Source organism: Aquila chrysaetos (genome assembly GCF_900496995.4).
Source record: "Aquila chrysaetos chrysaetos chromosome W unlocalized genomic scaffold, bAquChr1.4 W_unloc_2, whole genome shotgun sequence".
NCBI classification, from domain to species: domain Eukaryota; kingdom Metazoa; phylum Chordata; class Aves; order Accipitriformes; family Accipitridae; genus Aquila; species Aquila chrysaetos.
The window spans coordinates 2,476,476-2,620,654 of record NW_024470322.1 but is presented as its reverse complement, the minus strand read 5'-3'; the positions used below and the strand labels follow the sequence as shown (position 1 = coordinate 2,620,654).

Below are 144,179 nucleotides of genomic sequence, written 5' to 3'. Positions count from 1 at the left end.
GCCCTGGCTATGACACCAGCCACAAAGCCAGGTATTGAGCTGCATGATGTGTCAACTTCTGCTTGCACCCCTATCTCTGGCAAGATAGAGAATCAAGAAATTCCTCTGCTGCCAATTACTGTGTATATGCAAAATTATTTAGGAAACTGATAGCATAGCTTTCAGTTTCCTTAGCACTATTGTGTTGATCCCAGACTGAAAGTGGATTCTATCTGACAGTCATAGAAAAACCTCATGGTGCTGTTCTGTTGCCTCTGATTTCAGAGCATGATCCAGACAAAGTGAAAAGTGTGGCTAATAGAGGGGAAATGCAGGGCAGTCAGGAAACCTTTCTTGTTTGGTGGCAGCATTATTCATTGTTTGGCCTTGGAGTGGTTCTTGACTGTCAGATAAAGGTAGACTATTGTATTTCAGAGCACAACATGGTTACTTTAATCTTTACAGAAGTGGAATTTCCAACTTCTGGTTCCAGCTGTGAGCTCTCCAGTTGTGTCCAGGTCTGTTTTTGTTGTGTCATTTCTATGTTTGTTCTTGAAATCTTTCTTATAGATTGCATCTGTTTCAAAATTCATAACACAACTTTTTCTAGGTGAGAAAATGTGCTGCCCCCAGGTCAGAAGCAACACTGGTTACCTGTTATCCAACCATTGTGCATACTCAGCACATCATGCTAATTTATTGTCACTGTGAAGAGCTGTTAACTATTGTAGCATGGCACAAAATTAAACTATTGCAACAGCAGATATTTCCACAGGTAGGGAGTAATGTATGAGATAGATAGGCAAACTAGAAATGGCTTTCCTGTTACAAAAAGAAAGAGCTTTTCTGGCAGTGGTTATTCTGCAAGTAGAAATTGAATCCTTAATAATGAAGTCAACTTTTTAAAGAGAAAATTAACATGAAGACTGATTGTTAGTATGATCATTAAATGAGCAGAATTTTCATTATCAATGCCAGTCAAAATATTGCAACAGTAATGAACATGTCATAGTGTGGTGGGTTGACCCTGGCTGGATGCCAGGTGCCCACCAAAGCTGCTCTATCACTCCCTCTCCTCAGCTGGACAGGGGGGAGAAAATATAACAAAAGGCTCATGGGTCAAGATAAGGACAGTTTAATAAAGCAAAAGCAAAGGTCGCGTGTGAAAGCAAAGGAAAACAAAAGATTTTATTCTCTACTTCCCATCAGCAAGCGATGTCTGGCCACTTCCTGGGAAGCAGGGCTTCAGTACGTGTAGTGGTTGCTCCGGAAGACAAATGTAAAATAACAAATGCCCCCCCTCTCCTACTCCCTTTACTTAGCTTTTATATCTGAGCTGACATCATATGGTATGGAATATCTGTTTGGTCAGTTTGGGTGAGCTGTCCTGGCTATGTCCCCTCCCAAGATCTTGCCCAACCCCAGCCTGCCGTTGAGGGGGGGGAAAAATGTTGGAGACAGTGTTGATGCTGTGCAAGCACTGCTCAGCAGTAGCCAAAACACTGGTGTGTTGTCAACACCTTTCTAGCTACCAATGCAGAGCACAGCACTATGAGGGCTGCTATGGGGAGAATTAACTCCATCTCAGCGAGACCCAATACACACAGGAAAGCCAATTTTTTTTTTTTTTTTTATTTATAATATGTGGTCTCAGATTGAAAGAGCTATAAAAATGCAAGGTGGTGTTAATACAGCTATAAAGGATATTATGTTGTGAGGTTCTTTTTAAAAATCAAATAAAATACCATGGTAGATGGAGGGGAGGGGGGACTTAACAGTAGAAGCTAGGAAGTAATGAAGTTAGGAAATCTGCAAACAAATAAATCTGGAGACAGTTAATTCAGAGCAGTGACTTGGTAGAAATACTTGGGAAATTAATGCATATAGTGCTGGACTTAAAAGTAAAAAACATTGCATTGCTCTGATTGTTTTAGTGATTGTGTGGCAGTGGCACTTAGGGACAGCAAATGAGTGGCTACACAAATCCTGGTCCATCTAAGTACCAAAACTACATTGAATTGAGGGAGGTTAAAAAAACAAGCAAACAGGAAGTTCAGTGTTCTTTGCATTTGATTTGGTTTGAAAGACTACTATAAGCATGTTTTATAGTGCCTCCAGAGCTGGTGAGGGTGGTGAAAAGGAGAAGTTGCCATCTTTTCTGCAGCTGAGACAGCCTGGAGATATCTATATCACTTCTGTGCATTCAATAACCACAAGAGCAGAGAGAAGTTGAGATTTTTAAAGGAATGATAGCCACATGTGATGAAGTAGAGCTAATGAAGTTTGACACTGAATATTAAAGGGGGATTCCTTGCTAAGGAATAATCCCCCCAGGCTAGCAACGATAGCAACATTACTTCAGTTATTTACAGTCAGAGTATTCTGTGCTGTACAAGGGAAGCAAATAAGAGAAAATCCCTCTTTTTTATAGACAGAGTCTCTGCTGAAGAATTGTCATATTCTGATGAAACCACAGAAGTAATGACAGGTTATCCCAGCTGTGGCTCTACCCTCACATCTTGCATTTCTCTTCTCTAAAATGTTGCTGCTGTAACAGGTTCCTTTTCAAGTTAATGATTGATTTCAGGTGTTTCCTGAAAGGAAAAAAAAATGAAACAAAACACTCCGTTCTCATTTCTAAATCAAAGAAAATTTCTTGTCAGAAAAGAACTAATACCTTCTTGGATGAATCAGGGTATTTTGTAATATCCTTCAAAGAGAATATACTGTCCAGTGTTTACAAGATATTAACTTATTTTTTCTCAGAAGAGCTAATATCTGAAAGACAAAATTGTAATATCAGTTCTGTTAATGTGCAACAGGACTAATGAGATGCTACCACACAGCAGAACTGAACTGGGTCATATCCAAGTGAGACTAGAGGACAGGCTGTGATTATTTATATCTAGTAGAATAGATGCATTCTTCTATATAATCATAGAATCATAGAATATCTCGAGTTGGAAGGGACCCATAGAGTCATCGAGTCCAACTCCCTGCTCCTCCCAGGACTACCTAACGCTAAACCATATGACTAAAAGCATCGTCCAGATGCTCCTTGAACTCTGACAGGCTTGGTGCCATGACCACTTCCCTGGGGAGCCTGTTCCAGTGACCGACCACCCTCTCAGTGAAGAACCTTTTCCTAATGTCCAATCTGAACTTCCCATGATGCAGCTTCAAACCATTTCCACGTGTCCTATTGCTGGTCACCAGAGAGAGGAGATCAGCACCTTCCCCTCCACTGCCCCTCTTGAGGAAGTTGTAGACTGCAATGAGGTCACCCCTCAGCCTTCTCTTCTCCAAGCTGAACAAACCAAGTGGCCTCAGTCACTCCTCATAAGTCTTGCCCTTGAGACCTTTCACCATCTTGGTTGCCCTCCTCTGGACACACTCCAACAGTTTGTTGTCCTTCTAATATTGAGGCATGCAAACCTGCACACAGTACTTGAGGTGAGGCTGCACCAGTGCAGTGTAGTGTGGGACAATCACCTCCCTCGACCAGCTAGCTATGCTGTGTTATAGTTTGAACATTTAATTTTTAATGGACTTTACAATAATATTTGTCCTGAATGCTGTAACTTTATGCTTACTTAGCAGTGTTTATGTGCATAACAACACACTTCAAACAGACATTACGCAAAATATACTCTCGAGTCCTGCTTTGAATGTGTTCATTTTATGCATTCTTTATTTTTATTTCATTTGATCTGTTACGCCTGGGCTTCCTGTGTCCTTTCTGACTATTGTTAGCCTTCTAGGTTGGAGGACAAAGAGGAAAAGGGAGAGATACACAAGCTTAGAATAGTTTCCTGATCAGTGCAATAGTTAGAGGGGGGACTGTCACGACCCAGGCTGGAGAGACCAGGGAGGGGTCGTGGTGAATTTGGAATTCCCTCGGGCTAAATTAAGGTGAAACGACAACAAAAGATCAGTTAAACATTTTATTCATGGCAGAAGCAACCTGAACTTGGAGGGCGTTAACAGTAGGTGGCGTGGTTTCTCATAACAGGAATTGGCATGGAACTACCTCAGTAAACCGTGTAACCCGTGATAACCATATACATCAGTTCAGGGAATAAGGAGAGCCCTCCCGTTGAGCCACAAGGTTCAGAGTGGACCCCCTTGCTTTCTAGACTCCCTCGCAGAGAAGGGCCCAGGGGCGGCTGGATCCACTCCTAGTCCCAGATTTGGTCAGCAGTTTTATGTCTTAAAGGGATGAGGTGTAGGGATTATGAAAAAGGAAAGAGAAAGGGAGAGCGAGCGAGGCAGAGAGAGAAAAAGGAAAAGAAGGGAAAGATTTCACTGGTCCTGGGTCCAGTGTTGGTCCAGTCAGCCGAGGGGTCCAGTTCTGGAGGGGGCACATGCATGGAGCTTCAGTTTGTGTCATTTTATCATCTCCTTGCCCCTCCTTCAGGTGGGCACTCGAGCTAATTAGGTGTCATGCGCGGTTTGTGCTTTCAAAACCTTTGGGAAATGGGTCGGCGGTCTTGGGGGTCGTTTGGGGAGTAATTTCTCCTTTCCCACAGACATGACCATTGTTTGATCTTTGTCCATGCATAGTGAGCTGCCCTGCTCAGCATATCAGAACACAGAGCTGAGCACCCTCTGGAATGCCCTCCCCATCCTGTTGCTGATATCCTGTGCTGATGGGCTTCTTTTCACCTGTAGTTCCTTGCTATGTGGAGTTCGTTGTTAGGCAGAACTTGCCCCACCACAATGTTTGAGACATTAACTCTTTCAGTCTCTCACACCACCCCGTGGCTCAAATATTGTCTATATAATATTCTCCATAGTCTTTTCCCAGGTTGGTGATTTAGATGCAAAGAAAGGGGAGAGAGAAAAGGAGAGAGAGAGAGAAGTAAAAAGAGAGGGAAGAGGTAATCATACCATGAACAATTGCAAAGCCAAGCATTAAGAACAAAAATCCACATAACAACATGAGTCCAATGCTAACAAGCCATTTTCCCCACCCCATGAGGCCCAAGGACGTTAGGAGGGTGTATTGGCTTTGTGTGGCAAGGTTTTGGTAGCGGGGGGGGTGTTACAGGGGTGGCTTCTGTAAGAAGCTGCTGGAAGTTTCCCCTGTGTTCGAGAGAGAGCCAATACCAGCCGGCTCTAAGACGGACCCGCCGCCGGCCAAGGCTGAGCCAATCAGCGATAGTGGTAACGCCTCTGTGATAACATTTTTAAGAAGGGAAAAAAAAGTTGGGACAGATGAAAACGGCAGCCGGAGAGAGGAGTGAGAACATGTAAGAGAAACAACCCTGCGGACACCAAGGTCAGTGAAGAAGGAGGGGGAGGAGATGCTCCAGGCGCCGGAGCAGAGATTCCCCTGCAGCCCGTGGTGAAGACCATGGTGAGGCAGGCTGTCCCCCTGCAGTCCATGGAGGTCCACGGTGGAGCAGATATCCACCTGTAGCCCGTGGAGGACCCCACGCTGGAGCAGGTGGGTTCCTGAAGGAGGCTGTGACCCCGTGGGAAGCCCGCGCTGGAGCAGGCTCCTGGCAGGACCTGCGGATCTGTGGAGAGAGGAGCCCATGGAGCAGGTTTTCTGGCAGGACTTGTGACCCCGTGGGGTACCCACGCTGGAGCAGTGTGCTCCTGAAGGACTGCATGCCATGGAAGGGACCCATGCTGGAGCAGTTCGTGAAGAACTGCAGCCCGTGGGAAGGGCCCACGTTGGAGAAGTTCGTGGAGGACTGTCTCCCGTGGGAGGGACCCCACGTTGGAGCAGGGAAGAGTGTGATGAGTCCTCCCCCTGAGGAGGATGAAGCGGCAGAAAACAACGTGTGATGAACTGACCGTAAACCCCATCCCCGTTCCCCCTGTGCCGCTGGGGGGGGTTGGTAGAGAAGCCGGGAGTGAAGTTGTGCCCGGGAAGAAGGGAGGGGTGGAGGGAAGGTGTTCTGAGATTTGTTTTTATTTCTCATTACCCTACTCTGATTGATTTGTAATAAATTGAGTTAATTTTCCCCAAGTTGAGTCTGTTTTGCCTGTGACGGTAAGTGGTGAGTGATCTCTCCTGTCCTTATCTCGACCCACAAGCCCTTTGTTGTATTTTCTCTCCCCTGTCCAGCTGAGGAGGGGGAGTGATAGAACGGCTTTGGTGGGCACCTGGCAACCAGCCAGGGTCAACCCATCATAGAGGGAGGTCAGCGATGATCTTCCGTTAAGCCGGTCTCTTGGTTGCATCACTTGGAAAAGTTCTCCAGTCTTGTCTGTAACTTCTCTCATCTTTCACGCTTCTTCTGAGGAGGTAGTTGCGTTGTGTATGGTGAGACAGCATTCTCTGTCAGTGAGATTTAACATCCCATATACCCCATGTTCTTTTAACAACAACATCACAAGATTCAAGGTTTCCTCCTCAGTGAAGAAGATAAATCTTTGAATCGTCAGAGGGAGGTGGGGTTTTTTTAGAGCCATGAAAGGTCCCCCGGAAGCATTGTTCCAGGAGCCATTTGGTTTACCAGGGTTTTTTTTCACAAGATTGGTGATGTTTAGATTAATGAGGTCGAATTGAATTCCTTTGTACGAACACCTTGATTGGTGTCATTCCAGAGGTGCATAAAACCTTGAATCAAACTCCAAGCTAAATCTGGAGAATCTTTTCCCTGTCCTCCAGTGAAAAGGATCAGGATGAGGGAAAAGGCTCCCCAAAGTATTTTTCCCTATAATAACAGACAAAAATTACAAGTAAGTAACAATAAACTGTTAACACAAATAACAATTAATATAGTCAGGACTAACACGCGTCCCTTGCCGTCTTTCTCTGTTTCTCTTTGTTTCTACAAAGTGCAAATATAAAACATACATAGATTAAAACAAGGGTATTATCCATTGTGTGTGGATTCAGTGGTCTTTTCCATGTGCATCAGTTGCTATCCACGCATACAAGTTCAAAGGGGTTTTCAATGTCAGATACTTCCCCTACAGTAGGTAAATCTACCAGAACAGGTTGTCCAGGATAGTAGAGCAGGTGTATTGTATCTTTCTCATCTCCCCTTCCTGGAAGTAGGGAGGGGGATTTGGGGCAAAATGCAGTCAGTCTAGGACATCTGTTCACCCCCCCCAGCAGCTATTCACTTTCACGACCGTTTCTGCCACTTGTTGCGGCCATCCCAGTTTGTAGGCTTTTAGGGTTTGTTTTAGAAGTCCATTAGTACGCTCCACTATCCCATTTGCTTGAGGGTAGTATGGGGTGTGGAAAACCCACTGTATTTCTTCATTGTGTGCCCACTCTTGGACCAACCTGGCAGTAAAGTAGCTCCAGTTATCTGATTGGATTGATTGGTGTCCTATGATTCCTTCAGCTTCCTGCAAAGCTAGGCTAACTACAAAGAGGCCTTTTTCCCAAACTGAATTCTATTTTCCTGCATCTTTGAAACTGCACAAATAGAATTCGATAGGCTGAGTCACGCCTTCTGGTCTGCATTGCCACATATGTATGGACAGTCGTGAATTGCAAAACCCCACTCGATGTGGAGTGGATCTGTCGGGTGTATTGGCCCTAAGGCCTGATATATCCTAGCCTCAAAGATTAACAGCTTCAGAGCTTCCTCATGAATAGGGGTCCAGTTCCAAGCATCTCTTTTGCGTGTTAAGTCATAGAGGGGCTGGGCTATGATAGAGAAATCGGGAATATGTTGTCTCCAGAATACTAGTGAACCTAGGGCATGTTGTAGTTCCCTCTTATTTCCAGGCATTTTAACCTTTTCAAGGGTAGTTAAGGTTTCGGGGGGAATACACACTGTTCCTCCCCTCCACCAGATACCCAGGAACTTCACTTCAGAAGATGGGAGTTGTATCTTTTCATCTGGAATTTGGAGTCCAAATTTTTCTAGGTGAGCAATTATCTCTGCTTGGGTCTGTCCCACTTCTTTGATATCAGGGCCACCAATCAATACATCATCAATATACTGGTATACCTTAACCCCTTCTGCAGGACTGATTTTGGTGAGCTCTTGAGCCAATGCATAATAAGCCATTGTCAGTGAGTGCCGATATCCCTGGGGGAGATGTGTAAAAGTTTTATGTCTTAAAGGGATGAGGTGTAGGGATTATGAAAAAGGAAAGAGAGAGAGAGCAAGACAGAGAGAGAAAAAGGAAAAGAAAAGAGAAAGATTTCACTGGTCCTGGGTCCAGCCAGCCTAGAGGTCCAGTCAGCCTAGGGGTCCAGTTCCCAGTAGGCACACGCGCGTGGGGCTTCAGTTTGTGTCCTTTTATCATCTCCTTGCCCCTCCTTCAGTTGGGCACTCAAAATCATTAGGCTAATTAGGTGTCATCCGCAGTTTGTGCTTTCAAAACCTTTGGGAAATGGGTCGGCGGTCTTGGGGGTCATTTGGGGAGTAGCTTCTCCTTTCCCACAGACATGACCATTGTTTGACCTTTGGCTATGCATGCTGAGCTGCTCTGCTCAGCATATCAGAACAGCATATCAGAACACAGAGCTGAGCACCCTCTGGCATGCCCTCCCCATCCTGTTGCTGATATCCTGTGCTGATGGGCTTCTTTTTACCTGTAGTTCCTTGCTATGCAGGGTTCCTTGCTATGTAGAGTTCGTTGTTAGGCAGAACTTGCCCTACCACAATGTTTGAGACGTTAACTCTTTCAGTCTCTCACAGGGACAATAACCATTATTCACAGAATATGATTTCAGTCCAATGAAACCATTTTATTCTTTGAAGCACAGTGAGACAAGACAAAATTTGGATTAGCAGATAATTCTGTGCTGTGTAGAGAGATTTGTGTTTGTGGGGGGAGTTGAAAGCACCATAGCTCTGGTAGTAAAGTATTTCACCTGGCCAATTTCATGTGCTGAGAAAGAGGGCATCATAGCCAGGATGGAGTAGTATGCTAACATCTTCTGTGCTGTTCTGTACCTAGACTGGGTTAAGTATTGCTATATAGCACCATGATATGATGTGCAGACTATTCAGTGGCTCCTATCCTGCATATTTTATTAGGAATACCTTTAACTTGCTGTGGTGGGTTGACCCTGGCTGGACGCCAGGTGCCCATCAAAGCCGTTCTATCACTCCCCCTCCTCAGCTGGACAGGGGAGAGAAAATACAACAAAGGGCTTGTGGGTCGAGATAAGGACAGGAGAGATCACTCACCACTTACCGTCACAGGCAAAACAGACTCAACTTGGGGAAAATTAACTCAATTTATTACAAATCAATCAGAGTAGGGTAATGAGAAATAAAAACAAATCTCAAAACACCTTCCCTCCACCCCTCCCTTCTTCCCGGGCACAACTTCACTCCTGGATTCTCTACCTACCCCCTCCAGCGGTGCAGGGGGATGGGGAATGAGGTTTACGGTCAGTTCATCACACATTATTTTCTGCCAGTTCATCACACATTATTTTCTGCCACTTCATCCTCCTCAGGGGCAGGACTCATCACACTCTTCCCCTGCTCCAGCGTGGGGTCCCTCCCACGGGAGACAGTCCTCCACGAACTTCTCCAATGTGGGTCCTTCCCACGGGCTGCAGTTCTTCACAAACTGCTCCAGCATGGGTCCCTTCCATGGCATGCAGTCCTTCAGGAGCACACTGCTCCAGCGTGGGTCCCCCACCGGGTCACAAGTTGACGTGGTTTAACCCCAGCCAGCAACTAAGCACCACGCAGCCGCTCACTCACTCCCCCCCCACCCAGTAGGATGGGGGAGAAAATCAGGAAAAAGAAGCAAAACCCGCGGGTTGAGATAAGAACGGTTTAATAGAACAGAAAAGAAGAAACTAATAATGATAATGATAACACTAATAAAATGACAACAGCAATAATAGAAGGATTGGAATGTACAAATGATGCGCAGTGCAATTGCTCACCACCCGCTGACCGGCACCCAGCTCATCCCCAAGCGGCGATTCCCCGTCCCCCACTTCCCAGTTCCTATACTAGATGGGACGTCCCATGGTATGGAATACCCTGTTGGCCACTTTGGGTCAGCTGCCCTGGCTGTGTCCTGTGCCAACTTCTTGTGCCCCTCCAGCTTTCTCGCTGGCTGGGCATGAGAAGCTGAAAAATCCTTGACATTAGTCTAAACACTACTTAGCAACAACTGAAAACATCAGTGTTATCAACATTCTTCACATACTGAACTCAAAACATAGCACTGTACCAGCTACTAGGAAGACAGTTAACTCTATCCCAGCTGAAACTAGGACACAGTATTATGCAGAGTCTCCTTGCTAGTTTGTAATTTGGATTATCTTTTACCTGTACTATTTTTCTCTCTTTCCCCCCTTATTTTAGCTATTTAATTTCCAATTGCAGTAACATGGTTGTTTCTTTGTATTATGAAGATTTGCTATAAGATTTTGCTGTATTTAAGCAGTATAACTCAATGTTTTGTGCTGCCTGTATTAATTAAAAAAACCCAAACTATTTATTTAATATTCTTAAATATCTGCACATTTGTACTACTGTATATTCATTTTGTACATGGGAACCTGTTTAACTAATTTGATATCCTTCTTTGATAGGGTTACCCACCTACTGAATGAAGGGAAGGCTGTGGATGTAGTTTTTCCTGGATTTAAAGTAAGGCATTTGGTACTGTCCCTCACAGCATCCTTCTGGACAAGTTGTCCAACTGTGAGATGAGCAGATTCACAGTGCGCTGGGTGAAGAACTGGCTGAAGGGCACAGCTCAAAGGGTTGTAGGGAATGCGGCTACATCTGGCTGCTGACTGGTCACCAGCGGTGTTCCTCAGGGCTCAATTCCAGGGCCAGTTCTGTTCAATATATTATCAACGATGGATGCAGGAGTTGAATGCACCATTAGCAAGTTGCTGATGATACCGAACTGGGAGGTGCTGTTGACTCTCTTGAGGGGCAAGGCCTTGCAGAAGGATCTAGATAGATTGGAGCATTGGACAATCATCAGTGGCATGAAATTTAACAAGAACAAATGCTGGGTTCTGCACCTGTGACAGAGTCACGCTGGGCACAAATATAGATTGGGAGAGGAGTGGCTGGAGAGCAGCCCTGCAGAAAGGGATCTGGGGGTGCTGGTTGACAGCAGGCTCAATATGAGTCAGCAGTGTGCCCTGGCAGCCAGGAGGGCAAACCGCATCCGGGGTGCATCAAACACAGCATAACCAACCAGTCAGAAGAGGTGATTATCCCACTGTATCTAGCGTTGGTGAGGCCTTACCTTGAGTGTTGTGTGCAGTTCTGGGCCCCACAATTTAAGAAGGATGTAAGGTCCTTGAATGTGTCCAGAGGAGGGCAACAAAGCTGTGAAAGGGCTGGAAGGCATGTCCTATGAGGAGCAGCTAAGAACTTTGGGCTTGTCTAGTTTGGAGAAAGGGCCTGAGGGGTGACCCCATTGCTCTCTACAGCTTCCTGAGGAGGGGAAGTGGGGAGGCAGGTGCTGATCTCTTCTCCCTGGTATCCAGTGATAGGACATGTGGGAATGGTTCAAAGCTGCATCAGGGGAGGTTTAGACTGGACATTAGGAAGCATTTCTTTACTGAGAGGGTAGTCAAACACTGGAACAGGCTTCCTAGGGAGATGGTTGATGCCCCATGCCCGTCTGTTTAAGAGGCATTTGGACAATGCCCTTAATAACATGCTTTAACTTTTGGTCAAGCAGTTGGACTAGATGATCGTTTGTAGGTCCCTTCCAACTGAAAATTTTCTATTCTATTCTATTCTAACCAGTATTGATGTGTCCACTAGTCTCTGCAGTCACTTCCAATCACAAAACACAGCATGAGCCTAGTCCCTGGCCCATCAAATGAGGCTCTAGGCAACCTAATGCTGAGATATCTGCTTTTGTTTAGTCCTCAGGGACCTTAATACCTGTGTAGGTAGTGATATGCAGAGTGATTTGGAGGTACAGCTTGTCCTTACTTCCTTTTGCACGGGAAGGTCTCTGCCATACTATGAGGGGAAGTACAGGTAAGGACTGAGTTCCAGGCAGACTGTAGGAGAAGAGAAGGCTCAGGGTAAGTTACCAGACCATTCTCTCCCCCTACCCCTGCCTTGGTAGAAAGAGAAGTATACAGTCTGGGCCTGTATTCTCTCTTCTGATTTTGGGACATTTGAGAGTTCCATGGCTGCCAGATGCTGTCTGGCTGACAGCAGTCTGGGATGGCTCCTCACTCTTTAGGAGACAGAGGCATGTCCTTCCTGATCCCCCAGCATCTAGGGGCAGTGGAGTGTGACTTGGCCTCCAAGGAGTAATTGAGTTCTGGACAGTAACATGTCACTTATTCACTCAGCAGAGATAGGGGGTGTTCTGATCAGCCTGAATCCTGAGGCGAGTGGGTCTCTCAAACTGTATGCCAAGCCTAGGATTTGGTTCAAGTCCTAGACCTCTTGTTAAGTATCAGAGCAAGCCGTTTAAAAATGTGTTCTCTTCCTTCTTGGGAGTTTGGTGTGTGATGCATTTCCTGTTTGCAAACACTGCTGCCATTAGGACTTCACCCCTTCCCCAAGCCACATTAGATGTGGGAATCCTGATGCTGATAGTTCTGTGTTGGGTGGCGGGGGTTGGCTGTGCTTTGTTTGTAGCCATCTTGATGGATGTTCCAAGACATAGTAGAGCTGTACCTCATTTTTCCAAGTGGTCTCTGGCATTAGTGACCAACTAGCAGTTGTTTTTGAACCTGAAGGCATTTATGTGGAAGTGAGTTTAGCTTGACAAAAGCTGTTTGAGTCCACTTAATGCAGCAGAGAAACATCGGGTGGCACTAGTAACTTCCAGCAACTGTGCTGGCTATTTTAATTAGATTAGATTAGCATTTCTGTCATTAAGTGACTGCAAATTTCAGTCACAACTCAGCACTGATCTCCACCATGTCTATGATATGCTAAATTCATTTGTGCTGCATAGAAAACTGTTTTACTTTCTTAATAACAACTTGTTTGATAGTGCTGAATTAGGTTTTGCCCAGTTACCAAAATACCTATTTATGAAATTGCCAGTGATATATTTTCTGTAGGAGACTGGATTCCTACAGTGTCAAAAAATTAATTTCCCATTTCAGTTCACCTATGACTTCTGTAACTACCAGGTTGTCGTGGTAGTGGTAGCAATATACATGTTTGTATATAGACAAAAAATACTTGGTAATGGTCATTAGAATTAAAACATTTAATATTTTTCCCAAATAAACTAATGCTTCCAAGGCAACAGAAAAGTGTACAGTTGTTAAAACAAGTTGTAAATAAAGGCTTCTATAAAAATTTTAATGCTTGTTTTCTCTCTGTTTCTTACTCTGTTATAAGGAGCAGTTAAAGCACAGTTCATGTTAAAAACATAGTTTCGAATGTGAAGTGCTCTTTGCTGTATAAGATGTTAGCTGGTGGTGCCTTCTGCATCCAGTAGGTGATTATTCAGGATCACACAGATAATGCAAAGCAGATGTAAACTATATAACAAGAAATTTAGTCAATCATCTGCAATGGGAAAGAACAATCATTGATGCTGTTGCCTACAGTGCATGGAGATCTGTAGGTTACCACTGACTTGAGCCATAAGGCCAGGTGAAAGTGACTGTGCTGGTTCCAGACTTGAAAAGACTTAGCTCAGGGGTCTCTGCACTCACATCTGGGCATATTAATCATGCCATGAGCTTATTCTGCTGTGCTTTTAAGTTTAGAATTGATGTTGCATGCAGTTCAATTAAATCTTAAAAGCAAGTATGTTTGCTTGCTGCATTTCAGATGGACCAAGGGAGGAAGCAGGAGGACAAGGTTAAAACAGATCTTCCCTCCCCAGAAAGGGAGGGAGAGGAGAAAGGGAGGAGGGGGAGAGAGGAAGGGAAGGGAAAGAGGGGGGCACATGGGCACAAGAGCACAGGACAGAGAGACGAAGAGACACAGCTATAAAGACAGTTAGGTAATGTGTGAGACAGAGAGAGCTGAGACGGCAGAGACAGCGAGAGAGGCAGAGGGGCAGAGAAACTGAGATAGAGAAATACAGAGGGGGGGAGAGAGAATTAGAGAGACGGAGAGGGAGACTGAGAGGGAGAGAGGCAGATCAAGAGGGGACGGGGCAGAGAAAGGATTGGAGAGAAAGTGAGATGGGGAGAGAGACAGAGAATGAGTGAGGAGACAGGGAAACAGAGAGGTAGAGACACCAAGGGGGAGAGAGGGGTGGACAGACCACGGGGGGGGGGGGGGGGCATGGGAGAGACACCAAGAGAGCATGAGTGAGAGAAGTGGGGAGAGGTGGTGAGAGAGAATGACAAGCAGAGAGATAGTGGACAGACAGAGAGATGAGGGGAGAGAGAATGAGACCCTAAAACAGTGAGAGGGAAAAGAGGCAGCAAAGGAGAGAGGGGAAGGGGGGGGAGCACACGGGGGGGGGGATAGATATGTGCAGAGAGAGCCGGACACACAAAGAGAGCCAGGGAGACAGAGGGAGAGTGCGTGAGTGACACTGGCAGGAGAGAGAAAAAGAGTGTGTGACAGACAAGGGATGGGGGAGGCATACAGAGAAATAGAGAATGAGAAACAGAGGTAAATGGAAAGAGAAACAACATAAGAGAAAAGGAGTGAGAAAAAAAGCGAGAGAAAGTCAGGGAGATAGCTATTGAGGGGGGGTGTCAGAGAGACATGGAGAGGCAGACAGAATAAGAGGAAGAGAGACAGAGGGAGAGGGGAATGGACAGAGAGGGAAAGGCACAGAGAACAAATCAGAGAGACGGGGAGGCAAAGAGAGTGAATGAGAGAGAGCTGAAGAGACAGAGGGGGAGAATGTCAGCCAGAAAAGAGTGAGAAAGACAAAGAGACAGAGCTAGAAACCAAGAAAAAAGACAAAGGGGACAGGGAGAGAGAGACAGGGAGAAACAGGGAGGGGGAGCATGAGAGAAATAAAAAGAGGCACAGCTAGAACGAGACACAGAGAGAGAGAGACCGTAAGAGACTCCTCAATGTACAATGGTCTTCTGGTCAGGATTACTACAGAGACCAAGAGAGAGCATGGCACAGGGAGGAGGGGAGATAGACTGAAAGAGAGTGAGCCCAAAGTAGGGAGAGGGGCACACTGAGACTGAGTGTGGAACCAAGAAAGACTTACAGGGAGAGAAAGGCAGGGCAGGGGGCCTGAGGGGGGGGTGAAATACTAAGAGAAAAAGAGGGGCACACACTGAGAGATTCAGAGATTGGGGGGGAGGCACACTGAGAGTGAGAGAGGGGCCATGTGACTGAGAAGGAGAGGCTGAGGCCAAGAGAGAGATCTAGAGGGTGAGGGGGGGGGTGAGGCCAAAAGGGTCAGAGAGAGACAGAGCTCAAGATAGTGAGACTGAGACCAAAAGAGAGACCGAGGCTGAGGGAGATTGGGAGAGGCTGAAACCAAGACAGATTGGGGAGAGTGGGGGGACGGGGGGGGGGGGGGGGGGGGGGGGGGGGGGAGGTGAGAGAGTTTGGTACATGCAAAGAGAGATAGGGTGATAAGAGAGTGAAAGACGTAGGCCAAGACAGGCAGAGGGACAGGGAGAAGGACAGAGAGGGGTGGGGATCAAGCAAGATAGACTTGCCAAGGCCAAGTGGAAGAGAGAGAGGATGTGGCTGGAGGGGGGGCAGGAAGGGGGGGGGTGTCCTAGTTTCAGCTGGGATAGAGTTAACTGTCTTCCTAGTAGCTGGTACGGTGCTATGTTTTGAGTTCAGTATGTGAAGAATGTTGATAACACTGATGTTTTCAGTTGTTGCTAAGTAGTGTTTAGACTAATGTCAAGGATTTTTCAGCTTCTCATGTCCAGCCAGCAAGAAGGCTGGAGGGGCACAAGAAGTTGGGAGGGGACACAGCCAGGGCAGCTGACCCAAAGTGGCCAATGGGGTATTCCATACCATGTGACATCACGTCTAGTATAGGAACTGGGAAGTGGGGGGCGGGGAATCGCCGCTTGGGGATGAGCTGGGTGTCAGTCGGCGGGTGGTGAGCAATTGCACTGCGCATCATTTGTACATTCCAATCCTTCTATTATTGCTGTTGTCATTTTATTAGTGTTATCATTATTAGTTTCTTCTTTTCTGTTCTATTAAACCGTTCTTATCTCAACCTGTGGGTTTTGCTTCTTTTTCCCGATTGTCGTGGTTTAACCCCAGCCAGCAACTAAGCACCACGCAGCCGCTCACTCACTCCCCCACCCAGTGGGATGGCGGGAGAAAATCGGGAAAAAGAAGCAAAACCCACAGGTTGAGATAAGAACAGTTTAATAGAACAGAAAAGAAGAAAACTAATAATGATAATGATAACACTAATAAAATGACAACAGCAATAATGAAAGGATTGGAATGTACAAATGATGCGCAGTGCAATTGCTCACCACCCGCCGACTGACACCCAGCTAGTCCCCCAGCGGCGATTCCCCACCCCCACTTCCCAGTTCCTATACTAGATGGGACGTCATATGGTATGGAATACCCTGTTGGCCACTTTGGGTCAGGTGCCCTGGCTGTGTCCTGTGCCAACTTCTTGTGCCCCTCCAGCTTTCTCGCTGGCTGGGCATGAGAAGCTGAAAAATCCTTGACATTAGTCTAAACACTACTAGCAGCAACTGAAAACATCAGTGTTATCAACATTCTTCTCATACTGAGCTCAAAACATAGCACCGTACCAGCTACTAGGAAGACAGTTAACTCTATCCCAGCTGAAACTAGGACACCGATTTTCTCCCCCATCCTACTGGGTGGGGGGGGAGTGAGTGAGCGGCTGCGTGGTGCTTAGTTGCTGGCTGGGGTTAAACCACGACAGTCCATTTTGGCACCCAACGTGGGGCCCGAAGGGTTGAGATAACGACAAACCTGACCAGAGCTCATTAAAACAAATTTGTTATAAGCATTCATTATATTGGTCTAATAGTCGCTGGTCATTATGTTGATTTATGTGTTCTTAGAGTTGTTGCTCTGGTTTTTAAAGTTCTGTTATGTATCACCTCGCTTGCTGTATGTAGTCCCTTCGCTGCGGTTTATAATCCGTGGGAGGTGGATTAAGGTTTTCGCTTTGATGTGTTGTATAACACTGGTTTACGGTATGATAAAGTCATCGGTTGTGGGATTAATCCGGTATTTGCACTCAGCATTGTCACCTTTATACTGCGGGAGCCATCTGTGGGAAACTATTAATAATTACACCATTTAACTTTCCTCCTTGGAAAACCAGTCTATGAGTGGGATACCTTTCTTCCCCTCTCCTTTCTCCTTCAGTCCAGTTACAATGGTGTTTGAGAATTCTGAAAAATTTGAATACTCTTGGGATGTTGAGACCAGCACGGTCCTAGCCCTACCGCTAGGAATTAGCATGCTCCTGAATGTGGTTCAGCTCTTGTTTAAGGTTAAACAACTATTTAAGAAGATCACCCAGAGGTCTGCCCCGAGGCTGGATAATTATGAGTGGCAGGGTGTGTGGGGTAGTATGGGCAAGTACCTAGAACAGTGGGCACCTCGAGTGTTTTGGAAATTCACCCCTGAACAAGTGCAGAATCCAGAAGAACTAGTAAAATATTTGGAAAAGGTATGCTGTCACCCTGGCAACTCCAGAGAGATACAAATCACTGCAACGTGCTGGGGCCCGGCCCATGCCTATCGAGCCCTGTTCGACACAACTCAGCACCCTCAAGGGGAAGAGAAGGTCTCTGGACCTAACAAAACGATGAGCACTGCGGTCACCCAAACCCCAGCAATGGGCGGTGCGGCCCCTCCAGCCCCGGCGACAAGCATTGAGGCCACCCAGACCTTGGTGACAGGCACCGTGACCTCTCCAGCCCCGGCAACGAGAACTGTGGCTACCCAAACCTCAGCAACAGGCACTGCAGCCCCTCCAGCCGCGGCAAATAGGACGGCAGCTACCCAATCCTTGGCAACGGGCACTGCAGTCCCTCCAGCCCCAGCGACGAGCACTGCTGCAACCCAAACCTTGGCAACAGACGCTGCGGTTATCCAAAACCCGGCGAGCGATACTGCAACTGAACCAGCGGATCAACCTGCACCAGTATCAGTTGCCCCCGTACAGAAAAAGAAATATAAAAAAAAATCAGTTCAATTAGCAAAGGATGAAGGTGAACCAGGGTCATCACGGGAACAGGAGGAAGAGGCAGAACCAGAGGTAATAACCTGGTCCCTATCCTTGAGTGAGCTGCGGGATATGCAAAAAGATTTTGGCCGCCGTATAGGTGAGCATATTATCACCTGGCTCCTCTGATGCTGGGACAATGGGGCTAATAGCTTGGAATTAGAAGGTAGGGAAGCCAAGCTGCTGGGATCGCTTGCCAGGGAATCTGGCATTGACAAGGCAATTGGAAGAGGAACACAAGCCATCAGCCTCTGGAGGCGACTCCTGTCAAGTGTGAAGGAAAGGTACCCCTTTAAGGAAGATGTTATATGTCAATCAAGCAAGTGGACCACCATGGAAAAAGGTATCCAATATCTGAGGGAATTAGCTGTGCTAGAGACGATTCATCATGACCCGGACAACCCACAATTACCCAAAGATCCAGACGAAGTCCAATGCACATGACCCATGTGGCGGAAGTTTGTACGGAGCGCACCATCGTCCTATGCCAACTCACTGGCAATAATGACCTGGAAAGACAAAGAGGCACCGACAGTGGATGAAGTGGCTCGCCAACTCCGTCAATACAAAGAAAATCTCTCCTCCTCCCTACAAGCCTGCATTTCAGCTGTGGAGAAGCTGTCCGAGGATTTCCAGCAATTCAAAGAGGATATGTCCTATTGTCCACCTGTAAGGACCAATGTCTCAGCTATTAGGAGTGAGCGTTCCTCTGCCCAAGAGAGACAATATAGAAGGTACACACCGCGAGGTGCCCTGTGGTTTTACCTATGTGATCATGGAGAGGACATGAGGAAATGGGATGGAAAACCAACCTCGGTCCTAAATGCACGGGTACGTGAGCTGCGAGGAAAAACCACCACAAAAGGGGATTCTACTAGGAAAAATGCCGCTCCAGTTTCCAAACAGAGTAGAAGGGCTGATCTTATTTCTGATCCTCTTGAAGGGACTTCTGAGCCAATTTTACGAGAAGTGAATACTGGATACTCTGGCCAGAATTAGAGGGGCCCTGCCTCCAGCCAGGTGGAGGAAAGGGATAACCGGGTCTATTGGACTGTGTGGATTTGATGGCCTGGCACGTTAGACCCACAGGAGTACAAGGCTCTAGTAGACACCGGCGCACAGTGCACTCTAATGCCATCAAGTTATAAAGGGGCAGAACCCATCTGTATTTCTGGTGTGACAGGGGGATCCCAAGAGTTAACTGTATTGGAAGCTGAAGTAAGCCTAACTGGGAATGAATGGCAGAAACACCCCATTGTGACAGGTCCGGAGGCTCCGTGTATCCTTGGCATAGACTATCTCAGGAGAGGGTATTTTAAGGACCCAAAGGGGTATCGATGAGCTTTTGGTATAGCTGCATTGGAGACAGAGGGCACTGAACAGCTGTCTACCCTGCCTGGTCTCTCTCAAGACCCTTCGATTGTGGGGTTGCTGAGGGTGGAAGAACAACAAGTGACAATTGCTACCACGATGGTGCACCGGCGGCAATATCGCACCAACCGAGACTCTCTGATTCCCATCCACAAGTTGATTCGCCAACTGGAGAGCCAAGGAGTGATCAGCAAAACTCGCTCACCCTTTAATAGTCCCATATGGCCAGTGCGAAAGTCTAATGGGGAGTGGAGGCTAACAGTAGACTATCGTGGCCTGAATGAAGTTACGCCACCGCTGAGTGCTGCCCTGTCAGATATGCTAGAACTTCAATACGAACTAGAGTCAAAGGCAGCCAAGTGGTATGCTACAATTGACATTGCTAATGCGTTTTTCTCAATCCCTCTGGCAGCAGAGTGTCGTCCACAATTTGCCTTTACTTGGAGGGGTGTCCAGTACACTTGGAACTGACTGCCCCAGGGGTGGAAACACAGCCCCACCATTTGCCATGGACTAATCCAGACTGCACTGGAAAAAGGTGAAGCTCCAGAACACCTGCAATACATTGATGACATCATTGTATGGGGCAACACGGCAGAAGAAGTCTTTGTGAAAGGGAAGAAAATAATCCAAATCCTTCTGAAGGCTGGTTTTGCCATAAAAGAAAGTAAGGTCAAGGGACCTGCACAGGAGATCCAGTTTTTAGGAGTAAAATGGCAAGATGGACGTCATCAGATCCCCATGGATGTGATCAACAAAATAGCAGCTATGTCCCCACCGACTAATAAAAAGGAAACACAGGCTTTCTTAGGTGTTGTGGGTTTTTGGAGACTGCATATTCCAAATTACAGTCAAATTGTAAGCCCTCTCTATCAAGTGACCCGGAAGAAGAATGTTTTTAAATGGGGCCCTGAGCAACAACAAGCCTTTGAACAAATTAAGCGGGAGATTGTTCATGCAGTAGCCCTTGGAACAGTCCGGGCAGGACAAGATGTTAAAAATGTGCTCTATACTGCAGCCGGGGAGAATGGCCCTACCTGGAGCCTCTGGCAGAAAGCACCTGGGGAGACCCGAGGTCGACCCCTGGGGTTTTGGAGTTGGGGATACAGAGTATCCGAGGCTCGCTATACTCCAACTGAAAAAGAGATATTGGCAGCATATGAAGGAGTTCGAGCCACCTCAGAAGTGGTTGGTACTGAAACACAGCTCCTCTTAGCACCCCGACTGCCAGTGCTGGGCTGGATGTTCAAAGGGAGGGTCTCCTCTACACATCACGCGACTGATGCCACATGGAGTAAGTGGGCCGCACTGATCACACAATGGGCTTGCATAGGAAACCCCAGTTGCCCAGGAATTTTGGAAGTGATCATGGACTGGCCAGAAGGCAAAGATTTTGGAATGTCGCCAGAAGAGGAGGTGACACGTGCTGAAGAAGCCCCGCTGTATAATAAACTGCCAGAAAATGAGAGGCAATATGCCCTGTTCACTGACGGGTCCTGTTGCATTGTGGGAAAGCATCGGAGGTGGAAGGCTGCTGTATGGAGTCCTGCATGACAAGTTGCAGAAACTACTGAAGGAGAAGGTGAATCGAGTCAGTTTGCAGAGGTGAAAGCCATCCAGCTAGCGTTAGACATTGCTGAAAGAGAAAAGTGGCCAGTGCTCTATCTCTATACTGACTCATGGATGGTGGCAAATGCCCTGTGGGGGTGGTTACAGCAATGGAAGCAGAGCAACTGGCAGCGCAGAGGTAAACCCATTTGGGCTGCCGCACTGTGGCAAGATATTGCGTCCTGGCTAGAGAATCTGGTTGTAAAAGTACGTCATGTAGATGCTCACGTACCCAAGAGTCGGGCCACTGAAGAACATCAAAATAACCAGCAGGTGGATCAGGCTGCCAAGATTGAAGTGGCTCAGGTGGACCTGGACTGGCAACATAAGGGTGAGCTATTCATGGCTCAGTGGGCCCATGATACCTCAGGCCATCAGGGAAGAGATGCAACATATAGATGGGCTCGTGACCGAGGGGTGGACTTGACCATGGACACTATTGCACAGGTTATCCATGAATGTGAAACATGCTGCAATTAAGCAAGCCAAACGGTTAAAGCCCCTGTGGTATGGAGGACGATGGCTGAAATATAAATATGGGGAAGCCTGGCAGATTGACTATATCACACTCCCACAAACTCGCCAAGGCAAGCGCTATGTGCTCACAATGGTGGAAACAACCACCGGATGGCTGGAAACATATTCTGTGCCCCATGCCACCGCCCGGAACACTATCCTGGGCCTTGAAAAGCAGGTCTTGTGGCGACATGGCACCCCAGAGAGAATTGAGTCAGACAACGGGACTCATTTCCGAAACAACCTCATAGACACCTGGGCCAAAGAGCATGGCATTGAGTGGGTGTATCACATCCCCTATCATGCACCAGCCTCTGGGAAAATTGAGCGATACAATGGACTGTTAAAGACTACATTGAGAGCAATGGGGGGTGGAACCTTCAAACATTGGGATACACATTTTGCAAAAGCCACCTGGTTAGTCAACACCAGAGGATCTGCCAATCGGGGTGGCCCTGCCCAGTCAGAATTTTTACGTACTGTAGAAGGGGATAAAGTCCCTGTAGTGCACATAAAAAACATGTTAGGGAAGACAGTCTGGGTTACTCCTGCCTCAGGCAAAGGTAAACCCATTTGTGGGATTGCTTTTGCTCAAGGGCCTGGGTGCACTTGGTGGGTGATGCGAAAAGATGGGGAAGTCCGATGTGTGCCTCGAGGGGATTTAATTTTAGGTGAGAATAGCCAGAATTAAACTGTATGGTATTAGTTGCTATATAACCCTGCTACTGTATGTTATCATTACTATAATTGTTATATGCTATATCCATAGTACTACAGTAAGAATCACTTAGATCAAGCAAGAAAAAACTGTGATAAAACTGAGCGAAGCGCAGTAGTGATGGAACCAGAACTGACTCCAGCATGCAACAATCCAACGGCGCACACCATCCTCCTGCTGTGTCCAATGTCAACTGCTCGTCACACTGCGCTGAAGCCCAATTCTGCTCTACTGACTGAGAGGACTTTGCACCATCCCTCCTGCCCAGGAAGACTGGTATGACAGATGGAGCCCAGAGTCAGGAACTAAATGAACTCAATGAACATTTAATGAACATAACCCATAAACTAAAGGAATGATATCTCTGTGTATGTATACATATATCTATATATATATATATATATCATTGTTCATATGTCTCAAAGGGATGGAAAAGCTGATGATGATTGACCAGGATGTAACTAAAGGTATGGGAACTGAGCATGACATCAATGTTATAGAATAAGGGGTGGATACTGTCCTAGTTTCAGCTGGGATAGAGTTAACTGTCTTCCTAGTAGCTGGTACGGTGCTATGTTTTGAGTTCAGTATGTGAAGAATGTTGATAACACTGATGTTTTCAGTTGCTGCTAGTAGTGTTTAGGCTAATGTCAAGGATTTTTCAGCTTCTCATGCCCAGCCAGCGAGAAAGCTGGAGGGGCACAAGAAGTTGGCACAGGACACAGCCAGGGCACCTGACCCAAAGTGGCCAACAGGGTATTCCATACCATATGACGTCCCATCTAGTATAGGAACTGGGAAGTGGGGGTGGGGAATCGCCGCTGGGGGACTAGCTGGGTGTCAGTCGGCGGGTGGTGAGCAATTGCACTGCGCATCATTTGTACATTCCAATCCTTTCATTATTGCTGTTGTCATTTTATTAGTGTTATCATTATCATTATTAGTTTCTTCTTTTCTGTTCTATTAAACTGTTCTTATCTCAACCTGTGGGTTTTGCTTCTTTTTCCCGATTTTCTCCGCCATCCCACTGGGTGGGGGAGTGAGTGAGCGGCTGCGTGGTGCTTAGTTGCTGGCTGGGGTTTGTCCTGGGTTCAGCTGGGATAGAGTTAATTTTTACAGGAACCTGGGAGGTGGGGGGGCATAGCCGGGGCAGCTGACCTGAACTAGCCAAGGAGCTATTCCATACCATGTGACATCATGCCCAGTATATATATGGGGAGTGGGCCGGGGGGAGGGCTCTCCTGCTCTCTCTCGACTTTCGGTGGGGGAAGTGGCGGAGCGTCGGGTCCCGGGTGGTGAGCAGTTGCACTGTGCATCACTCTTTTCTGTATACTCTTTCATTAGTACCGTCGTTGTTGTTGTAACTTTTTTTGCGTTGTCCCAGTAAACTGCCCTTATCCCAACCCTCGAGGTTCCAGTTTTTTTTTTTTTCTTTTCTCTCCTCCGTCTCCCCCCTATCCCACCGGAGGGGGGCGGGAGGAGTGAGCGAGCGGCTGCGTGGTCCTTTGTTACCGGCTGGGCTGAAACCACGACAGGGTTAAACCACGACAGGGGGGGAGAGACACACACACAGAGACACACACACACACAGACAGTCTCTCTCTCTCTGAGACCTTCGGGGGGAGAGACAGAGAGACAAGTGGCGGGGGGTGAGATCCAAATACAGAGAGGGGGTCGAGACTGAGAAAGACAGACCAAGACAGTGAGACCGAGTCTGAGAGACAGAGAGGTGCTGAGACCAAGAGAGGGTGGGACTGAGGAAAAGAGAGAAAGGCATCCAGAGACCGGGGCGTGGAGAGACAGATACGGGGCGGGGGGAGAGGAAGAGTTCCAAAGGCTGTAAGAAAGAATGTGCAGCCAAGATGGGCGTGAGAGGCAAGGGCAAGAGAGAAAGCGATAGACCAGGGGGTAGAGAGGGGGGAGAGGGAGAGAAGCTGAGACAAAAAGAGATTCAAAGGCCGAGGGGGGCAAAACCAAGAGAGGGACAGAGAGAGGCAGATATGGGTGGGAGCTATGCTATGACTGAGAGAGAGATTGAGACATGTTGAGAAAGAGAGTGTGATCAACAGAGTTTGAGACAAGAAAAAGAGAGACCTAGAGAGAAAGAGGGATCTAGACTGAGAGTGGCCGAGATGGGGGCAAGACCAAAAGAAAGAGGCCAAGGCTGGGGGGTGGGGGTGAGAGAGAGATATTGAGGTCAGAGGAAGGGGAGAGAATGAGACAGGGAGAGGGAGAGAGATTGCTGGGGGGGGGTCGAGATACAGCGGGCAACACGGGGGGGGGGCAGGGGCAGAGAGAGGTGGAGCATGCATGAGCGAGAGAAGTCAGCGCCCATGGCTGAGAGAGAGAGAGACACGCGGGCGGGGGGGAGACCGAGAGCAGGGGAAGAGGTCGAGGACGAGAGAGCGGGTGAGCACAAAAACAAGAGAGTGCAAGACTGATCCATGCCAAAATAGACTTAACGAGAGAGGGGCTGAAAGAGAGAACTGGAATATACAAAACAAGTGATGCACAATGCAATTGCTCACCTGTCCTGGTTTTGGCTGGGACAGAGTTAATTGTCTTCCTAGTAGCTGGTATAGTGTTATGTCTTGGATTCAGTATGAGAAGAATGTTGATAACACTGAAGTTTTCAGTTGTTGTTAAGTAATGTTTAGTCTAAAGTCAAGGATTTTTCAGCTTCTCATGCCCAGCCAGCAAGAAGGCTGGAGGGGCACAAGAAGTTGGGAGGGGACACAGCCAGGGCAGCTGACCCAAAGTGGCCAAAGGGGTATTCCATACCATGTGATGTCACATCTAGTATATAAACTGGGGGGAGTGGGGCTGGGGAGATCGCTGCTCAGGGACTAACTGGGCATTGGTCAGTGGATGGTGAGCAATTGCATTGTGCATCACTTGTACATTCCAATCCTTTTATTATTGCTGTTGTCATTTTATTAGTGTTATCATTATCATTATTAGTTTCTTCTTTTCTGTTCTATTAAACTGTTCTTATCTCAACCCACGAGTTTTACTTCTTTTTCCTGATTCTCTCCCCCATCCCACTGGGTCGGGGGGGGGAGTGAGTGAGCAGCTGCGTGGTGCTTAGTTGCTGGCTGGGGTTAAACCACGACACCCCCCCAGGCCAACTCCCCCCAGTTTATATACTAGGCATGATGTCACATGGTATGGAATACCCCTTTGGCCAGTTTGGCTCAGCTGTCCTGGCTGTGCCCCCTCTGAACTTCTTGTGCCTCTCCAGCCTTCTTGTTGGTTGGGCATCAGAAACTGCAAAATCCTTGACTTAGTCTAAACACTACTTGGCAACAACTGAAAACATCAGTGTGTTATCAACATTCTTCTCATAACTAGCTTAAAAACATAACACTATACCAGCTACTAGGAAGACAATTAACTCTGTCCCAGCCAAAACCAGGACAGGGCTGCAGTAACTGGGAAGTCCCTTCCAGGGGGGGTCATCTTCTACCCTGGTGGGAGACATGTTCAGTGGCCCACCAAGTTCAGAAAAGCAGTTTGCATATAAGGGCCCTTGTGGTCCCCATAACCCCTTGCAAACAAGACGCTTGCAGCGACACAGAATTCATTTAGCTTTTGTAATTAGCAGTTTTGGTGTGAGGGTTTTTTTTTTTTTTTTTCTGTTTTGCTTGAAACAGGAAAACAGTCCCACCAGCCCTTTTAACAGCCCTATCAGCTCTTTTATCACCACTATCCTACCTGCTAGTCCTTTGTGCCTGGAAATAAATATGGTCTTTCAGCTCTGCAGCACCCCCATTGCTCTTACTGATCCACTTGCTCTTTCTGCAGTAGCTGTGATCTCTGAGAGCATAGGGATGCAGTCTCTGTCCCAAAGCCTTGGTCTTGCTGCTTTCACAGTAATCACTAACAGGACAGTCTTGGTTGCATACTCAGTCTTCTGCTGCTGCTTTGCAGCAGTGCCCTAAGGATAAGGAAACACATATAGGACCAGCCTGCACACCATAATGATCTTACAGGTAGATAGCCGTAAGATTGCCCACAACCGTGGGCAAAGGGATCTCCCCACACACACGCTCTATGAGACACCTCAAAATCCAGTTTGGGATTCATAGTCCCATTGACCAGATCTTCTGATTTGCATGTTCTTTTTGGGAACCCTTTAGGGTCTTTTCCTTATTATCCCCATGCACATGTTCACCAAATCACAGAATACTTGAGGTTAGAAGGGACACCTGGAGGTCACCTGGTCCAAACCCCCTGCTCAAGCAGGGCCACCTAGAGCCAGTTGCCCAAGACCATCTCCAGACATCTTTTGAATATCTCCAAGGAGGGAAACTCCACAATCTCTCTGGGCAACCTGTTCCAGTGCTCAGTCACCCTTACAGTGAAAAAGTGTTTCCTGATTCTCAGACGGAACCTCCTGTGTTTTGATTTGTGCTCATTGCCTCTTGTCTTGTCACTGGGCACCACTGAAAAGAGCCTGGCTCTATCCTCCTTGCACCCTCCCTTCAGGTATTTATATACATTTATGAACTCCCCCCCCGAGCCTTCTCTTCTCCAGGCTAAACAGTCCCAGCTCTCTCAGCCTTTCCTCATAGGAGAGATGCTCCAAACGCTTAATCATCTTTGTGGCTCTTTGCTGGACTCTCTCCAGCATGTCCATACCTCTCTTGTACTGAAGAGCCTAGACTAGAACTGGACACAATACTCCAGGTGCAGCCTCACCAGTGATAAAGGACGGATCATCATCCTCAACCTGCTGGCAACAGTTCTCCTAATGCAGCCCAGGATACCAATTGCTGGCTCATGTTCAACTTGGTGTCAGTATTGGCTTTACATGGCAAGATTATGGTAGTGGGAGGGGCTGCTGGGGTGATTTCTGTGAGAAGACACCAGGAACTGCCCCCATTTCAGACAGAGCCAGTTCCAGCCAGCTACAAGATGGACCAACTGCTGGCCAAAGCTGAGCCAATCAGTGATTGTGGTAGCACCTCTGTGATAACATATTCAAGAAAGGGTAAAAAAAGCTGCACAGCAGCAGCTGAGAGGAGTGAGAGAAACAACCCTGCAGACACCAAGGTCAGTGAAAAAGGAAGGGGAGGAGACACTCCAGGCAGCAGAGCAGAGATTCCCCTGCAGCCTGTGGAGAAGACCATGGTGATGCAGGTTGTCCCCCTGCAGCCCATGGAGGACCACATCAGACCACATATCCACACTACAGCCTGTGGAGGACCCCACACCAGAGCAGGTGGATGTGCCCTGAAGGAAGCTGCAGCCCATGGAGAGGAGCTCACTCAGGAGCAGTTTTGCTGGCAGGACTTGTGACCCTGTGGAAAGGACCCATGCAGGAGCAGTCTGTTCCTGAAGGACTGTACCCCATGGGAAGGACCCATGTTGGAGCAGTTCATGAAGGACTGTATCCCGTGGGAGGGACCCCACGCTGGAGCAGGGGAAGAGTGTGAGAAGGAAAGAGCAGGAGAGATGAAGAGTTATGAACTGACCGCAACCTCCATTCTCCATCCCCCTGTGCCGCTCAGGGAAGGAAAAGGCGGTAGAAGAGTTGGGGAATGAAGTTGAGCCTGGGAAGAAGGGAGGGGTAGGGGGAAGGTGTTTTTAGATTTGTTCTTATTTCTCATTGTCCTACTCTGTTAGTTGGCAATAAATTAAACTAATTTACCCAAGTCGAGTCTGTTTTGCCCATGACTGTAATTGCTGAGTGATCTCCCTGACCTTATCTCAACCCACGAGCTTTTCATCGTACTTTCTCCCTGTCACGACCCAGGCTGGAGAGACCAGGGAGGGGTCGTGGTGAATTTGGAATTCCCTCGGGCTAAATTAAGGTGAAACGACAACAAAAGATCAGTTAAACATTTTATTCATGGCAGAAGCAACCTGAACTTGGAGGGCGTTAACAGTAGGTGGCGTGGTTTCTCATAACAGGAATTGGCATGGAACTACCTCAGTAAACCGTGTAACCCATGGTAACCATATACATCAATTCAGGTAAGAAAATTAGGAGAGCCCTCCCATTGAGAAATGAGGTTCAGAGTGGACCCCCTTGCTTTCTAGACTCCTTCTCAGAGAAGGGCCCAGGGGCGGCTAGATCCACTCCTAGTCCCAGACTTGGTCAACAGTTTTATGCCTTAAAGGGATGAGGTGTAGGGATTATGAAAAAGGAGAGAGAAAGAGAGAGCAAGACAGAGAGAGAAAAAGGAAAAGAAGAGAAAGATTTCACCGGTCCTGGGGTCCAGTGTTGGTCCAGTCAGCCTAGGGGTCCAGTCCCAGTGGGCACACGCACCCTCTGGCATGCCCTCCCCATCCTGTTGCTGATGGGCTTCTTTTCACCTGTGGTTCCTTGCTATGCAGGGTTCATTGTTATGCAGAGTTCGTCGTTAGGCAGAACTTGCCCCACCACAATGTTTGAGACGTTAACTTTTTCAGTCTCTCACACTCCCCTCTATCCTGTTGAGGAGGAAGAGTGATAGAGCAGCTTGGTGGGCACCTGGCAACCAGTCAAGGTCAACTCACCACCCTGTCCACCAGAACCCCCAGGTCTTCTCTGCCAAGCTGCTTTCCAGCTTGATGTACCCCAGCACATATTGGTGCATGGATTTCTTCTTCCCTACGTGCAGGACTTGGCACTTCCCCTTGATGAACTTCATGAGACTTAGAGAGAGGGTGAGACTGAGATAAAGAGGGACTGTAACTGGGGGGGGGTGTCGGCCAAGTGGGACATATTCAGGCATCCCAAGGGACACTTAGAGAGAGGGGGATAGGAGAGAGAGAGAGAGGCGAAGGGTGAGGGGTGTGAGGCACGGAGAGAGAGGGAGAGAGGCAGATGCTGAGACCTTGGGCAGGGAGAGGGGGGGGCAGAGAGAAGAGCCTACTCACTGGTGGGGTGGGGTGAGAAGCGGAAAAGGCTTTGATGCTGTGTAAGCACTGCTCAGCAATAATGAAAACACCCCTCTATTATCATCACTGTTTTCAGCACAAATCGAAAACATAGCTCCATACTAGCTACTATGAAAAAATTTAACTCTATCCCAGCCAAAACCAGCACAGAGTGAATAAGATTAACTAATCACAACAAGCTATTCCCTTTTGTTTTGGTAAACAAAGCACAGCCAGCAGTAAAGCTGAGGTTGCCAGAGAGGAGGAAAGGAAATGATGCAACTAGAAGAGAGGTAGCAAACACCAAACACATTCACTGTTTAGCATTGTCTGACAGAACTGAGGCTTCTCTGTGTAATAGCAAAGAATCACCTTTATTCCCTCCCAAAAGCACAGCCAACAGAGGCAGCAGCTTGTACAGCAGTCTTTTGGTTCTGCTTTGCAGCTTCTGGAGACAAGATCCAGAATCATCGAGGAACACCTGGGAACCCTCTGAGAAATGTGAGGGTGCCTGCTGCTGCCGGGTAAGGATGAGGTAGGGAGAGCCACAAGGATGTGGGTCTGAGGAAGCTCTAGCAGCTTCTAATAAGCATGATCAGCTGCCCTTGACCCAAGGGTATCTGGAGCCTTTGTTACAACTGCCCCCTAATTAGGGAGGGTCAAGCACCCTTTTAGCTGTTCAGCCTCTTCATTAATGATCTGGATGATGGGCCACAGTGTACCCTCAGCAAGTTTGCAGATAGCACAAAACTGGGAGTGACTAATACACCAGAGGGTCATGCTGCCATCCAGAGGGACCTGGACAAGCTGGAGAAATGGGCTGACATGAACCTCATGAAGTTCAACAAGGGGAAGGGCAAAGCCCTGCGCCTGGGGAGGAACAACCCCAAGCACCAGTACATGCTGGGGGCCACCCAGCTAGAAAGCAGCTTTGCAGAAAAGGACCTGGGGGTCCTAGTGGACACTAGGTTGAACATGAGCCAGCAACATGCCCTTGCCACAAAGAGGGCAAACAGTATCCTGGGCTTCATTAGGAGGAGTGTTGCCAGCAGGTTGAGGGAGATAAACCTTCCCCTCTACTCAGCACTGGTGAGGCCACACCTGGAGTTCTGTGTCTAGTTCTGGGCTCCTCAGTACAAGAGAGACATGAACATGCTGGAGAGTCCAACAAAGGGCCATGAAAATGATTAAGGGACTGGAGCATCTCTCCTATGAGGAAAGGCTGAGAGAGCTGGGACTGTTTAGCCTGGAGAAGGCTCAGGGGGATCTCATCAATGTGTACAAATACCTGAAGGGAGGGTCCACAGAACAGGGAGCCAGGCTCTTTTCAGTGGTGTCCAGTGAAAGGACAAGAGACAATGGGCACAAACGGAAACACAGGAGGTTCCATCTGAGAATCAGGAAACACTTTTTCACTGTAAGGGTGACTGAGCACTGGAACAGGTTGCCCAGAGAGATTGTGGAGTTTCCCTCCTTGGAGATGTTCAAAAGCCATCTGGATATGATCCTGGGTAACCAGCTCTAGGTGGCCCTGCTTGAACAGGGGGGTTGGACCAGGTGACCTCCAGGCATCCCTTCCAACCTCAACTATTCCATGATTCTATGAACAGACAGGGGCCCAAAGCCAGAAATACATTGTATTGGGTTTATTTGGCAAGGTTTGGGTAGCTAGGGGGCTACAGGGGTGGCTTCTGTGAGAAGCTGCTAGAAGCTTCCCTTATGTCCAATAGAGCCAATGCCAGCCAGCTGTAAGATGGACCTGCCGCTGGCCAAAGCCAAGCCAATCAAAGACAGTGGTAGCACCTCTGTGATAACACATTTAAGAAGGGGGAAAAAAAACCCACTAGAGAACAGCAGCCAGAGGAGAGGAGTGAGAATATGTAAGAGAAACAATCCTGCAGACACCAAGGTCAGTGAGGAAGGAAGGGGAGGAGATGCTCCAGGTGCCAGAGCAGAGGTTCCCTCGCAGCCTGTAGTGAAGACCATGGTGAGGCAGGCTGTCCCCCTGCAGCCCATGGAGGACCCCACGCCAGAGCAGGTGGATGCACCTGAAGGAGGCTGTGCCCCTGTGGGAAGCCTGCACTGGGGCAGGCCTCTGGCAGGACCTGTGGACCCATGGAGAGAGGAGCCCATGCTGGAGCAGGTTTTCTGGCAGGACTTGTGACCCCACAGGGGACCCACACTGGAGCAGTCTGTTCCTAAAGGACTGCATGCTGTGAAAGGGACCCATGCTGGAATAGTTTGTGAAGAACTGCAGCCCATGGGAAGGACCCACGTTGGAGAAGTTCGTGGAGGACTGTCTCCCGTGGGAGGGACCCCACGCTGGAGCAGGGGAAGAGTGCGATGAGTCCTCCCCGTGAGGAGGAAGGAGTGGCAGAGACAATGTGTGATGAACTGACCACAACCCCCATTCCCTGTCCCCTTGCACTGCTCGGGGTTAGGTAGAGAATTCAGGAGTGAAGCTATGCCTGGGAAGACCTGGGAAGAAGGGAGGGGTGGGGGAAATGTGTTTTAAGATTTGGTTTTATTTCTCATTACCCTACTCTGATTGGATTGATAATAAATTCAGTTAAGTTTCCCCAAGTCAAGTCTGTTTTGCCCATGACGGTTTGCCCTGTCCTTATCTTGACCCACAAGCCTTTCATTATATTTTCTCTCCCCTGTCTAGCTGAGAGGGGGAGTGATAGAGCAGCTTTGGTGGGCACCTGGCATCCAGCTAGGGTCAACCCACCACATGCATGCACATGTAGACACTTGGCTTTTGAAGCAAGCTACAGTGTCCTTAAGTAATCTGTAGGAGTCCACACCGTTAAATAACACACCTAAGATAGGTTAAAAAAAGACTCATTTCTTTCAAAGACAGAGGGAGATATACAAGTTAGAACTACTGCCAAAGCTCATGGTTCCACTTCCAGCCTCACTGCATGTCAGATGAGCAATCACGCTGGTACCTTCTATGTAGAATCACTATGAATATATTATCTTTGTGTGCTGAGCCCAGACTGCTGAGCACATCCCATACTTAGTTTGCAACCCATCATATTTCCATCCAAGACCCAAATCTCATACAGACCAAATGTCATGTTTCTCCCCCCACTCATTTCCCAAAGTATTTGCTAAGGGCCAGACTGTCCTTTCCCTGCTACAGCAATAACAACTTTGTCTCTCTCCATAAACAGGAACAATGACCCAATCAAAGCCAATACTCTTTACTCCCACAAAACAGAAAAGCTTCCAGTAGGTGAAGCTGACAAAGGCTAACAACATTATTTAAGTGAAAGGACCAAGAAACTCCTATGGGAAGAACAAAGCCTCATTTCCAAAAAAACCTACCCAGTGGAAGTAGTTACAGCCATAAAGGCTTTCTACTGAGAGGTTTAGTAGGCCTGACAGTCTCCAGAACCAGTTATAATACTAGTAAAGATGTAGTTAACCACTTCATCTCCTGGCCATCTCATTTGACTGATTACCTCCAAATCCCCAGAGATGTTTAAATTAAAATGCAACTTCATTCTGTTCCATGTTCCACCCACCTCATGCAAATGTCTGGTTCTAGCACAGTACCAAACAGATGAAAAACCTGGTTAAACCAGATTAGAAGAGTTGCAAATAGTCTGAATTGCACCATACATATGAAACATAAGTACCCACAGGCACCTAAAGGAGGACTTGTTCCCCAACTGCTTCAAAAAACTTCACATCTCTTCCCATTTCTATATATGAATATGCCCTTATCTCCCCTGAAGGGATCATTTTTGCAGCACTTGTAAGCTCAGTATCAGCATCATACTAAGGATAGCTATAGTGCTTTCAGTCAGCACAGAATGCAGGTAAGACCAAGCTGACCTAACAGTCCACTGGTCTCCAGAGCTAACACACACACACAGGTCAACATCCTCACACAGGTAGAGTCTCATTTGCCATCTTGCAAGACTCAGTCTAAGTGCACATGGGCACCCTACCCTCCCCTGCAAAATTCAACACAACTTCCATACTCCATAAGGCAACATAGATTCTTGGCTGATTAAACAGAGGAAGCAGAAGCAAGCCATGTCTGAGCTCTGAGGTGCAAATTCATAGGAGAGCACACCAAATTCCAGATGTGCTCTCTATTCATAGATGTAGCCTCTCTGCAAAGATTGTCACAGGCTGCGTCACATTTTTGGGAAAACAAACTTCTCTCACACAAATGCACAGTATTCAACAGACTTCTTGTGAATGTCAGGCATGCCGAATGCTAGGGCCCTGTTTTCTAAAGCGGTGGTCTTAAGGTAGGGAATTATGTGATATCCCCTCCAGGCTCCCCTTGAAAAGTTCTCAAAGGCTATTTTCATTATAGCCCACAGCATTATGAAAATAAACATCAGTATTTTGAAAGTAACAAAAATATAATTCTGGGGAACATTCTTTCAATGAAGAACACTTCCCTGCAAATACTCATCAGCAGAGTGCTAGAACAACACTCTACCAGTCGCTGTTTGGCATTATTTCTAAGCTAACAAAATCTAACACACCTGTGATTCTTAGAGGAATTAAAGCAGTAACTAAATTTAATTTTAAATGTAAGCTAGCTGATACTGATTCTAATAATAAACATGGACAGTAAGAGTTCGCAGGCTTTCCAAGTGCTTTATGTAAAAGCAGAATGGAGTTTGCAAACCCTGTGACGTAAACATCCTCAATAGACCAGCTATATATACATTTTTAAATAAAAAATTAATATTCATTAAGATACTGTTTTTAAACAAGTCTCTTCTAGAAATTCAATGCATGTACCTATGAAGCTATAAGATTACATGCTTAATCACTGCTACATGCACTGCACAGAATATGCACTTTTAAAAAAGTGTTTATGTAAATCACCCAGGGTTAATGGGTGTGTACAAGTAAATGGCTTTGTGTACAGTTGTGAAGGACAGTTTAATTCCAGAATTTCTTCTACAGCTATCTGGATAATACATCATCACCAAAGAATCAACTGAACAGCAGCCCTTAAAATACTTTATTGAACTGAGTCTTTTTGTAATGTGCAGAATATGTGTTCGAAAAGACTGCAGTTTGATTTTTTTTTTTAAACATTCTCAACAATCAATTAAAAATGAATCTTTATTGAGGGTAACTTCTGAGATAACCAGAAGACTAGTGTAAAAAGTTCCCTTAAAACATTTTCTGTTGCAGAGACTAAAAGAAAAACAATGCTAATACAGTACTAAATGAAAACAATCAGAATTTGAGAATTGAGAAAATGAGAATGGAACTCAAATGTCAACCTATGGGGTAGCTTCTTTTGTTACTGTTAGATTAACATACATACCACAGTTCTCTTGGGAACATCATCAGGTTTTTAAGTCTAATTTTCAGAAGTTGGGTGCATTTTTATCTTTATAAGCTAACTTTACATTCCAAATAACTAAAGCCTTGCTGTCCCTTGCTTTGGGGCCATTATAATAATCCATACAAAAAAACCTTATAGGATTAAGAGTATAGGCAAATATGTAGCATGACTCAGTTAAAAAGGCTTTATTTTTTGTCAGAAATATAACCCAAAACCCCAATAAATAAAGGTTGATAGGAAGTTAGCATTAAGAATTCAATTGTAACATATGGAGATATCTGGGAAGTCAAATCCTCAAGCTCTCCTGATACTAAGGAGTCTCTGCAAACTATGAAGCAAATACATAAATAACTCAAAATTATAAGGATTGTGAAGGCTTAGAACTAAGACAACATAATCAAGGTCACACCCCCCCCCCCCCGACAGTGAATATATGAATCATTTCCACCTAAATAAAGTATATTTAACACAAAAAGGAAAACTTTAAAGAAAGGTGAACAAAATTTGGTTTTGGGGCACACAGAAGCCCTTTGTAGTAGATTCCAGTAGTGGCCCTTGGTTTTTGTCTCCTACAGATGAATACAAAGTTCAATTCCACATGGATATGATGTCTAATAGGGCAACATAGTGGTCACAATATAGCAAAATGTCACACTCTGGAAGCAAAAATATAGCCCACTGCAGAGTTTGCATTAATACACAGGGAGAGCACATAAAAAGGTCATTGGTCATGTGTTACTCAAAGGCTACTTCATGGCCACAAACTGCTAGTGAGCATTAATCTTTTTTTTTTTTTTGTCACATTACCTTTGAATAATGGAAAAGCTTTAGGGTTTTATAGTTTTACTCCTTGTACTTACATTTTTTAAATGACAAGGTCACTAGAACTCATGCACGCTGCAAAAAAAAAAAAAAAATCATGCAGTAGTTAAGGTAAACCATCCAAGCAATTTTTATTCATTAATATTCATAAATACACACAGCAGCTTCATTAGAGATTTTTCTTTTTTTCCTCTTCAGTTTGAATGTGGAGTATTAGGAGAGCTTTTTGCACGTCGAGCTACAGGATGCAGAGCTTTTTTCTCCGCGCTGCAACCTATATTTACCTGCTAAAAGTAAAAATTGGTTAAGTGGAAATGATTATCGTATATATCTTTTCTCTCTTCCTTTGAATGTACACAATGTAACAAGAGTGACAGACCTGAAATTACAATCACCAAAACAAACCCAAGATAGTTGTTGTCCACTTTCATTGGCAAATACAGCACAGAGGACATTGTCTGCAAAGTGGGATGCCATCAAAGAGGAGGCTCATTTCCTTTATTATTCTCTTTTAAATTTAGGTTTTCTAAAGCAACATCTAGAGGCATAATATCTACACAGCCCATAGCACCAAAATCAGCAATTTCTCCCCGTTCATCCTCATCTGAGGAGGAACTTTCTTCCTGCATCAAAGTGGACAGTAGAAGCTCTTGAACAAACAAGCTGCGGTCTGCCCGTTCACTTTCCTTTGACTGACGCTCTGCTTCTGACATCTTAGGATCATTCAACCTGCATACCATCACAGAAAGAGAGAAGATAGGCTTAGTAGTATCATCAACAAAATGGGCTTTCCCTAATTGCCTAAACAGCTGGACTGACGCATGCTGAATAACATCTGAAAGCCATTCCTTTGAGAAACAACCTAGGTACTGCTGCACTTCTTTTGACATGTACAGGTCTGACAATACCTGGCACTCCTGATGCAAGAATACAGACATTTAACAAACTTATTCCTAGATGCTTCAAAAAAAACTTCATAGAAGTAGATTCTAAGACTGAAGAAAAAAAATAGCTATTTCTGAAGTTTCTTTCCCTTCAGAGCGGTTTTCATTTAAGGGGTGTTAAAACTCTCTAGTCATCCCTTAAGTGCTCATTTTGTCCCCAGGACAACTTCTAAATGCAAGCATGACACAAAATACATTACTACACACATAATGCCCAGAGATTCCCAAAGCACAGTACATCATTCACTTCACTTATCAGTGCATGCACCATCACCTAATAGAAGCAAGGAAATTGCTTGCTCCAGTTGTATCCTAGCTCACGAGATCAGTGACTGACATTTGCAGATACTTTCATTAAAGTTATTATTTTCAAAAAGTTTTGGATTGAGATATTATGACAAGTTTTGATAAAAATCAGCATGACAGCAATAACTTGTCCCGACCTAGGTTTCTAGACACAGAAACTGTTTAAATGCCTGTGCTCTTTCTCAACATGTAATTGAAAAACACACACACACACACACCCTTGAATCCAGAAAATCAATATTCTAAACCTCCGAAAAGAGCTGGAACGAGAGTGGGCAACTATTCTATAGCAGAATGGACTAGATGATCATTGTAGGTCCCTTCCAACTGAACTATTCTATTCTATAGAACTCTAGGATCTAAGTATACCTTCTGAAACAGATATATATTCTGCTTATTAATAGCACATTCCTTATTTGCTTTTTTCATCCAAGATACTTTATATACAAACCTCTATTCAACCTTCAGCCTCCATTAAAGATTCATTTCCTATTAAATAAAACTGCCTTTTAACTTCTGTCCCCTCGCATTATCAGCATAAAAGTTTGAAACATATTATTGTAAAGGCTCTTGTTTTATCAGAAGTAGTAGGGTAAAGAAGCACAGTTTACCAAAGTAATATCCCTTATGTTTCTCTTCAAATTGAGAAACAGCGAGTAATATTTATTCATTGCCTAAGAACAAATACACAGCAGGGTTGAAAAGGAGATGTTACAAATGCAAACAAAAGCATAGTATCTCAACTACAAACTTCATTAGGGATCTGGCAGAAGAAGTTTCACTGGACTCTATGTCCATAACAAGACCAAGGAAAACAGAAATGGCAGAAGAGTTAAAACCACAGAACAAGTTACCTTGTAAGAAGAAACTGGGAATTCTGTATAGTCTGCTGATTGTTTTCTATGTTAGATGTATTGGTTGATGCTATAGATTGTGCAAGAGTGGTTGGGATGTTGCTTGTGTTAGTGCGTCTAGTTGCATTGCGTGCAGTCTCCAGTTGTTGTCTTGCTGCCTGTGCATGCTGTCGCTCCAACTGCAGTTGCATCTGCAGCTGCTGTAACTGAGAAGCAGAAGGGCCAGAAGAATTGAGCTGCCCTGCAGAACGTCTCACGCCTGATAACTGAGATAAAAGCTCTGCCAGAAAAGAGAAAAGTTTCTACAGTGAAATCTGCTTAAATATATATCACACAACAGCATAAATATTTCCTGAACACCAGTATATCAATTCCTTTGCTTTCTAAAACCTTTCATCAAAGAAATTAATGAACAAATCATATTGATTTGAAAAGCTTCATGGGCTATCCGTTACAAGAATCCCATATCTCAAAGTCCATAGGGTAAGGAAGATTAAGAATCATCTAGAGTAAAGAACTGTGCGTAAATAAGAGGGTTAAAGCTTAAAGCTTTTTAAACCAATAAGAGTTAACCTATGGGGAATACCATATAAGCAATATCCTGTGCAACAATTCTCTAAAATTTTATCTTCAAGTCAAAATAGTTATTGACTAAGAAATCACTTCAATTCTGACTTCAGTTGGTGGTACCTTCAATGCATATTCCAGAGGGAAGCTGTGCTGCAGAAAAGACAAATATTACAGCATCATTTCAGACATTTTTAGAAAATATTCAGTTCAGAAAGGTTTTTCAAATGTTGTATTATATGAAAAATATTTGACCACAGCAGGGCTTTTTTGTGAGACTTTCAACCTCTGCTGGAAAGAGATAAATTCTAACAATAAAAAAATTAAATAAATAAGTCAAGCCTGGATTCCTTTCCTCCAGAGTTCAAGGCTGTGACAAATTCTGTCCATGCTAAGCATTTCCCAAAATAAATGTTAATAATAAGTTATTGCTCAGTGATTTACTACAGATTATATTCCACACAAAGTTGTGAGTACTACTTTGTTGTGTTTGATGCAAGGAGGGCAGTAGTAGTAGATTATTTTTTTCCCCTATCCATCCAACCCTCATTAAAGCTGCAAGTTGTTATTACAGGTCATAAAAATTTTCCTTCCATCTTACTTTCAAGATATAATCCTTTGAAACTAGGCTTTTCTTAGGGGAATAAAGCACAATACAGTAGCTCTTTGCATCAGGAACGCTTGGAATGCCAACAGTTAATGCTTAAGTCACTTTTAATCAGCACAGCTAATCATATCAAGATTAACTGCCAATAATATTTTATTTCACTAATTACTGATAACCACCACAAGGAGAAAAATAAATAAATAATGTTTACAGGTCTGTTATAAGCACAAATTCTAACTTCTGGTAGTATGTACTAATTATTACTCCAATACAAAGGAAGACTTATAAATAACACTGCCAGGTAAGACATGTATTTTTCCTCACTGTTTGTAAGATCACTTTGAGTACAGCTTAACAGAACCTTGGTAGCAGATGTGAATTTGAGACACAGGCTTGGCATGACACAGACACTCAGCCAGGCTGCACTACATTCTCTGGACACAAAAAATATATTACTTTCACCAAAAAAAAAAAAAAAAAAAAAAAAAAAGATGACAGACAAGACTCAAAGGAATATTATTTTATTACACATGCTCCTAAATGGGAAGGCCTTGTGAGGCTGAAACAAACCAAGGCAGCCACTTCACATTTAACTCAGCTGAACTAACACCCGCCATAACAGCAAGAGGAAGTCTTGCACTCCAGGACACAGGACACACAATCATCCTCCCTTCTTGCACCAACTTTAGTGCTTTGCAGATCCAAAACCTAACTTAACTCATTAAGATGACAGAAAATTTTTCATCCTCTTTTGCTGGCATATTTTTAGTAGTAGGAGTGCAGCCAGCAGGTCCCGGGAAGTGATTCTTCCCCTCTATTTGGCACTGGTGAAGCCACATCCAGAGTGCTGCGTCCAGTTTTAGGCTCCCCAAGACAAGACACACAAGGAAATAATGGAGCAAGTCCAGTGGAGGGCCACCAAGATGATCAAGATGCTGGAACATAGTGCATGAGGAAAGAGTGGGAGAACTGGGTTTGTTCAGCCTGGAAAAGAATACTTTGGAAGATACCTTATTGCTGTCTGAATCTACCCGATTAGAAGATACAGAGAAGACTAAGCTAGACTCTTCCCAGAGGCATACAGCAATAGGACAAGAGTCAGCGAAGGGAACATGGGAAATTCCAATTACATCCAAAGGGTTTTATTTTTTCATCCCCCCCACTCCCCCCTTTTAAAACATGAAGGTTTTTAAATACTAGAACAGGTTGCCCAGAGAGGTTGTAGGATCTCTGTCCTTGGAGGCATTCAAAACTCAACTGAATGAGGCCTTGAGCAACCTGATCAACCTGATCTAAATAGACCTCCTTTGAGAAAGGGTTTGGAAATAGACAACCTGCAGAGGTCAATTCCAAATGAAATTTTTCTATTATTTTTCTGCCATTTCAATAAGTTAAATCAGCTCACAGAGGGCCTGAAGAGCAGCCAGCACAACAGAGGCAAAGGAACTATGCCTATGGAAAGGGGGGGTGGGATGGGGTGTGGAGCTGCAGCATCCTCTTTCAAAAGCAATGCACTCTTAAAGTTGGTTCACTGCCTCTCAAGGAATCATAGCCTAACAATAAGAAGCTCCACTTTAAACATTCACGCCCATCCAGGAACTGAAGCAAAGGCAGATAATATCAGGAACTTATCTAAGTGCAGGAAGTTCTGAAGTTTCCCTGACACTTACCATCTTCCACTATACGAGTGTAAGATTGATGTCTTAAGATTTTACATTAGGACAAATTATAGCTCTCTTAAAAATCAACTTCTTGGCCAATTTTTATTTTTACATCTTTACAGAGAACTTATTCTTGAAAATCACAAAGTTGAAAAAATACTTACAGATTATATCTGTAAATCCTAAAAACATCCCTGTGTGATTGTTGGAAGTTAAAAATGAGACACCTTCCCCTTGAAAATTCTCCTAAACCTGACCAAAATATGACACAGAAATCAAAGAATGGTTTGGGTTGGAAGGGACCTTTAAAGATCATCTAGTCCAACCCCCCCTGCCATGGGCAGGGACATCTTTCACTAGATCAGGTTGCTCAAAGCCCCGTCCGACCTGACCTTGAACACTTCCAGGGATGGGGCATCCACAACTTCCCTGGGAAACCCATCCCAGTGTCTCACCACCCTCATCGTAAAAAAATTTCTTCCTTATGTCCAATCTAACCCTACACTCTTTTGGTTTAAAACCATTGCCCCTTGCCCTATCACAACAGGCCCTGATAAAAAAAAAAAAACCAACAACTTTGTCTTTCTTATAAGCCCCCCTTTATATATTGAAAGGCCAGAATAAGGTCTCCCTGGAGCCTTCTCTTCTCCAGGCTGAACAACCCCAACTCACTCAGCCTTTCTTCATAGGAGGGGTGTTCCAGCCCTCTGACCACTTTTGTGGTCCTCCTCTGGACCTGCTCTAACAGGTCCATGTCTTTATTGTACTGGGGACCCCAGAGCTGGATGCAGGAACGTGCACTTGGCCTTGTTGAACTTCATGAGGTTCCCATGGGCCCACTCCTCAAGCCTGCCAAGGTCCTTCTGGATGGCATCCCTTCCCTCTAGGGAATCAACTACACCACTCAGCTTGGTGTCATCCACAAACTTGCTGAGGATGCACTCAATCCCACTGTCTATGTCATTGATAAAGATATTAAATAGTACTGGTCCCAGTACAGACCCTTGAGGGACACCACTTGTTACTGGTTTCCACTTGGACATTGAGCCATTGACTGAAACTCTTTGGATGCAGCCATCCAGCCAATTCCTCATCCATCTAACAGTACTTCTGTCAAACCCATCTCTCTCCAATTTAGAGGCAAGAATGTTGTGAGGGGACTGTATCAAAGGCCTTACAGAAGTCCACGTAGATGACACCTGTAGCTCTTCCCTTGTCCACTGATGCAGTCACTCCATCGTAGAACACCACTAGATTAGTCGGACATGATTTGCCCTTGCTGAAGCCATGCTGGCTGTCTCTAATCACCTCCCTGCCTTCCGTATGCCTTGACATGTCTTCCAGGAGGATCTGTTCCATGATCTTACTGGGCACAGAGGTGAGGCTGACTGGTCGGTAGTTCCCAGGGTCCTCCTTTTTAAAAATGGGCGTGATGTTTCCCTTTTTCCAGTCACTGAGGGCTTCACCTGAGCGTCATGTCTTTTCAAATATGATGGAGAGTGGCTTGGCAACTATATCAGCCAATTCCCACAGGGCCCTGGGATGCATCTTCTCAGGTCCCATAGACTTATGTATGTTCAGGTTCCTCAGGTGGTCTCAAACCTGATCTTCTCTTACAGTGGGAGGGACTTTGCTCCCCCAGTCCCCACCCTGAGGTTCAGGGGCCTGAGATATGTGGGAAGAGAGATTACCACTGAAAACTGAGGCAAAAAATTGTTGAGCACCTCAGCCTTCTTCACATCCCCCAGCAGGATCAGAGCCTGCGAGCGTGATGCTTCCTGCAGTTGAAGTAAGAACACTTCATCAACAGGCTCCCCTTGATCACGTGGCCTGTAATAAACACCAGCCACAAGGTTTCCTTTGTTGGCTTGGCCCCTAATTTTTACCCATAAGCTCTTAACCTGCCCATCACTGGTTTTCAAAGACAGCTCTGTACAGTCAATCCTTTTTTTTTCCCCACATAGAGGGCAACCCCCCCCCACCCCTCCTTCCTTGCCTGTCCCTTCTGAGTAGCCTATAGCCATCATATGCAGAGCTCCAGTCATGCGATTTATCTCACCATGTTTCAGTGATAGCAATTAGATTATAGTTTTCCAGCTGCACAGTGGCTTCCAGCTCCTCCCGTTTGTTACTCATGCTGCTTGCATTGGTATAGAGGCACTTCAGCTGGGCTATCAGCCTTGTCACCTTTTTAGAGGAACGTGCCCAAATTCCTTTGAGGCTTTTCACAGGTGTTTCCCTGTTGGTTCCTAATACATCAGCAACCCCTGACTCTTGTCTGCTGCTCAAAACTCCATCCCCCACTAAATCTAGTTTAAAGCTCTCCTTACAAGTCTGGCCAGCTTGTTGGTGAAGACCCTCTTGCCCCACTTGGTCAGGTGAATCCCATCAGCTCCCAACAGACCCAGCTTCTCAAAGGTAGATCCATGATCATAGAAGCCAAAACCTTGAGTATAGCACCAGCCATGCAGCCAGGCATTCACCTGTTCAATTAATTTCCTCCTTCCTGAACCCCTTCCTCTGACTGGGAGGATAGAGAACACCACCTGTGCTCCAGATCCTTTTAACATTGCTCCAAGGGACATATAGTCTCTTTTAATGGTTCTAAGTTGCCTCGTTGCAGTGTTGTTGGACAAAGTCTATTTAAGGACTCTGAGCTAAAATCAGTGGTTACAGCTCTTACCAGCTATAGGATCCATGGTTTCTCTATTGCTTGGAGAATATGAACTCTGAGAAGATGAAAGCCCACCAGTGGAACTGCTAGTAAAGTGCATGTTTGATCTACGTGCACGGGGGCCTCCCAAACCCCGGCCTGGGTGAAACATTCTACGTACATGACGAACGCCACTAGATTCATCGTAACCAAGCAGTTAAGAAAAATCTTTTGCTATTAAGTATTAAACAGCAAGAACATTTACTAGGTGGAATAATCAGGCAGCACACTATTCCTCATTCATAAAACAATGATTCAACTTTATAAGCATAATACAATGATAGCTATGGTGCCAGTCAGGCCTATAGATCTGAACCCAAGGCACCCAGGGCTGCTTGCACCAAATTCATCTTTCCCAGGCTTTTTACCATGTCTAAAAAAATGTCAGGATGGATTTCCTGCCTTCTGGATCAAAGTTTTCTACTAGGTAATTTAAACTGATGATACATATTCAGCAGAACACATTACTCAATAGACGTAAGGATTTTAACATCAAAATTGGGAAAGAAGGGTATTTAAATACTGAAAATAATCTACAAAGTTTTATTGCCATTCTTACCAAGAGCACACAATAATTATTGCATTTTATACTTTTATCCAAGGAATTTCACCCACTCCAGTCTTCGAGAAATTGCAGGTCAACAGAGGATTCAGCACTTCTCTCATACCCCTTTGCTTCATCTTCCCTCTCTTTCTCCACACAAATTCCATTTGCTCCAATTATGAAAATGAGCCCTTTCACTTTATTTATTTCCCACATTTCTTAGATGTCTATAAAAGCTATGACTTGAAATATAAGCTTTTTCATACATACTAAGAGACTATCAGCAAAAAAAGATGATCTTTCCCAGAACAGTGTTAACATATGAGTTCTCCCAAGACAGTCTAGCTAAAGCTTCCTTTTATCTTAAGAGGCACTAGTGCAATTAACTACTAAGCTAGGAAATAATGTACTTGGACATATCTTATTTTTCCAATTTCTAAATTAGTAGCTTTAGCTCACCTTATCTCCAATTTTCTTATTTTTAAAAATAGCATGTTTATCACTTGTATAAAATCTATTCTTTTTATCAGACTGGTGCCCAATGTACTTATCCCACAATGTACGATTATGGTGTAGAATTCATTTCCTCATGATATCACCAAGTTCAGAAATTTAAGACTGAAAAATTATTAGACTTCTTTTGGCAAGTAAGAATATCCAGTTACTATAATAAATACTTTCAAGAAGAATTGACTCTTTCAAATCTATTATGCTATAGAGCATAAACCACTTCACTTGCAGGGTTTAGTGGGGGGGGAAAAGTCTCCCTTGGGACAGAATATAGTTGTCTAGCACAGATTGGTTTGTTCCTCCTTTGAATCTGTTGATACTGGTAGTGACAGAACATTGTCACTAATATTTTACTGATTGACTACTGCTCTCATGCAGTTTGGGAAGCTTTCCATAGCTACATCTGACAGAAAAATGCCCCCATTCTGGGATATTTTTTTTAAGTAAACTTGGAAATAATTAGAACGTCCTTAATATAAATCCTTTGAAAAATTCCAGCCTTGGTCTCATTTAGAAAAGGATTTTAGTAGCTTGCTAACTGCACTTTTCAAAGTGTTTTTAAGATAAAGAACATTATTGAAATACTAGTTAAGAGTATATTGATGTCTCACCCAACTATGCTGGGGTTAAAAAAGCATTTGGAACTCTTAACTCATTGCAAACATATACTGAAAACAACCAAGCTAGAACCATTTACACGGTGAAGACTAAAGTCACGTTTTAAACAGTAAAATAGTTGAAAATTGTTTAAGAAAGAAACTGGAATTTAAAGAGCTGTCCAGAGTCTCCAGGGATAAAGGTGATATCTTGCAGTGGCTGCATGGGATTCTTCACAAGAAATATGTCCAGCCATTTAAAACAGCTTAAAAACCCCTTCTAACTGCTACACAGAAGACAATATCCTTTCCTAAACTGCTAGCAACTGGGCAGGGGGAAATCTCTCCCCTTTTTTCTTCCTTTTAGTTTTAGCTGTCAGAAGACATGAAATAGCACCCAACATGGAACAGCTAGTCCAGAAAAATTTTCTCTGTCAAGTTTTGTGGACTTGGCAACACTGATCGCTAAAGCAACGCTGTACAGAAACTTCCACATGCATTTTCTATAGTTATTTATAACATAGTCCAATTTATAAAGCTCCCCCCCAACAGTTTTGTGATGACTGACACTGTGGCCTTACTCAGTAACTGAAAAGATTATTCTTATTTCTCCAGCTCTTACGTAGCTAGTAATAAACATACATTTCCCAATTAAAAGTTATCTGACATCACTGATGTGGGAGGGGGAGGAAAAGCTCCAGAAGTGTAAATTCTAATCCAACACCTCATCCACTTCAACAGGAAGTTAATTTCACTGTGTAATTGGGACTGATAATTTAAATGCTAACAAATTTAAATGTAAATACAGATCACAACCAAAGTGAAACCATTTCCTCCAATGTTGCTAGCAGTAGATATAATGAACTTGAGTTGTTAGACCTTTTTTTTTCTTTTAAGAAGCCCTGAACAAAAAAGGCACTAACAAATTACACTAGGAGTGTATTTTTTTAAATGAGATACAGAAAGATAAATAATTTATAGAGATCACTTAACGAGTTTTTCATGATGGCCTGTACTTCCATGAAGAGTAACTTCTGAAATTATGTTTTAGGTATTTGTGTAGCAAAAAACAAGCCACATCACTATTCTTAAGACCAAGTAATGCAAAAGAAAATTGTACTTAAAGTGCAAAGAAACTGACAGTTTGAGCTCTTCAGTCATTAAGAGTAGTTATATCACTACAATCTGCAGATAACTGAAAGACAGCCCTAATCCCTAGGAAGTCTCCTGATAGCTCTTCTAGTTATATCTTAAAAAAAGTCAATAAATAACAGGCTGAAACTACCCTATTGAAATACGGTGATAAAACTAATCAAACACTTAAAATCACTCAATTTCAAAGTTCAAAGCATTCTCTAACACATTTGCTTTTGGTGAAATTTACTGCTTTCAGTCTTGTAATTATCCGTAATACACTATTGCATCTGGATTGCTGCTTTCCCATACACAAAATGGCATCGGAACTAATGACCAAGAAGGGTAAAAACTGCAGTGCAGAAAGAAGCAGCTGGGTGTCAAAAACATCTTTAAAAGGTTTTGCTATCAGGAATAAAACAAAACCACACACCCACATTGTCAAGCTATACCTAAAGCCCATTCACAGTCTGATAGATATAAATATATATACATATAAAAAATTCATACATACAGATCCCCTATAACTAAACACCAATTCTAAAAAATAAGCAAAACTGATGTAGCCACTTGACTACAGAAGTCAAAACAAGTAGTTACAGCTATCATAAGGAACAGTCTATCCCTTTTCCCTCAACTTAAGAAAGGATATTAAATCTCTAGGAGCTCTGTGTTCCAGTGTAAGATGAGCTGCAAAGTCATCTGTGACATGATTAGGATCCCCTCCAGGTAATGCTGCACATATTGGACAGATCTGAAACAACAAAGTGAGAAAAAAAACAAACACAACTAACTTTACACAAATCACAAAACACATAATTCAGAGCTGATCACTTGACATGGATTCTTATACTTTAAATATCACATTCTAATCCTATATCTAAACAGCCACAGGTTTAAAACAGTAAATGTGTTCAAATGCAGCTGTTAATGTTAGTATCTTTTTAAGACCCACTTTTCCTTGTAATTATGCTTTTAATAATACCATGGAAACCAAAAAGTAAAATTTTCAAATCCTAGCTGCAATGTTTTGGCTTTCAAACTTGTCTTTATATGTCAATTCCAGCACAGACAGTAGGTCTGGTTACACAGGATTACTGCTTGTGTGTACCTGCATATGACATTATCAAGTTCATTTACTGCTCTTCATTCATCTCACCAGAGAAGTGTGGGAAGGAGAATGAAACCAGATGTGAATATTCATTAAAGTATCACCGCTGAGACCACCCACTGAGGTAACATGCAAATAGAGGTTTAGCAGAGAAGAGAAACTCCTACCAAGTATTTTGGGAGATGGCATTATAGTTTTGTTTTTTTCCTTAAGCCTAAACACACATTTTAAAAAAGTCTAGGGACACTTACTGCCATAGCAACCTTCATTTATTATTTTTATTTTTCCTCCCAATGACTTTGCATCCACCTGAGAGAAGTGTGCCTTAAAAGTCCTTTGCAACAGTTTTGCAGGCCAGATCACAGGTTAATAAGCCAGAAAGGAGAAACTTCCACACAGTATGTTAGGTCTTAACTACTCTTCCAGGGAGACCAACCTGGACTTTGCAACTAATAAGACTGTAAACTAGGGGGGAGACCCCTGACACCAGACTGGGAGGAATAAGGGAATCAATAGAACCATACAAACCGATAGAGACATACAAGGGGAAGGGAGAGCAGGGAGGAACAAAGAGGAGGGTAGACAGAAAGGGGTATAAAGTGGGCCGGTCACATATAAAACAGAGCTGGTCAGTATGTTTGTCTGGCTGAGCCCTGAGCCTGATCACCGCAGTCTGTCCTGTCTTCTTATATCTTCTTATTAAATCTTAACAATCTCTCTACATAATCTCACACTCTATCCCATGTGTGTGTATGCTGCAAGGACTAAGTGCCAGCTACTGGTGAGACCTGTGTATGTGTGAATGAAATTTGGTGCCAGCTACTGGAGTCAGACTGGGGCTGTAGGTGCCCCTGTGGCATCAGCTACTAAAACAAGTGAGGATCCCAGCAACAGTAGTTGGAGGGGCCATAGCTCTCTAGACCTAGGGCAGGTACTACAAACTTTGTGCCTGAGGTGCTAGCTACTGGGGGGGGGCTGTCATGAGAGGATTTGGTGCCAACTACTCCAGTCAGACCAGGGGTGCAGGCACCCCTGGCCTGTAGTGTCAGCTACTGGACTGAGCGAGGTCTTAACATCAGCTACTGGAACGAGTCGTGGTCTCTGCCTCCAGTCACTAGGGTGGGAATTGCATGTGTCCCAAAAACCAGCTAATGGGGGACTAGCATAAGTGAGGGGCCCAGCACTGGTGGCTGGAGCAAGACCACCAGTCACAGCCCATGTGGTGCCTGGTGCCAGCTGCTGGGGGAAAGGGGGGGGTGGATGGGTGTCTGCATCTTCCCCAAACCTGGTGTGCACGTGTACTGGCTACCAAACTTCAAGCTGGACCAGCTAATGAGTAGGGAGGAGCCTCAAGTCTAGGCAGGAGTATGAAGCAGGCAAGGGTCTGTGCTGGTATGCCCAGGGGGACTTGCGAATGTGAAGTGCCTGTGTGTATGTGTTTGCTAGTGAGCATCAAGCTCGACTAGCTGGCAAGTAGGAGACCTGTGAAGCAGGTAAGAGTGACTGGGATCCAGGCAGGGATACTGGACAGACAAAGGGGGCCATGCCAGTACTCGAGGGATCACAGTGAATGTGTGTGTGCTTGTGAATCTGGAGAGTATCATGTGTGTACCTTCACTAGCGACCTTCTATCTCTACCAGCTGAAGAGGAAGAAGGGGACTTGGCTACCTATACTTATGTTTTATGCAAGTCCTACATGTAGGTGCTGTTGAAAGCAGCACCGTGTCTGTGGTTATCTGTGTGATGGGCCATGTCAGTGTCTTCTGCGTGCATATGAGTCTCTGGAATACATACTCAGCTTCACTACTGGTTGAACCTGCAAATGAGAAAGTGGCAGCTGCATCCCTCAGCCTAGGCAGAGGCCCCAGGTCCCCGGGCTGGGCTTCAGCAGCTGAGCAGAAGGGAGTCCTGAGCTGGAGAAGGTGGCCACACTCTTAACATCCATTGAAATTAACAGATCACCATATTACTTTGAATGAAATCCAGGAGACAATTAAAAAGCCTTAAGCCAGTTAGGCTCCAAACATCACAACTGACTCAACAGTTTCTAGATCTGTTCTCTTATTACCACCACCACCTCCCCTATTTATACAAGTATACTGGTTTTGGCTGGGACAGAGTTAAATTTCTTCATAGTAGCCCATATAGTGCTATGCTTTGGCTTTGTGACCAAAAGAGCGTTGATAACACACCAGTGTTTTAGCTATTGCTGAACAGCTCTCACACAGCATCAAGACCTTTTCTGTCTCTCACGCTGCCCCAACAGCAGGTAGACTGGGGGTGTACAAGAAGTTGGGAGGAGGCACAGCTGATCCCAACTTACCGAAGGGATATTCCATACCATATGCTATCATGCTCATCAATAAAAACCACAGGGAAGAAAGAAGGGGGGGATGTTCAGAGTTATGGTGTTTTTCTTCTTAAGTAAACATTATGCATGATGGAGCCCTGCTTTCCCAGAGATGGCTAAACATCTGCCTGCCAATGGGAAGGGGTGAATGAATTGCTTATTTTACTTTGCTTGCATAGGCAGCTTTTACTTTCCCTATTAAACTGTCTTTATCTCAACCCACAAGTTTTTGCACTTTTACCCTTCTTATTCTCCCCCCATCCCACTAGGGGAAGGGGGGAAGTGAGCAAGCAGCTGTGTGGTGCTTAGTTGCCAGCCAGGGTTAAACCACGACCAGCATTTTTGGCACCCAACGTGGGGCTCAAAGGGTTTAAGATGACAGATTTGACCAGAGCATATTAGAGAGAACATATAATTCTTATAGCTGTTTAACTGTTGCTGACCACGATATTAAACTAATATCGAGAACAGATAAGTTATCTGATCTGTGCCATGCTCCCTTTTTTGCTGTACATGTTAAAGACTTTTTTGGCTTGAGAAAATACCAGAAGCTGCCCCCATGGCCGACAGTGCCAGTTCCAATCAGCTCCAAGAAAGACCCGCCCCTGGCCAAAGCTGAGCCAATCAGTGATTGTGGTAGCACCTCTGTGATAACATATTCAAGAAAGGGTAAAAAAAGCTGCACAGCAGCAGCTGTGAGAGAGGAGTGAGGAAATGCAAGAGAAACAACCCTGCAGACACCAAGGTCAGTGAAAAAGGAAGGGGAGGAGACACTCCAGGCAGCAGAGCAGAGATTCCCCTGCAGCCTGTGGAGAAGACCATGGTGATGCAGGTTGTCCCCCTGCAGCCCATGGAGGACCACATCAGACCACATATCCACACTACAGCCTGTGGAGGACCCCACACCAGAGCAGGTGGATGTGCCCTGAAGGAAGCTGCAGCCCATGGAGAGGAGCTCACTCAGGAGCAGTTTTGCTGGCAGGACTTGTGACCCTGTGGAAAGGACCCATGCAGGAGCAGTCTGTTCCTGAAGGACTGTACCCCATGGGAAGGACCCATGTTGGAGCAGTTCATGAAGGACTGTATCCCGTGGGAGGGACCCCACGCTGGAGCAGGGGAAGAGTGTGAGAAGGAAAGAGCAGGAGAGATGAAGAGTTATGAACTGACCGCAACCTCCATTCTCCATCCCCCTGTGCCGCTCAGGGAAGGAAAAGGCGGTAGAAGAGTTGGGAATGAAGTTGAGCCTGGGAAGAAGGGAGGGGTAGGGGGAAGGTGTTTTTAGATTTGTTCTTATTTCTCATTGTCCTACTCTGTTAGTTGGCAATAAATTAAACTAATTTACCCAAGTCGAGTCTGTTTTGCCCATGACTGTAATTGCTGAGTGATCTCCCTGACCTTATCTCAACCCACGAGCTTTTCACCATGTTTTCTACCCATCCTGTTGCTGAGGAGGGAGGTGAGATAGAGCAGCTTGGTGGGCACCTGGCAGCCAGCCAAGGTCAACCCACCCCACCTGGTCCTTTCACTTCAGTCTAGTTGCTGCCTCACTAAATACAGAATGAATCCGCTAAGTATGACTGAGTAGCAGAAAATTGATGTCTTCATTCTGAAACTTGATTCAAAGTTTATATCTGATGGCATTTCTTAAAATTTTCAGAGCTGCAACCCTAAAAAACTTCTACCTGTGTTTTATTTGTTAATTACTCCACTCTATTGAAACCCAATAGCAACAGTAACAATCATAATGCCAGCCACGTCCATCTGCACTTGCCCTGTATTGCTGACCATTATCCTTGATCATTTATTGGAGAAGTAATTACTGAGGTTTTAGTTCTAAAAACAAAGAAATATATGCCAACAGTTCATATGTTCTTAGGAAAGACCAGGACAACTTTGAGTCTCAGAACAGGTTGACCAATTTTACCTCCTCTACTATTCCTTCACATAAGGCCCTTACAGGCTCTAAGGAGAGATTCTCCTTCTCCCACGTAATTTCTCAAAAAGTGAAGAGAGCTTAGAGGTCAGAACAAACAAGTTCAAAATCACAAGTCATTTCTCCACAACTTACTAAGATTTTAATAATTTTCCTCAAGCATGCTGTCGTGGTTTAACCCCAGCCAGCAACTAAGCACCACGCAGCCACTCACTCACTCCCCCCCCCACCCAGTGGGATGGGGGAGAAAATCGGGAAAAGAAGTAAAACCCGTGGGTTGAGATAAGAACGGTTTAACAGAAAAGAAGAAACTAATAATGATAATGATAACACTAATAAAATGACAACAGCAATAATAAAAGGATTGGAATATACAAATGATACACAATGCAATTGCTCACCACCTGCCGACCGACGCCCAGTTAGTTCCCAAGCGGCGATCCCCCCACCCCCACTCCCCCCAGTTCCTATACTAGATGGGACGTCACATGGTATGGAATACCCTGTTGGCCACTTTGGGTCAGGTGCCCTGGCTGTGTCCTGTGCCAACTTCTTGTGCCCCTCCAGCTTTCTCACTGGCTGGGGATGAGAAGCTGAAAAATCCTTGACTTTAGCCTAAACACTACTTAGCAACAACTGAAAACATCAGTGTTATCAACATTCTTCTCATACTGAACTCAAAAACATAGCACTATACCAGCTACTAGGAAGACAATTAACTCTATCCCAGCTGAAACCAGGACACATGCACATTTTTATAGGAATCTACAGCAAAAATAAATAGACAGCAGTTCCCTGAATGTCCTTCTATAATCATACTTTCCTCAGGCATAAACAGTATTCACACACAAACGTGAATATATCCCCCACTGCTGGAAGATACCCAAACTTTTTGGTCAAGAATTTAACCTAGGTTTGCTAACACACATAACTGCTGAATGAGTGAAGTGGGCTTTAAAAATAAATACTAAACATACCCCTGCACCATAAAGGGAAATCTAAAAACAGGGCTACAGACTTTTCTAAAAAGGAAGTAGCCTGAACACTAAGCAGTGCAAGCATGTAGTTTCTCAACATTGTAATGAAGTTTGAGAACAAACCATTTCTAATAGTATCAAAATCCAAGTTATTTATTATTTTATTGTTTACATAGCAAAGTCATCACCTCACATTTTGGAAAAATTTCAGACCTTCTGGCACAAGCAACAGTAACATCTAGATATAAAAACTTGAGGAGATCAGAACACTTACTGACAAAACCAGAAGCAAAACAATTGTTCCAGTAGTCGATTATATGGTGTATAATTGCTCTGCGCCAATTACTACTGTTGAAATCTTCAGGAAAATCAAGTGGTACGGTAAAGGGAAACAGCAAGGGCCACTTTATAAAAAGTCAATATATTTAAAAGCTAGTTATTTTTACAAGGGTTTAACCCTCTCTGTAACACCAGGATTTAGTGGCCTGCATACCAACGATCCAAGGACTCAGCTACATAACCTTGACTCAGATTGCTGAGAACATGCTGTGAGAAAGTCTGTAGAGAGGTAAAGGTGATGTTGTAGGCAGATGTAGGATCGTTGATTTGGGGACTGTTAGTAGCTCAAGGAGTCAAGAGGGAAAATACCAGCATGGTGTGTATGTATGTATGGTACATACCTTCCTAGTCAGCATTTAAATGAACACATACTTCAAGAAAAAAAACAAACAAACAAAAAAAAAAACCAAAACAACCAACCCCTCATTTTCTGGAAATTTCCATATACTTTCATTGTAATTGAAAAACAACGCTGAAGCGGCTTACCACCTCTGTTGATGTTTCTGCATGTTCAGAAGCAACATGTTCTTGAAGAGACATTTCTGTATAACCCATCTTTCCACAATAAGGACAAGTAAAGGACTGTGGCTGCTCTACAGAGAAAGCTTCTCCACCATAATATAAATCTGGAAAAAGATGATGTTTTAGGAGGGGTTATTTTCAAGCAGCATAGCTCATTTTATTTATATAACCTCTTTATATATACACTTATGTGCATATAATCACTGTCATATTCACTCATTATTTAATCAAAATAAACATTTTAATTCTGCACAAAGTGCATATGCCAATATTATAAAGTTGTTCAATGACTCAACTTCCAAAAGAATAGACAGACTACACAATTTTCACTAGCAAACAACATAACTTTCTAATATTCAGGAAGAGCAAAGTCTGATGGTGCTGCCGAACTGTCACTTTCCCCCCCATCCTTGTTTTTACCATAGATGAGCTTGTACTACAGATAAGATCACTGTAGGTGCACTGTGCTCTCACAGCCTTACTTGCAGCAAATCTATGTTAAATATCATAATTTAAAATGCCTCACTGACACCAGCAATCCATATGTTGATATTGGCGCCATAGCTGAACCAGTGTTTAACAATAAGGGGAAATTTTAGTAAAGCAAAAGGAGCGAGATGTTATGTACCAGTTTCAATACTTCAGCACTTCTTGACTACCGAAGTAGCAGCCTCCCTTAAACTGCTAATTTAGCAATTAACATGAGCCAAACCAATCATGAAAATTTAACAAACTATGCTAAATTCATACTAAATTGCATCACTCCAAGAAAAGTTTCCTTCACTGCTTATAGAGGAAGAGCACTAAGATGATGCTTAGGCTCAGAATGCTCTCTAAAGGGGACTTGATGGCATACTAAATTAGATTTCAAGCCTAAGGGTATTTGGAAGGTATAGTGTTTCCTAAAGGAAACGGCTTTAGGACATCTGACAATCTCAATGGGGAAGAAAAAGAACAATTTTGCTTCATCAACCACAGAGCTAGCACATTCTTCTCTCTGGTTGCAAACCTCCTGGCACTCATTCAGAAATACACTAGCATTCCTCAGACAAAACCAGTATTTCAAGGAGCCGATTCAGAACTAAATGTAACAATTTGTCCTTGTAGACCGAGGAGACATATTACTTTAAGAAGGTGCACAGAAAACAGAGGCATTTTAATAGCACTTATTTTCATACAAGTGCAACTTCATTTCAGTTTAATATATGTAAACTAAAAATATTGACATCATACAAGTAATATGCTGATTTCACACTAATATTTGAACTAAAAAGGTGAAGAAACTGAATGCTGACAAGCTTTTTGCCCCTCCTTTTTTTTTTTTTTTGATGTGGTACTTTAACACTGATCAATAAGCTTCATTAATCAGAACAGTATTACCCTTAAAGCTACTGCATCTTCCATTTTGCTTCACATTTTCTAGCTAAAAAACTTCCCAAGACCTCTGGCTAGGTACCATGCCAAAAACAAAGAAACAATGCATACCTCTTTATATCTCCCCCCCCCCCCCCCCCCCCCCCTGTAAATACTCAGATAGACATATAATAATATAGCTACATCATTCATACCCCAACAATTAGAATTTCTATTCACCTTATTTAGAACTCTCTGACAGAACCCTCCCTTTTCAATAAAAATGCAGCACAAGAGCCACATTTGCTAGAGTAAAACGTAAGTTTGGCAGAGTCTGGAAAAAGTTGCCAATTGCTTCCATATAGCGCATCAATATTTCAACCTTTTTGAAATATCTCAGAGCATAGCCATGTCCAGTAGCAAGAAACAGCATGTTCTCTGTTTTTCTTTATACAAATTCATCAGTTTCTCAGTGTTCAGCTACAGAACTAAGTAGTGCTTGCTGGGCTAACTACTTGATAATCAGAAACACTCTGCTGGGTCTGACAGAGACCCCATGGCAGGGATTCAGTTAATTCATCAAGCAGTAGCTGGACATTCTGTTGTTGATACCACATACCAAAGCCATGAACACACACAGGTGATGATACAGATTACAAAGGATTTGATTTGATGCCCAGTTGTCAACACCTAACACTGCCAACACAGCTGTCACTACTTGACTTAGCAAGACATGCAAGAATAAATGGATCACCTTCTAATATAGTTTAAGACTGGCAAAGCCTCAAGCTGAATTCTAGTCAATCTATCCAGACCTCAGACTTAGCATTTTAAAGCTTAGCATCATGTAAGCAGCTCACGTTTTTGCAAAGGTAGCTGGAGGGTTTTGATCTTGTACCCTATAAGCACCTGAGCTGAACTTACACTGGGGACTTAAACAGAAGTAACACAACATAAATTCTTAATACAATTTTCCAGGAAAACCATATTACTTTCTTTGCCTAGTCTAACCCCTTGAAAATGGCAGGGATAGTGAGGAAACAACATGCTTCCACATAATACAAATCATAAAGCATCCTAACAGCTCAGAATGTAGAGTTTAAGGCTCACTGCTAGCAATTCTTTTTCAGGAATGCCAAAACGGGGAAGTCTGCTCTGAACTTCTATGCTGTTCTAGCAAAAAGTATAATTTCTACAGAGACTACTAGATATGCACATCTCTATTCTTTAAATAGACAGACCTACTGCAATGCTTACTGTCCTTTGCTATGACAGCATACCAATGTTTGTGCCCATTCAGCATTTTAAAGTTTATGTCTAACAAGCATCTTTTCCCAGCATCACTCTAGGAACTGAAGAACAATACAACTGTCACTGTTCAGAATTCCACCTTCCTCATTCAGAAGAAATACTAGATTGTGCATTGACTTACAGAAGTGAGCCAACTAGGCTCATAAACACAAACACGGGTGAAACTAGAAGTCACAGTAGTGCTTCTTATTAATTTCTAACAGTCTCACATGAGTTCCTACACTGGTCCAAGTCTCTGGAAATTCAAGGCCATGACTAAAGCTCCTCCAGGAACCTCTCATTAGTATGTATTTCACAGCATTTTAAGGCTCCTAAGTACTATAATAATTGACCAGGTGTGGCAGGTTGGCCTTGGCTGGCCACCAAGTGCCCACCAAGCTGCTCTCACTCTCCCCCTCCTCAACAGGACATGGGAAAGAAATAAGATGGAAAAGCTCATGGGTTGAGATAAAGACAGGGAGATCGCTTACCAGTTATTGTCATGGGCAAAACAGACTCTTACACAGGGAAAATTAACTTACTTTATTACCAATTAAAAATAGAGTAGGACGGTAACGAACAAAGACAAAACTAAAAACACATTCCCCCCACTCTCCTCTTCTTCCCAGGCTCAAGTTCACTCATGATTCTTGTACCTCCTTCCCCCCGAGCAGCACAGGGGGATGGGGAATGAGGGGTTGCAGTCAGTTCATAACACTTCCTCTCTGCCGCTAATTCCTCCTCACACTCTTCCCCTGCTCCAGTGTGGGGTCCCACCCACAGAATTCAGTCCTTCACAAACTGCTCCAACATGGGTCCTTTTCCACAGGGTACAGTCCTTCAGGAACAGACTGCTCCAGCATGGGTCCCCCATGGGCCACAGATCCTGCCAGAAAAACCTGCTCCTACATAGGCTCTTCTCCACAGGCCACAGTTCCTGCCAGGAGCCTGCTCTGATGTGTGGTCCTCCACAGGCTGGAGTGTGGATATGTGGTCTGATGTGGTCCTCCATGGGCTGCAGGGGAACCTCTGCTCTGGAGCCTGGAGTGCCTCCTCCCCCTCCTTCTTCACCAACCTTGGTGTCTGCAGGGTTGTTTCTCTCACAGCTCCTGCACAGTGTTTTTTACCCTTTCTTAAATATGTTATCACAGAGGCACCACCAGCACTGCTGATTGGCTCAGCTTTGGCCAGTGGTGGGTCTGTCCTGGAGCCAGCTACAAATGACTCTATCCTACACAGGGGCAGCTTCTGGTGTCTTGTCACAGAAGCCACCCATGCAGCCCCCCGTCCCCCACCCCACTACCAAATCCTGGTGTATTGTGTTTACATGGCAAGTATTCTTACAGAGTTATACAACTGCACACTAATTTCTTTAGATGTCCAAGCTATCCCTGACACTTAGGAGAATCTACTGGGTTCATTGCCCCATCACAACCCAGAAGCTTGAATAAAGTTTCAAGCACAGATTACCAGTACAGTCTCCACAGGTTTCTATATAGAGACAATGCTGCCTACTGGGTAGTATGATGAATGGAACTAGAGATACTTAGGTCCTTCCCTTAGGTCCATCTTTGTCATCAACTACAGATGGGTATTGAACAAACCATTCCTATGACACATCTTCCCTCCCCATCTTTAAAAGGGATGGGGGATATTGACCTCTTCTGAACTTTCAGTTTTGCAATTAAAAAAAAAAAAAAATATACATAGTCTCCTGCCTCCCTCTTTACCACAAAATAAAGTGTTCACCATCTTGCCTACTGTCCACTCCCCAACTCCATCAACTAGTAACAACCACAATGAGTTTATTCCCATTAAAACAGTCTTCACACATGCACAACCTTGCATCTTTTATTCAAATCTGACTGCAAGCAATAATTCTAAATTTTGTCAATGGAAAGGTATTGTAGCAGTCACATATCTACCTCCATTAACAGCCTTCCATTCTATGTTTTTACTTCAGATGTATTCCTCCCAGTGTTCTTTATTCTTATGTTTCCCACTCATACTTCCGTAGACAGCAAATGACATCTCCGTCCAGTTCCATCTTTTTTCCATTTAGTTTTATACTGTTGATGTTTCCCTTCAGGATGTTTTCTTTTAACCTTTGTGGACATCTTTGCTTCATGATTTTTAGTTTCACTAGAACAGCTAACCTGACAACTCTGAAACAAGTTTAGACAAACTCCAGCATTAATTTTTTTTTCCCTTATCTACTAAATTACTCTATGTTCCTTCCTCTAAGCTATATGATCTCCTTATTTATAAAATGCCCTTTAAAAAGTTACTACACTTTCTCTAGGCATCTGATTTTTAACCACACTGTATATATTCTTTCTTACCTTACATTCCATACAGGATTGTAATACAAGGCATAAATATTTTCAGAATGCACTCATAAACCTTCCTAAAGCCTAAGCAGAAAGACATTTATAAACATTCTTTATTTTACTCTGCTGCATAAATCAACAAGGTGACTTGTACTGTGGTGTTCTCTGCCATTAGCCCTTGTTGCAGTTCAGAATACATTGACATGCTTTCCTCTCATGCTGTTCCAGGATTAATAAAACAAAAAGTTTTGTTGAAGGGCCGAGCTTCAGCATTTTCTTCTCCTCTTACTAACACTGGTTCTAAGGGAACAGTGTTCAAGTATTAAGCCACATGAAAATGCTAGAAGAATATATTTTTAATTCTTCTTAAAGAAGCTATAGAAACAGAAATGTCTCCTATACTCCGAAGAACCCAAACAATTTGGAAGTAGCCCTAAAAATCTTTTGGATCAGCCCCCCTCCCTACTTCACTGCAAAGTTTCTTCCACCCTTCTGGTTTGATTCTTAATGCAGATTTAAAATAAAATAGCCTATCTCAGTTGGAAGGGACCTACAACAATCAACTAGTCCAACTGCTTGACCAAAAGTTAAAGCATGTTATTAAGGGCATTGTCCAAATGCCTCTTAAACAGACGGGCATGGGGCATCAACCATCTCCCTAGGAAGCCTGTTCCAGTGTTTGACTACCCTCTCAGTAAAGAAATGCTTCCTAATGTCCAGTCTAAACCTCCCCTGATGCAGCTTTGAACCATTCCCACATGTCCTATCACTGGATACCAGGGAGAAGAGATCAGCACCTGCCTCCCCACTTCCCCTCCTCAGGAAGCTGTAGAGAGCAATGGGGTCACCCCTCAGGCTCCTTTTCTCCAAACTAGACAAGCCCAAAGTTCTTAGCTGCTCCTCATAGGACATGCCTTCCAGCCCTTTCACCAGCTTTGTTGCCCTCCTCTGGACACATTCAAGGACCTTCACATCCTTCTTAAATTGTGGGGCCCAGAACTGCACACAACACTCAAGGTAAGGCCTCACCAACGCTAGATACAGTGGGATAATCACCTCTTCTGACTGGTTGGTTATGCTGTGTTTGATGCACCCCGGGATGCGGTTTGCCCTCCTGGCTGCCAGGGCACACTGCTGACTCATATTGAGCCTGCTGTCAACCAGCACCCCCAGATCCCTTTCTGCAGGGCTGCTCTCCAGCCACTCCTCTCCCAATCTATATTTGTGCCCAGCGTGACTCTGTCACAGGTGCAGAACCCAGCATTTGTTCTTGTTAAATTTCATGCCACTGATGATTGTCCAATGCTCCAATCTATCTAGATCCTTCTGCAAGGCCTCTTGCCCCTCAAGAGAGTCAACAGCACCTCCCAGTTCGGTATCATCAGCAAACTTGCTAATGGTGCATTCAACTCCTGCATCCAGATCGTTGATAAATATATTGAACAGAACTGGCCCTGGAATTGAGCCCTGAGGAACACCGCTGGTGACCAGTCAGCAGCCAGATGTAGCCGCATTCCCTACAACCCTTTGAGCTGTGCCCTTCAGCCAGTTCTTCACCCAGCGCACTGTGAATCTGCTCATCTCACAGTTGGACAACTTGTCCAGAAGGATGCTGTGAGGGACAGTACCAAATGCCTTACTTTAAATCCAGGAAAAACTACATCCACAGCCTTCCCTTCATCCACTAGGCAGGTGACCTTATCATAGAAGGAGATCAAATTAGTTAGACAGGACTTTCCCTTTGTGAACCCATGTTGACTGTGCCTGAGGATTGCATTATTCTTTAAATGCCTTTCAATAGCACCCAGTATGATCTTCTCCATAATTTTTCCAGGAACTGAGGTTCGACTAACAGGTCTGTAGTTTCCTGGGTCTTCCCTCACGCCCTTCTTGTGGATTGGAATAACGTTGGCTAGCTTCCAGTCAGCAGGGACCTCCCCAGACTCCCAAGACCTTTGGTAGATGATCAAGAGGGGTCCTGCCGTAACATCCTCTAGCTCCTTCAGTACTCTGGGATGAATCCCATCAGGCCCCATTGACTTGTGAACATTCAGCTGATACAGCTGGTCCCTTACATTTTCAGTGTCCACAAATGGAAAGTCACTGCTCCTGCACTTGTGGTCCTCTGACTCAGAGGACCAGGCAGCCCAAGGTCTATCAGTATTATTAAAGACTGAGGCAAAAAAAAAAAAAAAAAAAAAACCAAAACCAAAAAAACCCAAAACATTAAATACCTCTGCTTTTTTTTCATCCCTATTAGTCAGGTGACGATCTTCAACAAGTATCAGTCCAATGTTTTCCTTAGACTTCCTCTTGCTATTAACGTACTTAAAAAAGCCTTTCATGTTGTCTGACACAACACTGGCCAGTTTCAGCTCTAATTGAGATTTGGCCTTTTGTGTCTTCTCCCTGCATAAATGAACCACAGCTCTGTAATCTTCCTGCAAAGCCTGACCTTGCTTCCAGAGATCATACAATTTCTTTTTCCTCCTGAGCTCCATGAGGAGTTCCCTGTTCAGCCGAGCTGGTCTTCTGCCCCCCTTGCTTGACTTCCAACACAAAGGGATTACCTGCTCCTGTGCTTCTAAAAGGTGCTTCTTAAAAACTGACCAGCACTCGTGGACTCCTAAACCCTCAAAGGCAGATTCTCAGGGGACTCTCCTAAGTAACTCCCTGAGTAGCTTAAAGTTTGCTCTCTTGAAATCCAGGGTAGCAGTCCTGCTGACCTTTTTTCTCACTACACCAAAAATTTTTAACTCAACTATTTTGCGATCATTGTGGCCAAGACAGCCACCTACCATCACATCCCCCACGAGTCCTTCTCTATTCACAAACAAGAAGTCTAGGAGGGCATCTTTCTTAGTTGGTCACTGAGTACAAGTTATCTCCTACAAACTTTAAGAATTTCCAAGACCTGCTCATCACAGTAGTATGATATTCCCAGGTGATGCCTGGGAAGTTGAAGTCTCCTATAAGGACATGGGCTACCAATCCAGAAATTTCTCCTAATTGCCTATAGAATAACTCATCAGTGCTTACAACCTGGCTGGGCGATCAGTAGTAGACACCCACTACATCATCTGCTTTGTTTTCCATCCCCCTAATCCTCACCCAGAGGCTCTCCACCACATCATCACTAACTGTAAGGGCTGTACAATCAAACCTCTCCCTTACATGTAGTGCGACACCTCCACCTTCCCTGCTCTGCCTATCCCTCCTGAACAGCCTGTAGCCCTCCATCCAAGCACTCCAATCATGGGACTCATTCCACCAAGTCTCACTAATGCCAATGACATCATAGCTCTGGGAACTGACCAATGCCTTCCAGTTCATCCTGTTTGTTTCTCATATTGCATGTGTTGGTGTACAAGCATTTTGGATATGCTCCTGAGCCCTCCATGCTCCCAGGAGCAGTGTAAACATTCCCACTAGCATTGCCACCCTCGGGCAATACCATGCCAACCCTTGGCTTACCATCAGGAGAGCTGAAGGTATCCCCTTCCCCCATCGATTCTAGTTTAAAGCTCTCTCGATCAGCCCCACCAGCTTACGCCCAAAGACCCATTTTCCCCATCGAGACAGGTGGATCCCGTCAGGCCCCAGCATACCTTGTCTCTCTTGAAGGCTCTTCCATGGTTTAAAAACCCAAAGTTTTGGCGCAGGCACCAGTCCTGGAGCCAGGTATTGATATCCTGGGCTCGCCTGTTTCTTCCAGAGTCTCCCCCCATTACTGGGAGGATTGAGGAAAACACTACTTGTGCTCCTGATTTTTTTAGCATTCTTCCCAGGACTCTGAAGTCTCTTTTGATTGACCTTAGACTTTTGTTGTGACATCATTTGTACCCACACAAAAGAGCAGGAGTGGATAGTAGTCTGAAGGTTGAACTAGGCTCTTCAGTCTTGTGGTGACATCCCTAATTCAGGCCCCAGGGAGGCAGCAAGCTTCCCTGAAAAGAGGGTCCAGTCTGCACACGGGTGTTTCCGTTCCACATAGGAGGGAATCACCATTGACCATAACTCGCCATTGTTTTTTCTTGGTGCTGGTCTTAACGCAGGTTTTGTTGTGAGGGGTTGGTGTCTCTGATCTTGGCAAGACTGCTTGTGCAGGTTCCTCCTCTTTCTCATTATGTGCTTCACCTACCAAAGCCAGGGCCTCATACCTATTCTGTAAAGGTAGCTGAGAGGGTAACTTAGAGGGTAAGGAGGGGTTTCTCTTACTGCTCTGTGCTGTAACCTTCTTCCACTCCTCCTTATCCCTTGTGACACTGCCTTCCTCCTGGCAGAAAACAGATCCAGGACCTGCCTCCATGGTGGCCACACTGAGTTGGCTTCTACGTATCATAGATGGCAGAATATGGCTTCACTGATCAATCTCCCTCCCAGACTCTCAAATACTCCTCGGTCTGCTCACCTCCTCCTGCAGCTCAGCCACCAAGCAGAGCAGTTCATCAATCTGGTCACACCTCCCACAGGCTTGCTTGCAATCACTTTCCACCTCTAGGAATGTCCCTTCACACATCCCACAGCCAGAAACCTGAGTGGTTGCATGCTTGAACAGGAGCTCTGCCTATGTGGCTGCATTCGTTCTACCAGGTGCTAGAAGCTCAGGAGAAGCAGAGGACACTGCTTTTTGCCGGGTGGTCACCATGCTGCCACACGTCTGCCCGTTGGGAATATATAAGCTCATCCCTTGCGATCCGCTAGACTGATCATTTTTCACCTGCTTAAATCTCCTGCACTGCCAGATGCAGGCTCCGCCCCTTGCTGTCTCTTCCAATCAGCGGGTCTGGGGTCAGTTGCTTGGGGAACGCCCCCTATTCAGACAAGCCTCTACTTGTGCATGTGTATCCCACATGGGGTTTTTAAAATTATACGAGTAACACACCCTAATCCAAAGGTGTGTTTACTTAGAGGCTTTAAAAGAAAAATATTGAGGTTTTCAAGAAACAAAATGTTTTCTAGATGCACAGAACATTCACAAGATTGGTTGGAAAGACTTTTAAAAAGTTAAATGACTTGCAATAAATTTTCCCATTGTATTACATTCAAACTTTTAGCACTGAATTGTAAACTTATGGCTCCATAGCAAGCATACATCAGTCCTCTTTTCCCTATGAATCATGTACACAATGTTTATGATGATGCTACCATTTAACCCTATACACAATATACAAGAATAACTGTCATTGGGGGACAAATAAGTCTGAACCATATCTCTCAAACAGTGACCACAACATTGAATTAATATATACTGTTACACAAATATTTTTACCACATGAATAAGCAAAAAAGTGAAGCCCAAGAAGAAATATCTAGAAACTTAAATGATATGATTTTCAAAAATGTATTTGTATATTTAGAATTGTCTTTTCAAACTCTGGATTCTCAGAGCACAGATTTCAAAGTCATTACAAGGCAGGCTTAGGGCAAGCAGCTACTTGAGAATTACATGTGAACGAGATACTTCTCTGCTCAAAGAGAGCTCTGAGAAAGAAGCTGTATATTGGTATATTCAGCTGTTCTGAGCTTTAAATGCATGTAGGAAGTAGCATAATGTGTGTATTCAATACTTTTTTTAAATCAAAAAGGTAAAAAAAGACTAAAAGAGCTAAAGAACTTCAAAACCAATATAGTTTGAATCACTACAAACAGTTTTTACCAAAACATTAGCCTTGTGGGCTTAAAACAGGTATAAAAAGAAATAAGCATCCAATGTCAACATCATCTTAATGCAAAGATTTGCTATGGAAGTATCTCCTGAATTACAACACTGGTGTTATAAATATGATGCGATAGAAATGACTCGGGGAAAACAGCAACTAAGAGGACTACTTCCTAGCCCTTACCACTAGCCTTCCACATTCAGTACAGCCTACCACCCCTACTGCATTAGCAACCCCTGATGTAACTAGAAAACAACATTTTCCCCAAACTCTCACCACTATTTCTCTTCTTCACCATGGTACTTTCTGGTACAATGTATTGGGGGAAGGAGGGGATGGGTGCATGCAGTTTTGTTGTACCTTTTGAATTGGAAGTTAATTTAGGAGTAATCCTTTTTATCAGATATATATCTAATAGTCTGATAATTTGCTGTGTGCCAAAACACTTAACCCAAAAGAGTAAAGCAAATTTCATATGCTAGAACCAAAGAGAAAACAAGCTTTTTATCAGATAGGAACTTACTATAATTTTCAGCATGCTATTTGGAGAAAAAAGTTCCTAAGTAGTGAAACAAAAATACAAGTTTTTAACTACTGCAAATAGCTCTAATATGAATTAAAATATTACTTACCAAAATCTACTCTTGTTAGTATGCACTGCATTGGATGGTCAGTTGTATGCCTTGTTGTTGTTGCACCACTTTCATAACAAGTTGCACACAAATCGTAATCGTAGCAAATTAAACACTTGTATCTGCGACCTCGAAAATTTCCTTTTAAACATGCATCACAGCTGACACCTGTGAACAAAGAAAACTGCTTGAAAACAACAATAATTTCACATTGTTTTAATGATACAGATTTGTTGCTATCGCCCCCCAACAACAAAAGGAATTCGGCCAAGAAGTGTTTATGCAGCTGATACACAATAAGACTCAATTTTAAGCATATTTATATCTTTAAAAAGGCAATAATCATCCAAAGTGAAAGTCCAACTCAAAGTAAAATAAAAACCAGTCAAGCATTCAAAATGACAATTAGTTTGGCTATAAATTCTTTTTAATCGCTTTTTTCCCCTGTTCAGAAGCTTGGTTCAAAACACTCGAGGTCAAATAGTACAGTGGTTGATCTGGAAGTTTTGTGAAAACAAGCAAAGAAAAAGCCCACAGCAGACCATCCCACAAGCCACACAAAAACACACACCACCACTACATAACACCATCCCTCCATGGCTTCTGTGTTCATTTTTATATTTTCTAATAGTTCAATTCTGAAGAATGCCAAAACCATTTTTCACAATATATACATATCTGGGAGCAGAAATTTGGGTCTTCTATTTTGAAGTACAGAAGAACTTCGAATACATCTAAATTTTATGTTGCATCAGCTCTTCAGCTTCTTCCTTTTGGAAGTTCAATCTTTGCACTGTAAATCACTCACACTGCCTGTGTCAGGAAAAGGCTTCACTATCTTCTAAAGGTTTTCGCAATTTTCTCTGTGTCATTTCAGATCTCTGCTGTTAATTTAGATAAGGGTAAAGGAAGCATCATCATCTTTTCATCTGTCAAGGCCCATGAAAACTTCTTTCACTTGCAGCAGTAAATTAAGAGCCTTCATGAAAATAACTAGTGTGTACAACACATGCAATATTTTGATCAAAGTCCTCTTTCAGGATCAATTTAAACAAGCTTTTCATACTTCAGTGCAAATGCAGAAAACATTATAGAAACAAGGTTATTGGAAGAAAGCACTGACATTGACTCCAAGAGGATTAGTAAAGGAAGATCAACAAGGTCTCAAAACTGCAAATATCCCAATGATCATTTCCAAACTATAAATTCTATGATCAGATAAAAATCTAGTATTAACACAAGTCACCACTACTACTTGCAATATCAGGTCCAGAGGACAAAATTAAATTACATAGAGAAAATTCTCTCAACATCTCTCCAAGCTAGTATTTCTTCATATCACTCTAAATTACCGTGTTTTCATTTTGATAAACTGACAGCAGGTGGCATAACACACTACTTTCATATCCTTTAATGTAACAGGAGAGAAAAATGTCAAGAAAAAAAAAAGCCTCATAAGTTCAGCTCTGTTCTTTTTAACCCATACAGTGTTAATTAAAATTTTAGAAGTTTGCCTCTCTGCCCCTTAAAAAAAAAAACAAAACAAAAAACACCAACCCCACACTGAAAGATAACAGAATGCCAAAATGAACTGGAAGCATTCATATTAATCTCAGGTTTTGAGAAAAAACACACACTCAGGAAGGGTTCTGTTATTATCAGGGAACAAACACAATGAACGAATAAACAAGTTGTGAAAAGAATTCAGATTCTTCACGAAGTTCTGATTTACATGACATGTTAGTAACATCTTAAAAGCTTTTAAAATTAATTCCTATTCAATGAAAACTGTTCTACATCTCCCCCAGAATGACCTTATGGAAATGATCACAAAAGAGAAATAATACGGTTTATTTAAAAAAAAAGTTTTTGATACATTTTACCTTAGAGAATAGCAAGGAAACTTTTTCAGTTTTTCTACTGTCAATTATCAATACACAAATGCACCTGTAGAATGATAAACAGGCCCAAATAATGACATTTATACCAACGTACCCTCTCCTCACAATCAGAATAACTGGGGCTAACAAGTCTAGTTAAGAAACTTGTTGTTCATAGATAAAAAAGTGCTTGCTTTTTAATGCAAGAGTAGTCCACTAAAGGGTAGCATTGAGCTAAAAGCCTAAAGATTTTTGACTCATTATACCTTTTAATGATCAAACCTCACTCCTAAAGGCATCTTCAAAGGTATTCCCATCTTGGTAACATCAAACAATTTCTAGAAGTAAGCATTTTGAATTTATGGATGAATCAAGAGATACATAACAGTCCCATTTAAAAAAAAAAAAAGAAAAAAGGTTGTTTAACACATTCAACTCACTATTCTGGTATGTCAAATTAACCAAATTTTTCATCTCTATCATGACTGAAAATTTCAGAGAAGTTATCACACAAGCATTTTATATGCAACATACTTAATACGAACATATTAAAAAAAATATAGTTCCACATTTATTCTCATCTTCCCAATCAAATATAATTTATTGTCGTGGTTTAACCCCAGCCAGCAACTAAACACCACGCAGCCGCTCACTCACTCCCCCTGCCACCCAGTGGGATGGGGGAGAAAATCGGGAAAAGAAGTAAAACTCGTGGGTTGAGATAAGAACGGTTTAACAGAACAGAAAAGAAGAAAGTAATAATGATAATGGTAACACTAATGAAATGACAACAGCAATAATAAAAGGATTGGAATGTACAAACGATGCGCAGTGCAATTGCTCACCACCCGCTGACTGACACCCAGCTAGTCCCCCAGCGGCGATTCCCTGCCCGCACTCCCCCCAGTTTATACACTAGATGTGGCATCACATGGTACGGAATACCCTGTTGGCCACTTTGGGTCAGCTGCCCTGGCTGTGTCCTGTGCCAACTTCTTGTGCCCCTCCAGCTTTCTCGCTGGCTGGGCATGAGAAGCTGAAAAATCCTTGACTTTAGTCTAAACACTACTTAGCAACAACTGAAAACATCAGTGTTAGCAACATTCTTCACATACTGAACTCAAAACATAGCACTGTACCAGCTACTAGGAAGACAGTTAACTCTATCCCAGCTGAAACTAGGACAGTATCCACCCCTTATTCTATACCATTGACGTCATGCTCAGTTCCCATACCTTTAGTTACATCCTGGTCAATCATCATCAGCTTTTCCATCCCTTTGAGACATATGAACAATGATATATATATATATATATGTATACACACACAGAGATATCATTCCTTTAGTTTATGGGTTATGTTCATTAAATGTTCATTGAGTTCATTTAGTTCCTGACTCTGGGCTCCATCTGTCATACCAGTCTTCCTGGGCAGGAGGGATGGTGCAAAGTCCTCTCAGTCAGTAGAGCAGAATTGGGCTTCAGCGCAGTGTGACGAGCAGTTGACATTGGACACAGCAGGAGGATGGTGTGCGCCGTTGGATTGTTGCATGCTGGAGTCAGTTCTGGTTCCATCACTACTGCGCTTCGCTCAGTTTTATCACAGTTTTTTCTTGCTTGATCTAAGTGATTCTTACTGTAGTACTATGGATATAGCATATAACAATTATAGTAATGATAACATACAGTAGCAGGGTTATATAGCAACTAATACCATACAGTTTAATTCTGGCTATTCTCACCTAAAATTAAATCCCCTTGAGGCACACATCGGACTTCCCCATCTTTTCGCATCACCCACCAAGTGCACCCAGGCCCTTAAGCAAAAGCAATCCCACGAATGGGTTTACCTTTGCCTGAGGCAGGAGTAACCCAGACTGTCTTCCCTAACATGTTTTTTATGTGCACTACAGGGACTTTATCCCCTTCTACAGTACGTAAAAATTCTGACTGGGCAGGGCCACCCCGATTGGCAGATCCTCTGGTGTTGACTAACCAGGTGGCTTTTGCAAAATGTGTATCCCAATGTTTGAAGGTCCCACCCCCCATTGCTCTCAATGTAGTCTTTAACAGTCCATTGTATCGTTCGATTTTCCCAGAGGCTGGTGCATGATAGGGGATGTGATACACCCACTCAATGCCATGCTCTTTGGCCCAGGTGTCTATGAGGTTGTTTCGGAAATGAGTCCTGTTGTCTGACTCAATTCTCTCTGGGGTGCCATGTCGCCACAAGACCTGCTTTTCAAGGCCCAGGATAGTGTTCCGGGCAGTGGCATAGGCCACAGGATATGTTTCCAGCCACCGGGTGGTTGCTTGCACCATTGTAAGCACACAGCACTTTCCTTGGTGGTTTTGTGGGACTGTGATACAGTCAATCTGCCAGGCTTCCCCATATTTCTATTTCAGCCATCGTCCTCCATACCACAGGGGCTTTAACTGCTTGGCTTGCATAATTGCAGCACATATTTCATATTCATGGATAACCTGTGTGATAGTGTCAAGTCCACCCCTCGATCGCGAGCCCATCTATATGTTGCATCTCTTCCCTGATGGCCTGAAGCATCATGGGCCCACTGAGCTATAAATAGCTCACCCTTATGTTGCCAGTCCAGGTCCACCTGAGCCACTTCAATCTTGGCAGCCTGATCCACCTGCTGGTTATTTTGATGTTCTTCAGTGGCCTGACTCTTGGGTACATGAGCATCTACATGACGTACTTTTACAACCAGATTCTCTAGCCAGGACGCAATATCTTGCCACAGTGCGGCAGCCCAAATGGGTTTACCTCTGCGCTGCCAGTTGCTCTGCTTCCATTGCTGTAACCACCCCCACAGGGCATTTGCCACCATCCATGAGTCAGTATAGAGATAGAGCACTGGCCACTTTTCTCTTTCAGCAATGTCTAACGCTAGCTGGATGGCTTTCACCTCTGCAAACTGACTCGATTCACCTTCTCCTTCAGCAGTTTCTGCAACTTGTCGTGTAGGACTCCATACAGCAGCCTTCCACCTCCGACGCTTTCCCACAATGCGACAGGACCCATCAGTGAACAGAGCATATTGCCTCTCATTTTCTGGCGGTTTATTATACAGTGGGGCTTCTTCAGCACATGTCACCTCCTCCTCTGGCGACACTCCAAAATCTTTGCCTTCTGGCCAGTCCATGATCACTTCCAAAATTCCTGGGTGACTGGGGTTTCCTATGCAAGCCCATTGTGTGATCAGTGCGACCCACTTACTCCACGTGGCATCAGTTGCATGATGTGTAGAGGAGACCCTCCCTTTGAACATCCAGCCCAGCACTGGCAGTCGGGGTGCTAAGAGGAGCTGTGTTTCAGTACCAACCACTTCTGAGGCAGCTCGAACTCCTTCATATGCTGCCAATATCTCTTTTTCAGTTGGAGTACAACGAGCCTCGGTACTCTGTATCCCCAACTCCAAAACCCCAGGGGTCGGCCTAGGGTCTCCCCAGGTGCTTTCTGCCAGAGACTCCAGGCAGGGTCATTATCTCTGGCTGTGGTATAGGGCACATTTTTAACATCTTGTCCTGCCTGGACTGGCCCAAGGGCTACTGCATGAACAATCTCCTGCTTAATTTGTTCAAAGGCTTGCTGTTGCTCAGGGCCCCATTTAAAAACATTCTTCTTCCGGGTCACTTGATAGAGAGGGCTTACAATCAACTGTAATTTGGAATATGCAGTCTCCAAACACCCACAACACCTAAGAAAGCCTGTGTTTCCTTTTTATTAGTCGGTGGGGACATAGCTGCTATTTTGTTGATCACATCCATGGGGATCTGATGACGCCCGTCTTGCCATTTTACTCCTAAAAACTGGATCTCCTGTGCAGGTCCCTTGACCTTACTTTCTTTTTTGGCAAAACCAGCCTTCAAGAGGATTTGGATTATTTTCTTCCCTTTCACAAAGACTTCTTCTGCTGTGTTGCCCCATACAATGATGTCATCAATGTATTGCAGGTGTTCCGGAGCTTTACCCTTCTCCAGTGCAGACTGGATTAGTCCATGGCAAATGGTGGGGCTGTGTTTCCACCCCTGGGGCAATCGATTCCAAGTGTACTGGACACCCCTCCAAGTAAAGGCAAATTGTGGCCTGCACTCCGCTGCCAGAGGGATTGAGAAAAACGCATTAGCAATGTCAATTGTAGCATACCACTTGGCTGCCTTTGACTCTAGTTCGTATTGAAGTTCTAGCATATCTGGAATGGCAGCACTCAGCGGTGGCGTAACTTCATTCAGGCCACGATAGTCTACTGTTAGCCTCCACTCCCCATTAGACTTTCGCACTGGCCATATGGGACTATTAAAGGGTGAGCGAGTTTTGCTGATCACTCCTTGGCTCTCCAGTTGGTGAATCAACTTGTGGATGGGAATCAGAGAGTCTCGGTTGGTGCGATATTGCCGCCGGTGCACCGTCGTGGTAGCAATTGTCACTTGTTGTTCTTCCACCCTCAGCAACCCCACAATCGAAGGGTCTTGAGAGAGACCAGGCAGGGTAGACAGCTGTTCAGTGCCCTCCATCTCCAAGGCAGATATACCAAAAGCTCATCGATACCCCTTTAGGTCCTTAAAATACCCTCTCCTGAGATAGTCTATGCCAAGGATGCATGGAGCCTCTGGACCAGTCACAATGGGGCGTTTCTGCCATTCATTCCCAGTTAGGCTTACTTCAGCTTCCAATACAGTTAACTCTTGGGATCCCCCTGTCACACCAGAAATACAGATGGGTTCTGCCCCTTTATAACTTGATGGCATTAGAGTGCACTGTGCGCCGGTGTCTACTAGAGCCTTATACTCCTGTGGGTCTAACGTGCCAGGCCACCGAATCCACACAGTCCAATAGACCCGGTTATCCCTTTCCTCCACCTGGCTGGAGGCAGGGCCCCTCTAATTCTGGCCAGAGTATCCAGTACTCACTTCTCGTAAAATTGGCTCAGAAGTCCCTTCAAGAGGATCAGAAATAAGATCAGCCCTTCTACTCTGTTTGGAAACTGGAGCGGCATTTTTCCTAGTAGAATCCCCTTTTGTGGTGGTTTTTCCTCGCAGCTCACGTACCCGTGCATTTAGGACCGAGGTAGGTTTTCCATCCCATTTCCTCATGTCCTCTCCATGATCACATAGGTAAAACCACAGGGCACCTCGCAGTGTGTACCTTCTATATTGTCTCTCTTGGGCAGAGGAACGCTCACTCCTAATAGCTGAGACATTGGTCCTTACAGGTGGACAATAGGACATATCCTCTTTGAATTGCTGGAAATCCTCGGACAGCTTTTCCACAGCCGAAATGCAGGCTTGTAGGGAGGAGAGATTTTCTTCGTATTGACGGAGTTGGCGAGCCACTTCATCCACTGTCGGTGCCTCTTTGTCTTTCCAGGTCATTATTGCCAGTGAGTTGGCATAGGACAATGGTGCGCTCCGTACAAACTTCCGCCACATGGGTCGTGTGCATTGGACTTCGTCTGGATCTTTAAGTAATTGTGGGTTGTCCGGGTCATGATGAATCGTCTCTAGCACAGCTAATTCCCTCAGATATTGGATACCGTTTTCCATGGTGGTCCACCTGCTTGATTGACATATAACATCTTCTGTAGGGAACACCGTTCGGAAGATCTCGCGATGTCACGGAAAGGTAGAAGGCTAGTCGTCGCCTCCCTATGACATATCAGTAATCCCACCTACCGTTGTTAGTATAAAAGGAATTAACTGCGCAATAAAGGACGGAGTTGGCACTCACACCATGTGTGTTATCTGTCTCTTCCCTGGTCCGGGCCGACCAGTGATCTAATCGCGGCACCTTGATATGTAGCAACGCTACATAGTGGTGACCCCGACGTGATCGGCCGCACAGGCGACGATGGAGCTTGCGCAAGCGATTAAGGTATTAAAGGTGTTAGCTTATGAGGTGGGTGCCCGCGGTTCGATTTGGAGGGGCCCCATGGGCGAATGCATCCAATGGATGCTGCGCCGGGGGGACATTGAGTTTCCTAGATAAGTTTTGAGCCCCCCAAATTGGGGAGAGATTCGGGAGTCCTTGCTCCGATCCGAGCGCGGAGCTGCTGAACGATCGCAGAGTTGGGGGAAGGTGGAGCAGGTGGTCGCGGCGGGACGGGAGGCTGAGGCGTGCTGGCTGGCGGCGCGAGCTGCTGCGTCTGCGGGTGCAGCGCCGCCTCGGGAGCAGCGGGGACGGCGCCCTCGGGGACAGCGGGGACGGCGCCCTCGGGGACAGCGGGTCGGACTCAGACGGAGCGGGCGGCCGTGGAGCGGGGCTCGCAGAGTGGTCCGTCTTTGATCGCGGACATGGGCACGGAGGGTGCGGCGGAGACGGAGGTTTTTTCTGCAGAGGCGGCACCAGCGGGACCTGATGCGCCCCCCCCCCCCCCCCCCCCCAGTATCCATGAGAGGAGTTGCGGCGGGTGGTTCGGCAGCTCATGGGGGAGGGACGGTTTGCAACGCCTCAGGCACAGGCACAGGGCATGTGCGGGCGTGACTTTACGGCACTTGCAACAACTGCCTTGGCCGCACTTGGGCGTGTCGCGGCCATGGATAGAGCGGACCCCCCTTGGGTGAAAGTTCGGCAGGGGATTGCCGAGAGGTTTACTGCCTTTTTAGATCGGCTTCAGCTTGCTGTGCAGGCGGCAAACCTCCCGGAGGCGGCTAAAGAGGCGATTGTGCTTGAATGTGCTAGGGCTCAAGCTAACCCACAGAGCGCAGCGCTTGTCTCTCATTTGCCAGCGGGTTCGTCCCTAGGTAACATGATACGCCATGTACTGCAGAGAGAGCAACACCGGGAAGCGCGTCCGATAGTGGCGGCCTTGCAACAAGTTTTGCAGGCGGGTACAGCCTGATACTGCTTTTGAGGAGGCAGTCTGTAAGCAGGCCGCTAATGAGCAGGATTCTGATTCTGATAATAATTCTTTTGTATCAGGCAGGGTGGACTCTGAAAAAGAGCCGGAATTATATCCCTCATTACCTCCACCGCTGCCTGCCGCGGCCGTCCCGCCGCTGCCTCCCGCGGCCTCTGCGCGGCCGGGACCGCTGCCGTGCCGCCGCCGGCCCCCACCCCCCCACCCCAATCGCCTGGTACTCCCTCTCCAGGGTCTGCAGAACTTACAACGGAACCTGGCTTTGCTGCACTGCCTGTATCGCCTTTTCCTGCTAATCCCTCTAACTCTGTGCCTCTGTCTAATCCATGACGATTCACTTAATGATTTGGGAAAAAATACACATAGTTTGATGCAATGCTGTCGAGGAAAAGCTCTACAGCAAGAAGATACCATGTTTACTTTTCCTGTTGTATGCACACCTGCCTCAAGAAATGCAAGAACCTCAAGAGTTAGAGTTCTTAGGATCAGTCATCATGAATCCCTGTGTGATGTTTAATTACATCTATAACACCACTCAAAAGGGTCAGAATGTAAATGCTATTTTGCCTGTATATAGAAATGCTACAGCTTGGTGTAACTATATCTATTCCAGAATATCACACTCTTTTTTCTATTCCAGCTGCTTTACCTACGAGGATGTTTTTAATTTGTGGGAATAGAGCGTGGGAGAGGAATTCCATCGAAACTTAACGGGAGGCCATGTAGCCTCGGACGACTTACGTTACTAACACCCGATATTAATATGATTCACAGTAAAAGGCTCACGATAACTGACACAGCTTTAAGTGGATGGCTAACAAGTTTGAGAATTACGGGATGGTTGAAAGATTTGCTTATACCTAACTTAGTTATTTTAATTGTAATATTAGCAGTTGTAATGATTGTACCACGTATCATAAAATAGTTGAACGTATGATTGCAAAAGCATTTCATGTAACTTGGCTTACATAAAAATAATTAAAAAAAAAAAAAAGAGAGAAAGAGAGGAAGAGACAGGAAAAAAAAAATTAAATTAATGAAAACAAACGGCTGGAGAGGGGGAAGAGAGATGCGGTTGCGGAACACACAGACATGGCAGCTGAAGAGTGAGAACATCTAAGAGAAATAACCCTGCAGACACCAAGGTCAGTGCAGAAGGAGGGGGAGGAGATGCTCCAGGCGCCGGAGCAGAGATTCCCCTGCAGCCCGTGGGGAAGACCATGGTGAGACGGGTCATTCCCCTGCGGTCTATGGAGGTCCACGCTGGAGCAGTGTGCTCCTGAAGGACTGCACGCTGGGGAAGGGACCCATGCTGAAGATCTTCGTGGAGGACTGTCTCCCGTGGGAGAGATCCCACGCTGGAACAGGGGAAGAGTGCGATGAGTGCTGCCACTGAGGAGGATGAAGTGACAGAGACAATGTGTGATGAACTAACAGCAAAACCTCATTTCCCGTTCCCCTGTCCAGCTGTGGAGGAGAGAGTGATAGGATAGCTATGGTAGGTGACTGGTGTCCAGCCAGGATCAACCCATCACATAGACAAAATGCATTATAAAATAGAATGAAATTACATTGCAATTGGGAATTTCAAAAACAAGGGCTCTGTGTAACTCCTTTACAAGGGAATGAAAGTGTATGTGATTGGAATTAGGTGAAGGCACATTTGCAAGGTGCATTTGCTACTAATATTGCAGGAGAGACCTAAGACCTTGCACAGATATTACAAGATCAAATGGGAAATATACGAAATTAGCAGAATAAGGTGTTTTTCAAAGAATTGTCTAATACTGTTGAATGCTTAAATCCAAAAACATGGTTTGAAGGTTTAAATTTGTATATCTGAATTTATATTGCTATTGGAGAATTATTAATCATTTGTGTGTTTGCAGCAATCAGAATCACCTGAGCAGCAGTACGAGGATTGCGTCAGTTCGAAGCTAGAGTCCTTGCTGCCTTCCTCGTGAATCTGATGATCCTAAACAAAAAAGGGGGCGATGTGGGAGCAGCTCGGAACACCTGGCATGTGTTTTCAAGAGTGAACATTAGAATTTGTTGTGCTGCATGTTTGCCAAGCCTTTGAAGAACTAGTTTTACAAGGTCAGGTCGGAGGATGGCCTTGTGTAGGCCTGGGAAGATGTGGCTGAAGACAGTCACGAGTATGTCTATGGAATGTTTTTATCTTTAACTGTTCTGAGGACTGGCAAACATCCCAGCTGGGTCAGATATGCCTTCCTGTGCTAGTAGTATTGGCTGTGAGTCGTTAGTACTTTCTGGATCTTTGTTGAAACATATATAAGTTGGATTCTTTTGTGAAATAAAGGGAATCTTGCATGAAAAAAAAAAAAAAAAAAAGGGCAAATTGTGGGAGATTTCATAGAAAATGGGGGTCATTTCTTTGAGCCTGATTATTTAGAGTTAGCATAACTAGCCCGCAGTCAACATGAGTGGACCGGAGTACGCTCCCTTTAAGCCACTACAGTATTTGCATGTTACCGTAGACACCTATAGTAAATATATTCTCGCTACAGCGCACAGGAAGCAGAATAGCTTGGTGGTTGTACAACACTGGCATGCTTGCATAGCCCAACTGGGGATTCCACGACAGATCAAGACGGATAATGGTACAGCTTATACTGCGGAAAAGGTGAAACGATTTTGTGCAATCTGGGGTATAGCCCTTGTACATGGCATTCCTTATAACAGCACCGGCCAGGCCATTGTAGAACAAGCACATCGAACCTTAAAGACCCTGCTAGATCGTCTTAGGGAGGGGGACCAGGCGGAGCCCTCCTGCTTACGGGATAATTCACCTGTTCTCCGTGCACAGCGTCTCCTGTTAACTGCGTTAACTTCATTAAATCAGACAATTCGGGGGGACCTGGACCAGATGACGGCGCAACGACGTTTTACGACTACGGAAGAGAAAGGCCCCTACCCACTGGTCCGTGTGCGAGATCCCCAGACACGCCAATGGGACGGACCGTTTGAGCTGCGTTGCCTCAGGTGGGGGTACGCCTGTGTACAGACGCCTGAAGGGCTACTGAAATGGGTCCCTAGTCGCATGGTTCGTCCTGTCCTAACCTCATAGTGTTTTGAGTGTTTTTTCTTTACAGATTGCTGTTATCCTTTCCTGGCTTGTGATGTCTTGGCTATCTGCTACGAATTTCTGACGCTGGAGCAATTAATAAACAAGATAACAGAACTGCAGAAGCAAGAAGGCGCTGCAAGACCTTTATAGCAATTAAGAAAACTGTCATTTCGGCTTAGAACATTTAGCTGCGGGATGGGGACTTAGGAGTTGGTTTGTATCTTTGTCAAAAATTGGGGTTTCTTTTATTCTTGTGTATTTTATTAGGTATAATGTTGCTTTTACTGTGTTTAATTAATTGTGTTCATATATCTTGTAGGTCACCTTAGCCGACATAACAGGTCAAGATTCTCTGTGCACTGCAACCACATCACAAAGCCCGTGAACCAATAGACAGGATGGCTATGACTCGTGCGGCACGTCTGGCCAGCGACCGCATGTGCCATAGGCTCCCTATGTTTCAACTGAGGCGAATTTTAGCACCCGCTGGCCACGCGTGCTAAAATCTGTTCCTCTGCAAATGTACAAATACCGGAATTTTCCGAAGAGCATCGGGCTGGTGTACGGCAAGGCCATCGTTGCCTCTGTGGGGACGCCCACGTAAAGCTGGCACCTACCGATTGCTGGCCTGAGTTCGCGGATGGTGGTGACTAGATCTGCTAATGCTCTTCTAATAGAAAAAGGGAGGGGGAATTGTTGTGGGAACATTTTTAGCTAACGGTCACAAGAGCATTCCAGACGCCTTTAGAAGGCCTTGAACAGAACAAACAAGAAGACAAAAATAAGAAAGATACCAATTAGAAAAACACAGGTGCATATTCCACGATAAAGAGAACTTGGCACAAACAACCTCAATTTGGCAGTTTATCTTGACCAATTAGACTGAGATAAGTCTCATATGTTTAGTTAGTATGACCAATTATATTTTATGTTTATGCACGTGTGCAGTGTTGATGCAGCCAATCATTGAGTGCAACTGGACGCGTGGACAGTGCATGAATAGTGGGTGTAACCAATGGGAGCTAGTTGGACATGAGGAGGGGGAGATGTAGGGAACACCGTTCGGAAGATCTCGCGATGTCACGGAAAGGTAGCAGGCTAGTCATCGCCTCCCTATGACATATCAGTAATCCCACCTACCGTTGTTAGTATAAAAGGAATTAACTGCGCAATAAAGGACGGAGTTGGCACTCACACCATGTGTGTTATCTGTCTCTTCCCTGGTCCAGGCCGACCAGTGATCTAATCGCGGCACCTTGATATGTAGCACTGCTACAATCTTCCTTAAAGGGGTACCTTTCCTTCACACTTGACAGGAGTCACCTGCAGAGGCTGATGGCTTGTGTCCCTTTTCCAATTGCCTTATCAATGCCACCTTCCCTGGCAAGCGATCCCAGCTGCTTGGCTTCCCTACCTTCTAATTCCAAGCTATTAGCCCCATTGTCCCAGCATCAGAGGAGCCAGGTGATAATATGCTCACCTATACGGCGGCCAAAATCTTTTCGCATATCCTACAGCTCACTCAAGGATAGGGACCGGGTTATTACCTCTGGTTCTGCCTCTTCCTCCTGTTCCCGTGATGACCCTGGTTCACCATCATCCTTCGCTAATTGAACTGATTTTTTTGTATATTTCTTTTTCTGTACAGGGGCAACTGATACTGGTGCAGGTTGGTCCGCTGGTTCAGTTGCAGTACCGCTCGCTGGGTTTTGGATAACCGCAGCGTCTGTCGCCAAGGTTTGGGTTGCAGCAGTGCTCGTCGCTGGGGCTGGAGGGACCTCAGTGCCCATTGCCAAGGTTTGGGTAGCTGCTGTCCTCGTTGCGGTGGCTGGAGGGGCTGCAGTGCCTGTTGCCGAGGTTTGGGTAGCCACAGTTCTCGTTGCCGGGGCTGGAGGGGTCGCAGCGCCCATTGCCGGGGTTTGGGTGACCGCAGTGCTCATCGTTTTGTTGTTAGGTCCAGAGACCTTCTCTTCCCCTTGGGGGTGCTGAGTGGTGTCGAACAGGGCTCGGTAGGCATGGGCCAGGCCCAGAGCGTTGCAGTGATTTGTATCTCTCTGGAGTTGCCAGGATGACAGCATACCTTTTCCAAATATTTTACTAGTTCTTCTGGATTCTGCACTTGTTCAGGGGTGAATTTCCAAAACACTCGAGGTGCCCACTGTTCTAGGTACTTGCCCATACTACCCCACACACCCTGCCACTCATAATTATCCAGCCTCGGGGCAGACCTCTGGGTGATCTTCTTAAATAGTTGTTTAACCTTAAACAAGAGCTGAACCACATTCAGGAGCATGCTAATTCCCAGCAGTAGGGCTAGGACCGTGCTGGTCTCAACATCCCAAGAGTATTCAAATTTTTCAAAATTCTCAAACACCATTGTAACTGGACTGAAGGAGAAAGGACAGGGGAAGAAAGGTATCCCACTCATAGACTGGTTTTCCAAGGAGGAAAGTTAAATGGTGTAATTATTAATAGTTTCCCACAGATGGCTCCCGCAGTATAAAGGTGACAATGCTGAGTGCAAATACCGGATTAATCCCACAACCGATGACTTTATCATACCGTAAACCAGTGTTATACAATACATCAAAGCGAAAACCTTAATCCACCTCCCACGGATTATAAACCGCAGCAGAGGGACTACATACAGCAAGCGAGGTGATACATAACAGAACTTTAAAAACCAGAGCAACAACTCTAAGAACACATAAATCAACATAATGACCAGCGACTATTAGACCAATATAATGAATGCTTATAACAAATTTGTTTTAATGAGCTCTGGTCAGGTTTGTCTTATCTCAACCCTTCGGGCCCCACGTTGGGTGCCAAAATGGACTGTTGTGGTTTAACCCCAGCCAGCAACTAAGCACCACGCAGCCGCTCACTCACTCCCCCCCCACCCAGTGGGATGGGGGAGAAAATCGGGAAAAAAAAGCAAAACTCGTGGGTTGAGATAAGAACGGTTTAACAGAAAAGAAGAAACTAATAATGATAATGATAACACTAATAAAATGACAACAGCAATAATGAAAGGATTGGAATGTACAAATGATACGCAGTGCAATTGCTCACCACCCGCCGACCGACACCCAGCTCGTCCCTGAGCGGCCATTCCCCACCCCCACTTCCCAGTTCCTATACTAGATGGGACGTCACATGGTATGGAATACCCTGTTGGCCACTTTGGGTCAGGTGCCCTGGCTGTGTCCTGTGCCAACTTCTTGTGCCCCTCCAGCTTTCTCACTGGCTGGGGATGAGAAGCTGAAAAATCCTTGACATTAGTCTAAACACTACTTAGCAACAACTGAAAACATCAGTGTTATCAACATTCTTCGCATACTGAACTCAAAATATAGCACCTACCAGCTACTGGAAGACAGTTAACTCTATCCCAGCTGAAACTAGGACATTTATTCTTATGCTATAACATTTGGTTAATCCCTAATAAAAATAAACAGAACTAAATATTTATCAGATTAAGATGAACGTCTGATCCAACATCAAGAAAAGGAGAAGAATAGTACTGAATAATATTAGGGTTCAAATACCACCTCGTACTAGGATCAATTTTTAAAACTACAAACAAAAGTCAGGTGTGAAATCTAATAAGATAACCTGAACAACCAAAATTAAAAAATTAGTAGCCTTGAATAAGGAGAAATAACAGCTTGTTTTCTCTCTGAACAGTAAAATACTGTTCCATTTGACTTCCCCAAACGCTATCGACAATCAAGATAATGTTAGGAGCAGGTAAAAATAACATTGGAAATTTCACATTCAGGTCACAGGATACGCAAGACTTCAGGCTTATCAAAAGACCTCAGGAATAGCATTTTGAGAACAGCAGCCTGAGATAAATTTTTAAATAACTTGCTTCCTTTGTCAGTCTTATCCAAGACTAGCTCTATCCTGTTTCAGTATTTCACAGAAAAAGCACAGAAATACTGAATTCCACTTAACTACTAGACAAAGTAGGAATAACACTTAGATGTAAATATAAAACAGTTAAAGAGAACACATCCATTGTAAACAAAGCAGCACTCTACTTGAAGGCATTAAGCCACAATTACTTCCTACTCAGAACATATACCCAAGAAAGATAACAAATTTTAATTAGAATAAGTAACAGTTGCAAAGTAGAGAATAATAACTCATCTCTTCACAATCAAATTAAAAGACATGGTCTATGGTCCCTGAGATGAGCAGCTCCGGTGCTGGCACGACCCGCAGCGGAGCGATCTAGCGTTGTGTACAGGGGGGTTCCTGAACCGGGGAAACCTCAGGGGAGCCGAGAGAGCCGCCAGGAGCCTGCAGGTTGCGTAACAGCGGCTGAGGAGACCTGGCTGGGGCCAGGAGCAACGGTGGCCAAGCCCATACGCGTATAAAAGAAGCCCCTAGGGAGCGCTAGCAACCAGGGTGGTTAAACAGGGCATGGTGTGGCAGATTGCGTGGAAGGGTGTTGTAACTCTCCAGGCCTGACCAGGGAGCAATGGTATCCACCCAGCAGAAAGCCATGGCCTCTCTAAACTCTGCACCTGCCATGACTGACAGAGCTGACCAGACAGACCTCCTATGGGAACATGCTGCTACCCAGGTGTCAGGCTACAGGGTGTGCCCTACTCTTATGCCAGTATGAGATGGCAGTAGCGAGTATACCTATGGGAGGTGCACCCAGGTATAGGAACTCCACTTGGTGGCAGAGCTCCAGGAGAAGGGGAGTAGGTTGAGGAGTAGCAGGGAGTCTGAGAGAGGGAGATGCTACTGGAATTACACCCTACTGGCCCTGGGACAGGCCTGTCAGGCAGACAGGACACATGATATGAAGGATTCCCTATCCTCTCTCCAGCCAGCAGAACGCAGTGACTTAAGGGATAGGGGGCAATGGCAACAAGTTCCTGCCAAGTGCAGCAGGCGTATCTCCTCCGTGACTACCTCGCCTTCCTAGGTGCCCTTGCATAACAGGTACAAGGCTCTGCAAGTAGAACCAAACAATGATGAGGACAATGGTTCATCTAGGTTGGAGATGTATGAGAGACTGAAAGAGTTAATGTCTCAAACATTGTGGTGGGGCAAGTTCTGCTTTAAGACAAACCCTGCACAGCAAGGAACCAAGGTGAAAAGCCCATCAGCTCAGACATCAGCAACAGGAGGGGGAGGGCACACTGGAGGGTGCCCAGCTCCCTGGTCTGATAAGCTGTTCTGATACAAAGATCAAACAATGGCCACTTCTGCAGGGAAGGAGAAGTCACTCCACAAAGGACCCCCAAGCCCAAAGGCTCACAAACTGCTCATTAACCTGACGAGTTCGGGTGCCCACCCAAAGGAGGGGCAAGGATGATAAAAGGACACAAACTGAAGCCCCAGGTGTGCAAGCCCACCAGAACTGGACCCCTCGGCTGACTGAACCAATGCTGGACCCAGGACCGGTGAAATCTTTCTCTCTTCCTTTCTCTCTCTCTCCGTCTTCTTCTCTCTTCCTTTTCCACAATCCCTACACCTCATCCATTTCAAGACATAAACCGTTGACCAAGTCTGAGACTAAGAGTGAATCAAGCTGCCCCTGGGCCCTTCTCTGAGGAAGAGTCTGGAAAGCAAGGGGGTCTGCTCTGAACCTCGTGACTCAAAGGGAGGGATCTCCTTATTCCCTGAATTGATGTATATGGTTACCCTGGGTTACACGGTTTACAGAAGTAGTCTTATACCAATTCCTGTTGTGAGAAACCCTGCCACCTACTACCACGCCTCCCCAGTTCAGTTTGCTTCTGTCATAAATAAAATCTTTAACTGATCATTTGGTGTCCTTTCACCTTAATTTAGCCTGAGGGAATTTCAAATTAAACACGACTCCCTGGTCTGTCCAGTCTGGGTCATGACAAGATGTCACCAAGGTTAAGTCAGCCTATGCATTATGTCAAAACCGCTTCCATAAAGAAAAAAAACCGAGTTATTGTCATAGAAGACTCTCTTCTGAGGGGAACAAAAGGCCCAATTTCTTAGGGAAGTTTGCTGCCTCCCTGAGACCCAGGTTATAGATGTGAGAAGGAAACTTCCTACCCTGGTATGGCCCTTGGATTATTATCCATTATTGCTTTTTCATGTAGGCAGCAATGAATTTGCAATAAGAAATCCAAGGCCAATCAAAAGAGACTTCAGGGCCTTGGGATGACCGGTTAAGGGATCAGAAGCACAAGTGGTTTTTTTTCCCCTCTATCCTTCTAATTCCAGGGAACGATGAGGGAAGAAACAGGAAGAGCCAGCAGATCAATAACTGGCTCCGAGCCTGGTGTTACCAGCAGAATTTCAGGGTTTTTGATCATGGGTCAGTCTACATGACACCAGACCTGCTGGCAACAGATGGAGTACACATTTCTCAAAGGGGGAAAAGGATCTTTGCACAGGAGTTATTAGGGCTCATTGAAAGAGCTTTAAACCAAGTTTGAAGGAGGAAAAGGACAAAACCAGGCTGGCTAGTGATAAGCCTGGGGGCAGCATGCCAATGTTTGAGGGATGGCATGCTAGCGAGGTCCTTCAGTCTGCTCCATGATGTGCTGAGCACACTGGAGCACATTTGAAATGTCCCTGTACTAATGTGCACAGCACCTTAGCCATCTCAGTGGGGGTAGGGGGTGGAGATCCCCATGTCAGCAGACACAAGGGTTACTGATGTGTTAGAAACCACAGAAGCACCTGAGAAAAGTCACATAGGAGTTAGGGCTTCTCCCCCAAAAAAGGTGGCAGCATCAATGGCCCAACTGAAGTGAATCTAGACCAATGCACACAGCACGGGCAACAAACAGGAGGAGCTGGAAGCCATTGTGCAGCTGGAAAACTATGATATAGTTGCAATCACAGAAACATGGCGGGTTGACTCATGCAACTGGAGTGCTGCAATGGATGGCTATAAACTCTTCAGAAGGGATAGGCAAGGAAGGAGAGGCGGTGGGGTAGCCCTGTATGTTAGGGAGTGCTTTGTCTAGAGCTTAATGATGGTGACAATAGGGTTGAGTGTTTATGGGTAAGAATCAGGGGAAAGGCCAACAAGGCAGATATCATGGTGGGAGTCTGTTATAGACCACCCAACCAGGATGAAGAGACAGATGAAATATTCTATAAGCAGCTGGGAGAAGTCTCACGATCGCTAGCCCTTGTTCTCATGGGGGACTTCAACTTACCAGATGACTGCTGGAAATACAATACAGCAGAGAAGAAACAGTCTAGGAGGTTCCTGGAGCGTGTGGAAGGACTTCCTGACACAGCTGGTGAGGGAGCCAACTAGGGAAGGCACCCCACTGGACCTGTTGTTTGCGAACAGAGAAAGATTTGTGGGTGATGTGATGGTTGGAGGCCGTCTTGGGCATAGCAATCACGAAATGATAGAGTTTTCGATTCTTGGTGAAGTAAGGAGGGGGTTAGCAGAACTGCTACCTTGGACTTCCGGAGGGCAGACTTTGGCCTGTTCAGGACACTGGTTGACAGAGTCCCTTGGGAGGCAGTCCTGAAGGGCAAAGGAGTCCAGGAAGGCTGGAACATTCTTCAAGAAGGAAATCTTAAAGGGGCAGGCTGTCCCCATGTGCCAAAGGATGAGCCAGCAGGGAAGAAGACCAGCCTGGCTGAACAGAGAGCTTTGGCTGCAACTCAGGAAAAAAAGGAGAGTTCATGACCTTTGGAAGAAGGGGCAGGCAGCTCAGGAGGACTACAAAGATATCACGAGGTTCTGCAGGGAGAAAAGTAGAAGGGCCAAAGCCCAACTAGAACTTAATCTGGCTACTGTGGTAAAAGACAATTAAAAATGTTTCTATAAATACATTAACAACAAAAGGAGGGCCAAGGAGCATCTCCATCCTTTATTGGATGCAAGGAGAAACACAGTAACAAAGGCTAAGGTACTTAATGCCTTCTTTGCCTCAGTCTTTAATAGTAAGACCAGTTGTTCTCAGGGTACCCAGACCCCTGAGCTGGAAGACAGGGACGGGGAGCAGAATGAAGCCCCTGTAATCAAAGGGGAAATGGTTAGCAACCAGCTACACCTCTTGGACACACACAAGCCTATGGGGCCAGATGGGATCCACCCAAGGGTACTGAGGGAGCTGGTGGAAGTGCTCACCAAGCCGCTTTCAATCATTTATCAGCAGTCCTGGCTAACCGGGGAGGTCCCAGTGGACTGGAGATTAGGACATGTGATACCCATCTACAAGAAGGGCCAGAAGGAGGATCCAGGGAACTACAGGCCTGTCAGTCTGACCTCGGTAACAGGGAAGGTTATGGAGCAGATCATCTTGAGCGCCATCACGCAGCATGTACAGGACAACCAGGTGATCAGGCCCAGTCAGCATGGGTTTATGAAAGGCAGGTCCTGCTTGATGAACCTGATCTCCTTCTATGACAAGGTGACCCGCTTAGTGGATGAGGGAAAGGCTATGGATGTTGTCTACTCAGACTTCAGTAAAGCCTTTGACACCATTTCCCACAGCATTCTCCTGGAGAAACTGGCTGCTCATGGCTTGGATGGGCATACTCTTCACCGGATAAAAAAACTGGCTGGATGGCCGGGCCCAAAAAACTGTGGTGAATGGAGTTAAATCCAGTTGGCAGCCAGTCACAAGTGGTGTTCCCCAGGGCTCAGTATTGGGGCCAGTTCTGTTTAATATCTTTATCAGTGATCTGGACGAGGGGATCGAGCACACCCCCTCAGTAAGTTTGCAGACGACACCAAGTTGGGTGGGAGTGTTGGTCTGCTCGAGGGTAGGAAGGCTCTACAGAGGGATCCGAACAGGCTGGATCGATGGGCCGAGGCCAACTGTATGAGATTCAACAAGGTTAAGTGCCACGTCCTGCACTTGGGTCACAACAACCCCATGAAATGCTAAAGGCTTGGGGAAGAGTGGCTGGAAAGCTGCCCAGCAGAAAAGGACCTGGGGGTGCTGGTCTAAAGCCGGCTGAATATGAGCCAGCACTGTGCCCAGGTGGCCAAGGCCAACGGCATCCTGGCTTGTATCAGAAATAGTGTGGCCAGCAGGACTAGGGAAGTAATTGTCCCCCTGTACTCAGCACTGGTGAGGCCGCACCTTGAATACTGCGTTCAGTTTTGGGCCCCTTGCTACAAGAAAGGCATTGAGGTGCTGGAGCACATCCAAAGAAGAGCAATGAAGCTAGTGAAGGGTCTAGAGAACAAGTCTTATGAGGAGCGGCTGAGGGAACTGGGGTTCTTTAGTCTGGAGAAAAGGAGGCTCAAAGGAGATGTTATAGCTCTCTACAACTACCTGAAAGCAGGCTGTAGCGAGATGGGTGTCAGTTTCTTCTCCCAAATAACAAGTGATAGGACAAGAGGAAACAGCCTCAAGTTGCACCAGGGGAGGTTTAGATTGTATATTAGGAAAAATGTCTTCACCAAAAGGGTTGTCAAGCATTGGAACAGGCTGCCCAGTGTCCTGGTTTCAGCTGGGATAGAGTTAATTGTCTTCCTAGTAGCTGGTATAGTGCTATGTTTTTGAGTTAGGGATGAGAATAATATTGATAACACACTGATGTTTTCAGTTGTTGCTAAGTAATGTTTAGACTAAAGTCAAGGATTTTTCAGGTTCTCATGCCCAGCCAGCAAGAAAGCTGGAGGGGCACAAGAAGTTGGGAGGGGACTCAGCCAGGGCAGCTGACCGAAAGTGGCCAATGGGGTATTCCATACCATGTGATGTCCCATCTAGTATAGGAACTGGAGGTGAGGAGATCACCACTTGGGGACTAACTGGGCATTGGGCAGCAGGTGGTGAGCAATTGCATACTCCAATCCTTTTATTACTATTGTCATTTTATTAGTGTTATCATTATCATTAGTTTCTCCTTTTCTGTTCTATTAAACTGTTCTTATCTCAAACCACGAGTTTTACTATTTTTTCCCCAATTCTCTCCCCCATCCCACTGGGTGGGGGGGGAAGTGGGTGAGCAGCTGCATGGTGCTTAGTTGCTGGCTGGAGTTAAACCATGACAGTCCATTTTGGCACCCAACAGAGGGCTCAAAGGGTTGAGATAATGACAAGCCAAACCAGAGCTTGTTAAAATGAATTTGTTACAAGCATTCGTTACATTGGTCTAATAGTTGCTGGTCTCTATGTCGATTTATGAGTTCTTAGAGTTGTAGCACTTATTTTTAGATTTCTGTTATGTATCACCTCACTTGCTGTATGTAGTCCCTGTGCTGCTGCTTGTCATCTGTAGGAAGTGGATTAAGGTTTTCGCTTTGATGTATTGTGTAACACTTGCTTATGGTATGATAAAATTATCGTTCGTGGGACTAATCCGGTGTTTGCACTCAGCATTGTTGTCAACTCTATACTTTGAAAGCCATCTATGGGAAACTATTAATAATTACACCATTTACCTTTCCTCCTCAGAGAGCCAATGTATGGGTGAGGCAACTTTCTTCCCCAGTCTAGTTACAATGACATTTGAGAATTTTGGAAAATTTGAATACCCTTGGGATGTTGAGACCAGTATGGTCCTATTACTAGGACCTAGCATGTTCCTGAATGTGGTTCAGGTCTTGTTTAGAGTTAAACACCTATTTAAGAAGATCACCCAGAAGTCTACCCCGAGGTTGGATAATTATGAGTGGCAGGGCATATGGGGTAGTATGGGCAAATGCCTAGGGCAGTGTTCCAAAACACCTCCAGTGTTTTGGAACTTCACCCTTGAATAAGCGCAGAATCCTGAAAGACAAGCAGAACATTTGAAAAGAGTATGCTGTCATCACCCCGACAATTCCAGGGAGACACAACTCACTGCAATATGCTAGGACCTAGCCCACACCTATCAAACCCTGTTTAATACCACTTGGTATCCTCAAGGGGAAGAAAAAGTCTCTAGATCTAACAAGGTGACAGGCACTGCAACCACTCCAACCCCCGCATCAGTATCAGCTGCCCCAATACAGAAGAAGTAATATACAAAAAAATCAGTTTACTTAGTGAAGGATGAAGGTGAACCAGGGTCATCATGGGAACAGAAGGAAGAGGCAGAACCAGAGGTAATCACCTGATCCCTATCCTTGAGTGAGCTGCAGGATATGCGAAAAGATTTCGGCCGTTATATAGGTGAGCATATTATCACCTGGCTTCTCCAATGCTGGGACAATGGGGCTAATAGCTTGGAATTAGAAGGTAGGGAAGCCAAGCAGCTGGGATCGCTTGCCAGGGAAGGTGGCATTGACAAGGCAATCGGAAAAGGGACACAAGCCATCAGCCGCTGGAGGCGACTCCTGTCAAGCGTGAAGGAAAGGTATCCTTTTAAAGGATGATATTATATGTCAATCAAGCAAGTGGACCACCATGGAAAGAGATATCCAATATCTGAGGGAATTAGCCATGCTAGAGATGATTATATTGTGACTCAGAAAACGCACAATCACCTAAAGATCCAGACGAAATCCAACACACATGACCCATGTGGCAGAAACTTGTATGGAACGCACCATCGTCCTATGCCAACTCACTGGCGATAATGACCTGGAAAGACAAAGAGGCACCAACGGTGGATAAAACTCCTTGCCAACTCGGGCAATTTGAAAAAAATCTCTCCTCCTCCCTACAAGCCTGCATTTTAGCTGTAGAAAAGCTGTCCCAGAATTTCCAGCAATTCAAAGAGAATATGTCCCCACTTGCAAGGACCAATGTCTCAGATATTAAGAGTGAGCGTTCCTCTGCCCAAGAGAGAGACTATAGAAGGCATACACCACGAGGTGCCCTGTGGTTTTACCTATGTGATCATGGAGAGAACATGAGGAAGTGGGATGGAAAACCTACCTCAGTCCTAAATGCACGGGTACGTCAGTTGCGAGGAAAAACCACCACAAAAGGGGATTTTCCCAGGAAAAGCAGACAGATATTAGGCCAGTATGGCAGAAGAGTTATTGTTCTCCAAATGAGATGACTCTTCTCTCCCCCACCCCAACCTGGAGTAGAAGCAGATCCCCAGATCTTGTTCTCTCTGTTAACAACAGACTCGTTGAGTCCACTGCTACAGCATCTGATACTTGTCTGAGCCTATTCTAAAGATGAGCACCATCCAGTACTGCTGAGCCAGTGAGTTTCAGCTCTGCTCATAACAATTATGGGTGTAAACACAATGTTAAAAGGAGTTGTTTCACTTCGCTTTCACACTCGATTCCAGAAGTTACACGTAAAAAGTGAAAGTCATCTAGAAAGCAAGTAACAAGTGATTAATAAGCACCCAATAAAGTTTGACTTGCCCAACGCTCTACAATAGACATGTGGCAGAGGTACAGTTAGTTCTCCAAAGCAATATCTTAAACATGAATCTATCGTTTTCCTTCCTGAACTTCCTGACACACATATCAGCTCTTGCAAGAAAAGCAGCAATGATTTTTTTTTTTTTTTTTTTTTGGGGGGGGGGGGATTCACCTCCCTTGACCTGCTGGCCACGCTTCTTTTGATGCAGCCCAGGATACGATTGGCTTTCTGGGCTGCAAGCACACATTACTAGCTCATGTCCAATTTTTTATCCACCAGTATCCTCAAGTCCTCCTCTGCAGGGCTGCTCTCAATCCATTCATCCCCAGTCTGTATTGATATTAGGGATTGCCCCAACCCAGGTGTAGGACCTTGCACTTGGCCTTGTTGAACTTCATGAGGTTCCCATGGGCCCACTCCTCAAGCCTGCCAAGGTCCTTCTGGATGGCATCCCTTCCCTCTAGGGAATCAACTGCACCACTCAGCTTGGTGTCATCCACAAACTTGCTGAGGGTACAGTCAATCATACTGTCTACGTCATTGATGAAGCTATTAAACAGTATCAGTCCTAGTACAGACCCTTGAGGGACACCACTTGTTACTGGTTTCCACTTGAACATTGAGCCATTGACTGAAATTCTTTGGATGTGGCCATCCAGCCAGTTCCTTATCCACCCAACAGTCCATCCATCAAACCCATATCTCTCCAATTTCAAGGCAAGAATGTTGCGAGGAACTGTATCAAAGGCCTTACAGAAGTCCAGGTAGATGACATCTGTAGCTCTTCCCTTGTCCACTGATGCAGTCACTCCATCGTAGAACACCACTAGATTAGTCGGGCATGATTTACCCTTGCTGAAGCCATGTTGGCTATCTCTAATCACCTCCCTGTCTTCCGTATGCCTTGACATGTCTTCCAGGAGGATCTGTTCCATGATCTTACCAGGCACAGAGGTGAGGCTGACTGGTCAGGAGTTCCTAGGGTCATCCTTATTACCCTTTTTAAAAACGGGCATGATGTTTCCCTTTTCTCCAGTCACTGGGGACTTCCCCTGACTGCCATGAATTTTCAAATATGATGGAGAGTGGCTTGGCAACTACATCAGCCTATTCCCTCATGACCCTGGGATACATCTCGTCAGGTCCCATGGACTTGTGTATGTTCAGGTTCCTCGGGCAGTCTCAAACTTGATCTTTTCTTGCAATGGGAGGGACTTCGTTCCCCATCCCTGCTTTGAGATTCAAGGGCTTGAGAGATGTGGGAAGAGAGATTATCAGTGAAAACTGAGGCAAAAAAATTGTTGAGTACATCTAACACACCAGGAGAGGGCATGCCACAACTAACACCAATGCTACAAGCCTAAGTATAATCTTGCAACCCAAGTATAAACACCAAGTGCTTAATTTTTCCCTTTTATATCACCGAAACAGTTTCACTACCACCCTAGGTGGAACAGTCTGTTGACCAAAGTTGTTTTCTTACAGTTCTAGCTGGATGCCATAACATAGATTACTAGTAGACCCAGGGAATGCAGTTTATTTTAAGATGTATTCAATAAAAGGTTACATTCAAACAAGTGATCAAGTTCACTGAACTTTGTGCCTCCCCCCCCCAACCCCACAAATCACTAAACTACTGATGTTATCAAGTTGATTATCACAAGAACCAAGCCACTGAGAGGATACAATACAAATACTTCTACGGGATAAAATATAAACATTACCCATTTATAATGAAGTAGACCAGAATGGGTTCTATACCAAAACACTCTAGGTATAACTTGGATCAGTTTCTGCCAATATTAAACACATACTCTCTCTCAATAAGCCAAGAAGATAAATCAGTTCTGAGGATTTACATGCAAATCTGCAGATGCTTTCAGCTTTTCAAGTATATCTCTGGGACACCAAGCACATGAATCAGACTCCTCTAGTTAGACACTTTTGAAAACTGGACCTGTTCTCTGGAGAGCATTTGACACCCACCCCCCCCCAAAGAAAAGAAAAAAAAATAATCATTACATGGCCTACAATCTAATACAACTATCTTCCTGACAAGCCAGTATGAACACTTCCCAGTCTCAGCTCTAATGAAGAGCAAACCTTTATCCACTTTACAGAGAAAACACAGACAAAAAACCTGGACACCCTCATGCCACATTCAGAAAGCAACCATGGATGAGATGACAATTTTAATATGCTTATAGGATTCCCAGGCAACTCATCTAGATAGGATAAAACAGCTGCAGAAAACTCTCTTCATCTCAAGAATGCTTTAGTTTGTTTAGCAACATGCAATTGCTTAATTTACATTATTGGAGAAGAGCTGTTATTGCTGAAACCTCCAAGAATAACACCTCTATTTGCTGCCTTCTATACATGTTTTCACTAGCTTTACAACTTCCAGAAAACACTGCGAGAGACACAAACCATGTTTTTCACAGTTAAATAAGCAAAGAACTTCACATTGGTAATACTAACCATCCAAAATTTATTCTTTATGCCTGATGCCCTAATCAGTATCTTTATGATTATAGTCTACTTTGCTGAGTTAAAGAACTATTAATAAAGCACTTCCTCCTACAGCACACAGATATGCCTGTATTCAGACTACTATGGACCTCTGCATTTAAGAAAAAAATTAGGTATCTTCTCAAAATATTACATTTACCATATCTAAACATTTAGAAGATAACAGAAGTCATAAGCTGTAAGCAAAACTTATTTACAATAAGAGTTGTTTTCATACCTAATAAATTTATAAAATAGAATTACAAACTTAGTGTACAATGCAAGGACTTGTAATCAAGCAGACCTTGGTTTGATTAAATATCTGATGTTGTCTCTCAGTAGCCTTATCTTTCAATTAAGATAATTTAGTCTTCAAACACCATCACAACATGAAAGCTTGCTTAACTACTATAAATACAGTAATTTAAGTAAACAGCAATGCATTGTATCAGCACAGAAAGACTTATGTGGCAGCATAAGAACTGGCACTGTGCGTGGTCTTACTTAACATTTCTGTTAGTTTAGAAATTGGTAAACAGCAAATGAATTCTATGAACAGGGAATACTTGAACTGAGGAGAGCTCTAAATAGTAACAAGTGCAAGAAAATATTAATAGCAGCACCTTAACCCTGCACTCATTAAAATCAATGCTGAAGTTTCTCATTTAATAGCATGGGATGAAGGTCCTGAGGTTTTTGTAGTTGTGGAAAGGACAATAAAGATTCAGCTTGGGAGAACACAGGCTGGGGGAAGGAAGAGGAATCACCTGAAAAATAATTTTATAATTAGAATAAGTGTGAAGAGAAGGAACACAGAAAGTCCTGAGGGTAGACAAAACAAAAATTAAGAACCGACATTTCTCTGTTGAGTCCTGCAAGGCTTAGGGGTTGTCTTCTTGAAGAAAAGCTTTGAAGGTTTTTAAGAACTTGCCTTAACACACAACAAAACACACACAGAAGAGTGACAAAAAAGGAGAAAGCAAACAATGGGAACAAGTGATATACCTGATTAGGCTTCAGAGAACTAAGTAGTACGGCTCAGTTGAGCAGAAAAAACTGCCTTCACCTTAACTCATACTTTTATAGACTTAACCAAGCTTTTTCTTTCACCCACTGACTACTTAACACATCTGGCAATAATACAACTCAATTTTCCTTGTAAAATCTTACCTTTACACAAGGCTATGTGGAAATTGGCTATTCCATTTAAAAGGTACACTCTTAGGAGGTGCTGAAGCTAGTAGCTCAATAAAGGCAAGGCTACCACAGTGCTATACCCCCAGGTCCAGAGAGTAGCAAGACTGAGTGAGCACGTATTTCCAATAGGCACACAAGCACACAATACGTACACGCAAAGCCAGCCACACAGATCAACACTGACAGAAAAACACAGCAGCACTCTCACAAACAGCACCAATGGCCTGTTCCTGTTCCTCTCTCTGGCTGATCAGGATGAAAGCCCATTAATGGAAAATACAGACGTATGTACAATATGAATCCCTCCAGTAGCTGGCCCCTAGATCCCTAGTCTCCCCCATTTCTGGCAACTGGGCATGTGAACTCCCAAGGCCAGAAGCCCCACTCCAGCTACTGGTACTCAGACATCATGCATGCACACATACACACACATATACTGTGGATTCCTCCAGTAACTGGCCCCTGGATCCCCTGGTCTTCCAGTTGTCTCACACAAAGACACACACACAAATAGGTCTCTCCAGTAGCTCATCTGGACTTATGGCCTTTCCAGTAGCTGTCTCTCAAGACCCTCTCATCTCTCCAGTAACTGACCCAGATTTACAACATCTCCGATACCTGGCTCCCAAGCCTCTCATCCTACTTTCCGGCTAGTCCGGCTTGAAGTTTACTAGCTATTACACACACCCACACAACTCAAAGGCACTTCAGTTGTTGGGACCTCGGGCTCATAAGCCCCTATAATTCCATGGCCCCTTTTCCAGTTGCTAGCATTTAGACCTACACACACACACACACACACACACACACAAAACAGAGAACCTCCTCACCTAGGAAAAATAGTTAGGGAGTTTAATAAGACAGGACAGACTGCGTTGATCGGGCACAGGGCATGGCCAGACAAGCATACTGATGAGCAACCTGTTTACATGTGACTGGGCCTTTTATCCCCTTATCCCTCTATTTTCCCATGCTTATTCCTCTCCAATCCACCTTGATACCTCCCTTCCCTTGCTGTGGCGGTGTGCTCCCCCCACCCCCCTCCCCAGCCAGACCTGTATTTCCCATAATCCTGATCAAGCAATAACCACCAGTGGCAATCGTAACGGATGTGTCTGGTCCTGATGGCTGCATCTGGCTCAAAGTGGATTCTCGGGGGAGAGAGATAACGCCACAATAGCCAAGGGTTAATTTGAACAATGCACCCACCTAACCACAGTGCTGGTCAATGTCTGAATCAAGCCAAATTTGGAAGAAACTAACACCTGTAGTCAGTATGTAAATATGACTATAAGTCAATTATCTTACTCCATAAATAGTGGACAGCCCAGGGCCTGTTGAGCTCTCCTGCATGGCAGCAGGCTGCATGCCGAGATCTCCCCTTGAGTAGGGACACCTCTCAAAGTTACTCCTCGAGGCTGAGAGAATCCTTATCGCATCAGATACTTGGTAAGTGAATTGGGAATAAGAGCATTGAAACTTTGAAATCTTAGCTAAGTGATATCAAGGATTGATTGTGCATATATAATCCTTTAGGCATAAACCGTTGACCAAGTCTGGGACTAAGGCTGGATCCAGCCGCACCTAGACTCCTCTCCGAGAAGTTTAGAATGCAAGGGGGTCCTTTCTGAACCTCATGACTCAACGGGAGGGTCTCCCTGACAGTTTCATCTGACCCTGTCCTCCATGCAGTAAATACTCAAGCGTACCTTGCCATCGAAACTTGTTAAACCCGTCACATTTACTGTCAAACTTTGTTAAATTGCTGTTTTACATCAATAAATATATTGCTACTTCTCTCTTACGAGTGAAGTGCATCACTCCATCCGCGACACTTGCCTTTGGGCCTTCCCCTAAATACCAAGTCTTGCACAATCCCAAAATGCTCTTCCCCTGCATCCTACGAGTCCTATATCCCTCAAGGCAGAACACACACACCCCCCCATCCCCCAGAATCTGCACAGTAATATAAGGAGAGCCTCTCTTGTTGACTCCTCTCAGCAGGTCTCACACCCAGACAATGGGCTGACTTGCAATAATAAGGGTTTCTTTGAACCCAAAATAATACAAGTGTACTGAAAAAAATTATAGAACATAAAAAAACCATACACTGGATCATTTAAATATTACCCATGTTCTACCTTGAGGAATTCTCATTTTCTTACAATGGAAACATAACAAAGAGAACGGCTTCACAATCACTCCCACTTACCATCACAGAGAATCTCTCTTTTCAGTCAGATAACACACCCACAGAAACTACAATTGCTTACAAGGAAAAGCAATACTAGGAAAGTACTGTCTTTATAATAAAAAGCTTCAAGAACTTTCATGCCTACTTCAGTCAAGCTTTAAACTTGCTCTGTTCCTCTCCCCCCTTCTTTCACTCACCACTGTACATGCTTCTTCGCTATTGGCTTTTACTTTCCCCAAATACACAACCCAAACATCTGCCTGCCATACCACACATCCATCTTGCTTTCTCTTGGTCTCAAAAGCAAGGGTCACCCCGTTGGCTTCATAATTCAAAGTTTCTAATTTCTATCCTGTTGGCATACACAGGAAGTATCCAAAATACACCACAATACGATCCCCTTCCAGTCTCACATCATTTTTATGTGCCTCAGACCTATTTCTCAACATAAAGTGGCTAAACATTCTTCCCTAACAGTACCATGAACACAAGGAAAGTAGTAAAAACAAATGAAAAAACAACTTTACATATACCAATAAAGACTTTAAGAGCCATCACTGACCTATGGATCACAGTTGATGCAATCACAGAATAACTTATGTGGGAAGGGACTTCTGAAGGTTTCTGGTCTAACCCCCTACTCAAAGTAGGGCCAATGAAAGAAGATTGTGCAGGGCCTTCTCCAGTTGAGGTCTGAATACCTCCAAGGATGAATATATCACAACCTCTCTGGGACCCTGTTCCAGCATTTAACCACCCTCAAGTGGAAAAATGTTTTTCCTTATATCTAATCAGGATTTCCCACGTTCCAACTTGTTGCCCATTTCCTCTTGTCCTATCCTTGCACACCTCTGAGAAGAGGCTGGCTCCATCTTCTCTATTCCCTCCCATTAGGTAATTTTAGACAGCAACGAGATCTCCCTGAACCTTTTCTTCAAGACATCTGGGTTTGTTCAGCCTCTCTTCGCATATCACATGCTCTAGTCCCCAACTATTGTGGTGGCCCCCGCTAGACTCACTCCAATGTCATAGAACGGTTTGGGTTGGAAGGGACCTTTAAAGATCATCTAGTCCAATCCCCCTGCCATGGGCAGGGACATCTTCAACTAGATCAGGTTGCTCAGAGCCCTGTCCAACCTGACCTTGAATGTTTCCAGGGATGAGGCAACATTCCAACTTCTCTGGGCAACCTGTTCCAGTGTTTCACCACCCTCATAGTAAAAAAATTTCTTCCTTATATCTAGTCTGAATCCACCCTCTTTTAGTTTAAAACCATTACCCCTTGTCCTATCGCAACAGGCCCTATTAAAAAGTCTGTCCCCATCTTTCTTATAAGCCCCCTTTAAGTATTGAAGAAACAGCTACTAGTATCTAGAAACAGCTACTCTGTCAATTATATCTTTTATATGATGCAGTCATGTTCAGAAAAATCATGATTAGCTAAGATTCCCCTTGATCTTTAAGTCAGTATATTTTAGTCTTGTTCACTTATTCAGAGAAGCAAGTTTTTTGATATATTTAGCTAAAGGAATTGGATAACAATTGAGATACAGTCAGCACTTCAGACTTAAAAAGTTTGTTAGGTGGCAAAATAAGACCAAATAGTTCTGATAAATAACAGGAAAGAATATAGATTTGATTGAGGCTCACAACTGAACATTAAATAGCAATATGGTAAAAACTGCCTGTAGAAGCTAGGATATGAAAATATTGTGATCTTTGGACTATGTTAATGTCACGAAACAGGAAAAGCATGAGTCTCTGATCTGCATATAAAATGTAGGAGGAAAGACAATGCTGTAAGTTAGTTCAAAATAGAGGTCCAGTGCTCTCTTGCTACAAGCACAGTATGTTTTCACATGTATCGACCACTAGAAGTAGAAAGGAAATCAGATGCTCAGGAAGAAAACCTAGATAATAAAGGGAGGGGACACACTGAAAACACAGAAAAAAACCCATGAGGTAACAATATAGAAGTATCTCAGGGAAAGAGATATATGACAGCTGAAACATTGAATAGCAAACAGCTCCAACTTTAAATTTTGAAGAACTAGTCTATAAGCCCTATCTTGTTTTCTATTGAGCTTCACTCAAATGCCATTCAAAAGGGTCATTTTTGCTCAGTACATTTATGAGCAATCTGAAATCATCAGATGCCTGTGAGGAAATGCACCTTCAGTAGTTAGCACCTTCTTTAAAAAGATAAGATGCACATAAGATGTCAATGGCTCAATGTCCAAGTGGAAACCAGTAACGAGAGCAGTGTCCCTCAGGGGTCCGTACAGGGACTGATACTATTTAATATCTTCATCAATGACGTAGACGGGGGATCGAGTACACCCTCAGCAAGTTTGCAGACAACACCAAGCTGAGTGGTGCAGTTGATTCGCTAGAGGGAAGGGATGCCATCCAGAGGGACCTTGGCAGGCTCAAGAAGTGGGCCCATGCAAACCTCATGAAGTTCAACAAGGCCAAGTGCAAGGTCCTGCACCTGGGTTGGGGCAATCCCCAATATCAATACAGATTGAGGACGAACGGATTGAGAGCAGCCCTGCAGAGAAGGACTCGGGGATATACTGGTGGCTGAAAAATTGGACATGAGCTAGTAACGTGTGCTTGCAGCCCAGAAAGCCAATCGTATCCTGGGCTGCATCAAAAGAAGCGTGGCCAGCAGGTCGAGGGAGGTGATTCTCCCCCTCTACTCTGCTCTCATGAGACCCTACCTGGAGTAGTGTGTTCAGCTCTGGGGTCCCCAGCACAAGACAGACATGGACCTGTTGGAGAGGGTTCAGATGAGAGCCACAAAAACAGAGGGATAGAACACCTCTCCTATGAAGAAAGGCTGAGAGAGTTGGGGTAGACCTTATTGCAGCCTTTCAATACTTAAAAGGGGGCTTATAAGGAAGACAGAGAGAGACTTTTTACCAAGACCTGTAGCGACAGGACAAGGGGCAATGGTTACAAACTGAAAGAGGGTACATTTAGATTGGACATAAAGAAGAAAATTTTTTTACGATGAGGGTGGTGATACATTGGAACAGGTTGCTTAGAGAAGTTGGAATGTTGCCCCATCCCTGGAAACATTCAAGGTCAGGTTGGACAGGGCTCTGAGCAACCTGATCTAGTTGAAGATGTCCCTGCCCATGGCAGGGGGATTGGACTAGATGATCTTTAAAGGTTCCTTCCAACCTAAACCATTCTTTGATTTGATGCTGCACATAAGACGGTCTCACCCGTGAGCTGTATTCTCAAGTTTCCTTTTAAGAATGCACATCACAGAAACATACAACTATCACCCTACTGTTTTACAGCACAGTTCTCTAGTCTAGGAAATTATGTACACACATACGTGAGCTTGATATTCCATCAATACATTTCTGAGCAATTTTCATGAAGGTGGCATTTGGGGGGCACTCTAGCCTATAGAGTAAGTCTACCTGTAGCACAGAACTTTCATATTCCTAGTACTACTTTAGACTTATTTTCACATCTTTTATGAGCTCTCTATATAGAGTTAGCCCACCCTGGCTCCTGCAGGAGATCCTAAGGATTAATTGCTCTCCTATGTTCTGAGACACACACACACACTATCACAGTCACCACCTTACAGCACTGGCAACATTGCTTTGCAGAACACTAATTCAGAAGCAGCTCAGCACCTCATACCAGCCTCCTGACAATACCAACAGATGTCCAAAACTTTTTAAATCCTGCATTAACCTGTCAAAGAAAAGAGAAGTATGATACAGCAAAGGCCCTAGTGTAGCAGCTGTAATATTGACCACAGAATGTATTTTACAAAAATAGCTCAAGCTTTTTCAAGTTAGAGCCTACGAACAGGTCTGCTTTTCTTCTGCACCATTTGCAGAGGCCTTAGAACAACCACAGGTAGAAAACAAAAGTATTTTCAACCTTATTGTTTATACACAACTTCTCTAGCCTCCTGAACTTCTAATTTTTTTTTCTTGAACTATACAAGTCTAATAATTCAAAGGTATTGCCTCATTTTAACCAAAAGAAACTAAAGCAGCATAGACTACTATAACTGCATCATACAGCTGAGATCCAAGTCCTTAGTGCCACAAAAAATAATGCAGGCAACTTCTTGCAGTCTAGGAGAAGTTTAACACATTATCCTACATAGTAAAAAAAAAATATCCATTGTCTTCAAAAGCATTAATTAAAAAGAACATTTGAGGAAAGGGAAAAATGTGTTTGGAGCAAGTTTAGCATGAAATTCAATGCAAGCATCACAAACAGAAGCCATTAGCTGCTGATCTGATGCAGTTGCTTAGAAAGCATCCATCATGGCATCCCTCCAAGCCAGAATTCAGAGTTCTGTACCCCCAACCAATTATTATTTCAAAGTTGTTGGTTTGGTTTTTTTTTTTTCATTCCCGAATAGACTATTGCATTTTTACATATGATTCTCAACAATCCTATCAGAGATGAGCTCCTTATTCAGCTTTCTGGTCACACTGCTTAAATCATTCCTACTTCCAGAATACAAGAAACAAAAGAGTAATAAGCTCTATATTACAAGGAACCAGTTACTGGAAAGCCATGATTCTCCATTATGTAAAAGACTGAATAATTTACTTTTCTCACACCATTACAGACTATAAAAAACACCCATATATGTGAAAACACCATTTAAATATTTCTTTAATATGCCACCACACGTTAAGCCTAATAACTTGTGCTCTGCAGATCTCCTGTTCCTTCAGACAGCTATCTGGAATAACATCTATAGCAACACCTACCACTAATAGTTTGACCCATGAGGATCACAGAACTACTCTAAGAACATCCTTTACTTATAAAGCCCTCTTCTATAAGAGGGTTCCATATTGCTTTTTCAGCTCATCACACTAAGTCTTCCTTATCCTAGAAGTTGGGGTTGGGTTGTTTTTTTTTTTTTGGGGGGGGGGGGGGTGTTGGTGGTGTTTGTTTTTGGGTTTTGTTTTTTTTAATACTGTCAGGTCCTGCCTACCAAATAGTCTGGCAATTTGTAGGCCTTATAACAAGGGAGAATAGTGCTGGGAAGCATATCTAAAGCCTTTAGGAGTCAACTGATACCACTCAGCTCCCAATACAACTTAATAAATCTGCAATTGATTTAATGAATATAATTTACAGTTACAAGTCTATAAGATGAAAGATGGTCATTGTTTACAGCAGGAGTAAGAGTCTGGGGATGAGCCTTCTATCTGTACAGCAATCAAGTCAACTTACATTTGTTGATATTTTCACCTTACATGGGCAATACATACAAAAGCAGGGGACAGGGACAGAATTAAGATGTATACAAGGTAGTTCACATGATCTTAAGAGTGGGTGGGGGGGCGTTTTAAGAGTTTAAACTACAAAGAGTTGTGTTCTTTACAGCTTGCTTTGGCAAAGCTTTGGTGCCCTTCTTAAAGGGCACCTTGAATTTTTCTTTCAGACACCTACCTTCCCATAGTCAAATTTAGAATCTGCTGTAAATGAATCTGTTGTCTGGCTACAAGGACTTTCTAACAGTCGTGGAAGTCCAGCTGACAAAGGCTTATCTATATTGAGACTCCCAACAATTTCAAGATTCACCAAAGCAAAAAAATTTCTAAAATACAACCAGCGTACACAGAAATACATAAATTATGCAGTAAATGTGTAGCCAATAAGTCTGAACACTATTTTTAATAAATTTTTTTCCCAGCAAAGATTGAAATTACCGACAGGTACACAATGAGTCCTTCTACTAATATCTCCTAATACATTTCCAACCTTGAGCAACTCCTATGATCGACTGCTTCTGGGACTGGGATACTTGAGATAGGTATCCATACAACATCACTAGTAAAGCAGTTTAGAGCGTAACTATCCAGTTAGATACCTCCAAGACACTTACGTCCAGACCCCAAGCAATACTGAAGGCTTTCTAGCACACTTGCACATGCCCATATATTTATTCACAGAGGCTACCACCAATTTCCTGCCACACTACCATGAATCTGTAGAGCAACTCAAATGTTTTGCAGAGGTAGAGAAGACAGCTTTAGTTTAAACAACAAACCTAGTCACCTTTCAAAGTACTTTGAGGGTTTTATTCATGTTCAAAAAGGGCTCCAACTTTGAACCAAAGACTGCAAAAGGTATGAGTCAAGCAACTGCTTGCACTCACTTCTGAACTCTATGAATGAAGAGCAGTTACACAAGTGATAAGAAAAGTTGAAGGCACTTCTATGAGGGGAAAAAACAATATTTTAACTTTGCAGAGACCTCACTCACTTTTAGGCTCTAAACAGTTGTCGAGCTTATGCAAAATAAAGCTTCATGAAATAGCTCAAAACAAAAAAATTCATTTACGCATACTGGAAACCAGTGAAACTACTGAGCATGTCACTATACTCTGCACTGAAAGAAATTCAAAATTACCTTATTTCATTGTTACTTTATCATAGTGTTATCATAACTAACTTTGAAACAAACATGTGGTGGTGGGCTAACCTCAGCTGGCTACCAGATAGCCACCCAGACACTCTCATTCCCCCTCCTCAAGAGGGCAGGGGGGTGGAATAGGATGGAAAAGCTCATGGGTAGAGATAAAGATAGGGAGATCACTTACCAATTACTGTCACAGGCAAAACAGACTCAGCTTGGAGAAAATTGATTTAATTTATTGCCAATTAAAAATAAAGTAGGATGGCAAGAAATAAACCAAAAAACTAAAACACCTTCCCTCCCTTCCCCCCCCCCCCCCCCCCTTCCCAGGCTCAACTTTACTCCTTCACTCCCAATTCTTCTACTTCCTCCCCCCAAACTGAGGCACAGGAGGGATGTGGAATTGGGGGTTGCAGTCAGTTCATAACAGTTTGTCTCTGCCACTCCTTCTCCTCACACTTTTCCCCTGCTCCAGCACAGGTCCTCTCCGTGGACTACAGTCCTTCAGGAAAAGACTGCTCCAACATGGAGTCCTCTCCATGGGATGCAGTTTCTGCCACTAGCCTGCTCCTGCACCAGATCTTCTCCACAGGCCGCAGTTCCCTCCTGGAGCTTGCTCCGTTGTGGTCCTCTCCACAGGCCACAGGTCCCATCACTGGCCTGCTCCCACTCTTCTCCATAGGCTGCAGGGAAATATACCTGCTATAGCACCCAGAGCACCTCCTCCCCCTCCTTTTTTCTGACCTTGCTGTCTGCAAGATTGTTTCTTATACCTCCACTGCCCTCCCCCCTTTCTTACACACACTGCTGCACAGCATTTTTACCCTTTCTTAAATTTGTTTTCACAGAGGTGCCATCAGCTTCAATGACTGGCTCAGTTTTGGCCAGCAGTGGGTCCTTTACAGAGCCAGCTAGAACCAGCTCTGTCCAGCACATGGGCAGCCCCATGTCTCTTCTCACTGAGGCCACCCCTACAGCTCCCCCCCACCAAAACCTTGCCATAAACCCAATACATGTGAATGACATTAAGGATCATGTTTACATAAGAACATAGGAATTAGCATGAGTTCAGATCAGAGATTCAGCTGACTATTCATGGAAAGTTGTAAGAACATCACAGAATATCAGACATTAGATTCTCTACAGCAACCTTTTAGTCTCAAGTAGAGACATGAAATACAAAGTTTGAGATAGAATCCAAAGTTTTAATCCTTCAAACCAGAAACCAGGTGGTATAACTTTTTCCTGTGAAAAAGTATTGCACAGTCTAGTTACGCACTGTGTGAAAAAGCACTTCTATTAATCAGTTTTGAATCATCAGCCTCTTTAATTGTATAACCTCCTGTTCTTGTGTTATGAAAAAAAGTTATAGACACTCTTCATCTATATTAAGCTATTCATTTTTTTTTAGATTCTCTTTGTCAACCTTGAAGATAAAGATTTTTTTTCAGTCTCTATTCATGCAGTAGTCCTTTGTCTCTCCCCCCCCAACCCTGAGTCACATCACTTCTTGAGTTCTTTGGAGGGGATTCAAGCTGCATACAATAGTTTATAACACTATTATACTGAAATCTGACAGTGCTGCCTGAATTTAACTGTTTGTTGGTCTTCTCCTTATGACTAATTTTCACAGCCTTTAACTACCACATTTGTCCACCTAGTTAAAGTTCTCTAGGCCAAGCATGCATTTTGTTTGGAAGTTTCAACCAAAACATTTCTAAGAACTAAAATAAGAGAAAAACCACTAATTTGCAGGTATTAGAGCTGCAGCTGTGAACGCCCAAAATTTTCAATTGAGCCTTCATGAAACAAGAAACACACAGATAGCAGCCACCTGTAAACTCTTGTCCAAGTGATTTGCCTGGCATTTCCTAAGAACTCCATAGAAGAGGCAGGAATGAATCCAGCTTTCCACAACAAAACTCAACTATCAACATCCCAAAAATACTTTCTTTCTATAATGCCTCATCTGGTCCTCCCCTACATACAACAGCAACCTTCCCTATACACCCTTGACAAGGCAGAGCACAACAGAGAAGATAATATGCAGCTATGTAATTTCACAGCGCATGTACTCAAAGAGGGCTGAATTAGGTTTCTCTGCACAAGCTAGTTCTGGCACATCCCAACTCCCAAGCGCTCAACTTGACAACCTTGCTGTTCTGAACAGCTTCTTGAACGCAGTAACATTTTTCACATCTTGCCAACAAACACAGTAGCAGTAAAAACAGAAGCATGATTATCTACAGTGATACTCCACAACCTTTCCCAAGCTAATACCACTGAAGTAGACACTTTAAGATACCTAAAAATTTAATTTGTCCCTATTGCTTTTCCTTTTAACACAAGTTAATTTCACTCATCTTGTGCTGCTCATGCATTGAGCTTATCTAGCTCTTTCTAAAGTTCCTTGGAAGACCTTCTAGTCACCCCTAGCTCAAATAACTGTCTTATTGGCAAGTGTTTCTATTCCACTATTCCCTTCCCCCACATCCTTCACTCTCTAGATAATTTTTAAAGTTCTATACCAGTTCCGTTTCTGAAGGTATTAAACAGTCAATGGCAAAAGGTCGACGGTTGAATTCTACTCTCTCTTTTCCTGTCTCCTAACCAACTTCTGATCCACAATATGACTTAATTTCTTGCCACAAAGCAAAGAAAATTGCCAAGAGACCCTGATGAAAAGTAAGCTTATACCTCCAAAAGATACTTATTTAGAGCCCTGAGACAAGACATTGGAATGCCAACTTCTCCAGCATTTATCTTCTCAAATACATCCTTCCCCATCTGTCATGGTTTAACCCCAGCCAGCAACTAAGCACCACGCAGCCACTCACTCGCTTCCCCCCCACCCAGTGGGACGGGGGAGACAATCGGGGAAAAAAAGTAAGACTCATGGATTGAGATAAGAAGGGTTTAATAGAGCAGAAAAGAAACCAATAATGATAATGATAACACTAATAAAATGACAATAGTAATAATAAAAGGATTGGAATATGCAAGTGATGCACAATACAATTGCTCACCACCCGACACCCAGTTAGTCCCCGAGCGGCGATTCCCCCCACCCCCACTCCCCCCAGTTTATATACTAAACGTGATGTCACATGGTATGGAATATCCCTTTGGCCACTTTGGGTCAGCTGCCCTGGCTGTGTCCCCTCCCAACTTCTTGTGCCCCTCCAGCCTTCTTGCTGGCTGGGCATGAGAAGCTGAAAAATCCTTGACTTTAGACTAAACATTACTTAGCAACAACTGAAAACATCAGTGTTATCAACATTCTTCTCATACCTAACTCAAAAACATAGCACTATACCAGCTACTAGGAAGACAATTAACTCTACCCCAGCTGAAACCAGGACACCATCACAAAACTGATTCTGGCAAAAATAAGCCATTTTGACAAAAAGCACACAGCAGAGATACAGTTTATTAACATGTTTGAAACTTGCTTTTCTCCTATACCTTATCCTTGCAAAAACAACTTCCATCAACTTACAGATTGACAACTCTCAGCCAACCACAGAGCCTACATCAAGGCAACTTATTCTAACCTTATAACTAATATACAATTAACACTTAAAACATGTTAAATGGCAAATAAAAGAAAAATATTAAGAAAACTCAAGACAAACCAGGTTCCTATAAAAATCTATCAAAGTACAACTGTTACTGCAGCTTTATATCTTTTCAGTTTTGATGGGTTTTTTCCTTCTTTTTATATAAAGATTTATGTCAACAATGTAACATTACCATCAACAGTTTATTAGAAGATAACTATTTCCATTTTTTAAAACATGCAACTTCAAAGAACATTGATATACCTGTTTCCAATTTAACAAAACCACACTTAACGTTATTTCCATACTTTGATTTCTGCTGATGAATAAAGACTGAGAAAAACATTATTTCCTGTGCTACAAACAAAACCTAACATCCACTAGAAAAACCTCAAAACATATCCTCTATCAATCAGAAACACATTTTTTAAAAAGTATTTTGATAATTCTCCTTTATTAAAACATTGCAACACTGAACAACACATAATACCACTTTTGTAGCTTTAACCAGTGCAATCTAACAAGTCTGCACCCTACTACCCTGCTTTAAATCGCATACCATGGATAGCTATTACAGCAGCAGTTTACAGAGTACTTTCTCCAACAAAGCCACAAACAAAACTTTTTATTAACCCTCATTTTACCCACTGTTGTTAGCATTTGCCTCATTATCTGCATAGGATGCAGATAATCCAACAACCCCACCCACCCTCTTTGAAGAAAAAAAAAAAAAAAAAAAACCAAACCCAAAAAACCCTGAAACCCACCAAAAAACCCACACAAACAAACAAAAAAAACCCACAAAAACACACACCACCAAAAACCAAATGCACACAAAACCATATCTTAATCAGAAAAGAACCAAGAGGATTTGGTACCTTTACTAGAAAAAAAAGTGTTAGTAGATTCAGGCAAGACTGGTCTTAGATAGGCAAGCACACACACTAACAAAATGCTGTAGCTATACACCAAATAGTCATCATACTTACTCCAGTTCAGCATCAAGCTACCAACCCTCCATCTAGAAGCCAGTATTATTACTCCCAAACATTGACATCCTCTAGCACATATCTTTATTTAATCTTAATGTTTTGAAAGCAATCTCCATTTCTTTTTAAAAGATTATTTTCACAACTCTAGAAGACTCAAACTTGTGTATGGAGATAGGTGCTAAATTTAGCTCCTAACAGAGCAAAAAATTATCCTTTCAAGATACAAGGCAGAACTTCTACAGAATATTTTATACTAGTGCAACTACCAGTAAGAAGAGGTAGAAAACCAAGCAAGTTTCTTTACAAATATCACACACAACTTCTCTCTACATAAATTCCCTTCTTTCATTTTTCTCTCCATTCTTCTCACTTTTTAAATCCTTAACTATCCACTACACTTACCCATAGCAAAAAAAAAACCAAAAAACCCCCCCCCCCCCCCAAACAACAGAAGAAAAAGGACAAACACACGAAATAATTGTATGATGACCTCTCTACAAAAGCTGCTACAGTGGCATGTTTCCTCTTTTAAAATACAAAACTAAAAAAAGAATATATTACTTCTCAATCTGCCAAAGCTACCAAAATACAAACTACACCTGAACAAGTGCACGAAGACTACATAAACTCTTTTTTCCTGATCCCAACACCACAGCCAATTACATACATGAGTTCCTTCTACACCTGTCACACAACACACTCCTCCCTTCATTATACCAAAGCAGACCACACCCCAATCCACTTCCCCTAGATGCCAGGCCACCCTCCTTGCATTACCTCCCCTCAAGCACTACTCTCCTCGTGCCTCATGCCCCACAGTCCCTTCTCCTCCCTACCCTAAGAAACCTGGGGGTACTTCCCCCTCACAGGGTGCATATCATGCTAAGCCTGCCTCCCCTTCCCCTCCTGCACCCCCTTTCTCCCTTCACATCATGCCATTTACAACTCCCAGGACACATCGGCAAGCCACCCTGACACACGCCTCCCACCCCCCTTACACCTTCCTCCTTTCCCCCAGACCAGATTCCTTTAGGCCCACCTCTCAGGCCCATCAAACAGTGAAGTAAGAGGAGGGAAAATAAACAGCTCTCCTATCTCCTCCCCTCTATTATCTACCTCAGACACACTCCTTATCCGGGGCGAGGCAAGGTCCGAGTTGCAGGCTAATGAGGGGTGACAGAGACCTGGCCCACTTCAAGCTACAGCAGGCCCTTCAACCTCAGCGAGCACAGGCCTGGCGTGCGTGCTTAGTAGCAACAGAAAAGGGACTCGGGGCCTACCCGTAACGGACACGGCCACCACCTCCCCTCCCGCGACACTGCAAAGCGAGGTCTGGCCGCCGCCTTCCTCCTCCCACCATGGCCACTTTCCGCGACCGACTCCACAGGCCCCGCTCTCAGCGACGGCGCCGCCATGTTGACCCACCTCACACGGCGGCATGCGAGGCCCTAACACCGTACACGCCGTATAGGGCTCAAGGACATCTCTCCCTCTCCCCCCCTTCCCCCCCCCCCCCCCCCCCCCGAGCCTTAGGTCTCTCACCTTCGTGTCGGGACATCCTAATTTTGAGGCTGCAGCCCAGGCCTGTCTCTAGGCTCCCGCTGGGCTGCTCGGGCGGCGCTTTAGCCTAGGTCCCTCCCTCCTTACGCACTGACCTCCAAGCGCGAAGCGAACAAGCAACAAAAAGGGGAAAGAAATCGGGGGGGGGAGTGTGAAGCAAAGAGATATCTGTTCTAACGGCCCCAGCCAGCCAGCAGCCAGCCGGCCGGCCTGTCTTACTCTCTCCCTCTCTCCGTCCCTCCCGTAGGGGGGCGGATCCACCAGCAGTGACTTCCCAGGCTCCGCGATACAGTGAATCTTAGGCCCCTCTTCCTCTTCCGTCGCTTTAATCTACACCCCTCTTTCTGAGTCCCCACCTCTGTTCCCTCTTCTATTGTTGTTACTGTAAGAACACTGATTCCTTCTTGCATCCCTCAGCCCTTTCCTGTCCTAAGCTCAAGGTCTCCCAGTTTCTTTTCTTCTCCACCTGTTTTGTTTTTTTTTTAATTCTTTCTCTCTTTTTTTCTTCATTCCTTCTCTGTCCAATAGCCGTTGCTACTGCACACAGGAAGGAAGAGGAAATACATAGCCAATAAGGAGGATCGGCACCACCCAACGCAGGGAAAGCCGCGGCATTGAGCGTAGCTTGTATGTACTGGATGGGGCTCTCCCTTTCTTCCTCCAAACTAGGAAAGACTGCTGTCTCCAGGCATTCACCAGAGACACAGCCTCCTCCACCATTTCGGCCTCTGACAACTGCCCGCGTGCCGCGGGAGGCAGGGAGAAGAGTCCCCCCGCTCGCTCCTGTTGTAGAACACACTGATGTAGCGGTGGGGCTGTACCTTTGCGGGTGCACGGAGATCTCCCTCGTCCCCTAGTAAGGACGCCAGAGAGCGAGGAATGGCAGCAACCCGACAGCAGCCTTGAGGAATGGAGCAAGTTCAGCGAGGTGGTTCACGGTACTTCCCATTCTCTCTCCTTTCCAGTGTGGCTTGCAAAACCCTCTCTGTAATTCAGGGAGGTGTAGTGAGCAGTGATGAATCTGACACATGCCCTGATTTCCTGCCCCGTCCTGGCTGCCTGACTCCTGCAATGCTGAGGGTGCTCGGGTAACTTCTTAATCAGCCGAGAAAGGCAAATGCCAGCCTGCCTGCAACAGGTGCCATATTGCACACGCGTGGGTTTTACCTAGTCTTGATAATTCTCAGTGTTTCTGCTTAGGCTGCAAAGTGCTGAGGGGTGAAGAGAGGGCGACCTTGTGGCCACAGTAACATACTGATTTTGTCCATAGATGAACTAAGCCATTTTAGTGGGATATTCTCATACTTTTCTGTGCATTTTTTTTCTTTCAATCTGCCTCTTACTAGTGTTAGGCTCCAAAGGATAGGGATGTGTGTTTCAGAATGGGGAGGGGGAGCTCCAAACCTTGCACAGTTCCTGACTGCTGCAGGAGCTTTCCATATGTCCCGAGAAGTGGGAGCCACATAGCTGGGAAGGGGGGAGGCAGAACCTTATAAAGAATGATGAAAAAAGCAAAAAGTTTGTGACTTGCAGAATTTTATTTGCTTTCCCTGCAACTTTTTGTCTTTTGCGAGAAGACATTAGTCTAGAGAAGAAATTGTAAAGGTAAAACACCTATCATGGGAGGGGAGAGGGAGATGGGGGGAAGGGGGAAGAATGGATCGGATGGGGAAGAATGGATCGGATGGGGGAGGTGTGGTAGGGGGAAGGAAGGAGGGGGTAGGGAGAGGAGGGGAGAAGGGGGAGGGGTAAGAGAGAGAGGGAGATGGGAGGGGGACAGGAAGTGAGAGGGAGGTATGGGGAGGGAGGAAGAAGGGAGAGTAGGTAAGAGGGTAGGGGGAGGAGACAGGCGTGTGGGCTTGAAGGGAAGGGGAAGAGGGGAAAGTAGGGAGAGGGGGGTTGTGGAGAAGGGGGTTGGGGGTAAGGACGAGGGAGTGTGGGGAGGTGGCTAGAGGGAGGGGTTGGGGAGAGGGCAGAAGGGGATTGGGGGGATAGGGATTCGGGAGTAGGGAGGGAGGAGGGTGTTTTGCACCAGGAGGTGCTGGTTCATAATGATCCCGGTAAGAAAGGTGCTTAGACTCTGTAATGTATCATTTAAAATGCTATTTATTAGAGCTAACACTATAAAGGAGAGGATAGTATAGTATAGATAATGTTATGTCCCTTAAGACGTTGGGAACCCCGAGTTGTGCAGCATTGAATGGGCCTCTGATCAGGGTGCAGCACACCATGCAAACCCTGTCTGTAGAAAGGGTTACCCCATTTTGGTCATCTGAGCTCTTATAGGGTTTTCTTACAAGAAGACAACTCTGTTCATTTCTACTGTCAAACAGAAAAGATGTTTACATGAGAACTCACTGCTTTACTTTTAGATCAAGGCAAGGAAATGCAGGGGGTGTAATCGCTGGTACCAGGTGGGAGCTGCCTGCAGGCTCCTCTGTTACAATGAGCTGCCTAAGTTTATCCTGTGGCTAAGGGATATGCGCAGCACAATGCAGGCCTGGGCTTACTTAGGTTAATTGTTGTGTGGATCACTAACTCCTCGATGTACAATTGTCTTCTAGTTAGGATCACTACATCACAGTGCACACGTTCTTTTGAAATTGGCATTTTGTTCTGGGTTTCCATTTTAGTAGACAGTGTTGCCTGTGTCTTGCAGCACAGCGCAAAGCCCAAAGGTTGCCCCAGTAATATTGCATGGTTGTCATGGTTTAACCCCAGACGGCAACTAAGCACCACACAGCCACTAACTCACTCCCCCCCAGAGGGATGGGGGGAGAGAATCAGAAGGGTAAAAGTGTGAAAACTTGTGGGTTGAGATAAAAACAGTTTAATAATTGAAATAAAATAATAATAATAAATTGTAATGAAAAGGAAAATAACAGAGAGAGAGAGAGAGAGAGAAATAAAACCCAAGAAAGACAAGTGATGCAAATGAAAACAATTGCTCACCACCAACTAACTGATGCTCAGCCAGTCCCTGAGCAGCGGCCCCCCCACCAACTTCCCCCCTAGTTTTATTGCTGAGCATGACATCATATGGTATGGAATATCCCTTTGGTCAGTTGGGGTCAGCTGTCCCAGCTGTGTCCCCTCCCAACTTCTTGTGCACCCCCAGCCTACTAGCTGGTGTGGCAGTGTGAGGAGCACAAAAGGCCTTGACTCTGTGTAAGCACTGCTCAGCAGCAACTAAAACATCCCTGTATTATCAGCACTGTTTTCAACACAAATCTAAAACATAGCCCCTTACCAGCTACTGTGAAGAAAATTAACTCTATCCCAACCAAAACCAGCAAAATGGTCATCCCAGTGGTTTGGGTCTGGCTGTGAGGGCCTCTTGTTTCAGCTCACAAGATTGGTCTCTTGTTTGCCCCAGAGCAGGGGTTAGATGGATGCCCCTTGAGTAGCTTCCTAGGAGGGGTCCATAGCCCTTGTGCGTGTTCAAACTTCTTTGTGTCTCTCTGATCCTTTTGACACACCCCATTCTCTTAAACTCCTCCTTACAGAGAACAACAGATAGAGGAGGGGTACAGAGGGACCAAGCACTTCAGAATAGGAATAATGCTCTGGGCACTGGTGAGGACAAACAAGACCCTTCAGGGGATTCATCAGAGCTAGGTGAACCAAAGCCTTGTGTCTGCACGAAGGAGAAAAGGCATGTGATAGTTACTGGAGACGCCTTCCTGCAAGTGATGGAGGCATCAATCTGCCAACCTGACCTGATGTCTCAGGAGGTTTGTTGCTTGCCAGGAGCTAGGATCCAAGATGTTGCAGAGGGACTGCTAGGGCTTGTCTGGCCCTCCGAGTATTACCCCTTTCCTGTTCTTCCATGTAGGCAGAAACAGTACAGTCAAGGGTATCCCAAAGTATATCAAGAGCGACTACAGAGCTCTGGGGATGAGGGTTGTCCTAGTTTCAGCTGGGATAGAGTTAACTGTCTTCCTAGTAGCTGGTACGGAGCTATGTTTTGAGTTCAGTATGTGAAGAATGTTGATAACACTGATGTTTTCAGTTGCTGCTAGTAGTGTTTAGACTAATGTCAAGGATTTTTCAGCTTCTCATGCCCAGCCAGCAAGAAAGCTGGAGGGGCACAAGAAGTTGGCACAGGACACAGCCAGGGCAGCTGACCCAAAGTGGCCAACAGGGTATTCCATACCATGTGACGTCCCATCTAGTATAGGAACTGGGAAGTGGGGGGCGGGGAATCGCGGCTCAGGGACTAGCTGGGTGCCGGTCGGTGGGTGGTGAGCAATTGCACTGCGCATCGTTTGTACATTCCAATCCTTTCATTATTGCTGTTGTCATTTTATTAGTGTTATCATTATCATTATTAGTTTCTTCTTTTCTGTTCTATTAAACTGTTCTTATCTCAACCCGTGGGTTTTGCTTCTTTTTCCCGATTTTCTCCCCCATCCCACTGGGTGGGGGGGGGAGTGAGTGAGCGGCTGTGTGGTGCTTAGTTGCTGGCTGGGGTTAAACCACGACAAGGGTAAAGGGCATGGGGGCTCAGATGGTGTCTCCTCAGTCCTGTCAGTGAAGGGGAAAGGCTCATGTAGAACCAGATTCATTCAGCAGATCAACACCTGGCTGTGGGGCTGCTGTCACACAGATAGGGCTTTGGCTTCTATAACTATGGGACCCTATTTGAGGAGTGAGGACTGCTGAGCAGGGATGGGATACATTTGACAAAGTGGGGCAAGAATGTCTTTGCAAAAAGGCTTGCTAACATACTGAGGAGGGCTGTAAACTAGGTATGTTGCTGGAGGGTTACTACAACCTGAAGATAAATGAAAGTGCAAGAGGCAGAGCAGATGTGTCTAGGGGACAGCATGACAGGGGAGGCTTTCATACTTTGCCTGTGTAAGGGGCTTTGCGGCGACTGAATTAAGCGCTCAAGCTATCTGTACAAGATTCCGTTTATTTCACAAAAGGATCCAACTTATATATGTTTCAACAAAGATCTAGAAAGAACTAACGGCATACAGCCAATACTACTAACACAGGAGGGCATATCTGGCTCAGCTGGGATGTTTGCCAGTCCTCAGAACAGTTAAAGATAAAAACATTCCATACACATACTCATGACTGTCTTCAGCCACATCTTCCCAGGCCTACACAAGGCCATCCTCCAACCTGACCTTGTAAAACTAGTTCTTCAAAGGCTTGGCCAACATGCAGCACAACAAATTCTAACGGTCACTCTTGAAAACAAATGCCAGGTGTTCCGAGCTGCTCCCACAGGCTTAAGGCAGTCCTGCCAAGTTATAGGTTTGGGATATGGTTAATGTGGTGGGTTAGCCTTGGCTAACAGCCAAATGCCCACCTAGCTGTGTTGTCCCACAAGCAGGGTTTGATAGCCAGTGTGCAATAAGCCAATTTTACACACAGAGGTGAGATATTTATTTATTTATTTCATGTTTGCACAAAGATGGGTGCTAGACGATAATTCCACAAAACTAGCACTCTACACCAAAGAGCTACAACATATTTATCCTGTTACATGATTAGTAAAACCCCACCTAAATTTACGTTCATTGGTTAGTAGTCACCATCTCATCTACTATTGGTTAGTTATATTTAAATTAGCCTCACTTGCTATGTAAATTAGCAAGCATGCTCCTTGCAGGTGTAGGGTGTAAGTCTTTCCAGTCTTGAATTGAGTTGGTGGTCATGATCTCCCCCTGCCGCCTTTACCTTTCCCCCAGTTCATGTTTCTTTAGCAATCATCTGGCTTTCGGTGCCTTCTGGAGCAGGATGTTTCCTTTTTATCAGTCTTAGTTCTTCTTCAAGGGCATAGTTGTTAGTAAGGTATGATACAAAGTAATCAGGCGTGCATAGTGAAATTATTGAGTAATGGTCCTTCTTAAAGGACAACACATCATGTTTAACCCTAAATTAAGTAGTATCACCACAGCCTAGGCATTAACTCAAACACATGGCTACATTTTCCCCCTTTGAGACTATAAAAGAGGAACCTCAATGTGGTTTCTCTTATATCAGTCTCATCTCAAATTATTTTATCATAAACCTTAGCAACTATTATATAGCTCAGTAAGCTTTTTACCCATAAACTTAAATTGGGGAACAAGGAAGTCAACCATTTAAATGTTTCTTCAAATCAGTAAGATGTGTCATCCTTTTGTATCTCATGGAGTGTTTTAGTCTGTCTCCAGATTTCTTCTAGGTCTGTAGAAATTCTACCACTCTGATCCACATATACACAGCAACTAGTATTTAGAACTGTGCATACCCCTCCCTGAGAGGTCAACATCATATCGAGAGCCATCCTATCTTGCAAAGTGATTTTGGCCAATTCTGATACTTCTTCCTGTAAAGGTTTAATAGCATCATAAGTCTTGTTTCCAATTTTCTCAATTGTAGCTGAAATGTTTACTATAGCTTTTTCCAATTCATTAACTCCTAACCAGGGAATAAACCACCTCACGAAGGAGTGAAATCCTGTGGGTCTATCAATCAATGGATTAGAAGTTCTTTTACTTCTTCGAAGGTAGGTTCTCATCCATACTCGGGATTCTAATTTTTCGATTATCATGACATTAGGTACTACTGCTCCTAAGGTACATGTTCCTGACCAGTTAGGAGGTAGAGTTTTATGAGCCTCGTCACCACAAAGCCAATACCAACCACTTCCCTTCGGAACCTGCCAGCCAGTTCTTTGTTTTTCAGACCAACTTCAGTATCTTATTTCAAATGTACCTTTGGAACAATTTGCATATTTTCCTACGTATGTAGCTCCAGTACAGTTAAGTTTAGGTCTTGGCAGCCAGTCTGTGTTATGATTACATCTCTCTAGACATTGATAATAATTTCCTGGTAAATTGTGAACTTTCCATTCTTGTCCTATTGTGTCATTGTATGATGTTTGGTCACTGTTATTCTGCACATGCTTTACAAATTCCAGGAAAGAGAAATTGAGGGGTATTCCTATTAAAGGAATACCTTTGTTAGAATGCTTGGGGCAATGAGTACAGATCCAACAATTAGACTTGTTTGCCATTTGTACTTGTCCTGGGTTCAGCTGGGATAGAGTTAATTTTCACAGGAACCTGGGAGGGGGCACAGCCAGGACAGCTGACCTGAACTAGCCAAGGAGCTATTCCATACCATGTGACATCATGCTCAGTATATAAATGGGGAGTGGGCTGGGGGGGGGTGCTCTCTCTCTCTCAGTGGGGGAAGTGGCGGAGCATTGGGTTCCGGGTGGTGAGCAGTTGCACTGTGCATCACTCGTTTTGTATATTCTTTTATTAGTACCGTTGTTGTTGTAACTTCTCTTTTTGTGTTGTCCCAGTAAATTGTCCTTATCTCAACCCCTGAGGTTCTGGGTTTTTTTTCTTTTCTCCTTTCTGATTCTCCTCCCCATCCCACCAGAGAGGGGTGGGGAGGAGCGAATGAGCGGCTGCATGGTCCTTTGTTACCCGCTGGGCTGAAACCACGACAGTACTGTTTTTGAACCTGAGTTCTCATTAATGCTATAGGTAGGACATCTACCCACTTAATTTGCGTTTCTTGACCTAGCTTCGAGGTCTGTCTCTTTAGGGTTTGATTCATCCTTTCTACCTTCCCATTTGACTGGGGTCTCCATGGTGTATGTAGATCCCTTTGTATTTGTAGAAACTTAAGAGACACCCTGAACTACATCAGCTATAAAGTGAGGCCCATTGTCTGATGACATCCCTTCTGGGATGCCGAATCTCGAATCTCGGAATCACTTCTTTCAGCAAGATTCTAACTACTTCTCTAGATTTGTTGGTACAGCATGGGAAGGCTTCAGGCCACCCAGAAAAAGTATCTACCAAAACTGAAAGATACTTAAACTGATTACATTATGGTAATTCAGAAAAATCTATTTGCCAGTATTCCCCTGGGGTTTGACCTTGTCTCACTTCTCCAAAAGGAGGCTTTCTTTGAATTTTTGGATTATTCTTGCAACACTGCTGACATTGTCGTACAATTATATCAGCTAACTTCTGCATTTTTGGTCCTACAGCATATCTTTTAATGCTCGCAACCAGAGCATCTGCTCCCATATGGGATTCATTATGGGTTTTCTTCAATATTTCTCTTACCATTGGGGTGGTGATCAATACCTGTGTGAGAGACTGAAAGAGTTAATGTCTCAAACATTGTGGTGGGGCAAGTTCTGCCTAGACCAACCTACGAACCGGGAGGGCATGCCAGAGGGTGCTCAGCTCTGTGTTCTGATATGCTGTTCTGATATGCTGAGCAGGGCAGCTCACCATGCATGGCCAAAGATCAAACAATGGTCATGTCTGCAGGGAAGGAGTGATACCAAAAAGCTGGTGGAAGAAACTCTCTAAGACTCAATTTTAGAGTTTTAGAAAGCAGGCATTCTTTATTGCAGCGCTGGATGCACGGGGGATAATTCCACCTAGCGTGCATGCCACAACTTCAGCACAAACAGGTTATATGGAGTAACTAATTACATATTAATCAGATTAGTATACATATGAAGCCTGAGCCTGATGGAAAACTACCAGACAAGACTCTTAAATTACATAAAAATTATTGTAACTGATTATCATAGTACTGCCTACATCCGATCATGCACAATGGTTCTTCATTTGAGTCGAAGGGCTGCTTTTGCGACCACCGACCCATTTGAAATTCTGTTGGCTGACCTTCAAGTCTTTGTTCATCATCCTTGTTCTTTGATCTTGGAGCTTAACATGGTTTCAGTCACATATGGTCAGTTTCAATATTATTCTTATCTAATGTACAGAAACATCCAGTCATAAGAGCAAAGAACTGCAAAATTTATGAGTAACTACCTCTACTAGTTAATTACTTGGCTACACTTTTGTCTATTGTTTCAATCATAGTGTTAGTATAAGATTTCTAATAATTATTTACCAAATCTCACCTTTACAGTCATCTAGCAGCAAACCAGTTTCCACAGCTGGTACAAAATATTAAAACCATAAAATTATTTAGACATACCATACAGAATGTATGGACATATGCTATCAGAAGTTACTCCCCAAACGACCCCCAAGCCCACCGACCCATTTCCCGAAGGTTCTGAAAGCACAAACCATGCATGACACCTAATTAGCCTAATGAGTTTGAGTGCCTGCCTGAAGGAGGGGCAAGGATGATAAAAGGACACGAATTGAAGCCCCACGTGCACACGCCCACTGGAACTGGACCCCTCGGCTGACTGGACCAACACTGGAACCAGGACCGGTGAAATCTTTCTCTTTTCTTTTCCTCTGTCTCTCTCTTTCCTTTTTCATAATCCCTACACCTCATCCCTTTAAGACATAAAACTGCTGACCAAATCTGGGACTAGGAGTGGATCTAGCCGCCCCTAGGCTGTTCTCTGCGAGGGAGTCTAGAAAGCAAGGGGGTCCACTCTGAACCTTGTGGCTCAACGGGAGGGCTCTCCTTATTCCCTGAACTGATGTATATGGTTATCACGGGTTACACGGTTTACTGAGGTAGTTCCATGCCAATTCCTGTTATGAGAAACCACGCCACCTACTGTTAACGCCCTCCAAGTTCAGGTTGCTTCTGCCATGAATAAAATGTTTAACTGATCTTTTGTTGTCGTTTCACCTTAATTTAGCCCGAGGGAATTCCAAATTCACCACGACCCCTCCCTGGTCTCTCCAGCCCTGTCGTGACAACCTGTCCATCTTTAGTTACCCACCAACCTTCCTCTGATTTGATACGTTCCAAATATTTCGCAAGCCTATCCTCTTCTTCAGAATATTCCAGAGGTTCCCTTTGAACTTCTCTTGGTGGGATCAATGCCCCAGTCAAGGATTCCCTTTCTGTAACTCATTTAGCCATTTCATCTGCCTTTCGATTTCCTTTGATTATCTCGGTTTGTCCTTTATGGTGAGCTTTGCAATGTACAATTGCAACTTCTTGTGGTCCTAGAACAGCTTGCAGCAGTTTTAAAATCTCTGGTCCATATTTGATAGGGATTCCTTGAGAGGATAACAATCCACACTCTTTCCAAATGGCTCCATGTTCATGGACCACTCCAAACGCATATTTGGAGTCTGTGTATATGTTTACCTTTTTATCTTTGGATAGCTCTAAAGCTCAAGTTAGAGCTATGATTTCTGCTTTCTGAGCGGAGGTATTGGGGTGGCAATGCCCGTGCTTCAGCTTCCTCTTGTAGGGTTATCACGGCATACCCAGCTTTCCGTTCTCCATTCACCGTGAAGCTACTTCCACCTGTAAAAAGTTCAATTTCTGGGTTGATTAATGTTGTTACATCTTTCAAATCAGGTCGGCTAGAGTATACCTGCACCATAACCTGCAGGCAGTCATGTTCCAGCTCTCCCTTTTTGTCTATGGGCATTGGAAGTGGCAGGATTCAAGGTCAAAGACATTTTTAAAGTGACATCGTCCTGTTTGATCAGCACCAGCTGACCTTGGGCTAACCTGCTAGGAGAGATCCAGTGGTGCCCCTTTTGTTCAAGTACAGCTATCACTGCATGTGGTACAAAAACTGTGATAAGGCTGCCCCAAGGTTAATTTCTGGGCTTCTTTAACTAACAGCACCACTGCAACCACAGCTCTCAAACATGCAGGCCATCCTTTGCTTACTTCGTCTCGCTGCTTGGAGAAGTAAGCTACCAGTCTTTTCCAGTCTCCCAGAGTTTGAGTCAGGACTCCCAATGCTACATGTTGCCTCTCATGCACATATAACGTAAAGGGTTTGCTTAAGTCTGGCAGACCCAGAGCAGGGGCTCTCATTAGTTCAGGTTTAATGGACTCGAATCCTTTCCGGCACTCTGGTGTCCATTCCAAAGTTTCTCCAGGCCCCTTCATAGCCACGTATAATGGTTTGGCAATCGGGCTGAAATTTGGTATCCAGAGTCTACAGCATTCCAGCCGTTACCAAGAACCCTTGTCGTTCTCTCTTAGACCGGGGCGGGGGAGCTATTTGACAAATAGCTGCTTTTCTTTCTGCGCTTAGTTCCCTCTTTCCCTGAGATAGCTCAAATCCCAAGTAAGTTACAGTGGTCTGTATTATTTGAGCCTTTTTCTGAGATACTCGATATCCAGCCATTCCCAAGAAATTTCAGCAACTCTGTAGTTGCAATTTTACATTCTTGTTCAGTCTTTGCCCCAAGTAGGGAGTCATCTACATGCTGTAGGAAAGTAATGGAAAGATTCTTACCTTGCCAATTTTCCAGTTCCTTGGCAAGTACGTTACCAAACAGTGTCGGGCTATTCTTGAATCCTGGTGGCAGCACGGTCCAGCAGAGTTGTATTTTCCTCCCTGTGGTAGGACTCTCCCACTCAAAGGCGAGTATCTTCTGGCTTTCTTCTTCCAAGGGGATGCAAAAGAAAGCATCTTTTGGATCTAACACTGTAAAATACACACTATCTTCTGGTATTTATGACAACAAGGTATAAGGATTTGGGACAACTGTATGTACATCAACCGTGATTTTATTAACTTCTCCCAAGTCTTGTGCCAACGGATACTCTTGAGTTCGAGGTTCCTTAGCTGCTAAGATGGGGGTGTTATACTCTGACATTCCCGCAGCAGTCCATACTGCACAAAAGTATGAATCAATGGTTCTAAGCCCACTCTGGCATCTTAACTTCATAGGATACTGGGTTTTTTCCTTACCGGTTGAGCTCCCAATTTTAATTCAACTTTTACCGGAGTAGCGTTTTTGTCTCATCCAGGTTTCTTGGAGGCCTATGCCAGGGGTATTACAGCAGCCAAAATTTCCTCTGAGATTTCAGTCCCCCCTTGTTTCTTTTTGGTCAATAGACACAACTGAGCTCTCCATGCTGTCTCTTCAGGCACATGTAGCTGAATAGACTTATCAGAAAATGTTAGTTGTGCTTTCAATTTACACAATAGGTCACGTCCCAGCAATGGGAGGGGGCATTCTGGCATATATAGAAATTCATGAGTCAATGTAGTATTTCCAATTGTACATTCCATAGGTTTTAAAAATGGCTTAAGAGCTCACTTTCCTGTGACCCCAACAGCTGGCATATGCATTTTACTTAAAGGCCCCTTACAACTAGTTACTACCGAATGGGTTGCCCCACTATCTACTAGGAAGTCTATAACTTCATTCCCCAGCTTTACAGGAAGCAGGGGATCGGCTGGGGAAATCTCATTATTCTCCCACGGTCCCGTTCATTTGGTATCAGATGTCTCTAACATAATCAGATTAACATCTGACTCCGGTCCCCCTTTTCCTGAGGGTTCAGCAAATAATTTTTCTTTCTGTGGGCATTCTTTCCGCATTTTCTTGATAGGACCCCACTGACTGCTTCCAATTCAATAGATCTGAGGTAGTGAACGGGAAATGTACAAATACTGGCTGTCCCTCCACCCCTATTGCCTGTCCCATGGGAGCTTGTATAACGGGACGCTGTCCCCTCATTCTCCCTGAGATTGGGCTAAAGTTCTCACTCCCCGCTCTTGAGATGGAAGTGGGCTGGTCTTTATCTTCTCTATCGCTACTATCCTGTGATTTCCTTTTCTCATCCCTTTGTTCTACATTTACCAGATTCCCCTTTGGGACCAATATCCGCACATCTTCAGCCTCCCCACCATCCTTAACACACTTCCTTTTACATTCTTTCCAATTTCACAATTTTTACAAAAATTCTTTTTCTTTCCATTTCCATTAACACTTTCTGCTAATACATACATTCCATCAGCATCATCCATCAACAATCTACATTTTTACAGGTTTCATGATCATGAAAAACAAATCAACATACACAACTTCATCCCATTTATCCATCCTTCTACAACACAACATAAACTGTAAAATAGTGTTACAGTTCAATGATCCATTCTCTGGCCATTTTTCTCCACCATCCAATTCATACATCAGCCACCATTGTGCACAATAAGCTTTTAATTTATCTTTCTTTAGGGGATCCCTTCTGTCGTGGTTTAACCCCAGCCAGCAACTAAGCACCATGCAGCCGCTCACTCACTCCTCCCCCCACCCAGTGGGATGGGGGAGAGAATCAGAAGGAAAAAGGTAGAACTCATGGGCTGAGATAAGAACAGTTTAATAGAACAGAAAGGAAGAAAATAATAATGATAATAATAACAATAACAGAATGACAATAATAATAAAAGGATTGGAATATGCAAAACAAGTGATGCACGATGCAATTGCTCACCACTCGCCGACCAATGCCCAGTTAGTTCCCGAGCAGCAATCCCCCCCAGGCCAACTCCCCCCAGTTTATATACTGGGCATGACGTCACATGGTATGGAATACCCCTTTGGCCACTTTGGGTCAGCTGCCCTGGCTGTGTCCCCTCCCAACTTCTTGTGCCCCTCCAGCCTTCTTGCTGGCTGGGCATCAGAAGCTGAAAAATCCTTGACTTTAGACTAAACATTACTTAGCAACAACTGAAAACGTCAGTGTTATCAACATTCTTCTCATCCCTAACTCAAAAACATAGCACTGTACCAGCTACTAGGAAGACAATTAACTCTACCCCAGGTGAAACCAGGACAGTATCCACCCCTTATTCTATACCATTTACGTCATGCTCAGGTCCCATACTTTCCAATGAATCCTAATTACTCATCATCACCTTTTCCGTCCTTTCAGATATATATATATATGTATACACACACAAATATCATTCCCTTAGTCTATGGGCCATGTTTATAAAATGTTCGTTGAGTTCATTTAGTCCCCAACTCTGGGCTCCATCTGTCATACCAGACTTCCTGGGCAGGAGGGATGGTGCAAAGTCCTCTCAGTCGACAGAGCAGGATTGGGCTTCAGTGCAGTATGACAAGCGGGTGACATTGGACACAGCAGGAGGATGGTGTGCACTGCTGGATTGTTGCATGCTGGAGTCAGTTCTGGTTCCATCACTACTGCGCTTCGCTCGGTTTTATCACAGTTCATTCTTGCTTGAGCTAAGTGATTCTTACTGTAGTACTATGGATATAGCATATAACAATTATAGTAATGATAACATACAGTAGCAGGGTTATATAGCAACTAACATCATACAATTTAATTCATTGGCTATTCTCACCTAAAATCCAATCCCCTTGAGGCACACATCGGACTTCCCCATCCTTTCGCATCACCCACCAAGTGCACCCAGGCCCTTGAGCAAAAGCAATCCCACGAATGGGTTTACCTTTGCCTGAGGCAGGAGTAACCCAGACTGTCTTCCCTAACATGTTTTTTATGTGCACTACAGGGACTTTATCCCCTTCTACAGTACGTAAAAATTCTGACTGGGCAGGGCCACCCCGATTGGCAGATCCTCTGGTGTTGACTAACCAGGTGGCTTTTGCGAAATGTGTATCCCAATGTTTGAAAGTTCCACCCCCCATTGCTCTCAATGTAGTCTTTAACAGTCCATTGTATCGTTCGATTTTCCCAGAGGCTGGTGCATGATAGGGGATGTGATACACCCACTCAATGCCATGCTCTTTGGCCCAGGTGTCTATGAGGTTGTTTCAGAAATGAGTCCCGTTGTCTGACTCAATTCTTTCTGGGGTGCCGTGTTGGCACAAGACTTGCTTTCCAAGGCGCAGGATAGTGTTCTGGGCAGTGGCATGGGCCACAGGATATGTTTCCAGCCACCGGGTGGTTGCTTCCACCATTGTAAGCACATGGCACTTGCCTTGGCGGGTTCGTGGGAGTGTGATATAGTCAATCTGCCAGGCCTCCCCATATTTCTATTTATTTCAGCCATCACCCTCCATACCACAGGGGCTTTAACCGTTTGGCTTGCTTAATTGCAGCACGTTTCACATTCATGGATAACCTGTGCAATAGTGTCCATGGTCAAGTCCACCCCTTGATCTCGAGCCCATCTATATGTTGCATCTCTCCCTGATGGCCTGAAGCATCATGGGCCCACTGAGCCATAAATAGCTCACCCTTATGTTGCCAGTCCAGGTCCACCTGAGCCACTTCAATCTTGGCAGCCTGATCCACCTGCTGGTTATTTTGATGTTCTTCAGTGGCCTGACTCTTGGGTACGTGAGCATCTACATGACGTACTTTTACAACCAGATTCTCTAGCCAGGATGCAATATCTTGCCACAGTGCGGCAGCCCAAATGGGTTTACCTCTGCGCTGCCAGTTGCTCTGCTTCCATTGCTGTAACCACCCCCACAGGGCATTTGCCACCATCCATGAGTCAGTATAGAGATACAGCACTGGCCACTTTTCTCTTTCAGCAATGTCTAACGCTAGCTGGATGGCTTTCACTTCTGCAAACTGACTCGATTCACCTTCTCCTTCAGTAGTTTCTGCAACTTGTCATGCAGGACTCCATACAGCAGCCTTCCACCTCCGATGTTTTCCCACAATGCGACAGGACCCGTCAGTAAACAGGGCACATTGCCTCTCATTTTCTGGCAGTTTATTATACAGTGGGGCCTCTTCAGCATGCATCACCTCCTCCTCTGGCGACATTCCAAAATCTTTGCTTTCTGGCCAGTCCATGATCACTTCCAAAATTCCTGGGCGATCGGGGTTTCCTGTGCGAGCCCGTTGTGTGATCAGTGCGGCCCACTTACTCCACGTGGCATCAGTTGCATGATGTGTAGAGGAGACCCTCCCTTTGAACATCCAGCCCAGCACTGGCAGTCGGGGTGCTAAGAGGAGCTGTGTTTCAGTACCAACCACTTCTGAGGCAGCTCGAACTCCTTCATATGCTGCCAATATCTCTTTTTCAGTTGGAGTACAACGAGCCTCGGATCCTCGATATCCTCGACTCCAAAACCCCAGGGGTCAATCTCGGGTCTCCCCGGGTGCTTTCTGCCAGAGGCTCCAGGTAGGGCCATACTCCCCGGCTGCAGTATAGAGCACATTTTTAACATCTTGTCCTGCCCGGACTGTTCCAAGGGCTACTGCATGAACAATCTCCCGCTTAATTTGTTCAAAGGCTTGCTGTTGTTCAGGGCCCCATTTAAAATCATTCTTCTTCCAGGTCACTTGATAGAGAGGGCTTACAATTTGACTGTAATTTGGAATATGCAGTCTCCAAAAGCCCACAACACCTAAGAAAGCCTGTGTTTCCTTTTTATTAGTCGGTGGGGACATAGCTGCTATTTTGTTGATCACATCCATGGGGATCTGATGACGTCCATCTTGCCATTTTACTCCTAAAAACTGGATCTCCTGTGCAGGTCCCTTGACCTTACTTTCTTTTATGGCAAAACAGGCTTTCAGAAGGATTTAGATTATTTTCTTCCCTTTCTCAAAGACTTCTTCTGCCGTGTTACCGCATACGATGGTGTCATCAATGTATTGCAGGTGTTCCGGAGCTTTACCCTTCTCCAGTGCAGACTGGATTAGTCCATGGCAAATGGTGGGGCTGTGTTTCCACCCCTGGGGCAATCGATTCCAAGTGTACTGGACACCCCTCCAAGTAAAGGCAAATTGTGGCCTGCACTCCGCTGCCAGAGGGATTGAGAAAAACGCATTAGCAATGTCAATTGTAGCATACCACTTGGCTGCCTTTGACTCTAGTTCGTATTGAAGTTCTAGCATATCTGGAATGGCAGCACTCAGCGGTGGCGTAACTTCATTCAGGCCACGATAGTCTACTGTTAGCCTCCACTCCCCATTAGACTTTCGCACTGGCCATATGGGACTATTAAAGGGTGAGCGAGTTTTGCTGATCACTCCTTGGCTCTCCAGTTGGCGAATCAACTTGTGGATGGGAATCAGAGAGTCTCGGTTGGTGCGATATTGCCGCTGGTGCACTGTCGTGGTAGCAATTGTCACTTGTTGTTCTTCAACCCTCAGCAACCCCACAATCGAAGGGTCTTGAGAGAGACCAGGCAGGGTAGACAGCTGTTCAGTGCCCTCCATCTCCAAGGCAGATATACCAAAAGCTCATCGATACCCCTTTGGGTCCTTAAAATACCCTTTCCTGAGATGGTCTATGCCAAGGATGCATGGAGCCTCTGGACCAGTCACAATGGGGCGTTTCTGCCATTCATTCCCAGTTAGGCTTACTTCAGCTTCCAATACAGTTAACTCTTGGGATCCCCCTGTCACACCAGAAATACAGATGGGTTCTGCCCCTTTATAACTTGATGGCATTAGAGTGCACTGTGCGCCGGTGTCTACTAGAGCCTTGTACTCCTGTGGGTCTAACGTGCCAGGCCATCGAATCCACACAGTCCAATAGACCTGGTTAGCTCTTTCCTCCACCTGGCTGGAGGCAGGGCCCCTCTAATTCTGGTCGGAGTGTCTATTACCCACTTCTTTTAAAACTGACTGAGAAGTCCCTTCAAGAGGATCAGAAATAAGATCCGCCCTTCTACTCTGTTTGGAAACTGGAGCGGCATTTTTCCTGGGCGAATCCCCTTTTGTGGTGGTTTTTCCTCGCAACTGACATACCTGTGCATTTAGGACTGTGAGAGACTGAAAGAGTTAATGCCTCAAACATTGTGGTGGGGCAAGTTCTGCTTTAAGACAAACCCTGCACAGCAAGGAACCAGGGTGAAAAGCCCATCAGCTCAGACATCAGCAACAGGAGGGGGAGGGCATGCTGGAGGGTGCCCAGCTCCCTGTTCTGATAAACTGTTCTGATACAAAGATCAAACAATGGCCACTTCTGCAGGGAAGGAGAAGTCACTCCACAAAGGACCCCCAAGCCCAAAGGCTCACAAACTGCTCATTAGCCTGATGAGTTCAGGTGCCCGCCCGAAGGAGGGGCAAGGATGATAAAAGGACACAAACTGAAACCCCAGGTGCGCAAGCCCACCGGAACTGGACCCCTCGGCTGACTGGACCCCTTGGCTGACTGGACCCCTCGGCTGATGGAAGCAACGCTGGACCCAGGACCGGTGAAACCTTTCTCTCTTCCTTTTTCTCTCTCTGTCTTCTCTCTTTTCTTTTCCTTTTCCACAGTCCCTACACCTCATCTGTTTCAAGGCATAAACCGTTGACCAAGTCTGAGACTAAGTGTGGATCCAGCCGCCCCTGGGCCCTTCTCTGAGGAGGAGTCTAGAAAGCAAGGGGGACTGCTCTGAACCTCCTGACTCAATGTAAGAGACTGAATTGTTGTCTCCAGCCGTTTTTCTCAAAGACTGTTAGGTGTGAGGGAGTTGACTGTCATCTCAAGCCATTCGTCTCAAGGAACTGTGAACTGTTTATCTCAAGTCCTTTGTCTCCGAGATGGCCTGTTTAAGCAGGACACTCCTCTGTCCATAAGGGCGATTACCAGGCCACTGAGGCATCCAGGGGAGGAAATGGGGCTGGAGCAGATGAAGCATGCAAGAATGTGGAGACTGCCATGGAAACTGTAGTCTTTGAGATAAGATACTGGTTTCTCCTGCTGATCACATGAAGGTCGTGTGATAGAGGAAACCTGCAGTGTGTGAACAGTGCATGAACAATTCGTTTGTGCATACATCATCGAAATGTGCCCTATAAAAAACTGTGGAGACAAGCCATGGTGTGCACCCACCACCGAAGAATTGAAGACTGAGGACCAACGGGACGCCGCTGGATCCATGGTAGTGACTATCCTTGCAACTCTATCCCGACTGCTTGCGTGATTTCTGCCTTTTCTTCCATTCTATCCTATCGCTACTATTTTCTACTTTTGATACTTTGGATAATAAAAACTCTTTGGGGTATATGGCATTTGACCTCATTTGTGTCTTAATCTCGCTCTTGGGATCATATCGAAACCTTCCCCAACATTGGATCGGGAAACTCAATGGGAGGGATCTCCTTATTCCCTGAATCGATGTATATGGTTACCATGGGTTACCTGGTTTACTGAGGTAGTTCCAAGACATAAACCATTGACCAAGTCTGAGACTAAGAGTGGATCCAGCCGCCCCTAGGCCCTTCTCTGAGGAGGAGTCTGGAAAGCAAGGGGGTCTGCTCTGAACCTCGTGACTCAAAGGGAGGGATCTCCTTATTCCCTGAATTGATGTATGTGGTTACCCTGGGTTACAGAGTTTACAGAAGTAGTCTTATGCCAATTCCTGTTGTGAGAAACCCTGCCACCTACTACCACGCCTCCCCAGTTCACTTTGCTTCTGTCATGAATAAAATCTTTAACTGATCATTTGGTGTCCTTTCACCTTAATTTAGCCCAAGGGAATTTCAAATTAAACATCACTCCCTGGTCTGTCCAGTCTGGGTTGTGACAAGGACCGAGATAGGTTTTCCTTCCCATTTCCTCATGTCCTCTCCATGGTCACATAGGTAAAACCACAGGGCACCTCGGGGTGTTTACCTTCTATATTCTCTCTCTTGGGCAGAGGAGCGCTCACTCCTAATAGCTGAGACATTGGTCCTTACAGGTGGGGAGTAGGACATATCCTCTTTGATTTGCTGGACATCCCGGAATAGCTTCTCCACAGCCGAAATGCAGGCTTGTAGGGAGGAAGAGAGATTTTCTTCGTAATGCCAGAGTTGGCAAGCCATTTCATCCACCGTCGATGTAATGAACGGGTTAACTTTGTTCATGAAATCGCATGTGGGGGTAGGGACATTCTTCGCTTATCTAAAACCTGTGGAGGTAGGGATATTCTTCACTTATCTAAGACCATGAGTATCTGTTGAGTAGACAATTGCATACCGATGATTAGCATATGTAGAGAGACATTTACAGAGCATGAATGGGACTTGAGTCACCTAAAGAACAGCTGAGGAAGACTTCGGCCTTCATCCCAACAACCACCAGAAGGCAAATTACGACCACCTAACACCTGATGGCACAAGATACCGAAGATACCAGCCAGCCGTCACGTATCAGTGACTAAAAAGACTGTATAAATAAAGAGGCTCTTCCCCAGTTTGGGTGCGAGCTTGTGGCGGAGCACTGTCTCCCCAGCCGCCCAGCGCTGTTTTGCTCTTTTATCGCTTGCTAATAAATTCGATCTTTTATTTAATACAAATTGGCTCCTCCAATTTGTCACGAGCGTCTATAACAGTCGATGCCTCTTCGTCTTTCCAGGTCATTATTGCCAGTGAGTTGGCATAGGACAATGGTGCGCTCCGTAAAAACTTCCGCCACATGGGTCGTGTGCATTGGACTTCGTCTGGATCTTTGGGTAATTGTGGGTTGTCCAGGTCATAATAAATCATCTCTAGCATGTCTAATTCCCTCAGATATTGGATACCTCTCTCCATGGTAGTCCACTTGCTTGATTGACATATAACATCTTCCTTAAAGGGGTACCTTTCCTTCACACTTGACAGGAGTCGCCTCCAGAGGCTGATGGCTTGTGTTCCTCTTCCAATTGCCTTGTCAATGCCACCTTCCCTGGCAAGCGATCCCAGCAGCTTGGCTTCCCTACCTTCTAATTCCAAGCTATTAGGCCCATTGTCCCAGCATCGGAGGAGCCAGGTGATAATATGCTCACCTATACGGCGGCCAAAATCTTTTCGCATATCCCGCAGCTCACTCAAGGATAGGGACCGGGTTATTACCTCTGGTTCTGCCTCTTCCTCCTGTTCCTGTGATGACCCTGGTTCACCTTCATCCTTCGCTAAGCGAGCTGATTTTTTTGTATATTTCTTTTTCTGTACAGGGGCAACTGATACTGGTGCAGGCTGGTCCGCTGGTTCAGTTGCACTGCCCGTCGCCGGAGTTTGGGTAGCCGTAGTGCTCGTCACCAGGGTTGGAGGACCGCAGTGCCTGTCGCAGGCTTTGGGTATCCGCAGTGCCTGTTGTCTTCTTGTTAGATCCAGAGACCTTCTCTTCCCCTTGAGGGTACTGAGTGGTGTTGAACAGGGCTTGATAGGCATGGGCCAGGCCCCAGCATGTTGCAGCAATTTGTATCTCTCTGGAGTTGCCAGAGTGACAGCATACCTTTTCAAATATTTTACTAGTTCTTCTGGATTCTGCACTTGTTCAGGGGTGAATTTCCAAAACACTCGAGGTGCCCACTGTTCTAGGTACTTGCCCATACTACCCCACACACCCTGCACTCATAATTATCCAGCCTCGGGGCAGACCTCTGGGTGATCTTCTTAAATAGTTGTTTAACCTTAAACAAGAGCTGAACCACATTCAGGAGCATGATAGTTCCTAGCATAGGACTAGGACTGTGCTGATCTCAACATCCCAAGGGTATTCAAATTTTTTAAAATTCTCAAACACCATTGTAACTGGACTGAAGGAGAAGTGAAAGGGCAAGAAAGGTACCCCACCCATAGACTGGCTCTCTGAGGAGGAAAGGTAAATTGTGTAATTATTAATAGTTTCCCAGAGATGGCTCCTGAAGTACAGAGGTGACAACAATGCTGAGTGCAAATACCAGATTAATCCCACAACCGATAACTTTATCATACCATAAACCAGTGTTACACAATACATCAAAGCGAAAACCTTAATTCACCTCCCACAGATAATGAGCAGCAGCAGAGGGACTACATACAGCAAGTGAGGTGATACATAACAGAACTTTAAAAACAAGAGCAACAATTCTAAGAACACATAAATCAACATAATGACCAGCAACTATTAGACCAATATAATGAATGCTTGTAACAAATTTGTTTTAACAAGCTCTGGTCAGGTTTGTCATTATCTCAACACTTTAAGCCCTATGTTGGGTGCCAAAGTGGACTGTTGTGGTTTAACCCCAGCCAGCAACTAAGCACCACGCAGCCGCCCACTCAGTCTGCCCTCCCCACCCAATGGGATGGGGGAGAAAATCGGGAAAAGAAGTAAAACTCGTGGGTTGAGATAAGAACAGTTTAATAGAACAGAAAAGAAGAAACTAATAATGATAATGATAACACTAATAAAATGACAATAGTAATAATAAAAAGGATTGGAATATACAAGTGATACACAATGCAATTGCTCACCACCCGCTGACTGACGCCCAGTTAGTACCCGAGCGGCGATCCCCCACCCCCACTCCCCCCAGTTTCTATACTAGATGTTGTTACAGAGGCACAATCAAATCCAACAGGTGTTAAAGCTCAGATTTATTCTTCAGTAAAAAGTTAGTTAGAACGCCAGTAACATTTTATAAACCACAGGCTCAATGATGTAAGGGGAATTAATACCACACAGCCAACTTAAGAATTCTTAACATTTAAAATGATGACTCAAAATGCGCATATCACTCACCTAAAAGATGAGGGCGCTCTACCTCGAGGAGTTACCTGGGGTGGTGCTCCAACCCAAGTGGGGAGTCCCTGACTGCAGACCCACTGCTCTGAGGAGGACTGATTCCCCAAAATGTCCTCCGGTGGGACCCCATTTATACCCTTGTCGGATCTGATCTGTGGTCATTTTAATCCCTATTGGCCAAAAGGTCACTTCAATGTACCTGGCGCATCTCGATTGGTCAGTTCAATTTTCAACCTGTGGCCTCTAGGGTTTGGTTTTTTTTCCTCTCCTCCCTGCCTGGAAAAGTTTCATTTCCGATTGGGGGGGGGGGTGGGCGTACCGCCACACAATCCACCCTGTTACCACAGTCACGATTCGACTGGTTTCCTTGGAGTGGTGGTACAGTCACCTCTTGCCTCCAAAGTTAAAAGGGAGCTCAGTCTGATGAATTTGGCGCTCATTGTGGGTCATCATTCCATTCTGGTCTAGAATTAAAGTGGAATATCTGACACATGAACAGGTTTTAAGGGAGTATACTTAACTGTTAGCACAGACTTCACTACCACGCATTTGATACAACTTATTGCAATACAGATAACAATAATCATATTTACAAGCATTATTAAAGATTACAGAAGGCTGGTCACCCACCCCGTGAAAGAAAATCCAAACATATCAAAACCTTTCCGACCCAATTAGTCCCTGGCGCAGAAGCAATTGCCTCTGAGTCTCTTGCCACTTTTTCCTTTGTTGTATTGATCTTGAATCTACATTGACACATTTGGAGTGAACACAGCAGTCGTCCATCGACAGGTTCAAAATTCCACATACACATTTCTCTTTCAGTAGCATCAAATCCAATATGGCCCAATTTTGGATAGTCATTTTAACAATATGTTGTAACTGATTGTTAAAGAGTCCCAAACTGGCAGATGTAACATTGGCTAAAGTTGATAGTTGTAAACTCAGTTCTAGAATGCTCTATCGGTGTTCCCTTGGGTACCATTCCAACTCCACCCCGTGATCTCATGGGTTAGTCGGAGGTTATAGTCACATCTGGTGTTCCATACCGAACTAGCATTTATCGCACCTGGTGACCAACTATAAACAACATGAGTATAACCTCCTCCCCCATCCAATCTGAACCTCCAACTATAATTGTTACATTGCTCCCATGTGAGCTCAAGTGCTCACGATATATTGATGTCCACAATTTTTGCCATGACATTATCATCCAGATGATATTCACCATCCACGCCTGCCACCATCATCACTGCAGTAGAACCACTGGAATGTCTCGTTTCTTCATTGTCCTGTAAGAAAGCACAAACTAGGCCTCGGTCTTAAAACCGGGTCACAGGGTTAGAAGTCCAGGATTATCCACCGGGCACTGATACAGTGAGTCTTTCCACTCCCATCTAAGGCTTCCCAGGCATACAAGCCTCTGGGTTTTGCTAAGGTCATAGGAACAATGCCAGTGGAGGGCAGTTTCACCGTGACAGGTTGGCCCACATATATCTCCAGTGGGAGCTGGTGTCTCTGGTCATCTGGTATAGAGTCCTTGCCCCTTAATGGTCCTGTAGGACAAAATGCTCGAATTTTTGGACTTCCATAATTTCCCCATCAGTTATTAACCGTAAAAACTGCCTGTGGTAATCGTGTGTCCCAGTTATGGCGTGAGACATCAGCATGTTTTTTGATCAAGCCATTGGTTCGCTCAAATATACCATTAGCTTGGGGGTAATAAGGGGTGTGAAACACCCATTTGATGCCTTCCCCTCGCACCCAGTCTTGTACCACTGTGACTGTGAAATGCAACCCATTATCACTTTGAATGCATTCAGGAATAGGTAGAATACCAAACCATTCTCGCAAAACCTGGACTGTCTGGTCTCCAGTGGCTGTGCCAACAGCCGTTGCCATAGACAATCCTGATACTACCTCCACTCCTGCCAAAATATATTTCCTCCAATGGGATGGTCTCAGAGGACCAATGTAATCAACCTGCCACATGCTCCAAAGAGCCTTGCCTTGTCTGATATGCTGGGCCAGAGCTTGGTTTGGGTGATTAGCCTTAAGCATTATTCGGCATTGCAGGCAAGCTGTAAGAATTGCTTCACAGGTTTTTGTAGACACTGGCCAACCCCGAGATCGACATTCATAATAGAGATCTGCTTTCCCTGAGTGGCCTCGTTTGATATGCAACCATTCTGCTAGTCTATCCCAATCTTCCTTCTCACTGGTGACCATCCTGATTTGGGCCAGGTGGTCCACCTGCTGATTCCATTTCACAGCTGGGGTTCCATCCCAAGCATGTCCCTTCATCCATCCCACCTTTAAAGGTCAGGATCTCCCTGTTACCGAAAAGCTCGGAATGAAGAACTTATCAACACCAATTTAGTGTAGATAAGCAGACACTTCTTTATTGACGGCCGGGTGCGCGGGCGAGTCCTCTCACGAACCACGCACACCTGTCTTCAAAACAATACACCTTATATTAAGACTTATCGATACATATTCATTAGATTTCCAAGAAAAGTTATACATATTCATTAGATTTTTGGGAAATCATTAGCATATGTGAATATCTTTTACGCAGGCGTAGTGAAGGTCTCTCCGAGGCGTGGTAAGTCTTGGAGGCGGGTAGCTTTTGACCAGGAGGTGTGTTTTGGTATTATAATGAAGCAAAGTTCGTCTAGAGTTTATGATTTCTTCATCGATGTTATGGCAACAGGTGCAATCCATCCTTTTTGACAGTAGCTATGCGGTTATCTCTAATGGCTCTAGCCAGGGACCTTCCAGGAGCCTTGTACTGCACATTCTATCTTTGGGGATCGGCCGCTGCGTTCCAAACAGGCCGTTGTCAGGTAACGTACTGACAACTCTTACACCACCCCGTTGTCAGGTATTTCTTTATCCTGTTCTCTAAGTTCTAAATGTTCCTACTAGATGATTTTAGCCAATTTCTCTGGCCTTGATACGGGGCTATACAGGGGATTTCACAGCAGACACTGGTTGGTGGTTAAATATATAAAATACAACATACATATGATTTTGCTAAAATATTAAAACTAAATATGATTAATTCTAACTAATAACAAATTAATAACAAATCAGTAACATCCCTATTGCCAGGAGACATTGCCAGTCCTCTGTCCTCCACACTTTTGCATGAGCTACTTCCCACTTACTAGATTCCCACTGACATATCCACTCTGTAGCGCCCTTAAAGGTCACGTAAGAGTCAGTATAGACAATGGTAGCATCATTCTCTACAGCCAGTAATAAAGCCCATAGTTCTCCTACTTGTGCACTACCTTCACCCTCTTCCTTAACTGTCTTCCCCGTACCAATTTCCAATGCCACTGCTTTATATTGCCATTTTGATCCCACTCAACGGGCAGATGCATCCGTGAACCACACTCCCTGCACATCTGAGCCTGCTACAAATTCGGGTGCCTCCTCAGTCGGAGAAGGTTTATAAGGTCGACCCAACAAGGTTGGATCAGGGTTTACAGGTTGCTGTAGTTCGAAAACCTTAACCAGACCCTCCTTTAGTGGGAGCAATTGGCTTATCCCTTCTAGGTATGCATACCATTTCCTAACTGTGGCCTTTTGGGCTACTCCCTCAGGAGGAGGTGACCCATTGAGGATTGAATTTAAGAGGGGGAAAGGACCCTGCACTACAACATCCTGTGAAGTACACAGCACTTCAGCCTCTTTAACTGCTCTAGTGAGGGAAAGAGTCCCCTTTCTCCCAATCTGAATATCGTTGCTCAGTCTCCTTAGCTGAAGTGGAAGAGAATAATAAAGGCCTAGCTGGTCCCTGTGGCCCCTTTTGAAATACACCACAGTATGAGGCATGTTCGGCAAATCCCCATTCCACCCTTAATGGATCTCGTGGGTGCAATGGACCTAGTCTCTGATAAGCCTTAAGCTCATCTTTCAGAGTGTTAAGGGCTTCCATATGTTGCAAAGTCCAATCCCATTTCCTGTTTTTTCAGAGCAAGTCATAGAGAGGGCGGGCAATCACTGAGAAACCTGGTATACATTTTCTCCAGTAGCCCAAAGTACCTAGCAGCTGTTGTAATTCTGTTTTATTGCCTGGAGTCTGTCCCTTTTCAATAGCTGATAGAGTATCATCAGGCACCACAACTGATCCAGCTATTCATCATGCCCCCAGGAATTTGACTTCATGTCCAGGACCTTGGCATTGAGAAGATGGAATGTCTAGCCCATTCTTGACTAACAGCTTCCAGATGGCCTCAGCCACTTGCCCTACCTGTTCCTTGTTGTCCCCACCAACTAGGATATCAGCTATATATTGATATATGTGAACACCTGATGGTACTTCCACAGCATTGAGGAGCTTGGCTAAAGCATTGTGAGCAATAGTGGGGGAATGCCTATATCCCTGGGGTAGTCGATTAAAGGTGTATTGTGTCCCCTCCCAAGTGAAGGCGAACTGGGGTTTGCCCTCTTCCCTTAGGGGAACCATAAAAACCATATCCTTGACACCTAAAGCAGCCATCCATGGGTGGGCTGCAGCCTGTATTGCTGTTATCACTGAGGTGATACTTGGAACAGCAGCAGTTAATGGTGGGGTATTACTGTTCAATCTCCTGTAATCAATTGTTAGTTGCCACCTCCCATCTCATTTACAGAGTGGCCAAACAGGAGAATTGTAAGGGGAATGTGTGCAACTGATGATCCCTCTTTTCTCAAGATCATTAATTACTTCCAAAATGCCCTGCTTGGCCATGGCTGGAAGTGGGTATTGAGGGACACAGGTTACTTTAGATTGCAGTAGTGCAGAAGCAACCTGCAAGGTTCTCACATGGGTGGCCTCTTACCCTCTGCCCCCAAAGCTCCACACCCTACCATTGGGTAGATACCATTGTCTGCCTGCCAGCACATCAAATCCCAGTATCTTTTCCTCATAGGGGCTTAAAGCCACTTCCACAGCAGTCATTCTCTTTTCCCCAGGTAGCCAAAGTTGGGTTTGAGCTATGGGACATTTTTCTGCTGTTCCCGTCACTCCTATAATGTTTATAGCCTTTTTTGATGGCTTAATTCCCAGCTCACTAGCTTGTAGATCATTTAAAACACTAATTTGGGCTCCTGTATCGATTAAGAATTCTAAACTTATCCGTTTTGGGCCCACAGGAATGTGTATATAAGGCTCTTTATCAGCAGACCATTGGCAGGTGTTATTAACCGACAGAGCCAATCTGATATAGAATTCATATATTTATTGAGAATAGCAAGCAAGCAGCGCTGGGCGGCCAGGGAGTCTGCGCTCCACCTACGGCTCACGACTTCCTGTTATAGTTACATTCCTTTTATACAGTTCATGTACCCCTTTCTTGTGAGTCTCCGCCTTGTCCCGCTTCCTCTTTCTTCACTCGTGTAGGTTTGTTGCTGGGCAGATTCGGTCGATCTTCTCAAGGGGGAATGTGTTGTGATGTAGAGAAGTGCAGTCGTGGCAGAGTTAACCTCCTTATCTGGTAAATTATAGCCGTTGCCCTTTTCCCGTGACCTTTACGCAACATTTAAGCAAGCCTTGCTCTTTTACACAAAGCATTTGTTCAATCACTATATGTCCCTTCCCCCTTCCTGACTGGTATGTAAGCCTTATTGTCTTCTTTTAATTTTTAACATGAATTACACAATGTCGGGGAACAATTTGGTTCCCTGTCGATTACAGTCCCCCGTTTTCCTTTTTGGTACCAGCATTAATTCGTGTTTCCAATCTAATAAGAGTCCTTTTAATTGGAGTCATTTCTGATTCTGATTCAAGTTCTTCTACTTTATCTAAGTTATCATATTGTTGTTTCAATACCATTAACTGGATTGATTCTATTCTGCTTTGAACAAGGGCTATAACTTTATTTAAAATACACGGACCAAAGGTTAAGGTTAGCAGTAATACTATTAGGGGTCCTATTAAAGTTGAAATTAGGGTGGTCATCCAGGGTGATTGGTTAAACCATGATTCAAACCATCCTTGTTGGGCTTCTCTTTCTCGCTTCCTTTGGGCAATTCCTTCTCGTACTTTGGCCAGGGAGTCCCGAACTACCCCAGTATGATCTGCGTAGAAACAGCATTCTTCTCCTAGAGCGGCGCACAACCCTCCTTGCTCTAAAAATAATAAATCTAACCCTCTTCTATTTTGTAAAACTACTTCAGATAAGGAGGTAAGGGATTTTTCCAAATACGAAATTGACTTCTCAATTCGCTCCAGGTCCTCATCCACTGCTGCCCTTAAAGAGGTCAACCCTTGATTTTGTTGTACTAGGGAAGTTATCCCTGTTGCTGCTCCGGTTGCCCCTAAGCCAATAAGAGTGGCAATAGTAATTGCTGTTATAGGTTCCCTCTTCCTAATTCTGTGTTCTCTATCTTCCCAATTGGTATACAGATTACTTTCCTGATGGTATAGTATCCTTGGGATAACTGTGACTTGGATACAGTATTCTCTATTCTTGTTGAAAACGTTTAGGGACAGACATGGAGTGAGGCCTGTTTTGGAGCAAATCCACCATCCCCCTTCACCCGGTATGACCCACTTATTATCTGTCGTGTTGCTTACATTCTTTCTCCATGAGCTACAAAGCCCTATTTTTGCACGGGGGATTCTCCCTAAACATATTCCTTTTCCCCTTACTTGTTTTAAAGTAATGCCAATTCTTCTTTCCTCCCATCGGCACTGTAGGGGATTGGCCTGGTTCGTGAGGTTATAAGTGGTGTTCATTCCTATGGCTTCATAAAAAGGAGGCTTAGTGTCATAGCATAACCAACAAGCAACAGTAGCATTAGGGTCCGTATGGTTGAGGGCTTGATAAGCTGCTTGGACCAAATTCCATAATGGGTCAACGTAGCTACCTCGGGTGGGTTCTGGGGTCCAAGTGGATAGGTTGGATATAGTTGTATTAGGTTCCTTCTTTGGGCTTGATTCAACTCCTTTTATGATTTTATTTGGACCTATGGCCTGAGAATTTGGGATTTCTTTCTTTTGTATAAGAATTAGTCCTCCTCTGTCTGGGCCAGGCTCCCAATACCTTACTCCCCAAGTTTTTCCTAGTACCCACTCGGGGTCTTCTGGTGACGTGACATTTAGGAATAAATATGAACAATTACTTAACCCGACTGCTCCTCCACTGGAGTCCTGCCTTGGTGGGTTACAGCCGTGTGGTCCCCAATCTACTTTCAAAAATTTGTCCGTTACAGGGGGAGTCCAAGCTGATGCAGTTGTAACACAGTCCCAATAAGCACAGTAATACTGGTTAGGCGCATTACAATACCCCTTCCCTGGATTAGAACTAGGACAAAAATAAAAGGGTTTTTGGTCCAAGCATGGACTTATGGGAGCCAGAGTACAAAGTGAGGCGGTAAAACTGGGGGACCCTGTAGTAATTTTCTTTTGGATAATTGTGGAATCTTCCCATCTTGACAGAGTCCATTCATATGGCTGGTGGGGATTTTTCCCTTGTACTGAGCCCATCCATACCAAAACTAATAATTTTACATTTCTAAGGCCTAAAATTACATAAAGCAAAAGCGTTAGGGCTTGGTCCCAGCGCCTAGGGAGCAGTGGTGGTATCCATGGACCATTGTGGGTATTATTTTCCCAGCCTAGTATATCATTGTAAGGTGCCTCTTTTATACCCCAAAATTTTTGCCTTTTCATGTCCTTAATTTTTAAATCCTTTAGGTCATAGTGGAGCGAGGTTGGGTCAGTGGGAAACGTTAGGGTGTTTTCAACTTGGTAATGCCTACTATATGGGTCTGTAGCTCCATATTTAAGGCAGCTCGTCATCAACAGTCCCCACAGCAGTACATTTCTGCCTCCTCCGTCTACTTGGTTGCTTCGAGCAACGGGGTATACCATCTTCCCAGCAGCAAATGTATTCTTCAGGGGAGCACTTGTTAGGCTGCTTGGCCTGTCTTATTTTGTAGGCGCTCCAATTTTTATCTTTCACTTCCCACAAGTAGCAACTCACTCCCACGACCGTTTTTCTACAATTTATGTCAGTTATTATTGCTACATTAGGGCAAGGTTCGTTTGAATGATAACAATATCGTTCGGGATGTATTCCTTTTACAAATATTTCCCACCACTCAGTGGAATCCTTCTCAATTTTTCTTACTAAAACCCCTAGGCATAAAGCCTTGTCAGTCAATTGTCTTTCCCGATCGTAACACTCCTGGCAAACCCCTCTGGGGGAATACCCGTAACGGCAATGGCTCCACCGCTTTCCCTGACACACTATACACTTATAACATACAAATGGGTAACAATTACAACTTGGGTTTACACAGTTAATGATCACAGGTTCATTCATCAGTTCTTTTTCCTCAAGGTGACTTTTAGATCCTTCGGCCTGTTGACTACTTCCCAATGCGATGTGCGGATTGGTCCCTTAACCCGAGTCGCATGGGTCTAGCCTTTTTCTGCCGTCCTGATGGCTGTATCTGTAGTTAAGAGAACAAGAAACGGACCTTCCCAGCGGGGGTTTAAAGATGTCTCTCTCCACTTTTTTATTAATACTTGGTCCCCAGGCTCGATTTTATGGATGGGGAATCCCAGGGGGACCGTCTGCTCCACTATTCCTTTTTGACGGTTGTCCCTTATGATCCTTGCTAAGGTAGTTATGTATGTATTGATAGATGCATCCTCAACTTTGGGGTGTTGTACTGGGATTCCATGGGAATAAGGCATTCCATATAACATCTCATAGGGAGATAACCCCGTACTAGTCTGGGACCTTGTCCTGATCTTTAATAAAGCTAATGGTAAACATTTAACCCATGACATTCTGGTCTCTATCATTAGCTTCGTTAGTTGTGCCTTAATAATCCCATTCATCCTCTCTACTCTCCCTGAACTCTGTGGATGCCATGGGGTATGGAATTCCCACTTAATTCCTAGAGTCTCTACTGTTTCCTTTAATACTTTGGATGTAAAATGCGTTCCCTGGTCCGAATCGATAGCTATAACCATACCAAATCTAGGAATGACTTCTTCTAGCAAATGTTTAACTACAGTTCTAGTAGTAGCTTTCGCAGTGGGATAGGCTTCCACCCAATGGGTGAGTTGGTCTACTATTACCAAAAGATATCGATACCTTCCTACCTTAGGTAACTCTGTAAAATCTACTTGGATCCTTTCAAAAGGTCTGCAGGCCAATTGTCTCCCTCCAAGGGATTTTGCTCTAAAGTTAGACCTGTTCACTTTTTGACAAGTTAAACACCCTTGGACCTCTTGTTTTGTCAGATCATATATGCCTATGCACCCATAGTATTTTAAAAATTGATCAGCTAGGGCTTGGGTTCCCCAATGGGTGGTCTGATGTAGTCTAGAAATTATATGTTTAGCATAAGCTTTTGGTAACATTTCTCGTCCATCCGGGAGGATCCATTTATCATCCTTCTGGACAATCCCTAAGGCCTGAAACTTCTGTATTTCCTCTTTAGTAAAGACCTTTTCCTTCTGTTCAGTTAAGGTTTTAATGGGTATTGCTTCTATCTCTTGGGCGGTTGAGGCTGCCTTCTTTGCTTCATAGTCGGCCCGGTTATTCCCTCTGGTATAAAAATCCTGTCCTTTTTGGTGCCCTTTTACATGCACTACTGCTACTCGTTCTGGTTCTCGGATTGCAGTAAGAATTTGCCTTATTAATTCTTCGTGGATCAAGCCCTTACCCTGGGTATTGATGAGTCCTCGCTCTTCCCAAATTTTCCCAAAAGTATGTACTACCCCAAAGGCGTATTTTGAATCTGTAAATATGGTTCCTACTTTTCCTTTTAGCCTTTGCAAAGCCTTTAATAATGCGTATAATTCACAGGCTTGCGCTGACCAGCTAGGGCTAAGGGGGCCTGAGTCTAGTACTGTTCCCTTTTTCCCATCTATTATTGCATATCCTGATTTCCTTTATCCCTCCTCCATCCGTGAGGAGCCATCAACAAACCATTTTTCTCCTTCAATTAATTCCTCTTCCTCTAAATCCTCCCGGATCTTGGTTTGATACTCTATCAAGCTGATACAATCATGTATGAGTAAATCATCTACGTGCCCATACAAAAACTGGGCTGGGTTTTGTGCCGAGGTAGTTTTTAGTTGTAAATTGGGAGAATGAAGTAAGATTGCTTCATATTTTAGCAGTCTACTATCAGTCAGCCACTTTTCTGCCTTCTGATGCAAAATTCCTCTAACGTTATGGGGAGCATATACTTCTAATTTTCCCCCGAAGGTTACCTTGGTTGCTTCTTCTACCATCAAAGCCACAGCTACTATAGCCTGCAAACACGTAGGCCACCCTCTACTCACAGGGTCTAAAAGTTTAGAGAAGTACCCTACCGGTTTCTTCTGTCCTGCCCAATCCTGTGCTAGTACTCCATATGCCGTGTGATTATCTGTTTCTACAAATAAATAGAACTGTCTCTTCAAATTCAGTAAGCTCAAAACCGGGGCTGTTATCAAATCCTCTTTTACTTTATTCAACTGCTCTTCATCTTTACTTGTCCACCGAATTTTATCACTGGTTAATTTTTCATACAAAAATTTTACTTTACTACTATAATTTTCAATCCATTGTCTACAATAGCCCAAAAGTCCTAACAGCTGCCGAACCTGTCTCAGTTTTTGGAGGTGGTAAACTTAAAATTCCTTCCACCAGATTAGGATCGAGTTTCTTGGTTCCCTGGCTTAGCCAGTGGCCTAAGTATTTCACTTCTGACTCGGCAAACTGAAGTTTTGATTTAGAAACCTTAAGCCCGACGTCCCCCCAAAAATTTAGTAACTGTATCGTGCCTTCCCTAACTTTTTTTCATTAGTTCCTGCCACTAATAAATCATCCACATATTGTAAAAGTTTAATCCCCGGGGGTGGGGTAAATTGCTCTAATATGGCTTCTAAGGCTTGCCCGAACAGGTTAGGCAACTCCGTAAACCCCTGGGGCAACACTGTCCACCTTAACTGCTGTTTCCTACCCGTATCAGGGTCTTCCCATTCAAAGGCAAAATAGTCTCTACTGCTTTCATCGAGGGGGCAGGCCCAAAAGGCATCTTTCAAATCTACCACACTATACCAAGTGTAATCTGAGGAGATTTGATTCAATAGTGTGTGAGGATTAGCAACTACTGGGAACCGGGTGACCGTTCGGCTATTTACAGCTCGTAGGTCCTGAACTAACCGGAATGACCCGTCAGGTTTCTTGACAGGTAATATGGGGGTATTATGGGGTGACATACAGGGTTCTAAGGTTCCTTTATGTATTAAACTTTGTATTATGGGTTTTAAACCTTTTCTTCCTTCTATGGACAACGACTACTGCTTCACTCGTATTGGTCTCTCTGGGTTCTGAATGGTTACCTTTATCGGTGGAATATCTAATTTTCCTATATTGTCTTGGTTATACCATACATCAGGATTGATTTCTGCTTCATCAGTGGGATTTAAAGGGTACAACTTCACCACAAGATTATCATTCTCCACCGATAAATTAATCCCTAAACTAACAATTAAATCCATTCCCAAAAGATTATATTCCGCTTCAGGCACCATCAGAAATTTACCCACGCAAAATTTTTGAGGAGCCTCTATTTCAATAGCCTGAGTTTCATATACTTTAAACGGTTCTCCCTTTGTGACGTGTGGAAACAGACTCCACAATCAGTGAGATTGTAAAGTAGGTATGTTTATTCAGCGCTGGGCAGCACGGGGGGGTAGTCCCACCAAAGTCGTGTGCACCTGACGCGGCAGTTCGCTTCAAATTTATACAGTCAAGTGTTACATATACATGAAGTTTCGCAATACGCCTATACATAGGCATGATCTATCCCCGCTTCATATTAAAATTAGTTCAAAAATTCACAAGGCCGGTCTTGGCTGGTTTTTGGGGTGGACTGCTGCTTCTTATCAGGGACTATCTCCTGCCCCAGCCAGCCTCAACAATGCAAACATTAAGCATCACTTCTCATCCCCTTGGGCCAACAATGTAAACATTAAGCATCACTTCTCATCCTCTTGGGCCAACAATGCAAACGTTAAGCACCACTTCTCATCCTCTTGGGCCAGGTCTACCTCTATTGAAATTTCTTTAACTTCATTATAAGCTAGATAATTATTAAACAGTTCTTATCTACATCCATATATCTACTGAGGAGATTGAAGTAGACGGACGCCTGTAATCTTGAGAGCAGACAACAGACGACACTTTATTGCTAAAACACACACATACTTATAGTCACATATTCTGCAAAGTCACTGTACACGCGCACAAGCATAAAATATGATTGGTTATATCAACACTGTACACGCGCATAAACATAAGATATAATTGGTTATACTAACTCTGTACACGCGCATAAACATAAGACATAATTGGTTATACCAATTAAAACATGCGAAACTTGTCTCAGTCTAATTGGTCAAGATAAACTGCCGAATTGAGGTTCTTTGTGCCAAGTTCCCTTTATCGTGGAATGCGCACCTGTGTTCTTCTAATTGGCATCTTTCTTTTTTAGTCTTCTTGTTTATTCTGTTCAAGGTCTTCTAAAGGCCTCTGGAATGCTCTTGCGACTGATGTTAGCTAAATATGTGTCCACAATTCCCCCTTTTTTGTTTTTTGTCAATCAACACAGCCTTACTTGATCCATCAGTTAATTCCTAAACACATTGCAACATACAAGGCACACAAATTAAAATACAAAAAACCCACTACGAGATAAATCAAAACTATCTTAACCTATGATTTAAGACTACACCAATCTGTCTTGTTCCGCGAACTCAGCCCAGCAATCGGTAGGTGCCAGCTTTACGTGGGCGTCCCCACAGAGGCAACGATGACCTTGCCGTACACCAGCCCGATGCTCTTCGGAAAATCCCGGTATTTGTCAGAGGAACGGATTTCAGCACATGTGGCCAGCGGGTGCCAAAATTCGCCTCGGTTGAACATGGGGAGCCTATGACGCATGCGCTCGCTGGCCAGGCGTGCTGCACGAGTCATAGCCATCCTGTCTAATTGGTTCATGGGTTTTGCGATGCGGTTGTAATAATTAAACACAGTAAAAGCAACATTATACCTAATAAAATACATAAAAGACACACAAAAAGAGGTTTGATTAATAGCTTTAGCCACTGTCACCCAAACATTCTTACTGTCCCACGGCGTTAAACGATGTGGATCAAACACCGGTGTCACTGTCATGCTGCTTACTACAGTCAGTGTGTTCCATATCAATCTCAGCATAAGGTTTCGTCCATTTAGTTGGAATCCACTTTGGCCCATTTTCTGTAATGACACAAGCATAACCTGGACCCCACGTTATTACTTTAAAAGGTCCTTCCCATTGCTGACGCTCAATATTTTTAACCCAGACTTTCCACCCATTATCAGTATTTTGAATCCCACTATTCATTGTTTGAAAATGCCGAACTACAGGGGTGTTACCGAAAAGCTCGGAATGAAGAACTCATCGACACTAATTTAGCGTAGATAAGCAGACACTTCTTTATTGACGGCCGGGTGCGCGGGCGAGTCCTCTCACGAACCACGCACACCTGTCACCAAAACAATACACCTTATATTAGGACTTATTGATGCATATTCATTAGATTTCCAAGAAAAGTTATACATATTCATTAAACTTCCGGGAAATCATTAGCATATGTAAATGTCCTTTACGCAGGCGCACTGAAGGTCTCTGGTGGTCCTCAGGAGTCCTCTGGTGGTCTTTCATAGTCTTCCTCACTCGTCCGTTTCTTGACCTCTCAGGTGTCTCCAAGCAACAAACTGGTGTCCATAACGGTTTCCTTAGTTTCTAAAACAAACACTACAAGACTACCAATCTTTGTCAAAACTTCTGTGGTTAAATGATTTTGAACAATACTTATGGTTACACATTATACATTTTCTAAGCTCCTAACTTCCTAAGGCTACATTTCAAACTTAACACTCCCATACTTATGCTTCACAATTTTCTACTTTTTAGTTAAATCAAACTCTTTTATAATCAGATTTTAATTTCTTTATCTTGTTATCTAAGTTCTAAATGTTCCTACTAGATGATTTTAGCCAATTTCTCCGGTCTTGGTACGGGGCTATACAGGGGATTTCACAACAGACACTGGTTGGTGGTTAAATGTATAAAATACAACATACATATGATTTTGCTAAAATGTTAAAACTGAATATGATTAATTCTAACTAACAACAAATCAATGACAAATCAATAACAGGGGGAACAACTGATTCTCCACACAAGGTCAAAAAATTCATCACATATACTGCTTTCATGAGTCTATTTGAAGGAGGTTCCCCTAATTCCCCTGTTTTTTGTTTTTCCAAAAAATCTTTTAATACTTTATGAGTACGTTCAATTATAGCTTGACCTGTGGGAGAATGAGGAATGCTGGTAATATGAGTAACTCCCCATTGCTGAAAAAATTCCTGAGTCCGTTGTGCTATAAAACATGGTCCATTATCTGTTTTTATCTGGGCCGGGACACCCATTACTGCAAATGCTTGTCGTAAGTGTGTTTGTAAATGTCGACTTGTTTCGCCCGCAAGTGCTGTGGCCCATATCATCAAGGAACATGTATCAACAGAAACATGAACATAACACAATTTTCCAAAAGCTGGTACATGAGTCACATCAGTCTGCCACAATTGCAAGGATTGCAGACCCCTAGGATTTACAGCGCCATCTCCATGTCCAGATAATTTCTGGCACTCAGCACAGGACTGAATGATGGCTTTGGCATCTGCTATAGAAATTTGAAACTGTTTGGCTAATACTTTCGCTGGTTGGTGGAAAAAACTATGAGCTCCACGTGCCTGTAGAAGTTTATTGGGGGGTGGCCCAGTCCATACAGGATTAGCTAGTAAATCAGCTCGTTTATTCCCTTCTGTGATCCATCCAGGCAAACTGGTGTGACTTTGCACATGCATTATATAATAACACTTTGTCCGTTGGTTTAACAGAAATAGCAACATCTTAAATTTTACAAACAATGTAATGTTATCAATTTCTTTCAAATAAGCCCGTCTCAAGCGTTTTACTACACCTACCACATGTAAAGAATCAGCAATAATATTGACCTCAACATCCTGCCACTTTTTAAATACTTCTATTATAGCTTGAAGTTCCACCACTTGGGGGGAGCCTTCACATGTGACAATGTGATTTTTCCATACCTGACCTTCTTTCCAAACTACTACTGCCTTTCCTGTTTTTCCACTGCCATCCGTAAATACTGTAGGACCATCAGTAGGTAACTCTGCACACAATTCTTTTTCTTCTAGTTGTATATTTTGTAGCAAGGTAAACATTTTGTGTGCAGGAAGATGAATATCTATCTTTCCTTCGAAATCTGCAAAAGCAATTT

General features: G+C 44.5%; 1 protein-coding gene and 1 long non-coding RNA gene across 8 annotated transcripts; one reads left to right on the top strand and one right to left on the bottom strand.

Annotated features, from left to right (window-relative positions):
* Positions 1-35,358: 35,358 nt before the first annotated feature.
* Positions 35,359-107,177, bottom strand: LOC121232954 (E3 ubiquitin-protein ligase KCMF1-like). 7 transcript variants are annotated; one of them, XM_041121512.1, is made up of 9 exons: positions 106,696-106,802; positions 87,436-87,532; positions 64,190-64,357; positions 52,886-53,025; positions 46,341-46,442; positions 42,875-43,049; positions 38,047-38,076; positions 37,357-37,636; positions 35,359-35,981 (listed from the first exon to the last, which is right to left on the bottom strand). In XM_041121512.1, the coding sequence occupies exons 2-9, from the start codon at positions 87,470-87,472 to the stop codon at positions 35,729-35,731; spliced, it is 1,185 nt and encodes a 394-aa protein (XP_040977446.1). In that variant the 5' UTR covers positions 87,473-87,532; positions 106,696-106,802; the 3' UTR covers positions 35,359-35,728. The 7 variants fall into 7 exon arrangements, with proteins under 7 accessions (XP_040977446.1, XP_040977448.1, XP_040977449.1 ...); XM_041121514.1 differs by lacking the exon at positions 87,436-87,532 and having other exon boundaries at positions 106,696-107,177; XM_041121515.1 differs by lacking the exon at positions 38,047-38,076.
* An 813-nt stretch (positions 107,178-107,990) lies between these two features.
* Positions 107,991-118,105, top strand: LOC121232986. The gene is made up of 3 exons (XR_005931792.1): positions 107,991-108,001; positions 108,779-108,782; positions 117,077-118,105. It is a non-coding gene; the product is annotated as an uncharacterized LOC121232986 (long non-coding RNA).
* The last annotated feature ends 26,074 nt before the right edge of the window (positions 118,106-144,179 follow it).

Excerpts from the sequence above, each read along its gene's own strand:
- LOC121232954 (XM_041121510.1), bottom strand. The coding sequence starts at position 61,731 with ATGATGTCACAACAAAAGTCTAAGGTCAATCAAAAGAGACTTCAGAGT. Across the intron at positions 38,077-42,874 it reads AACCATGGATCCTATAGCTG|CACAGCTTCCCTCTGGAATA; the intron begins GTAAGAGCTGTA and ends TCTTTTCTGCAG. Across the intron at positions 35,982-37,356 it reads TCCCAGTTTCTTCTTACAAG|GTTGAATGATCCTAAGATGT; the intron begins GTAACTTGTTCT and ends GATGGTATGCAG.